The 121896-nt window shown below is 38.3% G+C and overlaps 5 protein-coding genes, 1 long non-coding RNA gene, 2 other non-coding genes and 1 pseudogene across 11 annotated transcripts; 4 read left to right on the top strand and 5 right to left on the bottom strand.

Moving 5' to 3' along the window:
- Window positions 1–536: 536 nt before the first annotated feature.
- Window positions 537–19902, bottom strand: LOC143877185 (26S proteasome non-ATPase regulatory subunit 2 homolog A-like). 2 transcript variants are annotated; one of them, XM_077379076.1, is made up of 25 exons: window positions 19612–19902; window positions 19423–19523; window positions 18630–18750; window positions 18484–18543; window positions 17746–17813; window positions 16009–16051; window positions 12140–12208; window positions 11898–11936; window positions 11743–11825; window positions 9737–9851; window positions 9555–9629; window positions 6657–6815; window positions 4538–4645; window positions 4347–4451; window positions 4123–4263; window positions 3906–4010; window positions 3550–3771; window positions 3108–3221; window positions 2820–3035; window positions 2340–2399; window positions 2130–2243; window positions 1522–1607; window positions 1299–1407; window positions 1037–1215; window positions 537–943 (listed from the first exon to the last, which is right to left on the bottom strand). In XM_077379076.1, exons 1-25 carry the CDS (start codon window positions 19720–19722, stop codon window positions 868–870), a joined length of 2679 nt encoding a protein of 892 aa, XP_077235191.1. In that variant the 5' UTR covers window positions 19723–19902; the 3' UTR covers window positions 537–867. The 2 variants fall into 2 exon arrangements, with proteins under 2 accessions (XP_077235191.1, XP_077235192.1); XM_077379077.1 differs by having other exon boundaries at window positions 12140–12205.
- A 996-nt stretch (window positions 19903–20898) lies between these two features.
- On the bottom strand, window positions 20899–20971 carry TRNAA-AGC (transfer RNA alanine (anticodon AGC)). Its single transcript has one exon. It is a non-coding gene; the product is annotated as a tRNA-Ala (tRNA).
- A 2232-nt stretch (window positions 20972–23203) lies between these two features.
- On the bottom strand, window positions 23204–30013 carry CHL-CPN10 (chloroplast chaperonin 10). Its single transcript, XM_077379075.1, has 7 exons — window positions 29722–30013; window positions 29576–29634; window positions 29431–29481; window positions 25890–25955; window positions 25760–25807; window positions 25529–25558; window positions 23204–23476 (listed from the first exon to the last, which is right to left on the bottom strand). The coding sequence occupies exons 1-7, from the start codon at window positions 29828–29830 to the stop codon at window positions 23408–23410; spliced, it is 432 nt and encodes a 143-aa protein (XP_077235190.1). The 5' UTR covers window positions 29831–30013; the 3' UTR covers window positions 23204–23407.
- Window positions 30014–37739: 7726 nt separating this feature from the next.
- LOC143877183 (MraZ) lies at window positions 37740–83671 on the top strand. Of its 2 annotated transcripts, none has more exons than XM_077379074.1 (23): window positions 37740–37927; window positions 41264–42511; window positions 44136–44251; window positions 47798–48006; window positions 50583–50702; window positions 55950–56078; window positions 56183–56308; window positions 59235–59290; window positions 59425–59524; window positions 63064–63181; window positions 63446–63658; window positions 68637–68961; window positions 69518–69611; window positions 73324–73432; window positions 73594–73862; window positions 73988–74115; window positions 74857–75091; window positions 75802–75990; window positions 76089–76375; window positions 76565–76772; window positions 76937–77176; window positions 79702–79787; window positions 83260–83671. In XM_077379074.1, exons 2-23 carry the CDS (start codon window positions 41661–41663, stop codon window positions 83408–83410), a joined length of 4359 nt encoding a protein of 1452 aa, XP_077235189.1. In that variant the 5' UTR covers window positions 37740–37927; window positions 41264–41660; the 3' UTR covers window positions 83411–83671. The 2 variants fall into 2 exon arrangements, with proteins under 2 accessions (XP_077235189.1, XP_077235188.1); XM_077379073.1 differs by having other exon boundaries at window positions 47798–48027.
- On the top strand, window positions 38609–40342 carry LOC143876503 (uncharacterized). Its single transcript, XR_013250404.1, has 3 exons — window positions 38609–38942; window positions 39235–39422; window positions 39522–40342. It is a non-coding gene; the product is annotated as an uncharacterized LOC143876503 (long non-coding RNA).
- LOC143878031 (U6 spliceosomal RNA) lies at window positions 39073–39177 on the top strand. Its single transcript, XR_013250861.1, has one exon. It is a non-coding gene; the product is annotated as a U6 spliceosomal RNA (small nuclear RNA).
- A 4213-nt stretch (window positions 83672–87884) lies between the features above and the next one.
- Window positions 87885–89626, bottom strand: LOC143876502 (E3 ubiquitin-protein ligase ATL4-like). Its single transcript, XM_077378206.1, has one exon. The coding sequence runs from the start codon at window positions 89360–89362 to the stop codon at window positions 88340–88342; it is 1023 nt and encodes a 340-aa protein (XP_077234321.1). The 5' UTR covers window positions 89363–89626; the 3' UTR covers window positions 87885–88339.
- A 2449-nt stretch (window positions 89627–92075) lies between these two features.
- On the bottom strand, window positions 92076–100361 carry LOC143877182 (ALG6, ALG8 glycosyltransferase family). Its single transcript, XM_077379072.1, has 4 exons — window positions 99462–100361; window positions 96034–96240; window positions 95722–95959; window positions 92076–92485 (listed from the first exon to the last, which is right to left on the bottom strand). Exons 1-4 carry the CDS (start codon window positions 100218–100220, stop codon window positions 92109–92111), a joined length of 1581 nt encoding a protein of 526 aa, XP_077235187.1. The 5' UTR covers window positions 100221–100361; the 3' UTR covers window positions 92076–92108.
- A 2846-nt stretch (window positions 100362–103207) lies between these two features.
- On the top strand, window positions 103208–109650 carry LOC143876943 (uncharacterized; annotated as a pseudogene). The gene is made up of 6 exons (XR_013250494.1): window positions 103208–103246; window positions 104623–104681; window positions 107360–107425; window positions 108131–108214; window positions 108307–108409; window positions 108504–109650. The product of XR_013250494.1 is annotated as an uncharacterized LOC143876943 (transcript).
- The last annotated feature ends 12246 nt before the right edge of the window (window positions 109651–121896 follow it).

The following is a 121896-nucleotide window of genomic DNA, read 5'->3' as shown; positions in this document are numbered from 1 at the left end:
CATGCGAGCCTAATCGTTTTGTGATGGATGAGAGCTACTGCACGATATCCCCAAACCAAGTGGCCAATACTAAACATCTGATTGAGATGTCCTACAACTTAAAAAAAAAAAAAGACAAATATTCATGAGTTTTCACTTAAAACAAGCAAAGCCCACCAATTAAACAATTGGGTTCGAGTGAATTGTGGGTTTCTTTCGAATTTTGAGAAATTAAACGTAGATTTAAGTACTCGGACTCACAATAGCAGAAATTGTGATCTTTCTCTTTAGGTAGAGAGATCTACTTATGCCCACAAATTTCTAACATTTATAAAATTTCGTAAAACTGTTACAAATTTTATAAATGTCAACAATTTGCTTCCCCAACTAGCCCTGGATTTTCTCATGAAATCACCCATCTATTATTCAATATTCGCAACGCTTACACTTCAACTTCCACCCTGGGAAACAGGCTATTTGGATCAGAGATTTAAATTAGAGGTGCCCATCCAGCTAATGCGACTTCACTATAGCCAACCGCATATTTTTTCACAATGAATAAAACTTCAGAGGGAAGGCGTTCATTGCAGTAGATAACGTTGAAATTATAATGAAGTAAGATATCATGTGGGGAGTAGCCCAAGCTGGCCATTTTGGGAAAACCATGGCTCAAGTTTAAAAAAAAATAAAGGAAAACATAATGGAGGTATCCAAAACGAGCCAAAGACCGTTTTGTGAAAGCTGCTTCTCATCAGCATTCCTGTCCCAGCATGCTCAACAGTACATGAATTCAATTTAACGGACTTAACTGGTGATGTACACAGAATAGCAGCTGTTTTCCTTCCACACTAAATCAGCCCCATTCCGATTGACCCCTTGCTGTCCCAGTTACCGCTCATCTTGGTAGTCTGGGTTCTCTTTCAAGATGACAAACCCTTCAAGGACAGGGGACAGCGGAATATATCTGCCACAGAAAATGCATTTTAGCACACCGAAATCTAAGATTTACTAATGTGCAGAAACAACTGCAGGTATGAGGCACACAAAGGTTATTTACTTCTCTGTAGCGAGCTCAGCCCGGTCTCCGGCAGCAAGCAGAACTGGAGTTGAATGTGTTTGGAATCCTGTAATAGTCTTGGGTCGACCAGCCTGGCCCACCACATCCACAGCTTGGCCAACTCGAACAGGAACGGTGAGAGGCTTTAGATTCTCATCCACAGTCAACAGCATTCTTGGCTGCATGGAGACAGAGAAACAAACTTCAGTAGCAATACTAAAAAAGAATAGCAGAGAAAAAGACTAGGATTTTAGGATCATACCTGCATAGCCAGAACAAGAAAGTAAAGGACATAATGATATTTGCCGAGGATGATGGATTTCATGTCCAGACAGGCATGCAGCATAGTTATGATACCGGCAAGTGCTGTCCTGTAAAAAAGAGTTAATTGAAGGGTGAGTCATAATGCCATCGAAGGACCATAAAGTTGAAGATAAGAAACAGACCCAATTACATTAATATAACCGATAAAACAGAATACTTACGGTGAAAGTAGAAATCGATCAGAGTGGTAAGGTGCAAGAGTCAGTAAACCCTTACCCAAGTGCACAAGACCTTGGGCAATCCGTACCTGCATACCATCAAATTGGATTCAAGTAAGAAAGCAAACTCCAATAGCTTCTTTTATTCTCCATTACCAAAAACAGCATGCTGTGGGCTGTAATTCTGCATGTGGTTTATGGGTAGGTAGGCCAGTCCATATAAGGGAAGGGTAAGAAGAGGTGGTATGTGGAGTATGCTCACAAATGAAAACTCAGGCTTTACACCCAACACTCTAAAACCTATTACATCAACCTAATTTACAGTCATTCACTCTCCCAAAGCAACTTACAGCAGCAACCACCCTCATTCCTGTTTTTTCTTGATAGCGAAGAGAATGTCATTTGTGAGCATACTCCGATAGCGAAGAGAATGTCATTTGTGAGCATACTCCGATAGCGAAGAGAATGTCATTTGTGAGCATACTCGTGGTTTTTGTAATAGGTTTTAGATTTGCCACCATCTTGTATTTCACTTTCTACAAAGAATAAATGTCACCTTTAAAAAAAAACATACTCCGATAGCGAAGAGAATAAGTACACAAGAAGCTTACACAGAAAAGGAGGCTAGCTTCTTTGTAGTAATAACTTGAAAGGTTCCGAAGCATGCCGGCTATTCGGGCATTATTAGTACCTGCTCCGATTAAACCCAAGGACATAATGGCTGACTGCAGAACCAAAATTAAGATTTTATTTCCGGTTAGTGGACTGAATATAGTCAGTAAAAGGGAAACATATTTTAAGCAATCTGTAACAAAATATACCATTGCTACTTCGGAATCTGTGTCATGACTGAGTCTGCTTAGTGTGTCCATCACATTGACCTGATAACAGCCAGAAAGTAACAAGTTAATAACTTAAAATTACTTCCCAAATAGAATTATCTAACACTAGATAACTGCATTGATATAGGCTTAAGTGAGCAGTGGCCTAATTTTGATTTAGCGAAAGGAGCAATCCAGCCAAAGTGACATTCTTTGTTTTTTCTTTATAAAACTTGCCACCTTGTCATGTCAATGAAGCAATGTTAAAAAAATTCACTATTAGACTCAGACCTAGTCTCAGTGAATCTGGCTTGGCCAGGATCTACTTATTTAGTCCAAACTTCAAATTAATAGAAAATTAGCTGAGCATATGACCTCTCAACCCTTTATTTACAAAGCCCAGCAAACCTCCACACCGAAAGAACTAGGGACAGTAGACATATATAGTTGCTCTTACATTTGGAAGAGGATAAATCTCACCTTTGGATTAGATATGCAGAGAAGACCAAGAGCAAGAGGCACTGCTCGTCGGATATTCTGCTCACCGTATTGTAAGAGATGCTCTAATGAGCGAATAGCCATATCAAGACCTAGTTCTTCGCCCATAGCCACAAGGGCAATTCCAATCACAGCAGGCCCTTGATGGGTCTCACCCTTCTCAAGATGTTGCGCACAGTATCCTAGAAGCTTTTGGACCTGTGCAAAGGCAATAATTAACTAAAACTAATTGTGGATTCCAATAGCTATCAGATAAAGATAGAAGCGAACCTTTAGAACATCCCCAGTTCCAGCATATGCCAGAGATAATAGAGTCAAATCACAGTATTTGCGGATTTTTTCGTGAAAAGTTTTCGAAACTTCAGCAGTAGCTTCCACACTTTCCTGTAGGCACCAAAATTAGCAAACTACAATTAGAACGATTGAAAACCCAAAAATGGACTACCACATGCAAAACCTTCTTTGTTGAAAACGTAATAAATAAGAAGACAAAATACATTTAATACCAATGAGCAAAATGACAGAATGAGATAACAAATGGGCAACACAGTTCTGAAATCATTATAGAGCACAACAGTAATGAATGTCCTTTGAGTAGTTATAGCATCACAGTTTTTTCCTTTTTTTCAACGAACTGTAGCATCACATTTCTGAAAGCATTATAAAGTACAACACAGATGAATGTCCTTTGTGTAGTTATAGATATCATTACCTGCTTACCAAGGTACAGAAGGCCAAGGCCCAGAGGCAGAAACCGAATGAGAGGCTCACCAAGTTCAGACTCACTGCGGTCCATCAAAGAGAAGATAATGGACTGGGCAACCTCTTCATGGCAAGAACCCACAAAGACTAACCCCAATGCAATTGCAGTAAATGCAATAACATCAAGTGGTGCTTTTGCATCACCCAGAATGGGCGCTAGATGCCTACGAATCTAGAAGTGTGGAAGATAGGTCAGCATAAAATGGAAGTAACATATTTCCAGAGAAGCCATTAGAAAAACATTCCAAAGAATGCTGACACAAACTAAATTATTCGGATGCTTCCAATGGTAGCCAAAATTTTCACCTGATCGTTCTGGGAACCCGCATATGCAAGGCCAAGGCCCATTATTGCTCCAATTCGGGTACTCGAATCATCTTTATTAATATAATCGCCAAGGAGTGCTAATGCCTTAATATAGAAGAAATTCAATAAGTGATGTAGAAACTATTTAGTAAGTCGGTCTGAGAGGCAACTATGTTTTACTTTTTTGGTGGATATAAGAATTTTGAAGGAAACTCACTGGGTCGCAGTCATTCTTGATCCCACAGGTCACGATCCCAACTGCTAAAAGAGCTCCGGCAATGACATGATTATCATTGCTATGAAAATATTTGTCGATTTGTGCAAGACCGGAATCAACATCCCATAACAAAATCAAGCCCTACCACCAATAACCAAATAATTAATCTCACTAATTTGCTGAGAGATTAACACCATGCTTACATAAACAAATGCAACCCATACCAAGCTTGCTGCAGCGCTGGCCTTCCCATGTTCCTTATTTTTGAAAAGCCAACTTCCTGCGGAACCGCCACTTGAAGACTCAGCAGGGACCGTCATCAACTTATCCTGCACGGAAGGCGAACGAAAGTTCAAAACACGTATGGGATATGACATAAGAAAGTAACAATTCCAAGGAGTTAACTTATCTCTACCTGACCAAAGCCTGCATTCACAAATGCATTAACAAAGGTAGCTGCTAAGTTCTGTCTGGCTGAATCAACACTTGCACCAGCACTTGCCCGGCCATCAATCAAGTGAACCTAATTACATGAAGCACAAAAATCAAGAATGTAGCAGCACGCTCATCTAAGCACATAGTAGATATCATATGAGAAAAGGAAACGAATTCAGCTAAACCAACAAATCAAGGAAATGGATTCAGATACATGATACAAGTGTAAGTACAACAATCAGGCTTCACAAAACCTAAATTCATGATACGAGGAAAAGGAATTTGAGTTGGTAATTAAATATGGATCTCTTTAATAGTGTTTAATACACGTGCATATTTTCAATAATGTTGCCCACCCTGAGAGAACCCGATAAGCTACAGAAAATGAAGAGCTATACGTGTGTTGCACAGCAGCAGTGGGAAGCATCCCAGCATAGGACACCCATCGTTGTGCCACAAGTATTTAGAAAAAATATTCCAGTTCTCGAGTCCATCAAAAATATCAGTGAAAATAGAGTAGCATAGAGTAGCTTGACTAGCTTCAATTACCTAATTTGAGTTTTTTAAAATATTAACCATTTTACCATATCTGCACGGATAATTGCTGCTAATAAAGTAATAAAAATTAAGAGGAATGGTTGCTGATAATAAAGTAAAGGAACAGAGGAATGGTATAAAATAAAAATGTGGATCAAAAGGCAAAAGCAGGAATAAAAGAAAACAAATGCAAAATTAACCCGAGTTCTTTATAACGGACCCGAGAAAAACATTTCATCTGAAAAATAGTTTGAACCTATGATTTGTGGACACGGACACGAGTGTCGTGTGTCGACACGGACAAGTGTCGGACACGGCAAATCCTCGGAATTTAGAAACAGGGACACGGCTTAAATAGAAATTATATATAATCATGGTTTGTCAATATGGATTCGTGTGTCGAGTTTCAACACGGATACGAGTTGTCTGACATGGCAATATCTAAAAATCTAGTAATGGTGCCCATAAAATGATTGATTATTACACAAAAAATGTCCACACAACCATATTAACTATAACACTCCTTGCCGTACATTTAAAAGTGTCCAAAGGAGTGTCGACACATGTGGACACGCGTGTCGTGTTGGACATGGCAGGACACGTCTGTCAGCAACAAATTATAGGCCTATTTAATGCAAGATTTTTTAATAAAACAAGCCACTGCATTCATTAATTGTTTTCAGGACATTTAGCATCAACTCGGATTAGTTACTCAGTTTGGCTTTTGTGATTCTGATACATGTCCTCAAATTACCTCAGGGAAGGGATAACACCAACAAACAAAGGACAAACTATTGAATCAAGTATGAAAAAACTAGAATAACTGTAGAACGGGTTTTGTTCCAGCACGTCTTCCCTGGCAACTTGTGGTTATAACCATTTAATTTTTATTCTTTCTCTTACTTTTCCTTTTCCCTCATTAAATTTACATGATATGTTTAGGGGGGGGAAACAAAAATATCGTGAGAAAATACTGAGAGAAACATTTTTAACCATGTTTTCCATGACCAATAACCAAAAAAGAGAGAGAGAGACACAAGAAACCTCGAGATCTAACAATTTCCATACCACGAATGTAGTTTAAGGATAAGATTTCTGGTAAATTGTCTTTTTTTAATAGTAAAATAGATATATTCAAAAAAGAGGAAGCCGTGCTTTAAAGAATCGCATTTTTAGCATGGTTTGGACATCTCAACATCCGATACATATTGTACCATACTGCATGAGATAAAGCTTTTTACAGAATAGTATGGTATGCTGGGTGTTTGTATCGTCCACTGAAAAGCTGAGATGTATGGGAAGACGTCTCAGCATCACCCAACAATTATCCATGGTACAAGCTGCAGGTAGAACAAAGATGAGACATTCTGCACAGTTGCACTCATAGTTGTAAATAAAACGAGAATAAATATATTTATGGCAGCAGCAGGAAAGTATCACTTTGTGCATAGTCCCGAGAAAATAGAGCATTAGGTAAAAAGTAAAAACTAAAAAAATACAACAGCACAAAATTACAACAGGATTTACAAGGCACAATTCCATTGTTACAGAGAAATCAATACCTTATAGATGTCTTCAGGGGATTTTGCTTCCATGACCTCAATATCACGAGCAAGAGTAAGGTAGCCCTCGCTTAATTTGACATTGTTGATAATGTCCTGCAATGCTTCCCTGTCGTCTTCATTTGCAACCATCTCTTCATCAAGTTCCAGCGTTAAACCCTGATTTATACAGAAATTAATCAGAACTATCAACAGGCACGTTGCAGTGGAATCTTTTTGTTCTTTTTTTTTAATCTGAGAAGTGGAATCTTTTCCATTAAAAAAAACTTCCATGCACTCTAGAAGAGATTCCCATTCAAAAGGAAAGAACGACAAAAAAATGAACAGATGCTTTATCAGCAGATGAAACATTACCAGAAAATGCTTTTATCTTTGGGTGGAAAATCCCAACATGAGTGATACAGTACAGAACATCTTGAAATTATTCTATGTGCACAATATGAAAAAAAAGTGATGTACCAATCAAATCAAAGTGCAACATGAATGATACAGTACAGAACATCTTGAAATTATTCTATGTGCACAATATGAAAAAAAAGTGATGTACCAATCAAATCAAAGTGCAACATGAATTCTCACTAAGGAAACTGAAACCAATACAAATTTCAGACGGTAGACTTTTTCTTCAGCAATTCCTGATGCTCATCCACAAGAGTAGCACATCTTTGTATCTTTCCAACCCATGAGTACCACATCTTAGTATCTTTCCAGTTGGAACTGCTTTGCTGCCAGCTAATTACTTTAAGACAATAAAGTGGTTGTTAAATTCCTCTGCCCATTTTTATATCTTCTATCCAGCATTCACTTTAGAACACTTCTGCAAAATTATTTATTAACTTCAAGACTTTCCTCAGATACTACAGTGGAAATTGATCCATACTGAGGATGAGCAAAACCTATGAGTAAACGTTGATATTGCACAATATCATCCTGCTTTACAATCTAGATCCATTTGTAGAGGTGGTGAGAACTTGGCAGTACATTTGAAGGAAAATATATCGAGTACCCAAAGTTTTTCAAAGTGGACGGTTCATTGAAATAGATAACACACATATGGCTCATAGTTGCTTGAATCTAGGTACACCATTCCCACTTCAGAATTTCACAATTGATGGAAAATCCAGGTCATTCAGTAACTCATATTCCACTCTCTGTCACCCTCCTGCATCGACTCCTGCTTCTTGCAAATTTGAACAACTAACAAATGGTTTCTTGTATAATCCTAAAGAATATTCATGAAGCGACTAGTCCAACAATTCAATGGTTAGGTTAAATTAAACACTTTCCTTGCATCTCAAAAGAACCTTCCAAGTATTACTCTGGGAGCACTAAAAATTTCCAGTCCATTAATGCCTCATCAACCGCATCAGATACATCTCACCTGATTTGGCTATCAAAATCCCATAGAAAGTGATTTTTGAGTCATACAGACTAAGGCCCTGTTCATTTAAGATTATGCCATCCGACTGTGAGTCCAAAACCAATTATTGGAGTCAAACTGAAACGTAAATTTGAGTCCAATAATTAGTTTTGGACTCACAATCGGTTAGAATAATCTTAAACGAACAGGGCTTAAGAGTCAATTTAGGCAAGCTCAAGTGATGGTTATTGGAATGGAAATGGATAAATCCCATTGGAATTGGGTGTTCTTGTAGGATCCAATTGTAAAAAGAGTGGAAAGAAAATTCACTGAATGATCTCATGGGCTACTAATCTTGTTGTTTGCTATCTGGGAAAACAGGTTTAAGCTGAAGGAGATTCGACAAACATCATCATGTTGTAGCTGACAAATATCACTTGGTTTCTTGGAGTTATAAGTAATAAATGCTAAGATGCTATGCTATGACAATGGTTGATTAATAAAACAAAAGTTTGAGTTCATTACAAATTATTGTTTTCTTAACACTCGTCCTACATCATATCCTATGATCATCTTTCATCCATGCATAATCTTTCTCTTGGTGATCACCATACACCTCTTTCTAAGGTATGGTGTGCCCTCCTCTCCACGAGTGTAGGCTTTTTGCTGGACAAAAGCAGTGGATATTGCAAAACAACAAAAAGGATTCGGAATAATTTTTAAAGTCATTTCAGTTAGTCGGTGTCTGTGTTGCATAGCAGATTTAATTTTGTGTCGGTTAGGTGGTACTTCTGTCATCAACATCATAATCCTTTGGAATATTATCGTCAATGCAATCATATGGGTTATTTGGAAGGAGAGAAACACAAGACTTCAAAGATGGGTGATTCCTACATGGAAGATCATGGAAGGATTTAAAATTTAACTTGAAGGGGCTTCAATTAGAAAGGTGTATACGGTTGTATAAAAAATAGAATGAGACTTCAAGTAAAATGGGAGAAACCGCAGAGGTAACTCAAGCGTAATTTTGACAGAAGTTAGCTTGGCTTCCACACTTTCCAAATCAGGTAGAGCATTAAGGAACCATATGAAAAATAGTTGAGATGGCCTATTCAAAACTACTAGAGATTAAAGATACCAATCTGGCGGAGGATGACCCCATCCAACCCCGTTCCTTCCATAGAACATCTTACTTCAGAAAAATAAGGAGAGAAATAATAATTGTAATGCACCATAAATGGCATCAACCAGATATTAAAAATTAAATAACAGTCAATGAACAATCCAAACAAAAGGGAAGTTCTCAATCAGTAGTCAGTACAACAAACTCAAACTGATCCGGCAATGCAATTTATAAAAAAATGCCCAGCCCAGGAAGAGCATAGGACACGTTTCTCATGCCAAGAATAATTGGTTCAATTATATGGCATTATGCTAACAAGACCCAAAATCAATAAAATGGATAAGGAAGCAAAATCCAAGAAGAAAATGAAGTTAAAAGTGCAAGCATTTCAAACGGATTCCAGTTCTGAACTTACATGTCGAGCAATGATATAACAAAATTGCTTCTTAAGAGTCAGATCATCACAGGATGTAAAGACCTGCTTTAGATTCTGTCATAATGAAGATTGCATAGTATAAGCACCACATGGGAGGATCACTTATTTAACAAAGACAAAAGTTGGATAAACAAATTGAGCACATTCACAATGGAGTGCACCTGAATGTTATCCTGGAGAAGTGCAATACGAAGTGCACTTGTGTACTCTTCAAACTTGTGATAAATAGTATATGCTATATCCAACACTAACATATCATCGGGTCCAGGAAGGTAGCTGCAAGATGTTCAGTTCAAAATTAACAACTTCATATGAAAAAGGAAAACGTAAAGCAAAGTGCCCGAGTAGCATCAAGAATAAGCTTCACGATAGAAGTCACAGGTTGAATAGCACCCCAACAAATTATGAGAAGAATTTACTCCCTAAGATAATATGTTATGATTAAAACTAATTTTTAGCACTTACGCCATCTCTAGACAACAACAAAAAAATGAGAAAGAACAAGCACATTTCAGAATTTCACACAACAGCCAAATAACCATTGAATCTTCCGTTATGATGGATCTTGCAAGAATGTTCCACATGGACCAGATGTCACACACACAATGTGGGTCATTGCCTAGTAAGATTTAGCATGCTTTCACCTCCCATTTTTCTTATGGATTACTAGATTTAGTTCTTCAGATGTTGGCCCGCAGAATAGAACCAAAAACCAAACGATAGCAAAACAAAAAGCAACTACAAGAGAAACAAAAAAAAAGATACGAAATCCTTCGGGAAGGACAAAGTCGAACAATGTTTCTGACCACCTCGGAGTTAGCAAGCCTATCCACTTCATTATTAGTGGATCGCCAAACAAGTCTAACCATAATATCATTACCCCCAAGGGCATCGTGAATCTCCTTGATCGTGCCTGTGAATCTCAATGAGAAGATAGCACTGCCCCCTAACATCTAACGACATTGAGAGGTCGCTCTCAATGATGAGGTGGTCAAGCAGAGGCTGGTGGACTAGGCAAATACCGCACACTCGCACAGAAGGGCCTGAACTTCCACCTCCTTGGAGTATTTCTCACAAATGGGCCCAGAGAAGGCCCTCTCTCTAAGCTCCTCAAAAGATCCCCTATACCCGTCAAACTTGGGTTTCCGAAGCTTGAACCGTCAAAATTCAACTTCAAAAATCCTAGAGGATCACACTTAAGGCTGGGCCACTTCTTCCTACAACAGCTCAACATGATCTCATCCCAGGATCTGTCGAAGGTGGTCATCGGGAAGTCTCTGAACATAGAGGCTTGAAGCCCAATAGATCACTACATAAAAGATTTCCCTTTGAATGCAGTGCCTACTGCTGAGACATCTTTAAAGACTTCTCCATTCTTTATCTTCCAGACAAACCAAATTACAGCAGCAAAGGGAAGGATCCACATCGTTCTACGTCTAGATGCCAAGAAGCTTAATCACAAGCCTCAAGGAGATCAGCCAAGTGACCAGGAGGTCTAGGACTAACTCAGCTAACAGCAAACAAACTTAAATAAAATTCCAAATCACGCACATGAAGCTACAATGAATCATAACGTGGTCAACAGACTCAGCATCAGCAATGCACAAAGCACAATGATTAACAATAATTCTTTGTCTATTATGATGATGATCAATAGTGAGGATCTTGCAAAGAGTATTCGTCGGGCGGAAAGCTTTAACTCTCATCGAGGCCTTAGAAATTCACACTTTCGTAGTAGGAGAATGTGGGTTTCTAAAGCTATTTAGATAGAATAAACTTCAATGTTTTCAAGAGAGGATTCTAATTCTCAGGCTATTTAGATACATTAAAGTAGGTTGTTTTCAAGAAACACCTGACACTAACAATCCATTGATGATATCATTGACCTACAGGATTTGAAAATGGAAAAAAAAACCCAAGTCTTTAGTGTCAGCCGTTACTTCCCCATTTGATCATATATGTATGCCAATATAGTCATATGAAAACATTTTGAAGGAGGGAAACCATTTTCTTCAATTGACAGCATGTATTACATTTTGAAAGTGTAAAACAATTTTCTTAAATTAAGAGTATGTATAGAAGTGCACCAAAAAAATAACAGATAGAGGAAGAGAATCAGGGATTTCAAAATTTCCATGGTTGTTATAAGTTTCAAGATGACATATACCTAGCAGAACTTGTGAGATACAAGCACGTCCTCTTGTAATTAGTGGAATCAACTTGATCTACTAGCATATCAAGGTCTTCAACCTGGAGCCAGAACAAAAATTTATAATCCATACTTCACACACATACAAAAAAAGGAAAGGATGTGGAGCTTACCTCCATTAGAAGGTCCACGGCTTCAGGCTCAGCATTGTGCTGTTACATGAATACGAAAAAAAGACAACAAAAACCAATGCAAGTTTCATACCGCATGACAACATGGCAAAACATTTTAAAAGAATTGTAAAGAATAAAATGCCAAATTGAAAAAAGAAAAAGAAAAATACTGAAGTTTCATATAGAACATATGAAGAATCGAACTAGTTCTAGTATGGACAAAAAACCAAACCGATCCATACTTTCATGTGGAATGCAACAATTTGCTGAACAAGTTCCATCAGATCATCAATTGGGGCTTCTTCAATCTGCTGTGGAAGCAGAAAAAGGTATGGTATACAGTAGTCAGATTCAAAAAATGCAAAAGACCCACCAGAATTTAATAAAAAAACAAAAAAAAAAGTATTGACAGATTAATGACGTGATAGTACATGCCAATTAAATCTGTTTTTTTCTTTAAAAAAAAATGTATGCCAATGAAATCACATAAGCAACAAACAACAAGAAAATATTAACAGTGAAGGAGAAACACGTTGTACATGGAAAGTTAGTCATAAATCAGACTCGTAGGTAGGTAAGTGAGAAACTATGTTCCAAGCCTATTGACAAAGAAATTCACTTCTCCGAGACAAAGATCAATGGGGTGCCTCCACGGTCTCAATAGCCTGTATGTCATAAATCTAACAAAAAATATCTGCAATTATACATGGAGGCTTTGCTCCGTGATCCAACCAACAAATGGCATAGCACAGGTTGTTTGCAGTAGTGCAGTAGCCACAGCTGACTCACGACAATTTTGATAAGGATAAATATACCTTGAGCAATATATGTTTCAAGGTCGGTCCAAAGAGCATTCATGGCACATCACCACCGTGAGTTCTAAAGATAGATCTTGGTAAGTAATGGTAAACTAGATTTTTTTTCTTTTGGTAAAATTAAAAAGATAAAAAAAGAATAGGTTTGTGGATACAGCAAAACTAGCAAATGGCCCAACGGACACTACATATCAGCACTAGTGCAGGGAAAATAATTCCTGACCAAATGTAAGTGGTGCAAAGACATTTTGAAATCATATCTTATCATCCACATAGATGCTTCCCAAAGGGACCTCAAAATTGTGGAAGAGTCATTAAGAGAGGAGTTCTAATTCATACTACTCAATAGCCAACATGTACAAGAAGATTGCGGAAGAACCATCAAAGTAGATATATATATATATATATATATATAGGGATTAGTGTTCCTACATGCTCGTGTAGATAAGTTATCTACACCGTCAGCTTAAAACACATTGGTCCCACATTGTTTGGGCAATCCAAACCATTCATTTGATAGGTTCTCACATAGATAGGGTTTGCCCAAAAAATCAGCTCCATAAGATCATCCCAACCCTTCAAACTGTGGAGGTAAAAAATGGACAGATTTGTGAAGGTTTATACCGTCCATTTTAACCTCCACAAATCGAAGGGTTGGAATGATCCTATGGAGCTGATTTTTTGGGCACGCCCTATCTATGTGAGGACCAATCAAATGAATGGTTTGCGTCACCCAAAAAATGTGGGCCCCCACTTTATTTTAAGCAGACGGAGTAGATAACTTCTCTACACGATCGTGTAGGAACACTTTTCTCATATATATGAGAAAAGTCATTTTTTTGGTGTGCTTAAGTTGTTATAATGCCTCCCATTGGTGCGCTTTAGCGGGACCCAGCGGGACCAAACATTTAAACAAATGGGAGGCGTTATAACAACTTAAGTGCATCAAAAAAATGGTGCGCTCAACAGTTCTCTCTCTCTCTCTCTCTCTCTCTCTCTCTCTCTCTCTCTCTCTCTCTCTCTCTATATATATATATATATATATATATATATATATATATATAGAGAGAGAGAGAGAGAGAGGAAACTGTTGGTGAGCTTAAGCTCACCAACCTTATGGTGAGCTAGCTTGCCCAATCACATGGGGGCCCACTTTGTTAGGATGATCCAAACCATTCATTTGAAAGTCCCTTACATAGATGGGGGGTGTACCAAAAATCAGCTCCATAGGATCATCCTAACCCCTCCATTTGTGGAGGACAAAAATGGACAGACACAAATATGCCCCATATATATATATATATATATATATATATATATATATATATATATATGAGGAAAAGGATTGTACGCTCGAGTGTACCTAACCTTAGGTACGCTCGAGTGCCAAATCACATGGGTCCCACATTTTTTGTGGTCATCTAAACCATTCATTTGCAAGTCCCCATCATAGATAGGGTGTGTACAAAAAATCAGCTCCATTGAATCATCCTAACCCCTCAAAAACTGGAGGGCAAAATGGGCAGATTTGTGGACAAACAGTGTTTGTCCATTTTGACCTCCACAAATGGATGGGTTAGGATGATCCTATGGAGCTGATTTTTGGTACGCACCCTATCTATGATAAGGCCTTGCAAATGAATGGTTTAGATGACCACAAAAAATGTGGGACCCATGTGATTTGGCACTCGAGCATACCTAAGGTTAGGTACACTCGAGCGTACAATCCTTTTCCTATATATACACACACACACACACACACACACACACACACACACACACACGCACACTAGTAAAAAACATCGCACGGGCCGACAAAGAACTGTACGGACCACATCATAGGTTGATCCAAACCGTCCATGTGATGGAACACAACATCAATAGGTTATGCCCGTAAAATCATTTCTATAGGCTGATCCTAGCCCTCCAATCTATACAGGTTTCCATAATTAAAAAAGCATAAAGGAGGGAGAAAGGATTGAAATTATGTGGCTTTCATGGGTGCCTTTGTTAAAAAGCATAAAGGTGGGGGTAGGATTGAAAATATGTGGATTGAATGGGTGCCTCTGTTAAAAAAGTCAAAAAAAGTGATGTGTAATTCTCATAGAATTTTGGGAGAAATTCAAATAATTCTCTCCTTTTCTCTTCTGCTATATATATATATATGTGTGAGAAAACAGTTTCTACACACAAGTGTAGATAAGTTATCTACACACTAGCTTAAAATACAGTGGGGGCCCACATTGTTTGGGTGATCCAAAGCATTCATTTGATGGGCCCTCACATAGATAGGGTGTACCCAAAAAATCAGCTTCATAGGATCATCCTAACCCTTAGAACCATGGAAGTAAAAAATTGACAGATTTGTGAAGGTTTATACACGTCCATTTTACCTCCACAAATCGTAGGGTTGGGATGATCCTATGGAGCTGATTTTTTGTGGACACTATCTATGTGAGGGCCAATCAAATGAATGGTTTGGATCACCCAAACAATATGCCCTCCACTGTATTTTAAGCTAGTGTGCAGATAACTTATCTACACTTGTGTGTAGAAACCTCTCTCTCTCTCTCTCTCTCTCTCTCTCTCTCTCTCTCTCTATATATATATATATATATATATATATATATATATATATGTGTGTGTGTGTGTGTGTGTGTGTGAGAAAAGTGTAGCTAAACGTACGGGTAGCTAACTTAGCTACTCCGTCGGCTTAAAATACAGTGGGCCCGCATTGTTTGGGTGATCCAAACCATTCATTTGATAGGCCATCACATTGATAGGGTGTGCCCAAAAAATCAACTCCATTGGATCATCCCAGCCCTTCAAACTATGGAGGCAAAAATGGACAGATTTATTAAGGTTTTTACACGTCCATTTTTGCCTCCACAAATCGTAGGGTTGGGATGATCCTATGGAGCTGATTTTTTGGGCACACCCTATCTATGTGAGGGCCCATCACATGAATGGTTTGCATCACCGAAACAAAGTGGGCCCCACTGTATTTTAAGCCGACAAAGTAGCTAAGTTAGCTACCCGTAAGTGTACCTACACTTCTCTCTCTCTCTCTCTCTCTCTCTCTCTCTCTCTCTCTCTCTCTCTCTCTCTCTCTCTCTCTCTCTCTCTCTCTGCACACGTGCGCACACACACACACACCTATTTTGGGAACATTAACACAGATTTACCCAGATTCCTTTATAACACGTGATCAACAACATAGATAGCATTAATAGCCAACAAGGTTAACGATATAAAGGAATTATCAATCATCATAGTAAATAATTCGCTTGACTAACCTGTCTCTTTGCAAACTCCTGTGATATTTCCCCAGCAAGGTTCCTGATGATACCAAACTAAGAATTAGAAAGAACTTTCTTGGTCGCATCGTATAACATGGAGGTGAAAAATTATAGAATCAAGAAACCAGTAGGACAGGAAAAATTAGCAGAAGAAGAAAATGGCAGTAGGGAATGGAGGACAGAAGCACATTGCATTCAGATGATAAAAAGAACATTTCGTGCAACATCATTAATAAAGAAGACAATAGGGAATATGGGCACATGTCATGTAAGGATGACTTAAAATAAGAATGGATAATGATATGAAAAAAAATCACTCACGAAAAAAGGAAACAAGTATCAATTAACCAAAAGTCTTATGCCTTGATGTCAGCATATATCATGATTTGATTTGAGTTGTAAGGGACTGCATTCTAACTCATTTCAACACAGAGTACTTCTACTTCAGTTTTTGTTCACTTGGTTTTTGAATCAAACCTTATATTCCACCATAGCATGTGCTAGTATCCTGAACATAGTCACAAATATCTTCAATTTTTTTGAAAACATCGTGATTTTTAACAATGTTTTATTAAACGACACAATCCCAAAATTTTCCCGGCATTGTAAAAAATCATCAAGATATCTTCATATTTTACTTTTGATAGCAAAAATACCATAAAATATCATGATAAATTCATGATATTATGAACGATGATTGTTTCCACCCCCTGTAGGATGATGCGCCCCCCTTTTAACGTGATTTGATGTCAAAAAGTGTGATGTCTGCCCACAACTCATGTTAAAATGAGGCGCATCATACTACAGGGAGGGGGGGGTTGAAAAAATCATGTCCCTGATATAATTTTGTTCTTAAATTTTATATATTTTATTTTTTCTAAGCTTTTCCCAATATAAACCTGAAAACAAGAAAAAAATTTCAAATATGCCAAGACAGACCCTCGCCGAGAAATTCCCGAGTCAAATATTTGCTATGATTTGTGGACACGGACACAAGTGTCACGTGTCGACGCTGACACGGAGTGTCGGACACGGCAAACCCCCAAAATTTAGAAACGGGGACACGGCTAAAATAGAAAGTATATATAATCATAATGTGTCGATATGGATTCATGTGTCGAGTTGTCTAACATTGCAGCATCTAAAAATTTAGAAATGGTGACACGTACATACACAAAATTATCGATTATTACACAAATATGGGTCCACACGCCCACGTTAACTCTAACACTCCTAGCAATACATTTAAAAGTGCCCAAAGGAGTGTGGACACGTGTGTCGTATCGGACACGGCATTACACGTGTGCCACCAATACATTCAAAGTGTCGGCTAAATCATAGAATATTTGGGACTATGATCATGAACAGCAATCCAGCTTTGGGAGGAAACAATATGCTAGGTATCTAAACCACTTAATGGAGGAGCTAGCACTTTATATGATGGCCACATACAAACTCCAAGGGAAATGACAGATTTTCTTAAATGAAAAAGTTATAATTTCCAATACCAAGTATATTAGTTGAAAATGAGCTGGCCGAAATGTGTAATATGCATATCAGTTATCACTATATCAGCCACCACCCCAGTGCTTCTTATGAGCCATAAAGCTCTTACGAAGCAGTCAAGTTCATTTCCATTAAACTTTGGAAGTAATAAGTGCAGATCAAACAGACACCAAATTACTTGAGAACCAGCAATTTTAATTCTGTAAACCAGGGTTAAGAGAAGCTCACCGAACGTATTCATGTCCCCATGACCCAATGTCTCCTTCTGAACCCAACAATCTATACTTTAAACTCTCCTGCAAAATCAACATAAGAGTCAATCAGATCAGTTATACTCCAAATAAAAGTGAGAGAATCATATCAGCTATACTCCAAATAAAAGTAGGAGATTGCTAAAAAACATAGTTGTAAATTTTGTTTCCGTGGCCATTTCATTTTGGCCACCTAAACGAAATTTCGGAAAATTTCGTTCGAAACTTTTCGGTAAATTCATCAAATTTCAGTCAATTTCAGTCAATTTCAGCCGAAATCCGGAACGAAACAAAATTTTGGTCGTTTCGTTCCGGTTTTCGGACGAAACGAAACGAAATTTACAACAGTGCTAAAAAATAGGTAGCAGACTAAACATTCTATGAACAAAAAACGAAGTCAAACTTTTATTCTTGGTCGAACAGGGATGGACTCATGCTAACAATATTAAAAAATGAATTTTACAACGACAGGGCTATAAGTGTGACCCTTGCACGAGGAAAATGTATTGCCAATGATGAAGATAAGATTGCTTGTAGATAGACATAAGGATCCAAAGCATAAAAATCATAGCAGAGGAACAAGCTAAACCAATAATAACCCCTGAGCACAAAAGTATCAACTACATGGAGTGAGTTAATTCCCAATGACCTAGCTTAAAACCATTATAGTTAAAAATCAAAACAAAAAACTGGATGTGATAAGTTATTCATATACCCTTTCTCCCTCTGCAGACATTGTCAGTGCCAAAACAGAAAGTATGTCGGCTAGGAGTTTCTGCAATTCATAGAAGTCAGATCAGCAACTTGTGGTTTCCAGTGAAAAGATATGACAATTGCAATGCCCAAACCAAAAGTGAGAACCTTCAAATCCGCATCGGCCATTGTCTCGTAAAATGCTTTTAGAGTTCCATAATGAGGTCGAAGGAATTTCAAAGGTTTCGGAACAGAGGTCATCGAGCTAGTTGAAGTACGGATCTCCTGCCTGTGTAATAAAAATGTTATGCACTGCCAATCTGATTAGCACCCATAGGAGCTAGTGTGAACAGTGGATGCATTATGCATAGTATTGCAGTTTCCAAAGTACAGACAAGCTTCTTGTTTTTTTGAAATGGATTATCAACAGTAAGTACAGACAAATTTTTATACTAAGGAAACAATATATTATATAATATATGCTAAAACAAATACAGATTCATCAAAAATTACCACATACGCAGTCAAGATAGTTACAAGTGCAACACTAGCAAGTAAAATAGCAGTTGTTATGCATCAATAAATGACATCACAGCCAATAAAAACGTTTAGGTCTTCCTCGCTTTAAATTGTGCAATCGATGAATGAATGATCCCAAAACCTTTTATTGAGTCCAATAATCGGTTTCGGGCTCACTCATTGGTTGTCACAATCTAAAACGAACAGGGCCTTAACAATAACACAAAGCACTACAACAGTGTATTGAGAGATATAGAGATATATGAACTTGAATAGCTTGATTAATAAAAGAAACTTATTAGGCATGACGCAAAACATTTTTCGCTGAAATTAACTAGTCAAAAGTCATGTGAATTGTTCAGCTGAAAAATGAAAGCATTATATGAATACAAAAAAAAAATTAAATACAAATCTGCAAAAGTATAGCCAAAATAAAAGTTACCTCATACTCTCTAGTGCAAGTTTTTGCACGCCAGGATCTGAATCTTGGACCCTCTCGACGTACAGCTCTAGCTGCTGTTTCAAGGCCAAATCTTCGTCCGACTGCAATTTTTCCAATCAAATCAAATCAAACGGATTTAATTCCAAGGATTGAAAAGCTCAACAACAAAAAAAGAGTGGATGAGTTTACCAAATCTTCATCTTTTTTCTCTTCCTTTTTCTTCTTAGGATCTTTGGAGGGGACTTTAACGGTAGCCTCTTCCAAGCCGCCGCTGTTATTAGGGTTCGGATCCGCAGCCATTTCGACGATCGAAGAAACCCTAGAGTAGATAAAACTTTGAAAACGAAGAACCCTAGAAAAAAAAAAGAGACAGAAGTGAGAAGGGTAAAAAAAGCCCTAGGAACTGAGAAGCGAGGTTAGGTTGAGGAAGAAGAAAAAGGAGATTCTCAAGCCTCAAAGAGAGCTAAAACGAAAAAAGAATGCTGAGCATTATATTAATTTATAGTGATTTTATATGGTGTGTGCTTGAGAATGAGAAGTCCTGTATTTTCCGAAAAGTACTGTGAGTCCCTACCTTGGGATGATCCAAACCGTTCATTTGTTGGACCACAACGTAAATAGGCCGTATACACTTATACAGTAAATCATTTCCATTATGGCCCAATAAATTAACAGTTTGGATCATCCTATGAACTGGGCCCCACAGTACATTTTGATACGCGCAAGTTAGAAGATTGCTTGGAAGAGAAGAAAGGTTTGAGTACTGGTGGACCAAGGCAAGCAAAGCTAGTGCATTGTGCGGTCGTCCCAATCTTTGGACGGTTCGATTGCTCTAGATGGTGGGCCATACTTTGCGATCTCCAATAGATCAGAAAAAAGCTGGCCAAATTGTTCTAAGTTATAAAAATACATCTAATTGAATAGTTAGTATTGTTTGATCAGAGTGATAGGATATCGAACATAGAGCCTATCAAGGCTTAAAAAAATGATTGTGAAAAAGCCTCTAGAGATGAAGGGCTGGGATCATCCAATAAAAAGATTCTGCTGCCTAGGGGGACCAATGAATGACTGGCTTAGATCATCCGAATAGTGGGCTCCACTGTACTTATCTCCGCGGAGGATGAATTTTCCTCCTAAAAATACTGTAATAATAGTTGAGTTTTAATTTAGGTGCACTTGAAGCGTAAAACTACAGTGGGGCCCAAATGATTGAATGATCTAAACCGTTCATCTGTTGGGCAAGAGTTGGCAACATGAAAGAAATCCTGTCGAACCTTCAACAGCCGTTCATCTTGACTGGGATTTGGTTCGGGTGCATTACCAAACAATGAAAGAAAAATATTCGGGTGATGATAATTCGCACCCCCTGTAGGATAATTCGCACCCTTATAACGTCCAAAAGCGTTAAAAGCCTGCCATCCTACAGTGGGTGTGACTTTATCATCGCCCAAAAAATCCGAATAACAAAATATAATATGGAGATGCGGGGTATCGATCCCCGTACCTCTCGCATGCTAAGCGAGCGCTCTACCATCTGAGCTACATCCCCTTGTTTGCTATGGTTAGAAACGTTATAATTAATTAAACATTGTACCAATGTAAATAACTGATCTGATCAAGTATGGCTGATCTGATAGGCTCTCCTGTAAATTGCCAGTGGTCCCACCATGATCAAACGGATGATGAGAGACCGGATTTATGATGGCCCACAAAACAAAAGCAGTGTTCACCATATATGTCCATCATGATTACTGATAGGGGTGCAACTCGTAGACTGAGCTTTTGCTAAAAATTGAATTGGGATCAACCAAAATTTTTAATGAGCCTTTGTTTCTTTCAACGTAAGATGGGCGTAAAACCAAATTTATGCCAAGTTATAAGTTAAAAAATGGGCTTAGAGTTAATTTGTTTCACAACCATCTTGTGTAGAAAGAAACGGAGCCTGAAGAAAATACGGCATGGAATTGTAAGGTGGAGGATAAGACTTGATCAACAAAACCTCATCATAAATTTCTATATTAACAATGAATGTGCATTCCGTATGATTTGCACACCAATGCTTAAAATCAACATAGTAGCCTTATTATGGGTGGGACCATCTGCCTTCCTTGCCGCCAAAATTGGTCCGCATTTGCAAATAACATTAGGCCATGTTTGGATACCCACAAGATTTAGATTTGTATTTCTCATATTTGCGAGATTTGGAACTGGATCAAATCCTTAGATTTCCAAATCAGCCACAACTGTGAAAAAAAAATCTGATTTTCAAATATGTTCTACAAGACATTATTTGGAAATCAATATTTGGAGCAATTACCTTCACCCTCGCTGCTCATCGACCTTGCTGCCGTAGCAGCCAGACCTCTCTCTCTCTCTCTCTCTCTCTCTCTCTCTCACACACACACACACACAACATGAGCATGAGGATGATTGATGCATTGGTATCCAGAACTCAAATCCAAATACAAAAACAGGAGGTATCCAAATGTGACCTTATGGAAATCACTTTCAAATTGGGCTCCATAAGAGTCCATTCTGGAAATAAAAAGATGCAGCAAATTATAAAATTACTCTTTTTAAAGGTTTAAAGTTTCTATCAAATACTAGAACCATATTCATTTGTGGTCGGATGCAACCATGGTTTTAAATTTCGACCGAAATCCGGATTTCCGTTGGTCATGAAAATTTTCTAAAGGATTAATTTGCCTACCCCAACTAGTTTGGGACAGAGGCTTAGCTGAGTAGAGTAGAGGTCAAGACTGAAATTGAAACATACCGAAACCAACCCCTGAAAAACAGAGAATAAAACCCAATTTGAAGTACGCGTTATTTTTCACTGTTTTTAAGGATTTCTAGTGCTCTCTCCCCTCGTGCATCCTCTAGTCTCCTCGTGCATCCTCTAGTCTATAGCTTACCATTGTTCTAAACCTCTCTTTCACAATTGGGCCCACCAATATTCCATGGAATCATTTTTCATCATTGCCAAACAAGCCCTAAAGCGTATCCTAAACCTTACCGGGGAACCATGAGTAAAAAATAATTGGAGTGGGTATCCGGTATAACCTTGATTTGCTGCTTAATCCTCTTAAAAAAGGTCCGAAATGCAACTCCAACTCGAAGTTGCACTCGTCCCCATTTTTGAGGTCAAGAACAAGGGTTACATGATGTCCCCATTACAACTGTGTATTTACAACCAAAGGGGCCGCTCCTCAGAGGGTATAAATCCATGGATAAGCTGTTCTTGAGACCATCCTTTTTGGATAACTTTATCTTGAAATTATCTTGTTCCCTACTTATGAATTTTGTTTTGACAACAAATTCTCATGCTGGAGTGGGCGCCTTGCCACTTCAGGTTGACAGAACAGACGCTCCTTTTTCTTCTCTACCTGGGATTTTCATCACTTTTAAGCCATGCTTGGCAAGCACGAATTATTTTTCCATGTAACTCTAGTTTATCAAGTGGTGAGAGATGACTAAGAAGATTGGGAGATGAAGGAACTTGACTGCATGAAGATGGTAAGAAATAGATAAAAAGAAGGGAAAAAATAGATTGTATTTTGATTAGAGTTTGTCTTTTCCTTGTTTTTCAATCTTTCCTCACCCTCTCCTCACTCATGCCCTCTTTAGTCTTACATATCCCACCCTCTCTAGCCGAATCTCACCACTTCATAAACAATAATTCCATGGAAAAAAAATTTTACGGCAGCCAAACATGGCCTTACAGTTCTATTTTTTTCTCCATTTTTGAAAGATAAAAAAAAGACCCATTGAATCTAATGAGTTGAAAAACATTGATAGTTAAAATCGCAACAGAAACAACATACAGTCATACACCAACAGCATCCATCAATTGGTTTATTGCTCGGACTCTTAACAAAGGATGCACAAGCCTTTTCTACTAGACAGAGTAGCTAAAAATACCCACATCATTGGCGGACCAGCAGCCACATCCTGACTTCCAAACAATTCGACTGAACAGATATATCTACTCAACCAAAGCTAGCAGATCACTCTCACGACAAAAGCAGTGTTTTGAGTCCGTCCCCAAATCCACCTGCACCCAGATACAGCAGTACATTACAAGAGATTAAAAAAAAAAGGTTCCTAGATACTGTTCAAAGATAACATTAAGTACTTGTATGATAATTTCGAAAGATCATCAACAGAAACAGTTTTTTCCCCTTTGAATGGCATCATCAGTGTTAAACAACCAGTTACTCCAAAAGATTACATGGTATCAGAGCCAAAGGTCCTCAGTTCAAACCTCGTGGATGCCAAAAATCCCTATGCAATGGCCAAACCCAAAAGAGGGGCCACATGTGCCGCGTGTAGGCCAAAACCCAAAAAGAGGGGCCACACACGAGGGGGGGTGTTAAAGTATAAAAGATTAAATAACGCCATCTCCAAGAGCTTAAGCTGTTGGAGTAACTGGTCGTTTGACAATCATAAACAGTTGATGACTAAATAAGATGAAAAAGAATGTAATCCAATAATAATAGAATCAACGTAAAAATAGTATTATAAATAATACCTAAAAAACAAGATAAAAGGATTGAGTTTGGTTCTGTTTTATTGCAGGAAAGCTCTAGGGTCTCTTTGGGTGCCATCAAAATTTGCCCTTATTTACAAATAAAATTATTTTACTGAATCTTACTTGCAAATTGGACTTTAGGGTCTCTTTAGGAGCCATTAACTATATCATTTCTAAAGGATACTGATAACCGCACTACCATGTTTTGATAATGGGGTGAACTCACCTTGTCTTTTCTTTTTGAACTGGTAGCTAAGAGCTTTTTGGGGATTGTGATAAGACTTTAACAGATGTTAAAAAAAGAAAAGACAAGGTGGCTTCGACCCATTATCAAAACATGGTTGTGCGAATATCAGTAGCCTTTCTAAAACTATTATAATCATCATTCAGTCATAATCATATTTAACTTCCAGACCATAGTCACCAGGGTGGGAAATGAATTAAGGAAACGAAACGTGAAACGGAAACGGGAAACGTATGAAAAAAAATACAGGGGAAACGAGAAACAATAGAAAATCGGTAGGAGAAACGTCTTAGGAAATTATGTGTTTTTTCCAAAATGATTTTCGTAAGTTCCACACATGTTTCCTACACATTTCATATGCACTTTCTACGAGTGTTGCATATGTTTATCACGCGTTTACACATTATTTACATAAGTTTTCCATATGTTTCCCATGTGTTTCAGAAACGTTTCCGAAACGTGTTTCCCTCATTTTAGGGGAAACGAGTTTCCCAACCGTGAGAAACATGTTTTATGGGAAACGGGTTTCCCACCCGCCCAAGGAGTTTCCGGCAACTATGTTCTAGACCATGTGCATGTAAGATTATAAGCAAATAATTTTTAAACGTATCCAAAGAGGACCTTAGACTTCAACAGGGTTGAATGCAAAGGTTTGATGGGGCAGAGAAAGAAACTGGTAGTGGGAATGAAGAAGAAAGAGCGGTGACAAGGAACAACAGAAGATGGGCGATTTTGAGAGAAGAATGAAGGCAGCTCACAAGGTAATGAATGGTCTCGGTTTCTAAGTGGTAGAGGGCAACTGCCTTTGTGAAGGAGCTTGTCACAGCTTCTAGTCCGGCAGTCATCAGGTTTTAATCTGCCTGAAGTGACTTGTGTATGGAATGAAGGTTGGTTAAAGCCGAATAAGGTACCACTTACTAGAGCTAATAGTCAGTGTATAAGATATTCTACAAAAAAAACATGTTTGGAGCAATGGATTTCTTTTCAGCTTTTAGCATTTCCAGACCTTGATTGGAACTCAACACTAACAGTTCTTGTCATTCCTGTATTCAATTTATGGTGACCAATGCGATCCATCATATACAGCTCTTTAGGACAGTTTTACAAGAAAGGTATGCAGATATCACAAAAAATGCCCTCTCCGCTTCAATCGATGAAGAGTACATAAAAGAAATAAGATTTTTTTTTTCAGTTTTTCATTTTTTTTTACTTACTGAAGGCATTTTCATACCAGTGTTAATGATTGGGAATATCTTTCTCATATGTAGTAATTTATCAGACCATATGACAAGACAAGAACACCAGTTTTAAAATGCAGTAACGACAGTTACCTCGTATGCACTGATATCTGAGAAAAGAACCTGCAATAAAAGGAGTGTTAGCCTCATCTGAATGACATAAACAACAGCGAATCACCAAGGCCTCCCATTTATTTATTAAATAAGTGAAAATGCCTAAAATGTCCAATAAACTCGCTCAAAATTGGTCTGGCTTTGGTAATTTGCCGTATAGGTAAATAACCCATCAAGAAATGCTTACTACTTTTAATGCAGTTTATTTACCTTCTTGCCGGCTTCCACTCCACCTACTTCAGCACCAACTGCCAAAACCTGTTAGCAAGAAATAAGCAAAATTCATTACATATCAGCTCCCATTCATCCATAAAGAAGAGATTCAGTTTCAATTGCGCACCTCGCCCATTAGATAACGCTCAAATTTGACAGCTGATTTTGGCAACAATACCCCGCCTGCTGATTTCTGTACCACAACATTTACTCAATGTCACAGTAAACCTTTTTTTGAAAAGTATAAAAAAAAAACATCATAGTAAACCTTGAACATAATAATAAACAAATGCTTCCCATCCGTACCAAACAAGGTTGAAGTAAACATGAATTACACTTCCGCTGCCTAATTCAAGTGTGTAAAAGTAAAACTTAGTAACAGTTGGAATTGTCAAGCACTACTTTAACGACATGCTTCATGAGTTGACCGCTGTAATCCATATACAATTAAATGTGAATAACCTTTCCAGAAGTTGAGCACTACTGTCATGGCATAATTGTGAGACCTTCTTCAAACTACTCTGTTTAGACTCCCATTTACTCCATGTGAAGTAACTCTTTCGTCGCACCATTTATGCTGCAGGAGGGAATGAGGATAGTACAAAACTATCAAAAGCTTGCTAAATGCCTACCTCCTTAGTTATCAATTAGGTTCCATTCCATAACAAAAAAAGGGAACAAAACTCGAAATGAAACATTCCAATGCGGAATGCTGCCCCGTTCTGGTCTGTTTTGGCCATTCCGTCCGGAACCGTGCCAAAAATCTGACCTATTTCTAGTTTAGCCGTTTTTTTGCTTTTTTGTGTCTCTCTTTGTGCCGGAACAGAATTGATAACTAAGATTGCTACACTTTGGTTGTATTCCATTTGAAGTGAGCTCCTATTAGTTGATGGTCAGTAAGACTGAGCCTGGCTAGGGTTCTAAGAAATCCTTCCTTTCATGAGTTAAGCACCGAAATCCATGAATAATCAAATGCAAATAACTCTTTAAACCAACTTAGTTACATGACATACTTGTGGGCATCTCCTTCAAAATAGTTTATTCCAACTCTCATTTACTCGAAGAGAAGTAACTCTTTAAATGCACCATCTACTTGGCCCCTTTACCCTGCAAGAGGGAGTGAGGATATAACAAAACTATCAGAAGCTTGATAAATGGCGACACTTTGGCTGTCATTCCATTTCTACTAAGCTCTTATTAGCGAATGCTAAATGAGATTGGGCCTAGCTTGGGATCTTTGGAACCCCCTCTCCCTCTCCCCCTTTTCCTTCCTCTAATGACACACAATAAGCCAGGTGCCCATGATGAGGTTTATGGTTTTAGATAATTTCTTCCCAAATTACATCTTTTGTTGAATTACTAAGAGGGCATGTACCATGACATAACCCGGTCTATATGACCCAAAGAGAAATGTGGAAGAATAAAAGGTAACAATTCTATAGGATCTAAATTACACCGTGATCCCCAAAGAAGGCATGCCTAACGATATTTTTAACAAGAGGGATTAAATGGCTCCTTCATTGGATATTCAATTTTGTTTTCGAGAAGCACAATGAAACCTAGATCTTCGCCTTGGTAATGCAGTGCATTGTATTCTCCAAGCACCGTGGGCTATATTGCATGTGGACAGGTATGGGTGACGAAATCCGACACAGATAGCAAATGTCAGATTAGATTCGACCAGTTCCTTGTCAGTTTCTCGTGCAGAGTTTTTTTTTTCACTGGTCATGCCATCTTTTCTAGAATGGTCGAAACACCGAAACGTTCCAATCCAGAAAAAATCAAAGGAACAAAATTGATAACTAAGATGGCTGCACTTTGGTTGTTATTCCATTTGAAGTAAGCTTCTATTAGTGGATGGTCAGTGAGACAGAGCCTAGCTAGGGTTATATGAAATCCTTCGTTTCATGAGTTAAGCATTGGAATCCATGCATAATCAAATGTGAAAAACTCTTTATACTAGTAAAATACTACTTAGTTTCATGACACACTTATGGGCACCTTCTTCAAAATAGTTTATTCCAAATCTCATTTACTCATAGGTAAGTAACTCTTTCATCGCACCATCTACTTGGCCCCTTTACACTTCAAAAGTGGGTGGGGATTGCACAAAACTACAAAAAGCTTGCTAAACAACCACACTTTGGTTGTCATTCCATTTCTAGTAAAGCGCTCCAATTAGTGGATGCTAGATGAGATTGAGCCTAGCTAGGGTTCTTTGGAATCACCTCCTCTCTTCTCTTCTCTCTCCCCTTTTTCCTTTTCCTAATCATACACAATAAGTTGAGTGCCCAGGATGAGGTTTATGGTTTTAGGTAATTTCTTCCCAGAGTACATCTTTTGTTGAATTACGAAGGGGCCATACATCATGACCTAATCCAGTTTATATGAACCAAATAGAAATACGAAAGAAAAAAGGTAACAATTCTATAGGATCTAAATTCCATTGTGATCCCCCTAAGAAAAATTAAAACACTCAAAATCCCAATCTGCCCTTCCAGGGCCCTAATGCCTACGATTTCCTCTGCAAACTTCAAATGTTAAGGTTGATAAATTCATAGTATCACATGTAGTAATATATCACTCTCTAACAAACAGGAATCTAAAAGATTAAAAAGGAAGAAGAAGAGGACTACCCATCCTGCCAACGAATATAGGATTGAAAGAAATCATTGTAGTCCTTGCTCCATTTGGAAAAATATATAGTTTCCTTCAAATCTAGACACATATTCCCAAAGTATCAGACAAATAATATTTTGAACAATTGTTCTCAGCATCTACAAACTGATACTTTACTTGCATGGTTTCCAAAACATTCTGCAATTTCCACTATCACGAGCTTTGAAAGAAAAGCATGCCAAATTTATTAGAATATAGGGACAAAGAATGGGGTGGGCGTTCATAGGCTCACAGCTCAAGCCATAGAGAGCATAAACCTTATCGTCCCGATATCCCAGTCAACAAGAGTAACTTTCCATTGGATTTATTTACCAAACAAAGAGTGATTGTCAGCACTAAGCAGATGGAATTAACTTCCAGAACAGTTCAAGAGTCTTCTCTTCAAATTTGCCCAATCAGTGCTTTGTTATGAGATGCAACTAAACCTAAGCTACATTGTACCCTAGACTGGGAAGTAAGAAACCAAGATCATGAACCATGAACTGCACCATAAGTAGTAGTTGTATGCAGTTACACACCGGCAACAGGGTAGAAAGATGGTCAGGTTGTGTTAAGTATCTAGCTGTCCCTTGTCTATTATAAATAGTTTATAACTAATATCAAAGGAGTAACGCCATTTTGTGTGATTTCTCTAGCATCAGTTTCTTTTTCTTTTTTTCATGATAGATCTTAACATATACAAGAATGTCTTCAAGGCAGATGGTAAAATGAACTCCAGGGTAACAGGTTGATGCTTCTTGGTAGAAAACAATACTTGCTCACAAATTTAAACATTTGATTTTGCAATCCCCGAGAGAAATATATATTTGTTGTTCTTCACAGGAAAAATCAAAACACCATGAAGCCCATTGAATCTACCCCACCAAAAATTATCAAAAAAAAAAAAAAAACTCAGGGACTTCTACCTTCTACTAAACTACCGAAACAAGATAAAATACAACTCAAACATAGAAAGAATAGAAAGCAAAATAAAAAGAAAAGGTACATGCCTGAGGCAACTCCTCGAGACGAATCAAGACTCTATCAGCTTGTGGGACAACCTGCAAATGAAAGAAGAAGAACATGCCATGACCTTCGATAAAAAGGGAAAAAGAGGAAAAGGCAGAACCCAGAAAAGAGAATTTCAAAGAAAACCTTTGAGGGTTCCCATTTAACCGCCACTGCGTTGATTCTCAGCGCATTTTTTCGCAAACCTGTCCAAGACCCAGACGAAGAAACTTATAAAAAGCCAACAAAAAATAGTAAATCGGAGATGAAGAAGCTTAGAGAGATTGACAAACCTGGGAATCTCTGGAAGGGAGGAGGAGAGATGCTGGTTCTTACAGACGGAGTAGAAATGGGTGACGAGATGAAGCAGGGCTTTGCAAATGTAACAAAGGACGAGGCCATGGATAGAGAAGAGAGGTTGTGCCTGATGAGAAGAGTTGAGAAAAAACCCTCTTTTCTTATCACCCAAGGGTTTCTACAACTAGGTCATAGAAATAACCGATTAGTTGAAATAAATCGGGAGGAGTGGATTTGGATCGGGAAAATATCGCCGGGTTTCTAAATTGTTCTCTATTCCGAGTTGGATAACACTTTGAAAACGGAGTCCCGTCTTGAAAATAAAGGCAACAGTTGAAGTGGCCGTGGTTTTGGTTATTTTCGTTGTATTAATTGCGTGGGAATTCGAGATCTATTAGTTGCATTTTTTGCCAACGTGGCAATAATAATTGATCACCGTATTTTTTAGCAAAGCAGTGCTCAAACGAGATTGTTGTTTCTTTTCACCTTGGGTAGGGGAATGATACTGCGAGTGCGAGACATTTCCATGTGAGATAGTAATGAGACGCACTTTGATTGCTACTGCGAGATTGACCCGATTGGGGTGCAACTCGGGTCGGGTTCAACCCGGAAAAAAAGGTCTGGCGGGTCGGGTTGAGTTCGGGTCGGTTCGGGTTGAGGGTTTGGCAACCCGAGATTTTTTATGATTTTTTATTTTTTTTACCTTAAAAACTCGGTTAGGGTTGAGGGTTTGGCAATTTTATGATTTTTTATTTTTTATTTTTAGCTTAAAAACTCAGGTTAAACTTGAGTCGAGTCGGGGTTCAACTTGGGTCGGATAGGGTTCGGGTTGGAAAAAAGGGTTTCCTCAGGTTGGGGCGGGTTGAACCTCGTCGAGTTGGAAATCGGGTAGGGTTGGGCTGGCCTCAACCCGACCCGAGTTGACCCCTACTCGTTCATGAAGAGGGCGACAATGCGGGGTGCCATCTAACCATCCAATTGAAGGGTCTGAATGTGGATCATTTCTCAATCTTGGTTATCCATTTGTCAATCTTAGGAAGGATTTAATCCAAACAGTGAAGTCAACATGATTTGCTAGGTTTTTTTTTTCCCAAAAAATCCCGCCAAAATTTAGGGGTGTCATTACCAAATATGTGAAAGGAGGAGAGAGAGGGAAGAGAGAGGACATCATTCCCTATGAAAGAAAAATATGGGACAAGGAGTCAATGTCACCACAGAAGCAATTATTACAAGAGTGGGATTAAAAAATTTATAGTGCTAGAAGGCAACCAAACATGGGATGGGACAAAAATTATACTAAAAACTTCCTAGGACAAAATTTTTACTGCCAACCAAACAGAGCATGGCTAAGTTCATGGTAACATCTTTGGTGGTACCAATTATACTACCAAGATGGTAGTGTAATGTAGGGCTCGCATTTGTGAGGTTGGGCCCACGGTGAGAAAATCTGGGACCCATATTGTGTGGGTCCCGGTCCCACATGTCTACCGTTAGATAAAAAGTGACTCCATGGTTTTTATATGGTGTCCGACCGTCAAGTACCGTCAAAACGGTACCACCCTTGATATTTGATCCAAGAGCAGGGCACTTTTTAAGATGCTGTTGTCGGATTAAATATCAAGGGTAGTACGTTTGACATGCCACCTTGACGGGACTTCACGGTTGGCCACTATATAATTTCTCTTTAATGATATCAATAAATTGTATACTACTAAAATCTCAGAAATTATAATGGTTTCAAATTTTGGTTTTAGAAAGCGTTTCGGTCCTCACCGAACCAAAATTTCGGGAGTAATACACGGAATCAAATAGAATAATATTTTTTTCGTAGAAAATTTCTGCCGAAATTACAGTCGGCAAAAATTTATGTAATTTCGGTTGAAATAAGTATTAAATGACGGAAAAGATAAATTTTTTTGGGTGAAATTCCTTAAATTTCCGCCTAAAATCTCTAGGAAAAAGAAATTCGATCGAAATTTAGGTTGAAATTTTATACCATTTCGGGTATACCCGATTTCGGTTTCAGTCTCGACCGAAACCCTAAATTTCAGTTGAAATTTAAAACCATGGCAGAATTATATGATGGATGGGCCTATAAACACATAAAGGTGGTACCACCCTTGATGTTCGATCCAATGGCAGCTTCTTAAAAAGTGAACTGCTGTTGGATCAAATATCGAGGATGAGACGATGAGTACGTGTTTATGGGGCCGCTCATCATATAATTTATCCTAAAATCCTGTACTTGACCTCTGATAGCTTTTTTTCTTTTCTTTTAGGAGATGATAAATTCGGTGCGAATTTATCGTCACCCTTTTTTTCTGCAAAAAAAAGAGTAAAAAGTACAACTCCGCACAAACTACGATTTATTTTTTCCTTTTTTTAAGCCACTTCTTACCCTTAGTTCGTTGCCAAACTTGGCCTAAGATTTTCTTTAAGGCTCCGTAAAACCGGACGTATGACATAAAACAAATTTTACCTCCAGCGGAAAGAAAGGAGCATAAAAGAAAAAGGATAGACTCAAAAGCTTCTGTACCAGATAATAACGAATATTACTAAAAATAGCAAAGTAAATTATAAAATTAGATAGCTCCATCTCCTGCTTGGGCTTTTTTTTTATAATGATGATCCGAGTTCTAGGTGGCGAAGCGAGATTAAATATTGATATAATTCCAATGCTGTATCATAAGTTCTTCTTTAGGAGAAATTATATGGCGCCCAACCGTCAAGTCACATGAAGGTGGTGCATCAAAAGTACCACCATTGATATTTGATCCAAACAGCAACATCTTAAAAAATGGGCTGCTGTTGGATCAAATATCAAGGGCGGTACCGTTTTGACGGTCGGCCTATATGCTTTCTTTTGGCTATCTTTAATTAATGAGTTTTATATGATGCCCGACAATAAAAAAATCAAGGCCCTTGCAGATTTGACGGTCGGCCACCATATAATTTCTCTTAATTAATTTACTCAAAAGTTCTTAACTAGCATTCTTCTTTCCGTCTCTTTCAGTTGAAAAAAAAAATAACGAGGCAATCAAAACCATATTCTACGGTCGGTTGTTGTGGATTAGTTGACACTTGACGGCAGATACACGTGGTTAGAGAGATGCACAACCATGCATCATACTCTGAATATATTAGCAAGTTGTCCGAGCATTCTTGCACCCCATGCATATGCTCTGCACGGGTGTAAAAGTAATGGCCCCACCCACCAAAACATGAAATGAAAATGGTGAGCCCCATGCTATGCATAGCTTAGGTGGGACCCACTCCATCGAAACATGAGGTAACATAATGGACCCCATCACATGCATGGTTTTGAGTAGAGATGCTGGCCCTACCATATCAAAACACGAGCAAAATGGTGGGCCCCACCCATGCAGAGTGCAATTTGATGAGCCTCGCTTGGTGGGGCCTTGTTTGTTTTAGATTATGGCTGCCGATTGTGGAGTTCCCAACCGATTACTGGACAGAACATTGAATTGAGTTTGAGTCCAATAATCGGTTGGGGACTCCACAAACGGTTGTCATAATCTAAAACAAAAAGGCCCTTATCAAAACATTAAAATGATGGTATCCATTAAATTGGTAAGCAATCTATGGCCGTGTCAGTTTAAGATTATGCCAGCCCATTGTGAGCCCAAAACGAATATATGGCCCCGTACGTTTAATTCTTGAGATCCAAAAAAATGGTTTTAGGCTCACGATGGGTTGGCATAATCTTAAACGGACAGGGCCATTGATAGGGGCGATGCCACTTGAAAGGGAAGGGGGACAATTGCCCCCCTTAATTTTTTGGGGAAAAAAAAATACTTTTATTTTTTCATACTTACCCCCTTTTTAAAAAAATATGCCCCCCTTTCCAATCATCCCTAAGATAGATAAAAAAATTACTATAAGTTTTGTCCCCCTTGTGCAATTTTTTTGGCATCGCCCTGCCATCGATTGCCTCCCCATTCAATGCATTTGATTATATTCACGAGACATGCATGACGTTTCGAGTCACTTTTATTTGTTTTCTTTCTTTTGTTTTTTTTTTTGTTTTTGGCCAAAAGTTTTTGTATTTAGACTATATGATAGTTACATTTCCATTTTCTTTTTATGTTGCTGAGTTTCCTTGATTGCCATGTGTAGAGCATTTGGACATATTTAAATCACACTATAGTATAGTAAATGAATTTTCGCCAGCTAACACTTCGACATTGAAACTCCTCACTCACTAAGCACCCTTCTGATCGTCTATTGATGGCGTATGTGGTATATATTAAATTATTTATACGAGGGCTGATAGCAAAACAGGGTTAGCTAGCGAAATCCCACTTGAAAATGTAAAATTGAGCTCAAATCATCATGAAATGTAAAATAGAAAAAACCATGGAAATCAGGAACTGTAAAAGAAAAAACACTATGGAAATGACCAAATCCCTGATCAATTCTATTTTTGTCTTTATCTTTCAAACGAAATCCCACTTGGGAAATGTTTTCCTATTTTTAGATTCCTCCAACTATCAAGAATTTAGTAACCACAAGAAAATTTGTTTTTATAAGATATTTGATAGTTAGAAGGAACCTTACAATTACAAGGTTTTAAATAACCTCTAGCTTGTCTATAATCACCCAGCCCCCATTTTTTAAATTTAGATGGATTATTATGCACTTCACAGTTTTGATAACGACACTCGTCGCTCTACGAAGTACTTTTGTTGCTGGGGGGAGATAATTGGGGAATTGACAAAGGGAATTGCTTGCGTCAGACCAGCCACCTCCGCGAAATGCCTTTTGCGATGTACGTTAGCAAATCTCATTGGAAAAAATATATAAATAAGAGAGAGAGGGTGAAAACAACCAATAAAGTCAGTTGATTTTTTGTTCTTTATCTTATCCATGGACTCATGTGCTTAAGAAGATCAACGATCTTGATTTGCTCACATAATCCTCTCGTAGGACACAAATGTATGCATTGTTGGGGAGGTGACATGGTCGCCCCATTTTTTCCCAGGCCGCCTCCCAAGATACTTATTGGGATCTGCTAACGACCGTTGCAAAAGCCATTTCTCGGATGGCCTGTTCAGCAGTTTTTGTCTTCATTCGTGAGGTGGCTGCTCTCACATGCAACAGCCCCATCCGCGAAATCCCTACTGCGATGACGCTAGCAAATCCTTTATGATCGCGCTCCTTACTCTGCAAACTGCAGAGGGTGGTCTGGGAAAGAAAGTGGGGTGAATATAATATTCCGTTAAAAGAAAGTGGCCTGGGACTGGGAGGCTTCCTGTATGAGAGCGGTGCTAGCGTGTAACATGCGCCGCTTGTGTACGTGTAGAATACAAAAACAGTCGTGTCAGAGAATATGCACAGATCTCACTTTCCAGGCTGGCAGCAGCGGAGCCACTTTTCTATCAAAGATAAAAAGACGGTGAAGCATCATCGAACAATGCCCCTGCTTTTATTCAGATTATCGAATATGCCGCTACTCGGCTACGCATCTGCGTAGGACATTTTGTCATCGAGGAGGAATGGGTGCGACCTCATTGTAATACCGTAAGGCGCGCCCACTCTTGCATAGTGGGTCCTACCTTTGATTAATCTGAAACTTCACCATTATGGGTCCTACCTTTGATTGATCTGAATGGTCCATCTGATAGGATTTGGGTTGATCATCTGTGGCCTAAAATTCATCTTAATTGCCAAATTATAACACCTTTTTTTTCGTAGGTAAGTTCGGATTGAACCTCCGAGATCCAGGTTGGAGAACAGAGCCTTGAACATCGAGCTATAGGCTCAATCGCAAATCCAAACTTCTGTCATTGTGTATTTTGTTTCGTTAAATATGAAAGGCAGTAAAACTGTATTTTGGTAATAGTTCACATTTATCCTAAAAATGCACATTGGACGATGAAGTTTCACGAATCATTGGAATTTTGGGCCATCCGAGATCCAAAGCGAGTCTCATCAAATGGGCAGTTTGGATCTATTAAATGTGCGGCCTACTAGGCCATGATGGGGACAGCTTATAGTAGCGTGGGACCCACTACTATCTACTGTTGAGATTTTACATGGCTTGAGCGCGTGAAGTCCAATATTATTAAAAAAGTACCATGGGCACACTTAATAGGATGATTCAAATCGTTCATCTGTTGATACCTACTTAAATAGGTTGTACCCCATTAATCATCTCCATAGGATGATCCTCGCCCTCTGATCTATAGTGGTTTCTACAGTGTGATGTCCCGAAACGATTGTCTGGGTGTCTAACTTTCATCATACTGCAACACAATAGCGGGGCTTTCATCAACATCAACTAGCACCCGGATCAATATATGATCTCGATCATCTATTCAGATAGAGTGGGTCCTAACTTTGGGGTTGAGCTACGCGCCATCCAAAACTATGAAAATGAGATCAAAACAATCAGATCTCATTGCAACAATTGATCTTTCCATATATATGATGGAACCCATCACCGCAGTAATTAAGCTCTGCATTAACTAAATATAAGAATTTGATGTCAATCATTGTCAAAATAGTGAGAGTTTTCTAGATCGGGTAGATATTAGAATTTGCAGAATTGAGCGTACGCGCTGTAGACGCTTATGCTTACCTAAAATAATATCTATTATATGAAAATACTCCCCGAATGATTGGTTGATTAATTATGACCATCATTTTCTAGATATAATAACATCTAGTCTGCTACCAACTGAATTATTTAAGTTTATAAGGTAGAGATGCTATATTTCTATTAAATAATTCCAAGATAATTACACAATGAACTCCTGAAAATCACGAAGACAACTCTGTGGTTATCTTGTAAGTGGTACAACGGTTTTGGGATCTTGGCAAGTAATTCCATGCTTTCCAGGGAAACCTGTAATAGAGAGGATTCAAACGAAAGAATTTCGACACATCAGATTGCATCGATACTTGGAGGGCTCTACGTAATGGTCTAGTGAGAAAAGTAAAGGTATACAGCAAGGCATAATTCAAAGTCAAGTAACATTGTAGATGAGGCCCATTGCTGGTGTTCACAACAGGCCCACCACTGTCCCTTGCAGTACTTCCAATCACATCGCGAATATTTCTTTTAGGGCAATGATAAATTCTTACCCTGATGGATAATTAGCACCCCTCTAACGTGAATTGACGTTTAAAAATCGTTAAAGTGCGATGATAAATTCTCACCCAGTGTCATTCCTACTCCTCTAACTTGAATTGACGTTAAAAAGCATTGAAGTCTGCCACGTACCCTCCTTTGAAGGGGTGCGAATTCATCATCGCCCATCTTTTATTTCTATAAAATCAAATACAAGTCATGCAATATCACCTCCTTTAAAAATTTCATTGGATTGCAGGATTTTTTATGAAAAAGGAAAAATATTTCTAAAATTTCCTAACATTTTTTACACACCAAAAAGAAAATTTAAACCATCCCGATACTTTTTATTTATTTAGAGACCCTCAATTTATTTTGTTACCCATCTCAATTAGCCATAATCATATCATTTCCCTTTGTATCTTGGAAGTAAATTATTTTCCCGATAAAAAATTTCCGCTCATAATGTTTTTATTGCAATCGAAAAAGGGCCTAAGCATATCTTAAATTTAAGGGGAGCTGATTTTTTCACCCCCCTCAGGATAACGCACTCCCCTTTTAACGTGATTCGGCGTTAAAAAGCGTTAAAGTCTGCCCGCAATTCAAGTTAAAAGGGAGGTGCATTATCCTACAGCATGGGTGAAAAAATAGTTCCCCTTAAATTTTATTTCAAAACCACATATAGTAAATAATTTATTTTCCAAGGGCCATTTGTAAATGACAGTTAAAAAAAGGGCCATTTATAAAGCAGCAATATTTTCCGGGCAGTCAAAAAGTTCAGTTTTGGTAATTTGCCGTTTACGGCACGAAGTAAAAGGTCATAATAAACTAATAAAACGGACGAGGGTATTTTTCGATATTTTCATCAATTAGAAGGGCACTTTCCAACCAATTTTACATTATAAACGGGAACTCAAGCGGTCTCCAGCGAAGCGAGCGCATTTGGACTTCTTCGAGACTCTGCAGCTACTAAAAAAGAAAAAGGTTAAAAGTAGAATTGGTCGGAAAAATAGCTCTTCAAATTGAAGAAAAAAAAGCGGAAAAGAAAGCAAGAGACCTAAATTCTGTCTAGGGTTTCTAGTATTTCGTGATCTCTTGAAAGGGACAAGGTATTTCGTTTTCCTTCCTTTCGCACTATCTCTCAATCGATCTGTTCTTGTTTCTCTCTATTTAATTATCATTAATTCACATCAATTTTGTTTCTTCTACTTCCGATCTTCGGTTATCAGCCTAGTTCTTGTGAAATCTCCTCAATTCGAATGGTTTTCCGTTCATCTTCTTTCTTTAATTTGATATTTGTACTAGAAATAGAGAGCTGGAAATGCATAGATCTTGTGTTTTCCCTCTTTTTTTTTTGTTCTCTATAGGTTTTAGATTTGATTGTCTTCTCAATGTGAATTTAATCTTGATATATATATATTTTTTTGAATTTTTTCATTTTATATACCAGCTTCAAATACATGGCAATTTTATCGCTTATTCATGAAAGATTGATTCGAGTTACTCTACTTTTAGTCCTTATGCAGCCCTTTCGTTTTGTTTGAATGTTAAATGTTTAATCTGGAGAACATGATCAGAGGACACTTTTCTTTGTCAAGCATGACTTGCGATCAGTGAAATCGAGCTTCATGTCTAATTGATTAGTTTTGTAGTTTCTTTGATACCATTCTCAATTATTTGATTATTATATATTATTTCTTTAGATTTTTTTCCTCAAACTTTGTTGAGTTATATTACTGAGTGTCAGTTTCAAGCTTGTAAGGAATCCCGCTGGGAGAAGATGACTCTACCATGATTTTAGCATCTTTGATCAGTGCAAGTGACAGCTGCTTTATTTGATTTTCATCAATTTGAAAGTTGAACAAACTCCACAAGCAACATAAATCAACAACATAGGATTACAAAACCTCTAAGCACGTAAAATAATCACATACTGCATAGGATTAAGTAACACAGGCTAGACAGATACATTATGTCTCTTATCTGGTTCCTTTGACACTACCTCTCTGAGATTCAACACGGTTATGGTCTACTGCTATTTATGAGAATGTGCTGGAGTTGCAAGAGGGAGCTGAAGCACAGTGGGGTCACGAGTTAGATTGATCACATGAACTGTCTTATGCGGTGAGGTTTTACTCTTAGTGGTGTCAAGTTTTAAGGAAGTCTACTTGTCATGCTATGTAAAAGTCCTTTGGTATATGCCAATGAGGACATAAAATTTACGATGGACAAAAAGATGTGTATTACATATATCATCTCTTTGGAGACATCTGATAAAATTGGAAAGGCGTAGAGAAAATTAGCATTGTCTATGCTCAAGGATGACACACAAACATACAAACAGGAGCAAAAAGAAAATTAAATAAAAAGGTTTTGAGCCTAACACTTGCACTTGGCCCACTGTGGAAAATGGCAGGAAAGAAACAGTTCGTAGATATTGAGCATCCGGGTATGCAGTGCGGAATCTTGCATCGGCAGCAATATCAGTATGTAACAGCTATCATGTATAAGAGTGACTTGTCACTTATGGAGTGGCATTCTGGCACCTGTTTTGCATGAGTTGATCGCCACAGTTATTTCTTTGCATGTTTTGATATCAATTAGGTAGGGATTGTACTATTTTCTTTCATCCTCTCCTCTCACAACTGAAGTGCATGCAACAGATGGAATGGTTAAAATTGTCTCTTACGATTCTGCTTTCAGGGTTACTGAGGAACACTTAACTGCTGCTCATGATTATCAGCTGCGGTGGCTGTTCCAAGAAACTGCATACTGATGCATTTCAGTGAGGCCCAAAGAACCCACCTGAGTTCGCATTCTATCCAACTCTGCCCAATGTTTACAGAAGAAAATTGGGAAAGAAAAAACAGTCCCACCAAAGGCGTACTGCCTTGTTTATTAATTCTGTTTGGGTGGGCGTTTCATTTTGCTCATTGGAATGGAACGTGCTGGTGTTTTGTCCGTTCCGGTGTTCCGCTTGGGAAAAGAGGCCATGACCAGTGGATTTTTTAAATAGTCAAAAAATTCAAAGAAAGGGGGTTATGCAAGTGTAAAAATGAGGGATTTTGATGTGTTTTTAACCCTTCCATTCGTATGGGGGGATGAAACGAAACTTCATTGATATCTGTGTGCCAATGATATCATTATGATGTACATCAGCTAAAGATCATGGGTGATCGACTGGACATCTACCATAAAATTGGAACACTCCCCCATTTGGAATTATAATGATATTTAATTGAATTTTACGGTGTTCTAAAGAGAGGTATAACGGGGGTGGTTTGATATTGTTCTTCAACTTTTTTCAGAATCTTGTGTTTCAATCTGACTTCACAAAGGATTTCTGGTGGCAGTGTTTCATACGTGTTTGCGGGTTAAAACGTGGCCAAAGCATTTAGTCGACTCGGCATGACAGGTTGAGTACTCGGTTGACACGGCTGAGTACTTGGTTGATGCTGTCATAACTCGGGTGATTGGCTTTGTATGGTAAAATGTGGACTCAGACGAGAACACGGATAAGGTAAAAGGGGTCGACTCTCCCGAGTCAACGATGGCACAAGGTTGTTTTGAAACTATTGGTTTAGGAGTTGGATTTGCTTCAGATTAGGTGTCATCCTTGTTTTAAGTAGGATTCAGTTCCAGTTTTAGAAGATTTGAGTTGTAGTTTGATGTTTACAACTGATTTCTAATAATCACATTGAGTTTTAGGTTATGATCTGTGGATACAGATTCGTATGCTGAGTGTCGACATGGATACATGGTGTTTGATAAGGCAACCCCATGAAATATAGAAACGGGGGCACATCCGTATGCGTACTTGCATATAGAATTACTAATTACTAATCATAATTTGCAACAATATAAATTTGGTATTCATTTAACAAATTAATAAATATTCAAATTAATCATCAACAAGTCTCAATGAAACATGAGATAATCAAATAACACTGCATTCATCAATCTAATCTAGTTATATTCAATCTCTAATATCCATTGAAAAAGAGAGGCCAACATGATACAATGAATATAATATTACAAGAGTGTTTGTTTAGTGTTTTAGGTCTAGGGGAGGAAGGATAACACCAAACATTAGTGAAAGAAAAGTTAATAATAAAACGAGGGCTGATGATAAAAGATGAGGTAAACACAATATTTGATAATAATTAGTATTTCACTTGACATGGTACAATAACGTCTCGACGCACCTACATCCAGTGTGACGGTTCTAGCAGTATGTTTACAAGTGTCAATATGTGTCGACACATGTGTCGATAAACACAATATTCGATAATAGATGGTATTACACTTGACACGGTGCATCATTGTTAGTTTGTTACCTTTTTTTTGTGGCTGGTGTTTTGGCAGCAGCTGTTCATTTCTCAATTCCTATGAATGGTTATGCCCATAGAAATTCTAATCTGACATTTTAATTGGTCAATTTGCAGGTTTTTATCAGTGCTCCATAGTTCCATCAGATTGTATTGCTCCTGTATCAGCTGGGTATGTTTTGTTCCTCACAAATATTTATTATTAGTTGGAGTTCTAAATGGCTAGACTACTGGCATTATCTTTGACCATTGAGCATGGTAGCCTTAAGAATTGTTCTTCTAGTTATGTTGTACCTGAGGGCCTAGTCACTTAACGAAGAGGATTTGTATGTCAAGGAAGTCCTATTTGTGTAAAATTATACCGGATAACATGGTTAATTCCCCATATTGTGAATAGCTAGACGAAGAAATGGAGTAAATGCACTAAGTCTTAATGGCTGCAAGGATTCATGTGCAGTTCTGTACACATACACTAGATGTAATCGGTTCTCTACTATTCCTGATGTTCTTCTGAATGGTGATGCATCCCGTGCTAAAACATCGTGACTATTTCTGGCGAACTTTACCCGGCCATCTTTTCATATCCATGCTTTTCCTTAGCTCAGTGTATCATATGAGCAGGGGCCATGAATCAGAAACCCTGTTCGAGAACTACATTGGATCATTTTTGAGCAGTGGCTATGGAAGAAACTCATTTCAATATATTGAGAGGCCAGTTTCTTCATCCTCTTGGAATTCCATCTCTTGTGAGGACTTGCGAGGTGTTGGCTCATTGAACTCGACATGTCTGCTAAATTCAAGTTTGCATTTGGAAGATGGTCTGAACATATCCGGGACGGGAAACCTAGAGATATTGCCACATGTTTCAATTTTATGTCCCATTAAAGGCTGTTTGCTAACTTTCAACTTATCAGGCAACGTTACAGTGGGTCAATATGCAACGCTAATTGCAGGGTCTATAGTGGTTACTGCCGGCAATCTAACTCTAGACCACCATTCATCCATAAACACCACATCCTTAGGTGGACCACCCCCTTCTCAGACTAGTGGTACACCAATTGGCAACGACGGAGCTGGTGGAGGGCATGGGGGCAGGGGTGCTTCCTGTCAGCGAGAAAACAAGACAAATCTTTGGGGTGGGGATGTTTATGCTTGGTCTACTCTGTCTGAACCATGGAGTTATGGAAGCAAAGGGGCCAGCACATCTGCTGACAAACAATTCGGAGGGAGTGGAGGAGGTCGGGTCATGCTTACAGTGAAGGATGTACTATATGTAGATGGATCCGTGTCTGCAGAAGGAGGTGATGGTGGATTCAAAGGGGGAGGTGGATCGGGTGGAAGTATCATTATCCATGCTCTAAAGCTGTGAGTATTACTAAAATTTTAGTTATTTGACTTTTTCTTGATATAAGCTATTTATTTCATCAATGCTATGGATCCAAACACGTAATTAATGCTTTTTAATAAACCACACAAATACACAGAGGGGACACAATTTGGGCCCCAAACCTGTAATTAGAGAGGAAGGTGACAGGCTGTAAAATTGTTTTGCTACGGTAGATTACTATTTCATATGATGTAAAATGAAATCCATTTCCTCATAAACTACTATGAGAAAGAATTTTACGGCGCGGCAGTTTCTGCAGTGACTAGATTTTACTGCAAAACATTTATATTTCATAATGGAGCCATCAATAAGTAATTAATGCTCAAAGACTGGATACTACAGTCTTCAAAGATCATTCGAGTGGAGCTCTTGATAGTAATTTTGAAATTTCTATTGGTTTTTGGTGTCATCACTTGGGCAGAAGTGTCCTTAAGTATTATGTCTATACCAACACTATTATGCTCCTCTTAAGTTGGATGTTGGACTTAGTTTAATCACACTACCTGTTATCATAAATATTATCTCCTGCTAAAAACAAGAAATATTAACTGATTTTCTCATGTCATGTACATGCCAAGCTTTCCCGAGCCAAGCTTTGGGAGGATATTTGCTTAGGCAATGTTCCAATTTGCCGAGCTCTCATGAGCCTTTGGTTTATTTGTCTCGTTAACTTGCTTTGTTTTTCTGGTGGCAGTGGAGAAGTCATATTTGATTTGTATCTGTTTAAGGACTAATCAAAATACAAGTTCATTTGGTACACTGTATCTTGAAGAATGAATTAGAATTTTGGCTTGTTACTAGTTTCATGACTAGTCGTAAAATGATGAAGAGCTATGATGTAGCCGACACTTTGAATTTATTCCTGGCACACATGTCCTGACTTGTCCGGCACAACATGCGTGTCCACACGTGTCGACACTCCTTTGGACACTTTTAAATGTATTGCTAGGAGTGTTAGAGTTAATGTGGGCATGCGGACACGTATTTGTGTAATAATCAATAATTTTATGTGTATGTATCACCATTTCTAGATTTTTAGATATTGCCGTGTCAGACCACTCATATCCATGTCGAAACTCGACACACAAATCCATATTGACAGATTATATATGCTTTCTATTTTAGCCGTGTCCCCGTTTTTAAAATTTGGGAGTTTGCCGTGTCCGACACTCCATGTCAGTGTCGACACGCGACACTTGTTTCCGTGTCCACAAACCATAGATCAAGAGTCTACTGAATCCAAGTCATAACTTACTCGTAAAGGCGATACATTTAAAGCTGTTTGGTTGTGTACACCTAATCTTTTTCTAAATTGCTTATTATATACATCTTCATCATTTTAATGTGCTATGTGTAGCTTGTGTTCTAATATTAGTTTATTACCATTTATTTCATACCAATTCTACTTTGTTCCTTTCCCTTATTTGTTAAAGATAAAAATAAATTTTATGAACTGAAGTAATTATTAGGATTCAATACAACTGTTGTTTGGTTGGCTTATTTCTGTTGCTTTGGATTGCTAATTACAAGAGTCGTTCATTCAGTTTTATGAATTCATTAATAAGTGGCCACTTTAATATTTGTATTGCAATCTATGATTAGGAAAGGAACTGGCACCATTAGCGCAGCAGGTGGTAGGGGATGGGGTGGAGGTGGTGGAGGAAGAATATCGTTGGAATGTTACAGCATGCAAGAAGATGTAAAAGTCACTGTGCATGGTTTGTACAGCCTGCATTTTTCTATTTGACCATTGTTGTAGAGGCAATAATTTTTACTCAAAATTAATGATGCCATTCTTCTGTAAGGATTTTCAATTCAGCCTCATTTGTGCTGAATAATTATATTCTTTAGGTGTTGCAAATGGAGCTAATATTATTGCATTGATCAACTTTTGACTACAAAATTGTCTGTCACGTATTCTTATTTGACAACAAATAGGGGGATATTAAATTTTCACCAATTCTCAAGTTTGTTTTTGGATTCTTATGTAGTCCGTGATCAAATAATTCCATTTGAAGCCTACAACCACCTCTACATTTGTTTCCATTTTTTTTTTCTATTCTTTTCGGAAAAAAATCATCTTTACTTGGTAAAGTAATTGATATGATGTATGTAGTGTGTTTATTTGATTGGTTGAGAAACATTTCTAATTCAGGAATGCTTGAAGAGTGTGGTTTATAAGATGATCTTTTGAGCTGGATGTTGTCAATTCTATATATAATTTGTAAGGAGTTCCTAAATTTTGTCCAGTATGGCCGGGATAGACAGTTAAGTAAAATTCTTATAGTTGTTGGTTTTTTGGTTAATGTGGTTATATATATTTTTTTGAATGATGGGGGAAATTATTAAAGATTAAAAAAAATAAAAAAATCCCACATTTGTGATATTTAAGGCAAAGCAACAACAACAGGCTACATAAAGTCAGACAGCCAAAAAATATCAATTAGCCATGATTCTCAATGGGTACATTGTCCTTAACCACCAAGGAAGCTCTAGACACACCATTGTGGGCCAGCATATTCGCATCCTCGGTAGCTGACCGGTAAGGGTGTTGGGAAGTCACAAAATGCCCCTCAATATGATCCATGACCTCCTCCACAACAATAAATCTTCAAGGGAAGTCCTTTTGCTCTCTACTCAATGAATAACATTCAAGGATTCATCCAAATAATCGTGATCCATGCGGAGGATACATGTTTTCAGTGCAAGTTATAGAGTCCTTCACTCCAATCGGTCTAGAAAAAGCCCACCTTACTCCGTTATTCAAGGTTTTAAATTCCGGTTTCGGTTTCAGTCGGCACGGAAACAAAAACATTTCGGTTTTGGTGGAAATCTTGTAAAATCACTGAAATGTATGCAAATGATGAAATCTTAAGATGAAACTTTGGAAAATGCTAGAATAAACACAAATATATACTTAAGGTGATTCAATTGTTCCAAAAGGAAAAAAAAAACTTCAAGTACTTCCAATAACTAAAACTGGTCAATCTCTATGGGCCAACTCTGTAAGTGGCATTAAACTAGCACTGAGTAGTCCAAATTGAGAGAGTAGACACCCTAAGATGAGGCATTTCCACAATGTGTTGATGCCACTCGTTTGGGTGCAAAACTCGCAATAAGCTTAGAGCCATCATAGCCCTAATAAATGATTGCGTACATTTGCCCATCTTTATAAACCAGTATTCAGGCTACCACTAGCTATTCAACATTCACCAAATGCAACAACACTCTAAGGCATCTCATTCGCACAAATGTGTTACACAACTTTGATGCACACCGATTATGAGGAGAATAAGCACAAGAAAACATGATATCATTTTATTCATTGAAGCATGAATGTCTATAAAATTGGGCCCATATACTATGATACCCAGATAAGGATATGTATACAGACATGGGCATGGGAATGAGGATGCAACTTGACATTTTCCTATTTGTGGGACATAGATATGGTGCAGGTATTCCTAATTGTGGGGCACAAGACATGTATAAATATAAGGCCATGGAACTTCATTAGATTAAACTTAGAAGATGAAATCAAACATAAAATTTTAAATAAAATCAATAAGGCTTTGGCTACCATTTTCAAAAAAATAAATAAAAATAAAAAATAAAATAAAAATAAGGCACACATATTCAAAATTATCATTGCAAATACAAAAGACTAACAAGCAAACATCATAATAGTTAATTCAAAGAGAGTGACATCTTTGAACATAATAGTTTTTTTTTTTTTTTTTCGATAACAATGAACATAATAGTTTTTTGACCAACAAAAGTACCATGATGTAGTTTCTCAGCCTTGAGGTCTCAGGTTCGATCCCAGCTTACCAATAAAAAAAAGTATCCATGTTGTATCCCATACAAGTAGCGGTATCATATGGTATCATATTGTGTCGGACACAATACATTGGTTGCAAACAATTGAAAGGAATAATAGGAAAAAGTAGCCTTTGTGGGCCACACTTTTTCCCATCTTTTGGCTGTCTCATCTCCACAAACCCTGTTAAACTTGTTCTCATTATTTTTTATTGTTTTCCTCCTTGCACTTGGATGGTAAACAGCCATTCCCGTCTCCTTCTCTACAAACCCTATTAAACTTATTCTCATTATTTTTATTGTTTTCCTCCATGCACTTGGATCCTTGTCAACAGCGATAATGGGTAGAGAAATAGATGCTGATGAGTTTAAGGACAATCAGTTTTTATTACGTATCTTAGCACTATACCAGCTGAAAGTGATTAAAAACCACAGAACTAATATCAAGGGACCATAAGCACATGTAGGGCATGCTAGTAAAGTGCTCGTGTATTTTCTCAATGGAAATAGATACCATACCCTTTTATTTGTTCCAAACCCTTTGTTCCTGGTGCAGGCAGTGGCAGAGCTCATTCTCAACTAGTTTCTCTGTCCTGCACAAACTTTTCTAACATTAGTGATACCCTCTATTAATCCACACCATCTTATCCTTATAATAAGTTACTCAACTTTGGGTCATATATCAGCAACTGCAACATAGAAGAGGATTACGTCAACTTTTAATATCTTTTTTTTTTGAATGGTGAAGAATTCATTAAATAAAGGGGACCGAGATGGTCATGTACAAAAGATAAAAAAGAAAACGCTGGATACAAATTCTATTTTTTTTAGTGTCAACTTTTTAAATCTTTGACACTCAAATTCTATTTCTTGTGCATGTTGGTATTGTTCTTGCCTGGAACTTAGATTGAACACTCATATTTAATTGTTCCACTCTAAACAAATAACCATTTGATTTTTGAACAACATACTTGTGTTACGCATCTTCAAATCCAGACCTTACTTCTGTGACATGAATCTAAGCTCTCTCTCTCTCTCTCTCTCTCTCTCTTGAATGGCTGAATCTAAGCTCTTTGAAGTATATTCTTTATGGCAAGGAAACTCATTGAAAGATGGAACTTTGTGTTGACTTTATGTGGAACTTCATGTGAAACAACCAATTACTCCAAAAGCTTAAGCCATTGGAGACGTTATTTAATCTTTTATACTTTTACACTCCCCCTCATGTGTGGCCCCTCTTTTTAGGGTTGGCCTACACGTGGCACATGTGGCCCCTCTTTTGGGCTGGCCATTTAATGTGGATTTTTAGTATCAAGGGGTTTTAAACCCAGGACCTTTGCTCTGATACTATGTGGAACAATTAATTAGTCCAAAAACTTAAGCCGTTGGGGATGGCGTTATTTAATCTTATAACTTTAACATTGATATATCTTGTGTTGCATCAGGTGGTGAGAGTATTGGCTGTCCTGGAAATGCCGGTGCAGCAGGTACTGTTTTCGATGCAACGCTGCTGAGTCTTAAAGTTAGCAATGACAATGTTACAACAAGGACAGAAACTCCTTTGCTGGATTTTCCTACAAGCACACTTTGGTCCAACGTTTTCGTGGAGAGCAATGCGAAAGTTTTGGTTCCTTTGCTTTGGACCAGAGTGCAGGTCATTGCATCATTTTATCTTGTAATTTTTTTCTTCATCTATTATGTGTGGATTGGCATTGGCTTGTTCCGTCAAACATGGTTTCAGGCTTTGGTTTCGGTATGCATTTCGTTTGTGTTATAAATGAAAACACATTGGCTTCGGATGTAGAACAAATGATGGACATTTAAGATAAAACCTTGGGAAGTGCTAGAATAAACACAAATACACACTAAAAAACTATCACAAGTAAAAACCATTCATAATGTTTTAGGAACATCTAACATCTAGTTACATGTGCTGTTGCGCATATCTGATAATTGAATGCACATCACATTTCACATGCAATTCATATAAATATTTATTCATAATGTATACACCACATTTCACCTGCAATTTAGAAAAAATATAATTGTGTAACAAATACTGGTACAATATACCACTGTACACTTCCAGTTTTGGTTTCGGTATGCATTTCGGTTTTAGTATGTGTTTCAGTAGAGATGGAAACTGAAACATTCCGATCGTTTCACGTCGGTTTAGGTGGAAATTTAAAACCATGGCATCAAAATACATTGTTAAGGTCTTGCATAATGTTAGAATACTTGTCTGATTGACTTGGAAGTCATTTGTGTTGACTCCATTTTGTACTAACTGGAACTGAATGCATATGTTCTCACAGGGTTATTAAGTATTGCCAACTTTTCATAGTATCTTTGAGTCAGTGAAAAGCTTTCCCGAATCAATTAAAAGCTCACATAGGCTCTATTCTCTTGACATTTTTTAAGTTTCTACTCATTTGACTCAACCAAGCCAATGGAAAACTTGACTGAGTCAACTTGCCTGGATCTTCTGGTGAGTTCTCGTTGAGTCAGAGGTTATGAGCCGTAGTCTAAATTATCTGTATTTTTTCTTAAATTATTTCTTTTTGTCCTTATTTTTTCATGCTAGATGCAACTGATATTTTTTTATAATGATGGCTCAATAATAATAATAATTATTTTGAGTGACAACGGCATGTAACTTGTAAAAAGGGAGTTGCTAGCCACTTTCGCAGAAAGCCATTTCGCGCCCGGCTTTTGCATGTGATGACAGCCGCACATGTTGACTTTTTGGCGGATTTTGTCTTACTCATTTAATTCATCTGACATAGCTCTCATCATATGCAAAAGCCGGTGCGAAATGGCTTTCGACGAAAGTTGCTAGCAAATCCCTTTTTATAATGATACTCAATAATAATTATTATTATTTTGAGTGACAACGGCTAGTAACTTGTAAACTGCATGACTATAGAAAATGTGGTTTGGTGGTAGAAAGAAAACCTAGCCAACTTAGGTAGTTAGCAAAACGTGGTAACATGCCTAATCTGTTTTGACTACTTTCAATGTATTAATTTATTTATATAGGTCTTCGCATCAAAATTCATTTTCTATTGCCTCATAATTTTTTTTTTTGTATTACTTCTCTACTCTATTTCAAATTTTATATCCTATAAATTTTGATGAATGGATTTGCTGTTTATAGAAGTGGAAATTTACTCGAGTTGCTGATTTAACTACATGATAGTATCCAACATTTTTAGATAAGCTTCAACTTTACTACATAAATCTTTAATCTTTTCTTCCTCTCACGCTTATCCATATAAGGTAAATGCATAGTTGTAACTTAGGACTGTCAATCGGGCCGAGCTTGGGCGGGCCTGAGGTGCTCAAGCTCAGCCCATGCCTATACAACGGGCTTTGGGCCGAGTTCGGGTCTGCTCATCACCTCTTATTTTCTGCACGAGAAAAGACTAAGCCAAGCACAGAAAAGCCAATTTCATAGAAAGCCATTAAACTTGTTGGCTTTGGCATGTGAGAAAGGCCACACCGATTGATTTATTGCCAGATTTTGTCTTATTCATTTAATAAATCTGAGGTCGAACTATAGCCTATAGGATATGATGATCCAAACCGTTCATATGGAGTCGGTTGAAGAGGGGCAAAATAAAGAAAGAAAGAAAACCTATTTAATGTCGAACTATAGCCTATAGGATATTAATGTTTAAGTAACCTATTTAATTAATATCTACTGATTTTTAAGAGCATAAAAAATCTTGAAAAATTATATAGTAAATATATTATCGGGGCCCGGCCTATAACGGGTTGGACGACCCTTGATCAAGCTCAGCCCAAATTAGAGTTCGGGCTTCAACTTTTGACCAAGCTTGGTTTGGCTTGTTCTCATTTTAATTATGGGCGGGCTTTTAGCGGGCCGAGCGGGCGGGCTTCGAGCTTGCCCATCCCGATTGACAGCAGCATCCTACCTATTTTGTAACTATCTTGTTTCATAAAAATAAACAATCATTGAAGATCCTGGGAGTCTTTAATACGTTAAGCCTGTTAGGAGCAGTTCTTTGTTGTTTGAATCCCTGTTAAATTAGGCCTGATTGAAAAATTTATGGCCTGGACACTTTCATATCGATGTTTATGTTTAAACTTTAAACTGGTACCAACTTATCATATGTAATTTCTATTGTACCTTGCTTGCTATTCCTTTTCCCTTGAAAAAAGATGATTTTCTGATACAATTGTGTATAAAATTCTTTGTTTGTAAAGGTGAGAGGCCAATTCAGCCTACTTGATGGCGGCAGCATCAGCTTTGGATTGTCTGACTATCCCGTGTCAGAATTTGAACTGGTCGCAGAAGAACTTCTAATGAGTGATTCTGTACTAAAGGCATGTAATTTTCATGAAATTATTTATTGTTTTGAAACCTGTAGCATTATCACTTTGGTAGTCTTTTCATATTATGATCTATTAAGTATATGGAACGTAAGAAATTACTGAACTTTCTAATAATTTTGCTTGCATTCTGTCTATTACCTTCTTTCCAATATACTTTCATCTAGATAGAGGTTCATCTTACTTGTATTTGTGATAAGTCCCTTTTTAGTGGTGCTCTTCTATCATTTTCTTCTCCCATTGTCATTATTGAAGTGACTTAATTGTCGATCTAGTTCTGGAAAACTACTGTCATTTAATCCTTACTAAATGGCCCGTCGATATGTCAAAAATATTAACCACTTGATAAGATTATAAACTCAAGCGTGAAAATTTATCATGGTATTCAAGACTTTGAAGTTTGTATTTCTTGGGTCACAAAGTTTTTGTACGATTAGGGTTCTTCTTAATGGTAATGTTTTTTTGACGTTGTTGGGATATAAGGCAGACAAAAACTTGACAACAGAGGGGGACTAGAGGCTGAGAACTCCCCCACGTGAAGGGGCACCTCTATTACTCGAACACTTAGGGCCCAAACGTTTGGATGCCGAGAAGATTTTGATTTGGATTTCTCACATTTTCAGCCCTTTTTGCATTGTAATTTGGATCGGATCAAATTCTTGGATTTCTAATTCAGCAGCTGACCGTGAAAAAAATTCAGATTTCTAAATTTGCTGTGGAAATAAGAAATTGGAAATCCACAAATGTGGCAGTTTCCTTCACCCTCTTTGCTGCTCAACCTCTCCCCTACACTAGGAAGTACACCCTTCCCTCTGTCTCCCTCTATATGAGCTACCGGATCTATTCATTTTGCATTCAAAACTCAATTCCAAATCAAAATACAAAATGGGAGTATCCAAACGGGCCCTTAAGTTACTGACAATTTATGACAATATTTTACTTAACTTGTTTTTAATTATCAAAGTTTGAGCTCTTATTTAATTGTGGATTTTTCAAAACTGTGAATCATGTGAGTACACCTATTCACTATGCTACTAGGGAACACAAACAAGTGAACCTCTGAATAGATTATATATCACATAACGAGAATATTGTCACATCCCAGATGCTCAAGTTTTTGATGATATGAAATGTATTTGAAGTCATGTATGCTATTTTCTCAGGTCCGTTCTAGCTATACTAGGTCCGTTCTAGCTGTACACGAATACACATATTTTGCAAGGTTTTACTTGAAGGTAATTGTCTGTCCAGATCGAACTATTTAAATCAGTCTGGGTTAATTGATGCAGCTTGTGCCCTATTATTTTAGGTATGCAATTCAGGGTGAGTTTATTATTGCGGGGAGGAAATGAGAAAAGTTTCCTCAGAACGCACACACAGCTACGGTTGTCTTGGTGGAGAAGATCAAACGCAGGTGCAAGAATGTGATAAAAATTTCCTGAAGATGTTATCAAAAGATTCCACAATTAGGGTACTAGGTAAAGCGCTACATGTAAAAAGCCTACGACACCCCTTCATTGGAAACTTGGGGTCTTTGGTTGGTTAACTTTTGATAAGATAGCATCATTATCTTAGAACTGGATTTATGAACTTATGAAAGAAGGAAATAAAATAATGGGAGTTGATGTCCTTTCAGAAAACCTAAAATGTTGGTGCGAACTGGAATTGTACCCATTATGGAAGAACAGCTTTTTCGGTTTCATTATCATCATGGATGGACTTGTTCAACAGATCTAAAAGGCTTCGTATGAATCCTTTCAACTCAAGCCATCACACAATATAGGTTTTCTCATAGAAAATGCTTTTGATTTGAGAAGTTTGGCGGTGAGATGGAGGATCACAACCATCATGACATTTCTCTGGGCTTGAATTGAAGCGTAGAGTTTTTTCTGACAATTTGCTTGATTTCAAAAATCATTCTTTAGTTTTACTATCAATATCTGTATAGAAATTTCTGAATAGTATTTCTAGTCAACATTAGTGAAAAACAATGATGCAAAAATTTTATAATGCCATGAAAGGTTGAATTGTAGGGTACTATGAGGTTGGGTATTATATAGGAACCTCACGAGTTTAATTAAGCTACTTTACATTCTTGAAGATTGTTTTGTATCTCAGGTATGCAAGGATCAAAGAGTTCAGGCCTTCAATCTAGAGAAAAATTCATGGTGAAATTCTTATTCAGTTCAATTCTACCTTAGGATGAGATTTATTTCTTTGGAAGGAAGTATGGTATGCTCCGGTTCCTACCAAGTTTCAGGCTTTTGCATGGATGGCAGTAATGCAGAATTAAATACTTTTAACAAGACCAATAGAAGAGTTCGGTTGGAAAACAGATGTGTTGCTTGAAAAGAGGGAGAATCTACATATCTTCATTTTCATTGCAGATCAGCAGCTGTTTGGAAACAGGTTTATGACTGAGTTGGAGTGTTATGGACTCTTCCAACGACAGTAAGAGAAGTCTTTGATAGTTGGCAATGGAAGCATTTTCTCATCTTATGGAAAGTGACCCCCTTGGCTGTTTGGTTGGGAACATTGAGGGGGAGGAATGAGCAAACCTTTCAGAACGGATCCAGTTCTATACAATTAGTTATGGTGAAGACTAAAAGTTAAATTTTCATTGATAATCTGGGCATTATGCAGGAAAGAATTTAGAGGGTATTCTCACGAGACTTGCTAATAAAATGAAGGAAATAATCCTGGGAAGAGGGCTGAACCAGAAGATCAAAGCTCTCTCTCTCTCTCTCTCTCTCTCTCTCTCTCTCTCTCTCTCTCTCTCTCTCTCTCTCTCTCTCTCTCTCTCTCCCACTCCACCCCACCCCACCCCACCCCCCCCCCCCCCCCCACACACACACACACACACATGCCCCCACGCCCCCATCGAGCCACCCCATGCACATACCCACATCCAACATCATTTCATGGATGAATGGAGTCAAGTTGGGACCATGGAGGCTTGGTCTGTATGTGGACGAGATTGTTGAAACGATGAAAGGTTTTGTGGAGGGGTGTAATCATATTGCTAGAAGTGCAATCGAGGCGGCTGATAAGTTAGCGAAATCAGGGGTTAATTGTGTAGCATTGTACTATGCGCAGTTGCTGCTCGCTGATGTAAAAATGTAATTTTATTTTGTTTAATTAATTTAGTTATACGTTAAAAGTTCTGGATTTATGGTTATTGGTTTCTAATTTGCTATATCTTGTGTATGGGTTCTGTATTGTGATTGCATTTCTTATCTAATGTGGCATCCATTTGTGTTAGTTTGGCTTCATTGGTAGATCGAGTGGATGAAATATTGCACTGTCTGCCTGCAGAATAGATAATTATCAACTTATGCCATCATTTGGGGAATTTTGCACATGTAACTCCGGCTATGTATAACTGGGTGTACCTCCATTTTGCTGAATTTGACCATATAGCTGACTGTTCTCTTGGACACGGGACTTCAATATGCTCTTCTGATTGCATATTTCCAAGTATAATACTGTTCGTGTCTCTTCACGGGCTAGCTTCAACTTATTGATGTTTTTGTATTTTAAATTTATTTTGTATTAACATCTCTTTTAGGTTGTAGCACTTGGAATGAAAAATTGATGGGTTGTATGTATCTTTTTGGAATCATTAGCTTTTATAAAATGCTTCAGTCAAGTATTTGGAATTTTAGTTTGCTAATGATATATAATATATGAGGAAAATGATTGTGCGCTCGAGCGCATATAAGCTTATATGCGCTCGAGGGCCCAAACACATGGGTCCCACATTTTTTGTGGTGATCCAAACCATTCATTTGCAAGGCCCTTACATAGATAGGGCGTGCACAAAAAATCAGCTCCATAGGATCATCCTAACCCATCCAAAAGTGGAGGGCAAAATGGCCCATTTCCTCAATGAATGTGTGTGTGTGTGAGAATAGTGTTCCTGCGCAGCTGCTCAGATAGCTTATATGAGTAGCTGCTTCAAAAACTCATGTGGCCCACATTTTTGGGGGGATCCAAAGCATTCATTTGGAAGGCCTTTCCATGGATAGGGTGTGTACCAAAAATCAGCCCTATAGGATCATCCTAACCCAATCAAAGTTCGAGGGGAAAATGGACAGACACTGTTTCTGACCATTTTTTCCCTCGACAAATGGTAGGGTTAGGATGATCCTAAAGGGCTGATTTTTGGTACACACCCTATCCATGGAAGGGCCTTCCAAATGAATGCTTTGGATCCCCCAAAAAATGTGACCCCCCCCCCCCCCCCCATGGTTTGTGCAGCCATGCACAGATAGCTTATCTGTGCAGTTGCACACAAACCATTTCCTCACACACACACACACACACAGAGAGAAAAGTGTTCCTGTGCAGCTTATCTGAGCAGCTGCTTCAAAAACTGTTTCTGCCCATTTTTCCCCTCCACAAATGGCAGGGTTAGGATGAACCTAAAGGGCTGATTTTTGGTACACCCTATCCATGGAAGGGCCTTCCAAATTAATGCTTTGGATCCCCCAAAAATGTGGCCCCACTATGGTTTGTGCAGCCATGCACAGATAGCTATATATATATATATATATATATATAGGGATTTGCTAGGGTCCATCTGCAGCAAACCATTTCCTCATATATATATATATATATATATATATATATATATATATATATATATATATATAGGGTTTTGCTAGGGTCCATCGCAAAAGGCATTTTGCAGATTGTCTGTCGCATGTCAGACCAACCTCTTCGTGAATGAAGACAAAAGCTGCTGAAAAGTGAGCCCGTATAGCTGGTCTGATATGCGACAGTCCATCTGAGAAATGTCTTTTGCCATGGATGCTAGCAAATTTCTCTCTCTCTCTCTCTCTCTATATATATATATATATATAGAGAGAGAGAGAGAGAGAGAGAGAGAGAGAGAGAGAGAGAGAGAGAGGGATTTGCTACCCAATTTCGCAGAAAGCCCTTTCGCAGCTAGCTTTTGCATGTGAGAACAGCCCCACACATGCAAAAGCTAGCCGCGAAAGGGCTTTCCGCGAATTCGCTAGCAAATCCCATAAACACACACACACATTTAGGCACTAAGTGTATTTTACTGATACAATGTTTGGGATTGTAGTTATTTTGTAAAGATGTTCTGCTTATTTTATGTATCAGATCTTATCCTTGAACTTGTAAATTGACTGCACAGTATATTTTTTTTCCTGTAGTAAATAAGTTGCTTCTTTTATTTTTTGTCTGAAATAGTGCCTTTTGCTATTGAAGGTGTACGGTGCATTCAGAGTGTCTGTCAAGATGTTACTCATGTGGAACTCAGTAATTCAGATTGATGGTGGGGACAATACTGAAGTTGGTACATCCGTGCTTGAAGTTAGGAATCTAGTTGTTCTCAGGGTATGATAATTTGAACCTTCTCTGCTTGATTCTAAGACCTATTTTCTGTTTCTGTTCTCAATTTCAAGGTTCATTCTACATTTGTTGTTCCCTCTTTGTGGCAGCACAATTCTGTCATTAGTTCAAATGCCAACTTGGGTGTCTATGGTCAAGGCCTTCTGAGATTGACTGGCATCGGTGATGCAATCAAAGGCCAGCGACTTTCCCTGTCACTATTTTATAACATAGCTGTAAGGTTTTTGTATACAATTTAGTCTTGCTGCAGATAAAGTTATGTGATCAGTACACCATGTGCCTTCTCATAATAGCTTTTTTTATGATTGGAGAAAGTCAAATTGTGGTTCATTAAACATTCCTGATACTTTGTTATAATTCTAAATCTGATTATAAACTAGCATCTTAGGTCATGTCTGGCAACCATGATTTTTTTTTTCATGATAAATTAGTTTCTCCAAGTGGTGAGAGAGGGGTACTGTGGGTGGGAGAAGGAGAGAATTGAAAGGGCAGGAATGAGTAGAGGGTGAGAAGTGGCTAAAAAACAACGGAAAAGTCGATCATATTCTGGGCAGAGTTGCTTGTTTCCTTCTTTTTCAGGATTTTCCTACCATCTCCTCACTCAGTCCCTCTCCCAGCCTCCGTCACCATTGGGTAAGCTAATATTCCAGGAAAAAAAGTTCATGGTAGCCAAACGTGCCCTTAAAGGAACATGCAGTGAGTTGAGAACACTGAACAAACACTGTCCAGATTAAATCATAAAAATGAGCATTTGTTGAAGAGTTCCAATTTTCACAAGTGACACAATTGCAACTGAAGTACTTAAGAAGCTAACCACGACATCAAGGAATGTTGATCTTCTTCAATGAGTTACATGTGAAGCCTAATGACAACCATATATGTGAATGTTTACATTGATGAGTTTATATTTGTTCAGCAACAAATGTAATGGGAAGATCCATTTTGTTCACTATACTTAGTTATGTCAGCTAAGTGACGATCCGGAGTCACCTGTAAAGAGTGTCCGAGATTCATTCAGTGAAGTTATTGTCTTACTGTTTTTACATTTTTTTGCTTGACTTTGATATTTAATGATGCATGTTATAAACTATTCATGCTCAGTCTAAAAGTTATTTAAGAAAGGTGAGGAGGAGGAGGAAAAAAGAGGGGGGGTGGGGTGGGGTGAAACACGAAAGAAGTTGGCCAAATGGGATATCCCTCAATCGTACAGTTGATGTCATTAGAAAATCGCCATGATGCCATACTAACATCAGCAGAATGGTCAAAGATTCTATTCATAGGATCAATTTTATTGTTTTTTAGTTTTGGTAAGTTTAAATATCATTTTTTGAAAAGTGGCTTTGGTTAGTTTCTGAAAATGGCATGTTGTTGATTACAGAGGGCTGGATGGGAAGAACTCACTATTTAGACTTCTGGTGAGTTTTAGGTCACAGGAAAAAGGTCCTTTAGTTACTAGGATTGCTTGGGGCTAGGGAAAAGTCATTGCATAAATTTAACAGGGGTTTCTGACTAGTGACTACCATTCATGAAAACAAAACAGGGGTTTCTGACTTAATTAGGTATTACAGTTTTACTTAATCAAAGCTAGCAGCTATCCTGGCATACACTTCTTTTGTTTTATGAACATTTCATCCTTCTCAAATGAATGAAGTGTCATTATCCTTTCTTGTGTATCACCAAGGCTTCGAGTCCTACAGATATAAATAAAATGTAGTGCGTGTAATAAAGGTAACTAGAACAGTCACACATTTACCAATTAACAGCCGTGCAAGTGAGTTAGTGACTCGTTACACACCGATGTTTCTTGGGTCTAAGTGGCATATAAACTCTTGATGGATCAAATGTTGAAAGCTTTCAATCACATAATCCAAGCACTACCTGAGAACCACTAATCATTGCAGCGCACTGGTGAAACTCTATTTTCCAACATGGAGATCTGTACTCATACTAGTGTCATCTAGTGAGAAAGAATAGAGAAAGGAATAAAAGAATCCTGAAATAGCTTCCTTAATTGTAAGGATGTCCATGCAAGGATAAACAGGGTCCATGATAGCAATGCGAAGACGAAAAAAGAAAAACAGAACAAAGCCTTTTGAGAGTACAAATACCTACTTTGTAATGTCCTTGATTATGGGAGAAGGGTTCATGAGTTTTACGTTTATAACTTTTTGATAACGCATGGGTAAGTAAATCAGTTTGGCTCATTGGATTAGGGGCTTTTATCGTGTTACTTGCAGATGCTTGGTTCTTTAACTTCCTATTTCATTATTCCAGTCGAACACTTGGGAGCTGTTTTGATACGCGGATTTTAGAATCCTGGATTTTCTCAAAATTCTGGATGGTAGATGAGAGAAGAAGGGAGACCGTCTGTCGTTTTCAGATTCCTCGCCCTTCTTTTCATCGAGCCAGAGAGTAGGAGATCGCCCCGTTGCCTGGTTTTAGAAATCTCAGGCTGGGGAGAGATTTCTAAAATCTGGATTTCTTACTTAAAATCTAAGAAACACTGTCTGGACAGCATACATCAGCTTGATCTTGAACCCTTTTTAGTTTTTACACTGTTTTCAAACTAAAACCTGGATTCTAAAATCCGCGTAGGCCATTTGGATACGCGGATTTTAGAATCTTGGATTTCCTCAAAATTGTTGATGGGAGACGAGAGAAGAAAGTGACCAGCCGTCGTTTTCTGATTTCTCACTCTTCTTTCCATCAGCAAGGGAGCAGGAGATCATCCCATTTTTCCAGGTTTTAGAAATCTCAGGATGGGGGAGAGATTTCTAAAACCTGGATTTCTTACTTAAAATCCAAGAAACCCTGTCAGAAGTGACAGCATGCGGCAGCTTGATCATGAACCTCTTTTACACTGTTTTCAATCTAAAACCAGGATTCTAAAATCCGTGTATCCAAATGGGCCTTTACTGTCCTATCTGTGTTATTGATTGTGGGATGCTCAATTTTGAACGTATTTCCTTAAATTTTCTATTGTTTCTCTTAAGCATTGAGAAATACTAACCAACAAGAGGAATATGATACCTGATTTACATTCTTGTGTCATTAATGATGTCTCTTCTATTTAGGTATTTTTTACTGGTTTCTTTTGCGTACTTGACTGTATTTTGTGCATCTCCTTTCCATATTGGACAGGTTGGGCCAGGTTCCTTGCTTCAGGCTCCACTGGATAATGAAAATGCAACTAACCTGTAAGCATTAAACTGTTGTCTATATTATTAAAGTACATTTTGTGTGTGTGTGTGTGTGTGTGTTGATGATTTGACATTACTACCTGCCACCTGGTAATATCTTACATTTTATTTTTACATTTTCTTTCCATCAGGGCAACTAAATCATATTGCGAGAGTCAAACATGCCCAGTGGAGTTGTTATATCCTCCAGAAGATTGCCATGTGAACAATTCGTTGTCATTTACACTTCAAGTAAGAAATCATTGCGATTATGCACCTCTACCTAGTTATTTTTATGCTAAAGTATCTCTGGAGTACCTTGTTTTTCATTTATTGTTCTCATTAGCTTGTAATATATATTTGTTGCTTATGTGGATGTCTGGACAATCTGGTGCGTTCGCTATGTCATTTCCATCTTTATACTTGTGAGAACTTGGATGTAATCACCATAATGATGTGCTGCTATTTTTTTATTTTAATCGATCAATTTAAGTCTGAATAGAGCATGCTCTTAATTTGCTTCCTTCCAAATGCTTTTCGGAGCAATTACAGTGGAGTTAATATTGATTTCTTGAAGGTTGTGTGAAGGTGATTAGAGATGATTTTCAACATATTGTCTTCTATGATGTGGTTTCCCATAAAAAAGAGTGTTCATTTTCCAAGTAAAGTTTGGCTTGCTGATGGTTATCAAAAGTGTTCAAGTCCACTTCTCTAGGCAATGCACTCTTGGCATAGAGCTTACCTTCACTAGTTTGGTATGTGGCTTGGAGTTATCAAAAGTGTAAGTCCATTTTCTCTAGGTAATGCAATCTTGGCATTGGGCTTACCTTCACTATTTTGGTATGTGGCTTGGAGTTGTGGTAAATACAAGCTATACTCTAGCTCAAGAGGATATGAACTTTTTTATAAGAGTTTGTTATCATAAAGAGGTGCAGGTCCCTACATAAATGCGTGAACCAAGTTGCTCAACTTAGGTAAAGACAGCTGGATGCAGCAACTTGTTTTTTTTTCCAATCTCTGTTCTCCTTTTTATTGCATTTGTATGTTTTAAGTGGATCCTATAATTCGAACTTACAAGAAAATGCCATTCTTTCCCTCGTTTTGCATTTGGGATGTTTAGATGCCACTGAGGCTTGGGATCTTATGTCTTCGATAATTTATGGTTATATCTAAATTCAAACTTATAAGCAATGCCATTCTTTCCCTCACTTTGCATGTAGGAGGGTTAGATGTCACTGTGGCTAGGGAACTTATGTCTTCGATAGTTTATGGTTCTGTATCTATTGAACTCTTTGTGGCCTTTTAGTTGGAGGGTATCCGTAGGCAAAGTGGACTTGTTGTACCCTCAGTTGTTATCTTTGGAGAGCTTGTTTGAAAATCTTCATTTGTTCTACTTGATCCTTTCTTCATTCTTTTTAAATATTTCACTATACTACAACAGTAGAATTTAAAAAAAAAGAAAAAAAGAAAAAAAGAAAAAAATTGTAACCCCTTGAACACCCTCAATCACTGTATAGATGGGCATCAAATGTGGGAGTGCTGCACCCACAGTTAGCTCCATCCTATCAACTCCTTCCCTAGCAAGTGTATATGCCATAATGTTAGTGCTTTGGATATGCTTAAGAGAGGCCTCTAACTCTCCACAAAGATCCTACTACCTTGGTTATGTATGTTCAAAAAATGCCATGGGCCCCGGCTTGCTCTTGATGCCCATGGTCACATTATGCTAATCACCTTCCACCCATTGAATGAATTTTTCTCATTACATTCAGTATAGCTCTACCTTCTCCATTGAATCCAGGTTGCCTTTAGTCTCTTGTCGCTATTTAGTGAGTGAGCATCTAATGGAGGTGGAATCATTATCAAACTAGCTAATGTCTATTCTAAATTGACTCTTATAAATATCCTAGTTTTAAAATATGTATTCCATTTAGATACCTCATTTTTTTTTGTGGGAGAACCTAGAAAATAATTCAAAGCTTGGTGCCCATCATCATATTCTATAAAAATGAGCCATTATCCTAAAAAAATCTCTTATTTCTCTCCGTTTGAATGCCTCACAACTCTGCGTATGGAGATATTGTAGTGGAAAATATTGATTAAAGCCCTTGAATAATGGAGGAAGAAGAAAGGAAGAAGATGGAAGAGAAGAAAAGGAAGACGAGAGAATTCGTGGGAAGGGAGACTCGACATGTCTGTTGACCACTCTATCTCCTCCTTATATTAGTGATGTGTAATATTTGCAAGAACGACAATAATGAGCAAGAAAGGGGGAAAAATACAATTTAACTCTTGTAGGCATAATAAAGTAATAAACCCTGTAACTACTTTTGTAAGGATACTTGGTAATTGTGCTTGGGTAGAGGAATATGCGGGACACAAATCAATTGTTGCTTGAGCTTCTACTGGAAGAAGTTATGATCAATTTCACTATGTTTCGTTCAATCATGTTGAACCAGATTGTGTGATATACTGCTTACCACTTTTTATTTTTTTATCACAATACATGTTCATAGGGCTAGATGTAGAGTGCCCTTACTCAGATTGTGTACACTCTGAAGCCACATTACTTCACAAACACCATGAGCCATGGATCTATATTCTGCTTCTCCACTAGATCTGCCAACCACTGACTATTTCTTAATCCGCCGGGTGACAAGTTTACCTCTCATAAATGAACAATAATCCGGTGTCGACTGTCTATCGGTGATAGATCACGCACTGTCGGTATCTGTACACGCCTCAACTATCATATGCCCATGCTTTCCAAACAAAATCCCCTTACCAAGGAAGAATTTTAGATATCTCATAATGCAATAAACAACATCAACGTGCTATTCATCAAGAAGTCAAAATGCTTCACAATTTGGATTTTGAACAAGGTTGTTATAGACGGGGATTCTCTTAACATAATCAGATGGTTAAGAGGTTCACATGTGGTTCCTTGGAGATTTGCCGCTTTATTTGATGAGATCCAAGATAGTCTGGGGTCGGCCTCGCTCTCTTTCATCCATGTTAGGTGGTCAGCCAATGGGGAGGCAGACAAATTGGCAAGGGAAGGTGTTTCTAGGGAGAGGCTAGAGCTGTTTGATTCTCCCTCCCTAATTTCTGATTTTCATTGTATTTTTCCTCTAATTCTGTTCTCCTCCTTTTCTTTGTATTTGTGGGACCCTCTCGGTCTCGTTTTCATTAATGAAATCCTTTCAACATTAAAAAAAGGGCAGTGATATTCCCCCCCCCGATGGATGTTTCTCCCCCCCCCCCCCCCCTCCCCCCCCCTTTAACAGTTTTCGTTAACTTTTATGAAGGGGTGGAGAAGCAACCGTTACTCCAAAAGCATAAAAGTTAACGATTTCTGTTTTTTTTTTTTTTTTTTTGCGGGGGGGGGGGGGGGGGGGGGGGACATCACTCCCCTTAAAAAATAAACAAACAACATCAATGTATAAGGTCCTCGGGGTGTTCGTGAACTAACAGCCGACACTTACAACATATGCAATGTCAGGTCTAGTAAGAGATAGGTAGATCATTCGACCAACTAATCATTGGAAATGAGTGCATCGATCAACCCTTCACCATCTTCATCACTCAACCTGTGATTTTGTACCATTTACGGTTTAAAATTAAATAGACTAAAGCATATAATTTTGTTTCGTTCCAAGCACCTTGGTGATGGATGATCAGATACTGCTTGGCTATATTTTCTTACTGTACTTTGTTTGAGATTGATTTGTTTGTTATGCATTCACATCTCTATTATTTGGAACTTTATAAAGGATATGGTTTTTGGGCAGATCTGTCGTGTTGAAGATCTTACTGTTAATGGCTTTGTCAAAGGAAGTATTATTCATATTCACAGAGCAAGGACCGTTACTATTGATGCTGATGGCGTGATAAGTGCATCTGAATTAGGTAATCCCGACTCTTCCGACTTGAGTTTATTGGAATGAGATATTGTACCCTGCTCCCTTTAGTGAACTCTTTCAAGTTCATGCTATTTTCTTTTCTCCTTTTTTCCTTCATCTGAATTAGGTAATCTCCCAACATGAGTTTATTGGAATGAAATATTGTTCCATGCTCCCTTTAGTGAACTCTTTCAAGTTCGTGCTATTTACTTTTCTCCCTTTATCCTTCCGTCCTTTTGTTTCTAACTTGTTGAAAACATTTTTTTTCCAGGTTGTAAGGAGGGTCTAGGTAAAGGAAAATATTTAAGCCATGGAGCTGGAGGTGGTGGTGGACATGGAGGAAGAGGAGGCTCAGGGTTATATAATGGGAGGTTAAGTGAAGGTGGTAAAGAATATGGTGATGCAGATCTTCCCTGTGAGTTAGGAAGTGGAAGTGGGGGGTCCAGCGAGTTAGATGGGCATGCTGCTGGAGGGGGGATGATAGGTAATGAATTTTCATGTGACATGATAGACACAAACCTGAAAAGAAAAGTTAGATATTCAGCCTGTTCTTTGCAAAAAATATATCGTTAGAATTTGGTCTTAGAAATTTCCTTAGGAATGGATTCTCTAATGTTGTTTAAGTTAATTTCAGAGAATATTTAATAGTCTTCCTTGTTATTAAGCAGTTCCCTTTCTTGTCTTCAATCTAGGTCCAGTTTATATTTTCAGTTTGACTTATTTGTCATCCTCCTATGACTTGATGAAGACTAATTGGTGCACTTGGATGCTCGTTTGGCTTTGTTTTTTGAGGAAAAGAGGTTTTCTTCACCTGAGAGATTACTAGTGTTGATACTTTTATTCTTTTACTTTTCAAGCGGCTATCAGTTCATTATGACTAAAACATGTGAAGTAATTGAATTGTATAGACTTCCTTGCCCTTAACATTTTATCTGAGGATAAAAAGCACTTTTATGGACTTGATTTTCCTTCTCTTATTTCACATTTGCTCCTACCCGATCCTTGGATTTGTTTATCTCATAGTGGACTTTGACTGAAAGCGTTGCATTATTCATAATAATAACAAGAAAAGCACATGTATGGACTTGATTTTCCATTTCTTGTCTTCAATCTTCTGGTTTTTTGCAGGTTGCAGGTTTAGGTTCAGAGATGGCAGATGAAGAGACTAGAACGCCGGGGGAAGTTGCATCGGTCCAAACCCTTTGAGTTGGTTGGGGCCCAGATCTGTTTCAGAAGAGTCTGTAAATGTGGATGAAGACGACTGAAATGGGTAACTCAATAGGGATAACAACAAAAGCAGAGAGAAAGATGTGGCCGAAGGGGAATGTAACCGTCAGCAATTACACAAAGCCCATTACCTTGGGAAGCTGTGGACAGAGACTTGAACGAGTGGCTTGTGAACCACATAATGGAAGCTAGTAGGGTTCATGGCTTAACCTATCGTACCCAGGGCTATAAGTGGAGTCTAGGTTTTAAATTTCAGTTCCGGTTTCGGTCAGCACGGAAACAGAAACATTTCAGTTTCGGTGGAAATTTTGGTAAAATCACGGAAACATATAGAAACATAAGCAAATGATGAAATTTTTTATTCTTTTAAAAAATCATATGCAAATCATGAAATTTTAAGATGAAACTTTTGGAATTGCTAGAATACGCACAAATACATATTTAGAAACGATTACATAAGCAACAAAACCCAAAAAAAAAATAGCTTAATCACATCGAACACCTAGTGACATGCGTTGTCGCACATGTCTGGAACAATAAAGTCAGTAAAGAAGAACAATGTAATGGAGTAAAAGAAAATACAATGACCATTCTACCCTCTAAGGACCCCAATTCTATGTCAATACTCAATACCACATAGAGTTACGAGCTATTATTGTTCCCATGCCGATATGACATCTTTTGCATAAGATACGGTTACTTTGTAGTGCAATGATGGTGCCTACTAAATATTGTTCTCTACATTAAATGAAATGAAAAGCAAATAATATCTTTCCAATTTTTTGTCGTTTCGACCATTTCGGTTGAATTTCGGTTAAATTTCGGTTGAATTTCAAGAACTTCGGTCAAAATTTCAGGGAAATAATGACGTGAAAGGCAATCATATAGATTTCGTTTCAGTGGGGATCAAAATGGAAACATTTTGGTCGTTCCAGGGAAATTTTTGGGAAATTTAAAACCATGAATGGAGCTGATACAAATGTTTCACCAGGTCGAGGCAAGGGATTATCATAGGCGAGATCAGAGGATTCCATATTGGTGGCATCAAGAAGGATGATCAGAGAGATGGTTCACCTGTAATCATTTGTTAACTATGATGGAGATGAAGGGGAAGAGACAAGTTTGGAGGAAATCACTGTTAAAGGGGCAACTCGTGTCAAATTGTGTTGCCATGAAGATCCTTGTTTGGAATGTGAGTGGGTTAGGAACTCTCGGGAAAAAAAATCCCAGGCTAAGTTGGTGACTAAGCACAATCCATACATTCTTTGCATTCATGAAACTAAAATGGACAACATGAATAGAGTGGTGATAAAAGAGAGTGAGATGTTGTGGCTGGGATTTTGTGACCATTGATGCAATGGGTTCTGCTTGGGGGATTCTTGTCACTTGTGACAATGTGATATTTGAGTTAGTGGAGTTCATTTGGAGATATTCTGTGTCGGTTGTGGTTAAGAAGGTAGCTGACAATTCCTTGTGGACTTCCACGGGAGTTTATGGGCCATCCCATGTGCCATCCTTGGTCGCATATCACAGGTTGCTTTGAGAAGAAATGGATGTTGTTTGGAATAAATGGTCGAACATGTGGTACATTGAGGGCGACTTCAATGTGACTAGATTGGTAGAGGAAAGGGTTGGTTGTAGCAGAACAAGTCAATGTATGATAGCATTCTCGGACTTCATTAGCAGAAATGAACTTATTGAACTCCCTTTAACCGGGGCCCAATTGACTTGGTCGAGGAATTCTAGTCGGAGTAGGATTCACCGTTTCCTCATCTCCTATCAATGGCTTTCCTTATTGGCCGATGTTTGTCAGTTAGCTCTGCCTCATACAATTTTAGATCATTGCCCCCTCCTAGATCCAAGACTTGAGTCGTGGGGTTACATTACGTTCCTCTTTCAGATAGTATGGCTTGAAGTTCTCAAGATGGGGGAAAGATTGGGAGGGATGGTAGAATGAAGCGTCAGCCTCGGGCCGAGGATGCAGTACTTTGTCAAAAGCCACGATATATTAAGAAGAAGCTAAAGGAATAGAACCTAGAAAACCGGCGAGCTGAACATGAAAAAAAGATGTAGCTTCTATATCGGATCCAGGTGATCTCTTGGCGGAAGACGGCGGAAACTCCAATCCTATGGAAGTGGAGGAGATGGGATCCCTAAAAGAGGAGTACAATTGCTTCGTGCCGCAGGAAGAAATCTTTTTAAGACAAAGATCCAGATTTCATTGGCTTAAGGGGGATAAGAATACTTCTTTACTACCATGGGATAGGGATTGTCCAAGACCTAAGACCTGATAGATTGTCTTTCAGTATGTTGGAAGCTGGTGACCGAGCATTCTTCCATTTGACGAAGAGGTCATATTAGGCCTTTTTGTGTTAGGTAGAGTCCAGGCCCCAAGGCCCCAAGCTCAGATGGCTTTCGTTAGGACTTCGTCAAATTGGATATACTTAATTTTTTCAAGGCATTTTACAAATGTTTATACTTAGATAAAGGCATAGGGGCCACCTTCTTTGCTCTCATTCCTAAAGTAAAGGGGCGACAAACATTGCGGATTTTCGGCCAATTATCTTTGTTGGGTGCTTTTATAAAGTTTTGGCTAAAGTCCTGGCAAAGCACGTGAAGAAGATTTTGCCAAAGATTTATCTTAAGCAACCAGTCAACCTTTATTCAGGAAAGACAAATCCTTGATAGTGCCCTGATTGCTAATTAGGTGGCGGATTACTACTTAAAACATGGGGACATAGGCATAATGTCTAATGTGTAAACTGGATATGGGAAGGGCATACGATTTGGTGGAATATGATTGCTTGGATTATCTAGGGAGAGGGACAGAGGGAGAGGGAGAGGGAGAGGGAGAGGGGTGGGTGGCTTTGGGGAAGGTAGCGGGCATGGATTAGGATGTGTATGGCTTGGTTCTCCGTCTTGTTTAACGGTTCGCCAAAAGCCGTCCCAAATATCTCTCTCATTTTCAAAATATTGCGATTATCCCGATATTTTGATAAAACGACAGAATCCCAGAATAACCCCAAGATTTAAAAAAAATATTTCGAAAATTTCATTTAATCATTTACCATGATACCATCACGATATTTTTCAATATTTTATTTTATATTTTTTCTCAAACTATATATATTTTGTATATTTTAATTTTTTAATTTTATCATTTGTTCGATGTAGACCCTAGAAAAATATAAAAAAAATTGAAATATTCTGAGATTTTCCCTTGCAGAGAAATTCCCAAGAATAATATTTCTTTTTTAGTGTAGGATTTTATACCGGAATGTACCTCCAAATGCTTAAACCAGCAATCCAATATTGAGATCTAACTCCCTAAAGTAAGTTGCATTTAAATGCACTTCACAAAATACTTTATAGAGGTTGCAAGTTGCAACATCTTATTTGTATATCAAGCTCATTCTTCAAGTCAGTCCAGCATAGTTTTCAAAATTTTCTTTATTCTCTCATAATGTTTAGTAACATATTTGGATACAAGTCGACAATATCATTTTTCTCATATCCAAAACACGGCAGACACTACTCCTAGTCTTAGTAGAGAACTGTGAAATTCCGATGGCAAATTTTGGCCTGTTTTAGGAACAAACTTGGTCTGATCGCAAAAATCAAGATCCTCCAGTAGCAGACTAGCAGTAAACAATAGAAGAAATGGTTTTTGTTTTTAATGGTTAAAAACTCAATTCAAGTCCATGAAAAGGAGCCAAACACAATAGGACAATAAAGGACGAAGTCTGTGTGGGAAAACCCCCAAAAGTTGAGGAGTCTTCCGTGGCAGGGAGGAAAACTATGGAATAGTTCCACCACTTACAGATCAAGGGGTAATTTTTCCAAGAACAAGCAGAACCTTCCATCTTTTCTCCCTCTTTCATTTCAATCCCCTACATCCTGCTACCGGAAGGGAAATAAAAACAGAAACAATTTAGCAATGCTGTTGTTCTTGTCCACACACTTGCAGATTTAAAAGGGAAACAGGTTAAACAGTTTGAGAATCACCAAGAGAGATTAAACATTATGTAGGTTTCATTGTAATTCAATACATTTTTATTTGGCAAATGATATTTTTCTCTCTTCCTAATCCTTATGTGCAAAATAATATTTGGGTGTTTATGGTGAGATTTTTTAGATGTTGGCTTTGTAACTTATTGGAACTGCCTATTTCCTGCTTGTTTTTAGTTAGACAACTTCTGATTTTTATTTCTTGATGTCTCCATTTTTTTCTGTAGTGATGGGTTCCATTCAATGGCCACTGTCAAGGTTGGATATTTATGGATCATTGAAGGCAGATGGTCAAAGCCGTAGAGAAGCAACAAGAAACAGTAATGGTACAGTAATGGGTGGGCTTGGTGGCGGTTCTGGTGGGACAATTCTTCTTTTCCTTCAAGCACTTACACTTGGCAAAAATGCTTCTTTATCCCTTGCTGGTGGCAATGGTGGGCCAGTTGGCGGTGGCGGTGGCGGTGGCGGGAGAGTTCATTTTGATTGGTCTGAGATATCCACTGGAGATGAATTTGTTGAGGTTGCTACTGTAAATGGTACAATTGGCACAAGGTATCCACTGATTTTCAATCTTTTTATTAAATTACATTAACTTTATTGAAAAAACAAAACAAAGGATCATGATATGATTTCTTAAATTCAGCGTTGTCATATATTAGATGGCCAAATCCTAAGAAACGATCAACTTTGCTTGATGTAAACCTCAATGCATGTAAACTTTGAGGACACATCAGGATTGTTGGTCATTTTGGAACTGATAAAGAAGTCGAACAGTTATATATGTCCTGTGTTGATTTGTGATATTTATTTTATTTGATATGTTTGCAGATCAACTTCTTAATTTTGTAATTTTCATATTTTATTTCAATTGATCTTGTAAAACCTTAATTTACCTGTGCTGTGTATTTATGACTTTATAAACTGTGCCCCAGTAATTTACCATCTGCAAGAATTTTGGAGTTTTTTAAATTCAAAACCATTCTTTAGAAGATAAAAATTTCATTGTTAGTAAATATTAAATGCAAGAGCCATTTACCAGAAAGCACCTGATATTGTGTAAAAGTTCTGAAAAAGTTCACATTTCTTCTTTTGATTTCGTCTTTAATAGGGGAGGTAATGGGAGTAGTGATGGTCATCATGGAGAAGAGGGCACAGCTACAGGAAAGAGGTGTCCCAAAGGGCTTTATGGAACATTTTGCAATGTATGACTCATTTAACTGTCCTATGTCTTATCTCGGCTTTGTTCATTTATGTTTAAATTCTTTCACCTTTGTAAATCCATGGCCCCTTCAAGCCGTTCCATATTTAGTTCTGCTTTGTATTTTAAGTTATCTGCGTGCATTCAAATCTTTAGGGAATCGCTGTAGTGTTGCACTTCCATGATCATCTGCTAGAAGTCTTGTCTCTTTCTGCTACCATTGATCATAAGATTCTGTCATACACTAATCATGTAGAAACCAGTGGTTAATGTATTACTAGAAAAACCTTTTATTCCATTTCCTATTTTACCATGCATAATTTATTCTATCTTGTTTTTCTTCATTAATTTTATATTTGGTGTATTGCGCATTACATTCCTACTAGAATACTTATGCGTAGGAGTCCACTGTGTTGTGCATAATTTAATACACGGTGTTATGACTGATTATTAATACATGCAGAGAGAGAGAGAGAGAGAGAGAGAGAGAGAGAGAGAGAGAGAGAGAGAGAGAGAGAGAGAGAGAGAGAGAGAGAGAGAGAGAGAGAGAGAGAGTCTGTTCTAATTGGGAACTTTCTGTCTATTTCTTAATTGTTATTACGAAATTTTAGTATTTATTAATACATGAAGCAATTAATACAGCATTTGACTTACTTTGGCCTTTATGCCATGTGCATAAGTTTTTCACTATTATGTCTCCTTAGTACACTTTTTTTTGCTATGAATGGAATTTACCTTTACTCATCGAAGGAAAAAAACCATTGCTAGAAATATGTATGTTGCAGAAAACAAACCCTAGTGAGTGTATATTCTCCAAGTTTGTATGAATCCCGAAGCAAGTATGATTGATGGTATACACACATATATGTTGGTGAAAATTTGATGGGCAAATGTGAATGTTATTTGTGTGAACTTGGACACTCAAGGCTTAAATACAAAGAAAATGAAATTGCCTTTTGTTCTTCTGTCCAGTTGTCTGTGTAGATCATATTCCCTATTTTGATTATTTTATTGCTTACAAACATTAAATCAATTTATTTTGAATGAGCAAACAATTTATTTTAAAAGTCTTTAACAGAACTGAATGAATTATCAATCAATTTTGAACTCTTGCGTCAGTGTCAGAACAGTAATTGAAACAAGTATGCATTCGAGACATTATCCTAAGAATGTTAGTTGTCCTCATTTAAATATAAGGTTTAGTACCCCTCTGTAAATATTATTTTCTATTTCCAGCTCTCTATATGAAGAAATTAGGCTTAGATTTCAATGAGTGGAACTAGTGACAATCCGCACCTAAGACCTCTACACCAAGAATTCTCCAACTTCCAATGTAAATCATTATTTGTATTCCATTAATATTATGTTTAGTTCTGGGTATTTGCTTTTGCTCATCCATGCTAATTAAATTTCCAGCTCAATTACATCTTGTCAGTAAATTTTGTCAGGTTATAATTTTGATTTGTTAGTATCATTATTTAGATGGATTTTATTTTTTGGATGATTAATTTCCATCATAAAAATAAATTTTGTGAACCTTTTGCTAGGGAAATTGAGTGATTCCCCTTTACTTGCATAGAGGTATCACAATTTTCATTCTATATGGATTGTCTAGAAATGGGGAACTGGTAGCAGTTGGTTTCTACCCTTAACATTATTTGGGTTTTGAAATTGCAAGGATACCATAACGTGTAGCCATATTTGATTAATTTAAATCATGTTAGTCTTGATATGAAGACATGTTGTCTATGTATAGATACCCTAGAAGCTGATATAGTGACATCTGTGTACAGTGTAATATATATATATATATATATATATATATATATATATATATATATATATATAAAGAGAGAGAGAGAGAGAGAGAGAGAGAGAGGAAAAGGATTGTACGCTCGAGTGTACCTAACCTTAGGTACGCTCGAGTGCCAAATCACATGGGTCCCACATTTTTTTTGGTCATCTAAACCATTCATTTGCAACGCCCCATTATAGATAGGGTGCATACCAAAAATCAGCTCCATAGGATCATCCTAACCCATCTATTATATATATATATATATATGTATATATATATATATATATATATATATATATATATATATATATATATATATATATATAGTCTGTACTGTATAATACACTATTAAAAAATGTGTAAAAGATTACGGTTACATAAAGATATAATATACACTAAACATATGTAAATGTGTGGTGTACAGTACTACATACATATTTTTATAGATAGTGTTGGAAATGACATTTAAAGCAAGATTATTAATTTAGTGTGGATGACAGTTCAGAAGCCTAGATCCAGATCAAGAGTTAGTCACTTGGTTGAGTTGACTTGGTGTCTCGGCGTGTCAACTAAGTGGGTCAATTACATTATTTAATTTACTTTTATCATAGAAGATATTTTTCAAATTAATAAAATAAAGTTCTTAAGATAAATCAAAGTCAACTACATGATTTAATTTACTTTTTATCATAGGATATAGTTTTCAAATTAATAAAATAAAGTTTTTAAGATAAATCAAAGTCAACTACATGATTTAATTTACTTTTATCATATGAGATATTTTTCAAATTAATAAAATAAAGTTTAAAGATAAATTATTGACTTTGACACTATTCTTCACAGTTATGATAAGAATAATAATAAAAAAGTTAAGGTTTAGAACTTAGAAAATAAAAATACCAAAACGCGTTTATCATTCATGTGTCAACAAGTGAGTTCAGCACGTGTCCTTGTTAATTGTTTCTAATGGATACAGAAATCGATAAACGGCGATAAAGTTACAAAGGAAATTTTCATTGGGATGGTATATGATTACTTGTTCATCACACCGTCAAAGAAATGTCTGAAAATTATAATGTCGAGGAACAAGACTAGGTTCCTCCTGGCTCCTGGGAACGTAACAAGTCATGAAAAGAACTGCAAATTTGAAACATGCCCACTGTCCAACTTCTTAATTACGTGGTAGGGTATGCGTATGAGCTAGGCATTGGACATAAAAAGCAAGGATAAACACTTCTCTCATGGGAGAACATTATGTTGACCAATCAATATATGTCATTCCTCATGTTGGACTTGATAAACTTCTTTCAATCAAGTAATGAAAGGTGGGACTGGGAGATTGAATAATGGGGGTAGCAATGTGGATGAGTTTGGATGTTTTAAAGCAGACGATCCTGCCAATGTTTTCAATCAGAAAAACAACGAACTGAAGGATTTCTTCTACTACAATGGCAATGTTATGAAGGGAAAATATAATGCGTGACTTGACATGCTCCATGTAGAATCAAGAGATGAGGCCTTCAAACGACCATGTGGAATCAAAGACAATGATTAGAAAATTCTTTCCAACAACCGGAAGGGAAAGGTTTTGATTATGATCAGTAATTTTATTTTATTTTCATTAATTGGCCTTTGAAAATTTTGCATTTTTCTCCAATGGCTTGTATTGAAGTTTCTACACGGTTGGATATACACAAACTAGTAATAAACTGAATGCTAATGCCCAGCTATTTGTTTCATTTATAGATATTATGGGGATTGCTACAAGTGCACCTGTTATCGTTTAGCTTGTATATCAATTAAGAATGCAACATCCGTTTTTGTTAGAGTTTGAATTATTTTTCCCATATGTTTGTTGGAATATTCTGGACTTGAATTGTTTGAAAGGATGTTTTTAAGGTGTGAATATAATTTTCAGGAGTGCCCTGTTGGCACATACAAAGATGTTGATGGTTCTGACCCATCACTTTGCACTCCTTGCCCACTTGAGCTTCTTCCCCATCGTGCAGATTTTGTATATGTACGAGGTAATTCTTTTCTAGATTTAACTGTCCTTGTTTGCCTTTTTATTTTCTTTTTTCGTTGGCCAATGAACAGGCAGCAAATTTTGTTTTTCTTTTCTTTTTGCTTATATATCCTTTCTTTTATCTTGGATGGAGACCAATTTTGTGTAATTTACTCACTGCAGGAGGAGCCACTCAATCATCTTGTCCGTATAAGTGTGTATCTGAGAAGTATAGGATGCCAAACTGCTATACACCCCTAGAGGACCTGATATATACATTTGGAGGACCATGGCCTTTTGCATTTGTCTTATCATTCACTTTAGTTATCCTAGCTGTTTTGTTAACTGCTTTAAGAATCAAGTTGGTTGGATCAGATTATTCTTATCAAGCTTCAAATACTATTGAAAGCCGGGGTTCTCATCCTTTCCCATATCTCCTGTCCTTAGCAGAGGTACCTCGTATGTTCAATTTTGGACCTTCTCCTTTTTCAAAACCAAGAATTTAGCAGCAGTAGGGTACACTTAATGACATTAAGTTGTGATTGAATTCTTGTCTCATGATCATTGCCATAAATAGGTGCGAGGCGGCAGCAGAGCAGAAGAAACTCAAAGCCATGTCTACAGAATGTACTTTATGGGCCCTAATACCTTCAGAGAACCCTGGCATCTTCCTTACACTCCACCTGATGCAATTATTGACATTGTGTAAGAAAGTTTTAAAATTTTTCAGTAAAATGAATATATATATGGGAAAAGTGATGCTACTCGGTCGAGTAGATAAGCTTATCTACTCGGTCAGGTTAAATACAGTGGGGGCCCACATTGTTTGGGTGATTCAAACCATTCATTTGAAAGCCCCTTACCTAGATAGGGTGTCCGCAAAAAATCAGATCCATAGGATCATCCTAACCCATCCAACAGTAGAGGGAAAAATGGGGAAAAAAATGGACAGACACAGTTTGTCCACAAATTTGCCCATTTTTCCCTCCACTGTTGGATGGGTTAGGATCATCCTATGGGTCTGCTTTTTGTGGACACCCTATCTAGGTAAGGGGCTTTCAAATGAATGGTTTGGATCACCCAAACATTGTAGGGCCCCACTGTATTTAACCTGACCGAGTAGCAACACTTTTCTGTATATATGGGATTTGCTAGAACCATCACATAAGGCATTTCACAGAACGGCTGTTGCATGAGAGTGCAGCCACATAGGCTCAGATTTTGTCTTATTCATTTAACTCATCTGAGGTGCTGCACTCTCAGGCAACAGCCGTTCCGTGAAATGCCTTTTGCGATGGTCACTAGCAAATCCCATATACATATGTATGTATGCTTGCATGCATGCGCCCGCGCGTGTGTGAATGTATGTATGTATGTATACACGCGCGCGCGCGCGCGCAAACACACACACTTCATTCTCCTTATGGATTCGAACTGTTCCTGCAGATATGAGGATGCTTTCAACAGATTTATTGATGAGATTAACTCTGTTGCTTCTTATGAGTGGTGGGAAGGATCAGTGCACAGCATTCTTTCAGTGGTTGCTTACCCTTGTGCCTGGTCGTGGAAGCAATGGCGTCGGAGGAATAAGATTCATCACCTTCAGGAATATGTCAAATCAGAGTACGATCATGCATGCCTCCGTTCATGCAGATCACGAGCACTCTACAAAGGGATGAAGGTTCACTTCTTTGCATATGTTTCTCTCGTCACTTATCTTTTACTTTCCAAGTCAACCTTTTCTTCACCAGATAAGAATTTCCTTTTTCTTCAGCTAGGTTTATGTGTCGTATGTTTTGGGTGCGTGGTCAATGTTTAACACCCAATTAACCCAACTGCCATTTATTGGGGTAGATGAATCTATGTAGGGCACTTACCCTTTTTGGTTCCTGCAGATTTATTCACATTTTGGTTCCTGCACTTACCCATTTTGTCTCACTAGCAACTTGAGTATATTTATTTTGTCTGAAAACTATTTGTAGAACAGTCTCTTCATCTGTATATTGGCTATGTACTTCCCATTTCCCCGTCCCCAGGCACTGGAGGATGTATAACTGAGTTAAGTGCATATAAGTGACACCTATGTGTGCTGGCACACTGCATCTGAAGACAACGGAAAAGATAATATAGTCACCCAGAGAAAAACAGAAAATTGTTGATTTTGCTGGTTTTTCCAGTCTATACTTGTATTATAATATTATACAAATATCTCCTGTCATTTCTTGCAAGCGCAATTGGTGTTTCATGAATTTCAGGATATTCCTGGTTTTTTGTGATGTAATCTGCCCAAATTTTGCCTCAATGTTCGAAAGCCTAATTCTCCTAGTTGTGGAAGTGCATGCTTTCTTTCTTGTTATCAACACTTTTTCATTCGAGTGGTGACAATTGCAGGTTGGTTCAACACCAGATTTGGTGGTTTCATACATCGATTTCTTCCTTGGCGGTGATGAAAAGAGGCTAGATTTGTCCTCCAGTATTCCGCAGAGATTCCCCATGTGCATCATTTTTGGTGGTGATGGAAGTTATATGTTACCATACCATCTCCAAAGTGACACACTGCTGACCAATCTACTTGCCAAGGTACTTGGCATCTACCATGCTCCAAATATGTATGGTCTATCATAAACCATAACTTACATGTGTGTAACATCCACTAAAAATGTTCTCGTTGTTCGCAGTATATTCCCACAACAATCTGGACTCGATTTGTTACTGGGTTAAATGCTCAATTGAGGACTGTGAGGCAAGGATGCATTCGGTCTGCTCTAGTTCCTGTTATTAATTGGATCAGTAGTCATGGAAATCCCCAACTAGAGTCTCATGGTGTTAGGGTTGAGCTAGGATGGTTCCAGGCCACAGCGTCTGGTTACTACCAGCTAGGCATACTGGTAGCCGCTGGTGATTTTGTTCTGCACCACATGTACCAGTCTGATGCATCGGATACAAGTAGCAACGACCGATCCGGGTACCTTCAAAAAGTTTTTCACTCAAAGACACATAGATGCATCATGGTTCTCCAGTTTTTTTTTTTTTTTTAAAGCAACATGGTTCTTTATGCAGTCATGCACAATTTTACTTCATTCCCTCGTGAATATGTTGCAATCTATTTTCTGGGTGACAAGAATTTATTTATCAATCCGACTTTGTATCCCAGGAAAAACACTGCGGTTGCACGTAAAAACCCTAAGCAGTTGCAACATGGTCAGGCATATGCCAGTCTATCAACATCTCGTAAAAGGATAAGTGGGAGAATGAATGGAGGGATAATAAATACAGCTACATTGCAATCACTGGAGTATAGAAGGGACTTTTTGTTCCCATTTTCTCTTCTATTGTGTAATACCAGGCCTATTGGTCTCCAGGTAATCAGATGATATTCTACGTAGCTCACTTTCTCTTCTATTGTGTAATAGCAGGCCTATTGGCCTCCAGGTAATCAGATGATATTCTACATAGCTTCTCCAGTAACCTATCTGATTGATCTTATTTTCGTTATCATTCAAGATTTCATATTGATTTGTTTCAGGACACCCTGCAATTGTTGATCTCTATCATGCTCTTGGGAGATTTTACTGTTACCCTTCTTACATTGGTTCAGTTCTACTGGATTTCTCTTGGAGCTTTCCTTGCTGTCTTGCTTATTCTTCCTCTATCCCTGCTTTCTCCATTCCCCGCTGGTTTGAATGCTCTTTTTAGTCGAGGGCCTAGGAGATCTTCACTTGCTAGAGTTTATGCACTGTGGAATACTACATCTCTATCAAACATTGTAAGTTCCCATGTAAATTAGTTTCCTTGTTTCACACTTGTTTTAATCATAACAAGAACATAAATGAGAAATTGTATGTAAGCGAACATGTTTCTGCGTGTTATAGTAGAATATACTGAATTTGTGCCTATATAGTCTACTATGTCAATGTAGTAAAAGTTCGCACTTCTACTCAAATAAAGGTGACAACTTATCGTAGTAACTTAGTAGAACCTTCTTTGCTGGGTTTGCCATGTAGTTGAGAAGGGGGTAGGAATTCTTGTTGAACATTATTAGTTTTGTATGATGGTTAGTTGACTCCATAATGTTATTCATGTAATTTCTTTCCATATTAGAAGCTGGGAGTAGGGTGTAACTCTCTTAACTACCGCTCTCTATGTTCTCTCTCACACCCCCCCCCCCCCCCCCCCCTCTATTTATTCATCTTCTCCATATTATGGCATCAAACCCTCAACATGCAAACCAACTTGTTATTAGAGCTAAGTCATCAAAAGAGCAACCAAAACGTCAAGAACCCCTAGGGAAACTGTATATATGATGGCGTCAGCATGTGCCATCAGTGAAGTTCGTCTCTAAGGTGGGGATCGCCTCATCAAGGGCTGCGCATCTACACAATCCCATGTGATTTTGGAGATCATTTGATAGGGTTTCAAACCCTTCTTACGGCTGAAAAATGGGTCTTTTTTGCTTCGATTGCACATCTATCGCAAACTGGAGTGTTTAAGATTACAAGGATCTAGAGGTATGATCGTTTTATGATGGGGAAAAACCTAGCATGAACTTTGTTTTGATTGACATCCTCGTTTGGTGCTATTATCTTTTTTTTTCGGATAAGGAAAAAAGGAAAACATCTAAAGGTTTTAGACTGAGTAGGACTAAGACAGAATATATGGAATGCAACTTTAGTAATGTAAGGAGGCGGGACAAGGATGTAGTAAATATGACTGGACATGAGGTACCTAAGAGGGATATCTTTCGCTATCTTGGTTCAATTCTACATGAGGAAGGAGAGATTGAAGAGGATGTTAACCACAGAATAAGAGCAAGTTGGTTGAAGTGGAAGCTTGCCTCAGGAGTTCTGTGCGACCGTAAAATCCCTACCAAGTTGAAGGGAAAGTTTTATAAGACAGCTGTGAGGCCAGCCATGCTGTACGGCTCAGAATGTTGGGCCACCAAGAAACATCATGTGCATAAGATGAGTGTAGCGGAGATGCGAATGCTTAGATGGATGTGCAGCCACACAAGGCTAGATAGAATTAAAAATGAAGACATTCGTAAAAAGGTGGGGGTGGCTCCAATTGAGGAGAAGATGAGAGAGCACCGCTTAAGATGGTTTGGACATATCCAACGTAGGCCTTTGGATGCTCCGGTGAGAAGAGGCGACTCGTGCCAAATTGATGGAGTAAAAAGAGGTAGGGGCAGACCAAAAGCAACTTGGGTAGAAACATTGAGGAAAGACTTGATAGCTAGGAACATAATAGAGAACTTGACCTTGGATAGGATAGAATGGAAGAAAATGATCCACGTAGAAGAACCCAACTAGAACCAGGATTAGAGCCGGGTAGATTCCTTTTACCTTCTTCATGAATTTTTTTTCTAAAGGATTCATTTAGCCGACCCCAATTAGTTTGGGACAAAGGCTTTGTTGAGTTGAGTTGAGTTGAGTTGAGTTGAAGGAAAAAAGGAAAACCTAGTATGAACTCAATAAATCTCATACACCACTCAATAAATCTCAACCATGAAAGCCTTGAACAAGCCCTATCAGACCTGATGAATCTCAACTTCTATTAGAAAGACAAGATCTAATCTGACATAAGCTCGTTCCTAATCTTAAAATTTTAGAATCCATTTTAAGTCCGCATGTATAATTATGACAATGAGTACTAAGTTTCAGCCCAAACTGACGTGGATGGGACCTACTTCCAATATTTTCTTCCATGCTCCTACATAGAGACTAGAGTCTTCATCAGTTCACAAAGGACATAGGTATGTTGTGAGGATAGAGGACAAAATGAATTAGTAACCATATACTTCTGCACTGAAATATTATTGGTGGTAAATGTGTTTGGGTCAGGTAGAGACCGCCCTATAACAGCTCGAATGGTGTGATGTGAAATTCAGCCCCATGCAGTGTTCGGGTATAAAACTTGAAGCAGTGTCCAGAGTCTTGTAATTTTATGGCTTGCCATCGGTTTGGGGAGGTGACAGTTGAGGCTGTCTTATTTCAGCTCTCAAATTTTTACCTTTGAATCCTTGATTTTTTATCCATAGTTTGTAATTTGATTGTGTATGGCTATCTCATACGAAGCTTTCCTACTCACACTTAGATCAGTAATGGTTTTAAATTGTATTTGCAGCAGTCAATGGCCGCTTTTTTTAATCTTTTTCACTAGAAATATGTATGCAATAACCATCACTTTTAAAATTTTGTCCAATAAAATTAGGTTTTATGTTATGGTTTCCATTTCTTACTGGTACATGTTTTGCCTCATTTCTTTGCATATGTTAATTGCGGGTTCTTGCAGTTCGTTGCTTTCGCTTGTGGGTTTCTGCATTATGGATTATGGCCATCTGGAGTACCTGAGAAGACCAATACTTGGAATTTCAGAAGGTGAGCTTTTTTACTGTCAGTCTGTACTAGCATAAAATAAAACCAAAAAATCTGATAGAAAGCAAGAGTGAGAAAAGAGGAGAGGACATAGCCTCACAAAGGAAAAGTGGAGAGAATCTGTGGGGAGAGCCCAGGGATTCCTTCTATAAATTACTGAATATATATGTGTGTTGTGTAGTTGTGTTTTACAAGTATTACACAATATTACAAGGATGCCATTTGTATTCCTTTTATGGTCCCCTGCAAGCTGACCATGGGTGTGACACATGGACAGCTTGTGTTCCAAAAGTTTGTCTTTTTTGGCCGAGGCTTTTGTAAAAATATCAGCAATTTGGTCATTAATTCGGATGAACCGTCCATCAATTTGTCTGTCCTCGATCCTCTTTCGATCAAAGGGTGATCATCTTGAATATGTTTCTTTTGCCTGTGAAGAACGGGATTAGAAGATAGAGTCAAGGAGATGTGATTGTTAGTATAGGATAGTCGGTAACGATAGTTGTCCCAGTGCTATTGTTATGTTTCTTATCCATGACTGGATCTTGCTACAATCTTTTGTTTTTTGACTGCTCCATGACACTAATTTTTTTCCAACAACTATGCAATATCCAATATTTGATCAGTGTGGTTGGGGAATGCAATTATGAGTAGGGGATTGATGACGTTTAGATTATTCTTCTTGTGCAGAAGTCCATTTTTAATAGTTCACATAATGTAGTGAAGAATACTTTTACCGACTTCCATATGTTTTGTACTTGGGTTGTGCATAAATTAGTTTACCTGATTCACAACATATTCAATATCTAGTCTTGTAAATGTAAAATATTGTAGAGCACCTGCAACACTTCGCTATTCTGATCCTTCTTTGAGGACATCAAAAAAATATTCACTATCTCCTAATCTTTTGCCGAGTGCTACTAGAGTGGTTTTCCATCTTTGAGGTGATCAATGGCATAATTATGTAGTCCAAGAAATTAATGATCCTTGCCCCTCTGTATTTATTTCCCAAGGAAATATCAAAATTTTCCTTGACTAACGTTTTTATCACTTGTACAACATTGTGAAAAGCTTCTATCAACTAGGTTTGTGAAACGCCACCAGCATACATTATGGTGAGAGTTGCTTCTTGGACATGTCTGTGTTTTTGTTCAGCCACACCCTTCTATTGAGTTCTATGGGCAAGGAATTTCATGTATAATCCCATTATCCAATAGAAAATTTTGAAACACTAGAGATGAATATCACATCCCCCAACTCCTAAACATGGTAACAGGAATACAGGATTGCAGAATAACTGTTCCTAGATTTAACACTATTGACAAGACAATTAAACAGGAATAGATAAAACGTAGCATCTCACCCATTGTAGGCTTGATTTAGTGGTCTGTTTGACTGAAGCCAAACAATTTGTGGACTTGTACTGCTTAAACAGTGCTCCACCTGTGTTCCTCTCAATGCGTCTTTCAAAACCCAGTGGGTAGTCCCTGTGGGATCCACATCATCGTGTGCTTCAACACAGCATCTCGAGCATTCTTGTCTTGAATTTCATCCCCATCAAATACCTTGTTGTAGAATGATGTTAGGACTAAGATTTGTTGAAGGTAATCAAGTCACAAGAGATAATCTGATCGCATGCTCTGATACTATGATAGAAAGCTAGAAAGAATGAAGAGAGAAGACTAAGAGGTCTCACGAAGGAGAATTTGAGGCAAATTGAGGAGAGCCCAAGAATGTGATTTGGGCTTCCTCCCTTCATTGATGTGTGCGGGCGGGCGGCGGCACGTAATATTGTGAGACACAAGATTACAAGTGATGCAGGACAATACCTAAACGAGGGAAAATCCTACACTCCTAATGGGATAAAGGTTCAGGAAATATTTAGGGCTAACATGGAATATTAGAGAACACTTAAAAGATTATCTTAGAGCTGAATTAACACGTGATTATTTTACGAGCAGTAGCAAAACGGGGTCAAATTAGCTCAATTTAGGCCAAAAGGTCTGGAACTTGAAGGAAACTGCTGTCCATATCATAGGTAAAGGTTTAAATAGGTAAAAGAAAAGTAATTCTAGGGTTTAGGCTCTGATTTGATGGTAGGTCTAAGCTATGGATCTTAAAAAAGGGTTTTCGGGCTTGAAAAGGGTGCAAATTTTCAATAAGGCTCAAAAGGGATTTAAAGCTGTGGTTCTTGGGTGTTTAGACTAAGGTTTAATCATAAAAACAATACTTCAAAGTCTCGAAACGAGAATTCGAATGAGAGAGATCTATGGATTTTGGGTTTTTGTATTTTAGGGTTCAAGAACAAAGAAAAAAGAAGATTTGATTTACTAACCTTCTTTATGCTGATTTGATTGAAGAAATAGAAGATAATAGAGAAGAGGAGATGAGAGAAGATGATTCTAAACCACCAAGAGGAGAAGAGAAGAAGAAGTCCAAGCCACAATAGCTCTCACAAAAGAAAATCTCAATTTTATTCCACATTCAAAGTCCCTTTACATTGCTTTCATAAGATGTATTTATAAGAAAAAGAAACCCTAGAAGATAACCTAAAATAAAAACTAATCTTAGCCACTTATCTAATCCAAAGCAAAGCTAAATAAAGATAAAAACTTACCAAAAATAGTAATCCCGTATTTGACCTATACAACTTCCTAAAAACAGTCATAACTTGCTCAAAACACATCTAAATCGTGTGATCTTGGGCTCGTTAGATAGGTAATCGAAAATCCTTTCTAAAGACACAAAAAACACTTCAAACGGATGAGATTTGATGCCTAAAAAGTAGCCTACAAATAAAATGACGAAAATAATAGTTAAAATATAAAAAACTTGCTCAACACCAACAACTAGAATAATCTTTATGATTTTCATCTGCAATTAACATGTCAACCATTTTTATTCCTTTATATTTCTTTCCACAATCATGAAAGAAAAAGCAAACAAATCATAACTTGTTAGTTGAAAAGGAAGACTATTGTTTTAGTCAAGTCTTCTGTCCAAGTCTTCCTAATGGTGTCATTTGTTTGTATTCCTCAATGGAAACTTACCTAGACAAATAACAAGTAGCTTGCCTGAGCAACAAAGAACAAATTATGCCAGGAGCTCAATTATAATCCTGTGTTGAAGAACTGAGTCTTTTGGCCATTTGGGTAGATAGGGTCTTCCTTTTTACCCATTATTTTGCAGACTAAGGTCTGCAGACAAGATATATCCGTAAACCTCAATCCAAGTAGTAAATAGTGATCAAATGTATTAATGTGCACGAACTAAGGTCAAATTGCCAAATAATACAATCAAAGACAATATATGTGAATTTAGTTTACAAATACTATAACTTAGCAAATTGGGAAGGATAAAAATGAAAACTAACAAACACCCATAGGATAAAAATCAAATGCATTGCGAACTGCATGTTGTGACAGTTGGAACCTCTTATGAATCATTTTGTTCATTTGATACTTGTTTGTGTGTTTAGGGATGATGACAAATGGTGGATTTTGCCCGCTACGCTTCTTCTTATTAAAATTATACAAGCTCGCTTCGTCGATTGGCACATTGCAAATCTTGAGATTCAAGACCCTTCTTTGTTCAGTCAAGATCCCGAGAGCTTCTGGAGTGGATCATGAGACTCTTTGAAATCTTACAAGGATAGGCAGCTCTACTTCCATGACAAGGGAAGAAGAAAGGTGTAGATTATTAGTGTTCCCTTTCTATGTAAATATGTCCTATTTTGTAAAGCATTTGTTTGTATGTTGTGAGGAAAGATAGGAGGATAGGAGTCATTTTTTTATTACTCTTGAGATGTTTGTGACTGGAGAAGGGTATTGTTTTTTTTTTTTTGGCCTCAAAGTTCCAATATATTTCACGGGTTTTAGCCTCTTAGAAGATTCATTGTCTCATTTTCCCTCAATAATACTGGTGATGTGAATTTTGTCTTCCCTTTTCCCTGCCTCTGTCTTGATTTCTCTTTTACTAGGTAAAGGATTTTTACTGAAGACTCAAAAACAATGGCTTTGCAGTTGAAGTAAAAGAGTAATTTGGGGAGTGTAGCTGATTCAGCTAGATGGATAGATCTCTATTACAGTTTTACGATCAATCTTGATGATCAACATTGGAGCTCACATAGCAACATGTGTGTATATTCTGTTGATCTCGGGAAGCATCATGAGGCCATCTACAGGGATCCGGCCCCAAAATTCCCACCCTTAAGATTAGGGCTGGCAATTACACCCGAAAAAACGGGGATCCGCCCCGATTTAATACCTTACATTACCCCATTATCAGTACATAATATGTATTTAAAAAAATATATATTGTATTTTTAAAATTCCAAATATGCCCTTTGGCCTTTGCCTTTTACTCTGAGGGGCGGGGATGGGGATTAAATTTTCCTAGAGGTGAGGACGGGGAATGCAACATCCGGCCCGGCTCGGCCCCTTGCCAGCCATACTTAAGATTAGGGCCTACAAAAATCAATGGTTTAGGTCCTTTAGGATCATTGGGTTAAGTGGGCCATCGACAATGAGCTGGAATTTAAGTTGCCCGTTGGATCAACGGACCTGATTAGTAATGCAGGGCCCGATAAAAATCATTAGGAGTTTAGTTTGATCCAAAATAAATTTAGGAAAATGATATCTGGAATCCCTCACCACGCCCTCGTTGTTTTTAGATTTTTAGTTACATTCATCCTGTAGCATGCTTCGTTGGGTGCTTCCTCTTTGTGATAGATTGTGGGGGCATAGTGGGTCTAGACCTGGCAAACGGGTGGGTCGGGCCGGGTCAACCCGCGGGTGATGCGGGTGTGGGTCACACGGGTCGGGTCAGGAGATGACCCGCATTTTTGCTGGTCAGAATTTAGGTGACCCGCGCGGCCCGCGGGTGGGCCGGGTCAACCCGTGGGTCACCCGCAAATTCAAACAGTTGTTTATTTTTGAAAATATTATCACTGGATTTTGATGAGGGGGGTTTGGCCGGCACCGTGGGATGATCCAAACCGTCCATTAGATGGCCCACCGCCTAAATAGGTTGTGCCCCAAAAATCATTTCAATAGGTTGATCCTAACCCTCTGATCTATAGAGGGTTAGGATCAAGTGATCAACCCTCTAACATTCAAATCGGAGGGTTGGGATCAACCTATGGTGCTAGCCACAACCTATTTATATTCTATATTTCTATGGTGCCAGTCATAACCTATTCAGGCATCAAACCCTTAAAAAATAGATTAGCATGACAAAATCACCATCCTTTACATTAGAAAAAAAAGCCATCTAACTAGATTAGCATAACAAAATCACCACCCTTAAAAAAGCCAAGTGACTTGCGGGTGCCTGCGGGTTGACCCGACCCGACCCGTGTTTTTTCGGGTTGGGTCACCCGCGGGTTAGTTTTGACGGGTCACTAAAACTCAGACCCGTGCCCGCAAATTTGCGGGTGGGTCGGGTCAACCCGCTGGCACGGGTCGCTTTTGCCAGGTCTAAGTGGGTCCCATCTTTAATTGTTCCGAATCGTCCGTGGATATGTCTTGCTTTTGCTCATCAGCTCCTTTAAATTTAAGACGGGTGATAGTGACATTGAGTAATGTGGGTGGGTCCCCACCTTTAATTGATCCGAACCATCCAGTCTAGTAATGTGGGTGGGTCCGGTTGTTACGAGTCAATTAGGAGGTAGTTACTATCTTTAATGTTCGTGATCGACTCACGTTTCCTTCTCAGATTATTCTAGGGCTCCTTTTGGCTGGGCTTTCTTGGCTAGCCCTGTCTTCCGGTTTTCGGCTCCGGCTTCTAGTCATAGGCTTCGGTCCAGCTTCCTGTCCAAGTGCATTTGAGTAGTAGAATTTTAGAAGTCAGCTACCCATCAGCTTTGCGGGAAGCTGGGATCTCACACCATATAAAATGTGTCTTCCAGACTTCCCAGAAATTCAGCTTGACAGCTTCCTGCCAAAGCCGATATGTCAAATTCTCTGGGCTCTGGGTCCTACAAGGTTTTGATTTTCAATGTTATACTTCTTAATTTTCACTTTCTCATAGCTCAAACGACTATTGAATGGTATGATGGTGGCGCCCCTGTAGCAAAGTCCTGGCTCCGTCCTTGTATGTAAGATGTAACAAAATAACACTTTTAACATAAATTAGTAAGTTTTAACGCTTACACCGTATTTATCCACAAAGCCTATGAGAAATTATATGGTGGCAAACTGATAAGTTCCGTGAAGGTGGTACGATGGAAGTCCATCCTTGATATTTGATCCAACAGCAGACTCTTAAAAAGTATTCTTTTGTTGGATCAAATATCAAGGGTGGTACCGCTTTGACGGTACTTGAGGCCGGGCATCATATAAAAAACCCACTTGAGAGAATCACAGTGAAGAAGAGGTGGCCATCTGGGCTTAAAAAAAAAATATCAACGTGGAAGTTGAGATTTCATTTCTGGGGTGTGGAAGCCTTCCTTATTTCTAAAATGTAAAAGACATCGTGCCATGTTATGGCAAAAGTTTAGCAGCAACTGGCAGGCAGGCTCACCCGATGGAGCTAAACTGGTCCACATCGTCTCTCCATATAGATGACTGCATTTTTTCTCACTTACCAGTCTCATTTTCTCTCCACTACCCCTTATAAAACTATATAGACAAGAGGAAGATTAATTTATACTAAGAGTAGTTTTGTGATAATTAAGATTAGGGCACCCAAGTGCAGCTGACCTTTTGGTTTGACTAACCACAAAAAAGAAAAAAAAGAATTCCATTCATGTAAAGGATCTAAGCACTTCTATCAGAATACCGTTGAACATAGATTTTAAATTGTGAGTGACTGCACCCTCATGCACGTGGCGTCGATCTGGTGGCCAAAACTAGGACATGCAGAATTAACTCCAAGAAATACAGTCATTGGTGGCAGACAAAATTCATTGTCAAAAGGCCACTATCCGTTGCTATATACATTTAGCGATGGAAAAAACTGTGTGCTATAATAGGGTTTTTATTATAGTGATTATTGGCTCTTATACTGGACACCATATAGATCCTAACAGATGTTCAAAGGTGATTTTTGCAGGGTTTTCACAGATTAATTATGTCATCGGTGTTAGAAAGCCATGATGTGAGAAGAATTGATGTCTCAACTAATAAAAAAGCACACATTACTATGCAGTATGTTGGTCTCACCCACCAAAGCAATGGCCTCCATCACATGAGCATGCCTAACATTCCTAACTCCTTTATAAAAGATTATTTCCTACAACCAACAGCCTCAATCATATGTTCAATCCCCCCCTATTATGTTAGATAATAGCTGGATCAATTCTCTTCATCTCTCTGCGGTATTCTTATTTAGATCTAATGTTTAAAAGTAAAAGTAAAACAGAGTTGACTCAAGCAAGTCAATAATTGATGTGGTCAATTTTTCATTAATTTGGTGAAAATATAAGGAGTTTTTTTATTGACTCGACTAAACTCGGCCAGGTTGAGTTAACTCGCGGAAATGATATGATTATGGTTAATTTAGAAGGATATTAGAACGTCTCCCTGAGTACAAATTGAATAGGGTTGGTTTTTTCTTCTGTAAAAAAAACAGCAGGAAGTTTCAGTAATATTTTTCCTTTCCAAACTATTTCAGAAAATTCCTGCAATCCAAGCAAGGAGGGGAATGATATGATTATGGTCGAGCCTCCACGACATTTCAACATCAACAATCTCTACCACAAAAGACACAACTCAGAAGCAGCATTGTGTTCAGTGCTAACACAAACCTTCATAAATGGAGCATTTCAGTAGTCCTTGCTACATTGCACTAACCCAAATTGTAATTTACCTGACACCCAAATACTACTACTCTTTTTGTTGCAACTTTACCCAAATTGCAATTTTGACATACATCCAAACATATCCACAGAAATATTGGAGGGAGAGAGAGAGAGAGAGAGAGAGAGAGTTTAAAGGTTCAGTTGCTGGTCATAAATGCAAGCAATTAATCCGTGTTGTGTTGTCACTCACACAAGACTTCAAAGTCTAAGCAATAAATAGAAATTCATGGGGAAGCAGCAAAATCAAAACCCAACAAAATTCAATTTCAATGTAATTTCATTTCATTTTCAACAGTAATAAAGGGTTTTGATTTTCACAGATCTTTATTTATTTCTCCTCCCTCCCTTGTATTAAAATCACAACGGTGGGTTGTTGGGGCCTTTTTTACCCTGAATTTTAAAAAGAGCAAAAGACATAACGAAAAGGGCATGTAATGAATCCAAAACAACTTTAGTCCCTCTGTTTTTTTACACTATTCCCAAATCAAGTAAAAAACAGACGCCTCTTCCGAAATGACCAAAACACCCTCAATTTGTCGGTCATTGACACTCATTGTCATTTAAGCCATTGCTAGGGGCATTTCTGTAATTTGCATTCTTCTTCTTCTTCTGTTCATTCCAGATTCGACCGGTGGAGCCTAGTATTTACATACAAGAAATTCGAACGGCGAAAGCCTAAATCGTCTCAAAACACGGAAGGGTATTTTCGTCATTCGGTCGAGTATATTTGCCCCTCTAATTTTGTAAAAATTACTGATCATGTCCCCCCGAGCCAGCTAAAGAATTGAGAGTAACTAGTCTCCTCTCCGACCGGATTACCTTCCAAATCAAAACTCCCGTCGCTTCTCCGGCTACTTCCGGCACCGGAGATCCTGCCGGATAATCGAAACGAGAGAGCTCTTGAAGAGAAAGACGAAGAAGCCAACCTTTCCACGTACTCCATCAACCAACTCCTCTCCCCGGCGGCATTCGCCACGTCAGCTCCGGGCGGTGCTGGATTATCATCTTTATTATTATTATGATACGCACCCCCGGCGCATTCCGAAATCCCACGCCTATGGTGCGCCGTGGGCCCCACAACCACAACCTCTGCCACGTCGTCATCCAAAACATAATCGAACGATCCCATAGAATAAGACCTCCGGTTACCAATACCGGCATCTTCCGGTGGTAACTCCTCCCTCCTCCGGCTAACGCTTCCGATCTCCAACCGGAAACTACTCGCAACGGACGACGACTTGGTGGACCCCACATCCGCGGCGTTGGCGGATTCAAAATCCTCCACGTGGACGCTGGATCGGCAGAGAGGGCAGGTGCGGTTGGATGAGAGCCACGTGTCGATGCAACGAGAGTGGAACGCGTGGCAGCAGTTGGGGAGGAGGCGGAGCTGATCGTGAGGTTCGAATCTCGAGATGCATACCGCACAATCGGCCCCACCGGATTTGTGGGGCCCAAGAGAAGAGAAAGAGAAGAGAGGGAGGGAGTCTATGAGGATTTGTTGGTTGGTTGGCACGTGGCTGTAGATGGGATTGTCCACGTGGGGTTCTTGGTTTTCTTCGAAGGGCTCCACGTCGGATGAGGAATGAGGGTGGAATCTGTCGAGGAAGCGGAGGAGGAGGTGGAGGGAGGCTGAAACTAGAAAAACAATGGCCAGGATTAGAGCGATTATGAGAATACTTGTGATAGGGTTTATGGCATTGTTTGAGGGTTTTGAGATATGAGGAAGTAAAGGAGGAGGAAGAGGGGGAGAAACAAAGTCTAAGAGGGAACGATAAGTCATTCTCTTCTCTCTCTCTCTCTCTCTCACCTTTTTTTTCTCTCTCTTTTCACTTTCTTGATGAATGTTGCTGTGGTTTTATGGAGAGAGAGAGAGAGAGAGAGAGAGAGAGAGAGGGTGTTGTGGGGTGTATTTATTAAAATCTTTTCAGCGATTAAATGCAGATGCAGATGTATGGACGCAGCTGATGTATGAATTATGGGTTCACGCAACTAGAGAGAGAGAGAGAGAGAGAGAGAGAGAGAGAGTCATGTAATGGACTTACGGTGTTCCTTTCTTTCTCCATTAGGTTCAGTTGAGAAGCTTAAATGCTCTTTTCGTAGGTTCAGTTGAACGATTTCATTTTCATATGAGTCACGTGCCTTGCACGTGAGGATACGGGTGGTGAATGGTGAGAAGAGGGTGGTGGGGTGGGTGGAATTTTTATTTCTCTTTTTCTGTTTGTTGTTTGTTCTACGGACACTCGCCGGGTTCAAAGGCGTTATTGTGGAATACTACTGGCTAGACGTTCAATCAAGACCGTCGATCATGTAGAAAGCATAAGCTGACCCACCTGGTTATCATCCCACACATAAGACAACTGACTTTAAAAAAAAAATCAACGGTTTAGATTTTCTTCTCCAACCTAAAACTAGGATTATCCAATCGAGATTATCCCAAAATCATTCCTCTTAAATTGTAGTTAGAGGTCAAATCAACGGTTCCAATCATCCTCGTGTGTCACGCGGAACCAAAAAACTGGATCTTAGGATAGAGCCTAACAACCACCGTCTGGACATTCATAAAACCGTTGGCCCAAGCCCAACTATCCTTCTCGTGGGCCCCACCACCTAATGCAATTGACAAGTGGGTGTGGTGATCAGAACCATTCACCGTTCGGACCCACAACAACAACATTATCCATGTCTACGGTCCTATGCTGGGGTGGGGGGGGGAATCTTTTGGATCCAAAATGCCCAACAAAATCCCTTTCTCATCTAAGAGGCCTACAGTCATATCTATATATCTATGTCACTATGTGTCAATTGGTGATCCATTCTACAGTCACGATTTCATCATTAGAGAGGTGGGTCCCATCGGATTTAGAACAGGTGGCAGTGGTTAGAATTTCTTTGTAATTTGCAAACGTCTTAATCCATCACTGTACACATGCCACATGTTTGGTGGAGATTGAAAAATGCTAAAAATGTGGAAACTAAGAGTAAATCTCAAAATTTTAAACTAGAATTCCATGATACTTTTAAGGAAGATGTATTAAAAGAAGAGGAATGATAGATACAAGGGAGCCCTTGCATAAAGAGCTTCAGAAGGGCTCTTGATTGGATCACATCATCAAATGTAACTGATTTTACTTTTTCAACCCATTTTAAAATATAACCGAAAATGATGTGGATCCAATCAAGAGCCCTTCTGCGGCTCTTTATGCAAGGGCTCCCTTGTATCTATCATTGCTCATTAAAAATATTATAAAATAAAAAACATACAAAAAAGTAAAAGACTTACACAGATGACTTACTGATTGGAAAATTAATTTTTCTGGAATTAAATGTCTCTTGCCGAGAAAAATGGGAGTACGAGTTCCTTGCTGAGGATCGGACTCAAGTGAGTTGCAGGGATTTGGGTATTTTGACCTTCACTAAATAAGTCTTTATCCTTAAATATATAACAATTTTAAGTCTTTGTTCTAGTTTTACCTCATAATGCACATACTGCCATGAATGTTTGAAACTTAGGCCCTGTTTCCTTCGATGTAAAATGGGTGTAAAAAGAAAATTTTATGCTAATTTTCTAGTTAAAAATGGGCATGAATTTGGTTTTACGGTCATTTTACGTCGAACCTATTTTAGGCTTTTAAGCTAAGATACTATTAATCTCTCTCTCTCTCTCTCTCTCTCTCTCTCTCTCAACTATAACCCAACACAAACGTAGAAAATATAAAAGGAATGCCTTTGCGTTGATTGCACCCTTAGCATGCTCACTCTTTGAAGCTTTCAGGAGAATCATGATTAGGCCTGGGTGTATGGAACTATGGAAATGGCTTTTCCTTAATTTTCTAATCTTGCTAGTGGGGCGGGTGATATATTCAGTAGCTATTGCTCATTTACCCAACAACATCAGAAGAAAATAATATTTAGAGACTCATGTTTGGATTGTGCCCTCTCCATGTGTTTCAACCTTTCTACTTTTCTATGCTTCTCTATCTAAACTTTATTCCCATTTTCTCCATCTACAAACCCATGGTTACTGGCCATCTGTAGCCTTTTGTATATTGGTTTCTCTTATCTAGGTTTCATTAAAACCCATTATAACTTAATCAAACCTCTGTTTTAGCAGTAGTACTTGTAAAGCATTCTTTAAAAAAAAATAAAAATTGCATCTTCATATTCACACCTTTGAATCTACGCTACCATGTTTTATTCAAATATCCCTGTTATTATTACTATCCTTTATTAGAGTTTTTATATGGTGCCTGATCGGGCATGCTCCTGCAGGAGGCACCACCCTTGATATTAATTTACTATTACTGCTACTAATACTACTATTATTATTAGGGATTTGCTAGGGCATTTCATAGTGGGGCCCGTAAGATGAACAGTCCAGAACATGCTAATTGCATAAAGGTGCACACCGCTCCATATCTAAGGGAGCTCACATCATAGGGAATCGATCTCATAGTTTCATATCCACAAATTAATAGCATATTTCTCAAAAGATGGGAGTGTGAATATCATTCTTAAGGAGGGTCTCATTAAGGGCATCTAAATAACGATTTGAGCTGAAAAACCCAAGAGTACATCATCCCCAATGCACAATAAATTGACACTATCATAAGAGGCAAAAATGGAAGCCTGTCACCAAAAATACAAGGGTGTAAGAACTGAGCCCATATTTCCACACCCAACATACCCAAAAGATAAATTATTCCACACCATCCAATCAGTCCTCTTTCATTTTCCTCAACAGAGCCCTTTGATTCTACTCTTTCACTTCCTTTGAGTGCTGGAGTCTTGCAAAATTGCATGGAGAAGCCTACCCACATGAGAATGGAGTGTATGAACAGCAGCAACACTTTTATGGGATATTCTTTCGTTTCAAACAGCAGAGGGAATATGGAATAACAAGACACTGAATCACAAAAAACCAATTATAAGTCTTCAAATTAGATTCTATGGTGAGTCAAAACCCTCACAAAAAAATGTAATTGTCAAAATGCAAGAAGAATTTTAAGAAAGTTTTAGCAGAGATTAATTAAGTCACAGCCAAAATCTTTATGAATGATGGTCTTTAGCAATCCTCTCTTCTTTGAATTGCTGTCAAACCTTCATGGTATGTTATATTTAAATTTTAGAATGAGTTAAAGATTTAGGGCCTCTTTGAATACCACCAAAATCGCCCCTTATTGCAGATAAGAATATGTGAAGTTAATCCAACTCGTAAAAGGAAGTTCACTTTGGAAGCCATTAACAGAGGCAGATATAAGACTTTATAACCATAATTTGGATAGAAGAATATACGCAAATAAGAGAATATGCATATAAGATTATTTATAAATGATTTTTAGTTGCATCCAAAGAGGCCCTTAGTTTCAAGTATTTGTCCATGTTCATTTTAGTTTCATTTAATTCCTTCTTGAATCTAAGCTGTTGGAGAAATTAATCTTGGGAAATAGAAAGAATACTTCTATCTGCTCCATTAAGAGTAATTAAGAGTAACTGCTCATTTTAGTTCATTTGAGTTGGGTCTCTCCTGACACCCTAGACCTTGTTGTTTGCCATAAGACATGTGACTCCCTCAAATACTATTATATAATCCTATAAAACCAATAACCGAAGCCAGCTGACTGGCGATGCAAAACCCGAATCGCCTCACTTCAAATCTGAGTGCCACAGAATCTGAAACCAAGTGACTGGCGATGCAGAGACTGCGGCTTCATCAACTTCCAAACAGAGACATTTTTGCTTGAAATGCAGACCGGAGCGAGAGGTAGAAAGACAAGGATGGGAGGTGGTGAGAAACCAAAAAGAGAAGAATAACCAACCAAGCAAGGGGAAATGGCTCCTTGGAAGGACGGTGACTAAAAATGTACCGATTGCAGCTACCACCACTTCCGTTTCAAACTGTAGACCCCGCGTGGCAGCAAACGAAAGGTCGAGGCTTGGAAACACAACCCGTATTCTATGGGAAGACCTGAGTAGTCCTACCGGAGTCACAAGGAACACAGGCACTGTAGAAAGATCGCTTGCTGGGTCAGAAACTAGTGGTACCTGTACCTGGGTGACAGTTCTGTTTCCGTGGGACTCCCATGTGGAGTCTAACTAGCTACCATGGAGTCTTGGAAGAGGGCTACCTTAATCAAGTCAAACGATATGGCTAGACATCTGGCGCATAAGAAACAGAAGCAACGCTTCAAAGATTTATGATGATGAAAGCTCCTTCCGGTTGGTGGTTCCTGTGGAGACAAAAGCTTACCTCAAAAACAAAATGGGCTACAACGTGAGAAATTGAAGGTTGCAAAAGCGGTGATAGAGAAATGGCGATAATCATCTCAACAGTTCAAGAAATGGAGAACGTAGTGGTTGCCATTGCTCCCTCTAGTCTTCTAAAGATTTCTAAATTGGATCCTGATGAGCTTAGAAGTTTTTCAGAAAAGGGTCAACATACACAAGACAAGAAATCACGTGTGCAATTGTTTAGAGGTAGAGTCCTTCGGAATCTTTTCCGAATTGCTTTGCTCTGGTTGGTCTAGAAGGAAAGGAATATAAAAGTGTTTAAAGGTATTTCTAGCAGCACACAGAACATTCAAAGGCAAGTACTTTCTGCGGTTGTCCAGTGGGCAATGAGCCTCCGTATTTTCAAGAGCCTTTCGGTGACTACTTTCTATAGGTCCTGGGAAGAGATTCAGATGATTTGTTGAAGGAAGGAGCACCCCAACCCCAGGTGGGGATTCTCCTCCTCTTGGGCTCCTAAAGTTGAACTTCGATAGTTTGAGCATTGGGATTCCGGGACCAGCTGGCATTGAGGTCTTCTGATGAGCTCCGAGAGAGATTACTTAGGCCTATCCAGGTCCTATTGACAAGAAGCATTTCAATGAGTCGTAGGTGCAGGCCCTTTGCTATGATATTTCTCTTGTCAATCAGACCATGTTGGACTTCCTTGTTATTGATGGTGATTCCCTTAATGTTGCTAGATGGGTGAAAGATGGTTGGTGCTGCCTGTAGAGGTTCATGGATGCTATCGAGGAAATACTGATTTGATCGAGGCCCAAGACATTGAGATTCAACACGCCAGGCGATTAGCAACTTGCGATGTTGGTCAGCTTGCTCGTTTCGAAGTTGACGGAGTGATGTAGGCTGGGAGCTCCATCACGGAGATGAGATTATGACTTCTGATTATCTTCCTTATTTTCAAGGGTCTTTCGGTGAATGCTTTCTACAGATCCTAGGAAGATATTCAGATGAACTGTTGTGGGAAGAAGCCCCCTAGCCCCAAGTTGGGATCCTGCTCCTCTTGGGTTCTTGAATTTGCACTTCGATGGTTCAAGTATCGGGAAACCGCGTGCAATTGGCAATGGGGCCTTCTGAGAAGCTCCGAGAGAGAGAGAGAGAGAGAGAGAGAGAGAGAGAGAGAGAGAGAGAGAGAGAGAGAGAGAGAGTACAGGGCCTACTCAGGTCCTATGGGCGAGAGAGAGATTACAGGGCCTATTCAGGTCCTATGGGTAAGAAGGATTCCAATGAGGCGGAGGTGCCTGGCTTTACTATGCTATTCGTCTTGTTGATCATACAGTGTTGGACTTCCTTATCATTGAAGGCGATTCTCTTACTGTTGTTAGATGACTTAAGATGGTCAGCACAATCCTTAGAGGTTCACGAATGCTATCGTGGGGATACTGATTTGATTGAGAGTCACAACAATGAGATTTGGCATGTTTGGCGATCAGCAAATTGCTATGTTGATCAACTTGCCAGTTTCAGAGTTAATAGAGATGAGATTATGATTTTTGATGGTCAGCACTATCCTTAGAGGTTCACGAATGCTATCATGGGGATACCGATTTGATTGAGTCATGACATTGAGATTTGGCATGTTTGGCGATCAGCAAATTGCGATGTTGATAAACTTGCCCGTTCCAGAGTTGACAGAGACGAGATTAAGACTTTTGATCACCCCTCCCCCTTCAGGATCTTGGGTGATCTTGTGTATTTTTTTTGTTTGTTTTTAGCTCGTTGTTGCTTTCTTTTGAATCAAGATCCCCTCTATCTCCTTGCTTCTGTTGCTCTATTAATACTATCATCATCGCAAACAAAAAAAAAGAAAAAAAAGAAAATGAAAGGAAAGTGCACAACTGTTTAGAAAAGACATACCTATTGATAGCAAAAAGTAGTGCCTTGCGTCCTCTACACTATGCATAGCAACGATACCAAGGGGGATCACAAAATGAAGTGATGCTTTCTCATGAACATGCCATCCAAAGATAAAACCACACGTGTAGGCATATGCTACCCATCTAGTGATATGCTTTGGCTGAGGCTCTCTCCATGCCTTAACAAGACAAGGAGATATTGCAAGTATGACTAACAAAAAGGTTACTACGGGAGTAATCTGCCATTACATGAAATCCAATATTAGTTGTCAGTAGTGATATTCACTTAATGAAAGCATCCGAAAGGATGTACCTGAGGAAGTATGGCAAAGGGTGAGGAATCCCCCACTAGCCCACCAGTAAATGAAGCTGTAGGTGCCTGAATATTGAATCCCAGCTTTGCAAGCAAGAAAGCAAGTCCTTTATCAAAAATTATGTAAAATACCCAGAAATTAGGAGCCCAATATGCATGGCACAATCCCCTGCCAAATGGAAACAAGCGGCGAAGAATTTGCACAATCTGCAAGAAAAGCCTCGCTCAATTATTAGAATGTGATGAAACAATAGAAGGCTTCTCTAAACTGCCTCAACTTCCTGTGATATGATGCCTACATAAAGATTGAATTGTTTATCTTGGAATATAGGATACCCTAACAGCATAAACGAGTAGGCTTAAGCCAACCATGAAAATAAAAAGATATGCTCATTAAAGTTAGCAACACTAAAAGAAAGGAGTGCAAAAAGAATAATAATTGAACCTCCCTGTCAGGCAAACAATTGAAACGAATAATAATTGAAACTCATTGTCAGGCAAACAATTGAAACACTAGCCCTGCAGACCTTGGAAAGGATGGCTCCCTCATAGTACAATATTTATGTTTAGTTGTTAGATGTTTTGCATGGATTTGGATTCGCGTGTCGGGATCTGACACAGGTTCAAGGTGTCAGATCGACAAACGCCAACCAAGAAGAAGGAGGAAGCATGATTTTAAATTCCACCTAAATCAAAACCGAAACCGAAATGCATAAACTAAAATTGTATGTGTAATAGCATACTATACTAATATGTATTGTATAATTATATTTAATTATTTATATGAATTTCATGCAAAATGTGGTGCATGCATTATGTATACATATTTATATAAATTTTATGTGAAATTTGGTATGTACCAAATTATAAGACATGCACGACAGTGCGTGTCACCGGGTGTTTGATGTTTTTAAACAATTATGGATGGTTGGCTTACTTACGTGATTCTTTCTAAGTGTGTATTTATGGTTTTATAACATTTCTTGAAGTTTCATCTTCAAATTCCATCATTTGCAAATGCTTCTCTATGTTTCTTTGATTTTACAGGATTTCCACCGAAATTTAAAACATTGGGGAAGGGGGGTCGATGTTCGGAGGTGGAGGGTGGAGGCATTATGGCTATTATTAAAGAGAGGACGGACAATGCTTTTATATATATATATAAATTGTTAAGAAGAAAACATGTTTAAAGGGAAATTATGCATGATTCATATTTTAAAAGAGACAATGATGTACCAGATTTGCTCGAAAAGATAGAATTCGTGTGGCACATGGCTATGACAAGAATCCGGCTGTCCTACGTGAATCCATGTCCGATTCGCGTGTCGACACGGATTCGGCATAGGTAGGGCAGAGAGTCCATGCAATAAAGGTTGTTAGCCTTTGGATCTAATTCCCAAGCCAAGCCACTAATCATTTGAAGCATAGATTTATCAAATAAGAAAAGCAAAAGTTACAAATAAAAGAACAGCAGACAATTTGAAGATAGTTCCAAAACACAATCAGGAGAAAAGTCCCAAATATAAAGGTTCTCTAGGGACTCTAGAACTCACTGCCACTTGAAGCAAAGAAGATGAATAGGCACCTAAGCCACAGTAGCCAATAGAAAAGGTGGTTTCTCATAGAGCAATGCCACAGTACACAATTTATGCATGTTATCCTAGAAACCTTAAAATTCCCAAGAGTGGTTTTTTTTCTTTTCTGAAGCACTTCCCAAAAGTGAATATACACAAGTGTAACACTAAATAATAAATATAATAATGATTCAAAAATTCATCAATGGAACAGAGCTCCTATTCACTGATCAAGATCGCAAACGATACCTTTGCCAACAATAAATTATACAATATTCATCCAAGGAAACCAAATAATATACAATACAATAAATTTAAAAAGGGAAATCATAACCCCCCCCCCCCCCCTACATGGATATGGATACGTGTCAGAGTCCGACACCAGGACCAATTGTCGAATTCGACAAACCTAAACAAAAAAGGATTTGTGGATCGGCAGTATATTGTAATCAATTTTAAAATATAATATGTTAACATAATAATATGGTTTAACGGGTTACATATTGGGAAGAATTGAGAATTGAATGGGTTTTCCTGTATTTCCATTGGAGATTCTGACAGAAACATTATTGTCGAGCTTTAATACGGATAGTAAATGTGACACATTATTTCCTTATAAAAAGCTTACTCTTAGGCAGGAAAAAACTTAAAACCTATGTAAATGTGAATTTATGCTAATAAAATTCATAAAAGATAAAAGAGATCTACAAGTGTCACACCAGAATTCGTGGAGTGTCAAAATCTGATACATGTATGACACGATACTTCTCTCATTCAAAAGAATCCATTTAACATAGATACACAGATACCCTCCGCAACAATCCCAACAACATGCGCTGATGCACACAACAAATATCCAAAATACAGTGCATCATGTATGTCAACCACAATCCATGGGTCTAATATCCACCTAGTATAGTTTCAAGCAATGTAGATTGAAGCAACTAAGCACCTTCCTTGGCAGGAACTATTGAAAACATCGTCATTATAGCCAGTCAGTGAATGTAGAGGAGTTCTTAACCAAATTGCCCCTAATTTTGGTAATCCTAGGGTATAATCTTTCCCTTCATCCAATAATTAAAGTATCAAGGGGCATGAGAAACTTCAGTTCAAGAATAATGTCTTCAACTAGCATACAAATGCACTTAGTTATGGTGCTCCTGCAAACCTACAACATTCCACGGCCATAATCCCATTTTGAAGAGCTTCGCTCGTATAGGAAGTATGTGTCATACTTCTCCCCTAAACAAGTCCAATACCTCCCATCTTATATTAACTATGACAATGCGTTTTATGCACCGATTCCATGCATACAAAAGCCCAATGTACATTGTGAAGTCTAACGATCGTCAAATTGGCAGTTTTACCATTTCAAAATAAACAGTAATACTATTGGAAGATCTTAGAAACCATACCAAACATAGCAAAACCAACAAAAAAAAATGAGCAACCAGCACTAAGCTAAAGCCAAGCTCTCCAAAACAATTGGACTCAGGTGTTCAACAAAAACCCATTAATCAAAGTCAGTGTAAAAAAAACACTAGAATCCAGATACAATTCAAAGGTGCTGAAAACATCTAAAATCCTGCAAGCCATCTATGTATTAAGAATTTAAGATTAAAAAACCTCAGAAAGAGTGACAAATTACAACAATAAAACAAGGAGCAAAAAAAAAAACTAAACCAAACTTCAGCCAAAGGGTTGTATGTTAGCATCGAAACTAGACAAACCATACCCACATTATCAAGAAAAAAGGGGGGGAACCCATCAATCACAAAAATCATACCTTTTTTAATTGAATGGAGGCAATCAATATTAATAAAAAGGAATACAAAAAATCATACCTTAGCTTACCTGCCCATAATACAAAAAGGGTCCAAAAGCGACAGAAAACACAGCAGCCACCACCCCTCCCATCAACAAAAATCTCCCAATTCCCTTCAAAACCCCACCCCTACAATAATGCCTCAACAAATAAACAAAATACACAGGCGCCGCGACCGCAAAAAGATGCTTGAAGCACAACAGCACTGAGAAAAACAAACCCCCCATCAAATCCTTCCCTTCTTCCATAAACGACAAAGAAACCAACAAAATCCCAATAAGAAACCCATTATACTGAAAATGAATATGATCAACTATTATAAGCACAGGAGACCAAATAAGCAAAACAAAAACCATCCTCCTTTTCTCCTCGTTGAGATTTCTAGTAAGTCTATATACTCCATAGAACAAAACCAGATCAGAGATTATAACGGTGAGCCTCTGGAAGATTATTACGGAGTCTGCAGCGTAATTGAGACCATTGTGGAGATGGACGATTTTAGGGTCTACGAGATTGGCGAAGATGGAGAGGAATTTTTCAAAGTAGGAGAATAGAGGGGGATAATCAAGGGTCCAAGGGCTTGTTTCGTCTAGATACCAGATGGATAAGGGGAGGGAATGAGTGAGGGCGAGCCAATGTCTGTGGACTTCGAAATCGGTGCTGTGATAGGCTGGAATTAGGAGGAGTTTGATGCATGTGGCGAGGCCAACGAACCAGGCGAGTTCTTTCATAGCCGTGGAAGAAGCTTCTTTTTCTTTCTTTTTCTTCATATTTCTGGTAATTGGCATGGAGGAGGGAGAGAGCTCTGTTTCCAGAGAAGAGGAGAAGGCTTTGATAGAAGAACTGGATGGCGTAAAGGACCTTGAGAAGAGCCCAGTTTCAGCTGGGATGTAATTGGACCGAACTCTAATGGCGATTGGGAGTGGACCCACTGGGCCTTTGGATCCAATACGGGCTAGGTCGAGTTAGACCCATGGTTTTAAATTTCGACCGAAATCCGAGATTTCGGGTTTCGGTGGAGACCGAAACCGAAATGGCACTTACCCGAAATAGGTAATTATTTTGGTCGAAATTTCGTGCGAAATTTTAGGGATTTCGACCATATTTTTAGATTTTTTAATTATTTTGTAATTATTCTGAAATTTCTTCGTTAACAAATAAAATATAGTTTTTATTAAGTCGCCGGATTTCGAGCGAAATTTTTGTTCGAAATTTCAATTTTTGTGGGGCCCGAAACGAGTAACGAAACCAAAATTTAAAACCTTAGTTAGGCCCTTATCTGGAGTTCCGTTTTGAAGTATTTTGCTTATGCTCTGTTTGGTTGCCAATTTTGCCCTGTTTGGTTGCCAATTTTGGGTGGATTGTAGGAGTTTCAAATGCTTGAGATCTTCCAAAGATCTCCCAAAAGCATATTTGGTTGCCATTTAGAACTTTGACCACTAGACAACTTCTAGACATCATTATTACATTTTATCCTACGTGGCGGAGATGTCCACCCCCCTCTTCTCCCCAAATTTCACCATTTCACCATTTTGGTGAAATTTGCGGAGATCTCAAGAAGTTTTTGTCTTATTATGTTTTCTCTCTTTCTCTCTCTCCCGCCCTCCATTTTGGTAATGACACCCCTACATCTTCCGCTAATCTTCTCGTTGATTGCCACGCAACCAGACACACCCGGTCAATCTTCCACTATTCTTCTTCCAATCTAATCTTTTTGTCTTCTCCCCTCTGACTTCTTCTTCTCCTAATCCCCCCACCCAACTTCTAGCAACTAAACATTGCTTAGTGTTTTTTTTCCTAGTTCTTTATACTGGACCATCTTGAGAAAAGTACGGAATGCGTGTGATAGTTTCGAGAAATTACGGATTTTGCTTACTTTTGAAAACAAGCATCAACACAGGTGATTTTTTAAAATCGGATTGGAAAAAATATCCTGATACCCTTATGACATGATCAATCCTTGTATATTGCCTTTCCTAAAAAAGAGATGTCCACCCCCCTCTTCTCCCCAAATTTCACCATTTCACCATTTTGGTGAAATTTGAGGAGATCTCAAGAAGTTTTTGTCTTATTATGTTTTCTCTTTTTCTCTCTCTCCCGCCCTCCATTTTGGTAATGACACCCCTACATCTTCCGCTAATCTTCTCGTTGATTGCCACGCAACCAGACACACCTGGTCAATCTTCCACTATTCTTCTTCCAATCTAATCTTCTTGTCTTTTCCCCTTTGACTTCTTCTTCTCCTAATCCCCCCACCCAACTTCTAGCAACTAAACATTGCTTAGTGTTTTTTTTCCTAGTTCTTTATACTGGACCATCTTGAGAAAAGTACGGAATGCGTGTGATAGTTTTGAGAAATTACGGATTTTGCTTACTTTTGAAAACAAGCATCAACACGGGTGATTTTTTAAAATCGGATTGGAAAAAATATCCTGATACCCTTATGACATGATCAATCCTTGTATATTGCCTTTCCTAAAAAAGAGATGTCCACCCCCCTCTTCTCCCCAAATTTCACCATTTCACCATTTTGGTGAAATTTGTGGAGATCTCAAGAAGTTTTTGTCTTATTATGTTTTCTCTCTTTCTCTCTCTCCCGCCCTCCATTTTGGTAATGACACCCCTACATCTTCCGCTAATCTTCTCGTTGATTGCCACGCAACTAGACACACCCGGTCAATCTTCCACTATTCTTCTTCCAATCTAATCTTCTTGTCTTCTCCCCTTTGACTTCTTCTTCTCCTAATCCCCCCCACCCAACTTCTAGCAACTAAACATTGCTTAGTGTTTTTTTTCCTAGTTCTTTATACTGGACCATCTTGAGAAAAGTACGGAATGCGTGTGATAGTTTCGAGAAATTACGGATTTTGCTTACTTTTGAAAACAAGCATCAACACGGGTATTTTTTAAAATCGGATTGGAAAAAATATCCTGATACCCTTATGACATGATCAATCCTTGTATATTGCCTTTCCTGAAGGATGAGAACGTCAATCATTATCTTTAAAAATTTTAAAGGATGAGAACGTCAATGCAGAGGAAGTAAAAATATCATAAAAAAGAGTTAAAGTTGCCCATTTGCACGTAGTCTCTTTTGGCTTAGAACCGTGAAGTTATTAAACATTTTATTATTTCCCACGTCTTTTTTGGCTTAGAAAGCCATTGGATTCTTGAGTACGCTGCCCACATTCAATAAACACCCATTGTTTAAAGATATCAAGTATGCCGCCAGATTTTAGAGTACGCCGTCGAAATATCGAGTACGCTACCAGATTTTATGGGTTCAAACATATGTTCCAAATGTATCAAGTACGTCGCCGGAATATCGAGCACGCTGCCGGATTCTAGAGTACGATGCCTGAATATTAAGGGGTACGCCGGCGGAAATAGGGTGTAAGCGGAAATAGAGTGTACGCAAGCGAAAATAATGGGTACGTGGGCGGAATCTCATACAGAGAGGCGGTACTATTAGAAGACGCCACCGTTCTATATTGATGTCCACGTGTTGTGGATCCGATCGTCTATGCATATTGGTGACGGCCAAGATTTAAACGAACCCAAGGAACTCTGGGTTTAAAGAAATATTTCAAATCCAAACCAAACCGGTTGTGTGTATAGAGACGCCAACGTTTCAAAAAGCTTTTCAACACATGTCAAGCATCCATCCGTCTCTAGTTATTTCCAATAGAAACGAACCCAAGGTTCTGTCGGTTCAAATACACATTCAGACAAAGCAAAAAATGCCTTGTGAAGCGTGCTAATTTAATGGGTAGTAATGAAAAATGAGATTTATGTTGATGTCCGAAGGGTAAAGGTATCAGGGTCTTTGGACCCGAATTTGAAGAATCGGCCGTCGTTTGATGCTTGTTTTCAAAAAGTACCTGAAAACCGTAATTTCTCGAAACTATAAGACGCAACTTTTCTCTATCCGTTTGGGATGGTACAAAAACCGTGAGTTACCTCATTATCTTCTACACGATCAACGGTGTTGATACCATACCATATATACTGTCGGGACCTTTTTACCACTGTTTGCTTAGCCGACCTCCTATTAAAACCGCTCCCTCCCTCTAAAGTGAGAGTGTCAAGACAAAAAAAAAAAAAAAAAATATATATATATATATATATATATATATATATATATATATATATATGAGAGAACATTTCCTACACACTTGTGTAGGTAAGTTACCTACACACTACCTTAAAATACAGTGGGGGCCCACATTGTTTGGGTGATCCAAACAATTCATTTGAATGGTCCTCACATAGATAGGGTGTCCACAAAAAATCAGATCCATAGGATCATCCCAACCCTACGATTTGTGGAGGTAAAATTGACGTGTATAAACCTTCACAAATTAGTCCATTTTTTGCCTCCATAGTTTGAATGGTTAGGATGATCCTATGGATCTGATTTTTTGTGGACACCCTATCTATGTGAGGACCATTCAAATGAATGGTTTGGATCACCCAAACAATGTGGGCCCCCACTGTATTTTAAGGTAGTGTGTAGGTAACTTACCTACACAAGTGTGTAGGAAATGTTCTCTCATATATATATATATATATATATATATATATATATATATATATATATATATATGAGAATAGAGTTCCTAAGGTGTCACCTCATATAGCTTATATGAGGTGGCGCTCACAAAACATAAGGGGTCCACATTTTTGGGGTGATCCAAACCACTCATTTGAAAGGCCCTTAGATGGATATGGTGCCTACAAAAAATCAGGTCCATAGGATCATCCTAACCCTTCCATTTATGGAGGTTAAAAATGGGCATATTTATGGAGGTTTATACCCATCCGTTTCAACCTCCACAAATGGAAGGGTTAGGATGATCCTATGAAGTTGATTTTTTGGGCATACCTTATCTATACGAGGGCCTATAAAATGAATGCTTTGGATCATCCAAATAAAGTGGGCCCCTTATGTTTTTAAGCGCCACCTCATATAAGCTATATGAGGTGACACCTTATGAACTCTATTCTTTATATATATATATATATATATATATATATATATATATATATGAGAGAGGCGTGTGTGTTTTTTTGGAGGAAAGAGAGCTGTAACGGTGGGATTTGGAAGGAAAGAAAAAAGGGCAAAAACAAAGGGAGAACCAATGGCGGCACTCCCCCTCGGCGTTCGAATCGCATTGACACAACAAGCAGAATCTCCGCGGCCTCAACAAGCCCAAGTGCTCCACCTGCGGCAACGTTGCCCTTTCCAGGTTCTATTCTCCAACTCCTCTTTTTTTTTTTTTTTTTCCTTTTAAGAAAAAACTGATGGTTCTAATTCTGCAACGGATCCTAGCATTCTTTGGGAGGAAGTAGATGCTAATAGGGCTGGGTGGCAGCACCCTTGGTGTCACCAGATTCCTTCAAGACCGTGCTGAGTTGACCATGTTTTCCTCAAGCATGCTAGCCTTTTTTAACTTCATCGTGAGGAACAATTCGGTTGGTATAATGCTAAGAGGGGCGAGATTCACTTGGTCGAGGTATCGGAGTAGAAGTAGAATGGATGACTTCTTTGTTTCTTAGGTTTGGTTACATCGCTTTCCCAACACTTGCCGGATTACTTTGCCTAACCCAATTTCTAACCACTGCCCTATTCTCTTGGACCCTAGGATGAACTCTTGGGGGCCAATACCTTTCCGGTTCTAGCTTACTTGGCTATAGGAACCCAAAATGCTTGAGAAGTTAGCCAATTGGGTTGAGATTCATCAAAGATAAACTTATAAGATGGTCTCGAGAAGAGAAGGGCGTGGTCAACTTAAAAAAAGCGGTCACAGTAAGGCTGATCAAGGATCTTTAGGAGAAGGAAGATTTGGGCTCTTTATTCATTAAGGAGGAAGAGATTCAGAGGGATATAAGAAACAATGTTTGGTGGATCCTTCAAGGAAACAATGTTCAAGAGTGAAGTGACTTAAGGAGAGAGATAAGAATGCAGCTTACTTCTATGGCATAGCTGGTGCAAGAAAGGAGAAATAGGATCCACTCATTTGTATTAAACGAGGTAAGAAGCGAAGATCAGGCATCCGTCACTGATGATATATTGAACTTCAATCGTTCTCACTACTCCTAAGATGAATTGCTTTTCCTCCAGTAAGAGAGACTTGATTTCAGCCACCTGGATCCAGATAGTATTCGTCGGTTTGAGTAAGGTTTCGGTGAGGACAAAGTGTGAAGGACCTTGTTTTTTTTATGAAAGGTGATTGTGCCTCGAGCCCGACTGTTTTTTTGTCATGCTTTCTTCTGGGAATGCTGGGACACAATTAAACTTGATGTGATGTCTCTGTTCGAGAAATTCCATAAGTATTTGTCTTTGGATAAACGCACAAGAGCGACATTCATTGCCATTATCCCAAAGAAGGATGGAGCAGAAAGACAAATACTGTAAACCTATCAGCTTGGTAGGTAGCATGTACAAAATCTTGGCAAAGGTCCTTGCATACAGAGTCAAGAAAGTAAGAAGACAAATCTTGGATGGATTTCTCATTGCCAATGAACTACTAGACCACTACATCCGCAGTCAGAATAAATGAGTGATTTGCAAATTGGATATGGAAAAGACCTACGGTAGACTTGAGTGAGATTGTTTGGACTATATTATGAGTCGAATGGGGTTCAATTCAAGATGGCAGTTTTGGGTTTATAATTGCATCTATACCTCCTTTGATCAGCACCATAGGATGTTCCTGCGAATTATGAGGTAGCATTTCTCGTATCAGCTCTTTTGATGTATCTAGGCTCTATCTAATGACTTCTATATGTCCGATTCTCTTTAGTAAGAAAGCATGTTCAATGGGTCACAAGTTCCACGGCTTTAAGGGTTCTCACGGGCTTTCGACAATCAATCCTTTCTCCTCTTGTTCTCTATCACGATCAAAGCTCTGAGTAGGATGTTGGATAAGGCCAAGAACTTCAGAATGATAGAGGATCTCGAAATTCGCCCCTCAGGAGTCGAGGTCTCCGATCTTCAGTACATAGACAATTCCTTTTCATTTAGTAGTGCTGAGGAGGGTAAGATCAAGAATCTAAAGGCAGTCAGTCATTGCTATGAAACAACCACAGGGCAACGCTCGAATTTTAACAAGTTGATGTTGATTGGCATCTGTTTGACTGTGAGGGAGGAAGAGATGGTCGTTTCACCTGAATTCTTGGTTGTTGATTGGGATCTATCCCTGGTATATACTTGGGTCTTTCGATTTGTTGCTAGCCCTCGTCAGGCTTTATGGGATCTGATCATCAAGATGATTCAGAATCACCTCTCCATGTGGAAAAGAAATCCTTCCCTCCCTCTCCTCTCTCTCTCTCTCTCTCTCTCTCTCTCTCTCTCTCTCTCTCTCTCTCTCTCTCTCTCTCTCTCTGGGCGGCATAAATTCTTAATAAACACCATTCTTTCAAATCTTCCTCTGTTTTTTATGCCCTTGTTCAAATATTGGGTGAATGTTATCCATTGCATCGAACAACTGCAATGGAACTTATTATGAGATGACTCGGAAACCAAGAGAAGGTTCCATTTCGGGAAATGGAAAGAGGTTTGCAAGCCAAAAGTCTTTGGGTCTCATGTAAGTTATCTGCTAAATTGAGCTGTAAGTGAGGTGCATGTCTGCGAGAGGTAGAAAGATTGGGAGAAATGACTTCTTTTGTTTTGACATGAAGCATCTGAATAATTAGATAAATAGATGAATAAATAAAGAGGCTTTGCCACGCTTGTCTTTTATGCATGTCTCCACATTTCAAGTGCTCATCTTTTACAACCAGACATGAAGTGGTTCAGACTTCAGACAGTAAGCAATGATTGTGTAACACATCCCATTAGAACTGGTTTGGGAATGATAATGTACTAATATAAATGATGCCTACCCACTGAGGCCTTCTAATGTACTCATAATTTGGTATGCAGATGTCCATACCAGTCGTGCAAGAGTTGCTGCGCAAAAGCTCAAAATCCATGTCATATTCATGGTATGTGTACTATTATTAGTTAAATATGTTACAAAGACACTATTTCTGGAATGTCATGTGTTGGCCACGCGTGTTGGACTCATCGCTATTTTTTCTTATGTATTTTGTTTAGGGCAATGATAAATTCGCACCCCCTGGAGGACCCCTTTAACGTGAATTGCCGTTAAAAAGCATTAAAGTTTGCCACATACCCTCCTTTAAAGGGGTGCGAGTTATCCTACGGGGGGTGCGGATTTATCATCGCCCTTTGTTTATACTAGTTTAATTTTATATGAATTTCTATTTATCTATATACATCCATCCTTCTATCTTGTATGATTTTATGCGCTAAAATCATATCACTATACTTCAATATTATCATGTTACTCATTGATTTCTCACTGTATTAGTTTTCCCTGTTTCTGACACCTTATGTTCATGTAAATAAGTTACAAAGTTAATGAAGAAAATAAGATTTCATCACCTCTTGTTTTCTCAAAAGAACAAAAAAAAAGATTTCCTCACCTCTTGGTTATTTGGAACAGAATCATTAATCGTAATGTTTGAAGAGATCTGTATGTCATTTGAACCATTCAAAAAAAATAATCTGTATATCATTTCATTCTTATACTGCATGGGAAGCTGTTCAGCTTACCCAAACTAAACTTTAATGATGAGGTTATATTTCTTATCTTCCTCATCTTCTTGATTGACCTTCACAGTTCTGAAGCCAAACGCCACTCTTCCGGACAAGCAACCCTTCATCAAGCTCTCCTTTGTTTGACCAGCAATCAACCGATGTGCCTCCTACAGGGTAAGTCATATAGGATCACCACCTTGTATCTACTTTCAGACCATTGTCCTGCTCGAAACTCCTCCATGATTCATTTGCTGTACTTGTGCCAGGGCTTCCGTGAGGTTTTCTTCACTTCGGCAACTTTCTAATGATTTTGCTCAATTCAATAGAGCTCGCATTCCACTAAGATCAAGGAAGCCATTGTCCCGAAAGGTTCATAGTGACCTCATTTTTCTCTTGTTCGTGATACATATATCTTCTATCTGGCTTCAGTAGACATTGCTTCGGATATGGGACATTGTTGCAGGATGCCGCGGCTATAAATGCATGGAGGTTCTCCAAGTTGAAGGAGCACAATGACAGTAACATCGAAGCCGAAAATGAAGCATTTGACAGATATATGCAGAATGTTAATTTACTGGAGGAAGCATTTTCCGTCAAGTTGTCACTGGAAGGGCCCACAACAGATGGCCCACCTACACTGGATTCTGCATCTTCCAGTGAAGACGAGTCCCAGAAAGTGAGCTCAGGGATGAAACTTAAGCTAAAATCAAATTCTGAGAGAGCAAACAGCATCAGACAGAGAATAAGAGATCTTGTTGATCAAGGGCTAAGGAGGTTGCAAAAACGGGAGTTCGATGGTGATGATGAGGGCTCAGGCAATGCAGATGACCTTAATGCGCAGAAGGGGATTAAAAGGCCAAAGAATTTAGGAAAATGGCTCGCTGAAAGGACTGTGGCAGTAAATGATCTTATTGACAAATTGAACAAAGCTCGAAATGAGGATGAGTTGAAACCTGCTTAGAGATGAAATTACAGTTGTTTACTGATAATGATCCAGATGATCTGTTGAATTCTGAAAAAGCTGGTTCTCCTGAAAGCAAGGATGTTCAGACACCCGATGAGCAGAACGCTGAAAATGTTTCAATACCCAACCAAGAATCAGATTCAATACCTTCATCTTCTTATTTGCAACGGAGATTGTGCAGCACCATTGAAATAAACCAAGAAATTCTATCTGATATTGACGTGCATTTCTCTTTGCTAGCAGAACTTTGACATCAGTTCTAAAAGAGGTGCTTCACACTGTGTCTTGTCCTTGATTGATTATCTAGGCACTGCTTGAACTTCAGAACATACAGTAGCAACATTGGAAATGCCTTTGTAAAACCAGTTGAGAGGATCAAATGCTTTGAGAAGTTGTGCTCATTTCATGGTAACAAGCGGTGGCTGAGCAGCAAGGGAGGGCTCCTGGCTCATTTGAGTTTAACGATAATGCCCTGAATGTATCATTCAAGCTTCCCGAAAACAAATTTTTTCTGTGGCTGGTAATTGTTTTGTTGATAGTGTTTTTAGGGCCTTAAATACCGTTGTTTGTTTACATCGATCAATTCAAGTTAGAGAGGGTTCAGTCTATTCCTTATACTTATCTACAGGATATGTTGCTTATGTTTCCTCCTGATCTTTGAAGTTTAAACTGGCTCAACTGCATGCACTAGATTGAATGCTGAAAAATATCTTATTATTTTCAGATCTCAGTAACATTCAGCCGAAGCTAAGGAAGCTCAACATTGAATATAAGAATATTGGATGATGCGGCGTTTTGATTTTCAACAATATGGGTGTAATTTACCCTGATTATTTTGCCCTTAATGCGGCCCATTTGGTTTAAGCAGGACCTGTGTATACTCTTATACCCGCGTGGCATCTTGAGTGCAGGCAAATCTCATGCATTCTTTCGAAAAATCACTAGGCTAGAATCAGTCAATTTTGCTGAAGGCATATTCGTTTTGGAGGGTTAGGATCAACCCTCTAATGTGCCGTCCCTCTATAGATCGGAGGGTTAGGATCAAACTATGGAATTGATTTTTGGGGCACAGCCTATTTAGGTTGTGTCCCATCTTATGGACGGTTTGGATCATCCTATGGCGTGGGCTGTACGGTACTTTTTTCATCATATTAAAAACTCTTTATTTTGAATGCAATACTGTTTATGGACTCAAAATTGTGTTTAATTTTGAGTCCAATAATCAGTTTTGGACTCCATCAATTCTCAAAATCCAAAACGAGCAGGGCCTAATGGAACGTTGGCAGCCTTGAAATATTAGTGGGAGTATGAAAAGCACTTGAAAAAGAGGAAAATAAGAACCTAATTTGAATTAGCGTATTTTTTTTCACTGTTTTTCTTTGGGGGGGTATTTCTTATGCTCTCACCCTGCCCCCTCCACTTGTGCCCTCTCAAGTCTTTCCCCTTCCCTCGGCTCATTTTTCGCAATTGGGCCACGATGAAGTATTCATGGTTGCCAAACATGCCGTGAATGTGAGGTCTGATTAAGCTCACACCATCTTTTCGGTGAAAGAAATATCCTAAATTAATCAACCGATCAGGTAGCAATAATTAAATGGCATAGATTGAACCAGTGTGAACACTCATCGTGGTAAAGTCAATTGCCCTTGAATTTTCCAAGTTTGACTCCCAAATAAGGGGTAGTAGGGCTGCAACTCGGGTCGCGCGGGTCGGGTTTTTTTTTGGAAAACCCACGATTCCCAAACCCGGCCCTACCCATGATAAATCTCGGGTCGGGTCGGGTTTTTTCACGTTGACGCATTTTTTTAAGAAAAATTCTTGTTTGGCAAGGCAACTCAACTCATAGAAGTAGAAATTACACTCACATTACACTTGAATCAAACAATGATGTAATTACACTCACATTACACTTGAATCAAACAATGCTGTAATCAAACAATGTTGTAATTACAATCAAACACTTGAATCAACTCAACTCATAGAAGCAGAAATTACACTCACATACAATAACAGTGAGTGCGTGGGTTTTCACCTTTAACTTTTAACTAACAATAGAAAAAAATGTACATACTATAACTTATGTAACTCGGGTCGGGTCGGGCCTCTTCAAACCCGGCTCGACCCGAGATTCATGCGGGCTTTTGAATGCTCAACCCGGCTCGACCCGAAACCCATGAAACCTGAACCCAACCCAGGCTATTTTCGGGTCGGATCGATGCGGGTCAGGTGAAACCCGGCTCGAGTTGCAGCCCTAGTCAAAAGTGTTGAATTTGGCAGACTCTTTGGAACAGAAAAGGGTCAACAACCCCAAAAGCAATTTCCAAATAACCTATCTACTTTCTAATTCTCTTAATCTCTTCCATGTGCTCCAAACATTCAAGAAGGCACTATGAAAAGATTCTCAAGTGATTTCATTTCTTCAAAATCTGTCTGCCTTCTTTTCATCTATACTGTTGTGTTGCCATTAGTGATTTCTTGCTTGGTAAAGATATCTCCAATCAATATGATGCTAATTTAAAAAAAGGGTTGGTGGTGCAGTCATAAAAGAATCCCAATGGGGTTTTAAAGTAACTTGCCACCATGAAAAGAAAATGGCATCTTTATGATATTTTTCCAAAGTTCCTTTTAGGCTTTCAACCATTTGGATTGGTGGGTGTCTTCATGTGGTGTGGTTCCTTGCTTTATTCTCCTCCTACCACTAAAATGCCCATAAATTTTTTTTAGACTTCTTCATTTGTCCTTCAAGATTATCCCCTTCTCCAAGAAGGATCTCAGTACTAGAATTCAATTATCTTGTATCCCACTCAATAACAGTACCATTTCATTTTCGCTTTGCTCTCATCTCTATGCATCCTCTTTATACCTCTTGATCTTGACATGATTATTTTTAATTTCTTAGATGGGTGAGAAAACCTAGACCATAATCATACTGCATATTTTCAGATCATTCTCCTTCAACGCCTTATTCATCCCCTATTGAACTAGGATGTCCTCTATGCTTCTAGCCAAATAGTTAAGCTATCCATTCCACCAAATGGATTACTCATCGTCCTGGATATACTAACTACTAAGCTTAGGAGTTGGGAGAGATCTTTAAATTATTAAAAGTATATCAGCAGGGAACATGTCTGTTTCAATTCTAACGTGGACCCAGGTCAGAAGACTTGAAACAAAGCAGTGGTATTAACTTCACATGGATTACACGTCAAGCAATATTTATGAAGGATTTTAGATGAATAATTCAAACAGAAAATTCAAATTGAGGTCAAACCCATGATCCCAAAGTTATGATCTTTACATTCTAATGCCTGATCGACTCGCCCCCATGGCCGGCCACTAGTTATTTAAATCCACACTTGTATGTTTAAGTGAGTAATTATAGTCATAGAAAGAGATTTTCATATTAGGGTGAGTTTGAATCTAGGGGAAATGTTATGGAAAAAGATTTTTTTCATGGAAAAAAAATCCAGGGCCTTGTAGGGTTGCAATTTTCTTAGAAAATAGGGAATTTTTCCACACTCAACTCAACTCAACTCAACTAAAGCCTTTGTCCCAAACTAGTTGGGGTAGGCTAATGAATCCTTCAGAAAATTTTCATGAAGAAGGGGAAACGATCTATCCGGTTCAAATTGAGTAAGTCTAATCCTGACACTTTGACACTAGTTGGGGTCGTCTACATGGATCATTTTCTTCCATTCTCTCCTATTCAAGGTCATGTTCATTGTTATGTTCCTAGCCCTCAAGTCTTTCTTCACTGTTTCTACCCAAGTTGTTTTCAGTCTACCCCTACCTCTTTTTACTCCATCAATATGGAAAATTTTCCATATTAAAAAAAAATACACTAAATACAAGTTAGTTGAAAAGCTAATTTTCCTTGAAATAATATTTTCAAGATAAATTTTCCCCGAGTCCCCATAGTTTCTCTATGATTATTCTTTTTCCTTTGTGGGTACCTTCGACCTTTGTTTAAATTAATCGAAGGAGGTAAATTAGGTGGATTGTGGTATGAGTTCTTTCTTGTTTTTCCAACCAAACCCATGAGTGATTTTGTCATGAGATATACTTTAATGAGATAAGATTGCAGCAATATGTGGTTTTTGGCCTCAGCCCAATGGGCAAAATACAAAAGTCTTTCGTGAGATTGCATATAGAAATATGCGAATCCTTGGAGGAACATGCAATTAGTGAGTGTTGTCGGCATTTTCTAAAGGCAATAATACCAAGTAGAAGACTTGTTATTCTCCACCTAATAATCAAGAGAAGCACAAATGAAGAAAGCAACGTGAGAAGAGGCGTGGAGAATAATGGGGATGGCTGAGAATGGGAAAGGCAACTAGAAACATGTACGTTAAAGCTAAGGAAGATATAAAAAAAGAAGAAGGATTGGGAGGAGAGAAAAGCATAGACAGTGGTGAGAAAAGAGACAGATATGGTCACATGAGAGCCAACCTGACCTAACCCAACTAGAGGTCGATTATTGGGCTTCATTATCTCTACTCCCAAACCCCCATTGAAACAAGGGAAAAAGGGTGAGCAGTGACCTCCCTCACTAGCTTTTCAACCAGTACTCCTTTTGTTTTATTTGCTTGGTGACATGACTAATGGACTAATCCACCATCATTAAAAAATAATTATAGCTTAGAGAGAGGGAGAGAGCAATACATACGAATAAGTAGGTCACTTGTATACTTAGTATGTATTGTTGGGGTTTCACACGAAAGCAAAGACCCTACACCGGAAAAGTGAAACGGATGCTGATGGGCTTATAAGGACTTGGCTACCCTCCTCTTAACGGCTACCTTTCAAGGGTGAGTTCTACCCGGATCCCAATAGGTGGTATTAGAGCCAGGACATAATAACCAAGTGTACCCTCGAGGACAAGACAAAATCCCCAGGGGAAGATCTTGTAGTTCCATAGTAGCTTATGTGTGGAGGTGGAGATGGTTTGGGTTCCACAAGAAAGCATACATCTCACATCGGAAAAGAGAAACAGATGTTTCGGGGCTTATAAAGACTTGGGCACCCTCCCCTTAACTGCTAGCTTTTAAGGTGAGTTCTACCCGCCCCAATATGTATCTCATGTAATTTTATACTATACCTGGAGACGCCACATTACCCAAACCAATATCTTCTATAATATTGTCCAAAAATTCCATCTAAGTGTATTTTCCCAATAAAAAAATACCAGCGAGAAAAATGGTTAGGTGATCTGAACCAACCATTCATAAGTTGGGCCCTACAATGAATGGAACATGCACCAAAATTGCCCGCATAGAAAAATCCTAACCCTCAAATTTGTTAAGGCTATATTTGTTTTGGATTTTGAGAGCCGATTGTGACTCAAAAATTAATTATTGGACTCAAAACTTACGTTTAATTCTGAGTCCAATAATCAGTTTTGGACTCACATTCGGTTCTCAAGGTCCAAAACAAATAGGACCTAAGATTTTTGTATCGTCATTTTTGTACTTTCTGAGCCATCTATTTTACAAGATTTGATTTTATATGGTGTGTGGCCGTGTAGTCCAGTATTTTTCAAAAAGTATTATTCAGATGACTTCATAGGATGATCCAAACCGTTCGTTCTGAGTCAGGATCAAACTCTTCTTTTGAGTATGATTGGGCCCTACAGTGGTAGAACCAACCGAGCGTACTACTGAGCATTGATTCTCTCCAGCCGACTTCATAGGATGATCCAAACTGTTCATTTGTTGGACCACAACGTAAATAGGTTGTGCCCCAAAAATCATTTCCGCAGGATGATCCTAACCCTCTGATCTATGAAAATGTTTTTTTCAGACAAAAGCTATTTGCAATGTGGCCAAACAAATGAACGGTTTAGATCTGCCTATTAAGTGGGCCGTACAGTACATTTTGAAAAATAATGGACTATGCAGCCACATTATATAAAATCTCCTATTTACTCTACCACAATAAGGGATTTGCTGGGCAATTTCGCAGAAAGCCATTTCAGGGCTGGCTTTCGCATGTGAGAACCGCCACATCAGATGGATTAAATACATTAGACAAAATCTCCCAAAAAGTCAACCTGTGTGGCTGTTCTCAGATGCAAAAGCCAACATCAAATCCCCTATAATCATGATTAGGATTGTACAGTGGAGAAGATTTAGTGGGGACAAGTGGATGAGTGATCTGATCACTAAAAAATTGGTCCCCACATAAATCGTTTACACTATTTTGTACAGTAGTTATTGCATATGCTTTTATTATGGAAACAAGGGTGGTTTGGGGGCCATATGGTGAAGTATCATGGAAACTTGAAAGATGTGAAGACAAGAAGAAGAGGACCAAAGGGAAACTTTACCCAAGGCACCATGGGCTGTTCAAAATTCTAAAGAGAAAAGAAAGAAGCATGTGATGAGAGGTAGGAATACTTTACAAAACATTAGAAATTAAGTTGCAACTGAGAATCCAATTTAATATGTTACCCAAAGGGGTGAAAAGTGATCTCTCATCCAAAGCTCTCTACTAGGGTAGGTGGAGAGGGAAATTTTCATTGGGGATATGTGTAAGATGTGTAGGTGAGGAGAGCATGATAGAGAGGAGGCCAACAGGCAAGGCAACGTGGAGGCAAAGGAAAGGAATTCTGACACGAGTGCTTGGCCTGTACTAAGAGACTATTGATATCTTCTTAATAATGTTGGTTGAGAGGTGGGGATATGAGGTTGAATTGACCCATGAAACCATTCTAAGAAGGCAAAAAGAAAATCACCACCATCCTCTATATGGGATTGTATTCTACACTCCACCTCCCACCACACATGTTATTCTCTTTGGGGTTTTTTTTTTTCTCTTTGGTTTTTCTTCTTTCTGAAGTTTTTGGAATCTTTCTTAGATATTGATGAGAAGTAGAAATTGGGTTTGTCTATTTCATCATAATCCATTACTGTGAAAGGTTTGTTTACCATGTAAGATGTTAACTGAGGCCATGATTCCTTGGGACCCCTTCCCCTCTTTTAAATAACCTTTGAGGCTTGGAGAGTGGACCTATTATTGGTGGATAAAAACTGAGATAGGATTTTTTTTCTTTTTCCATGACAATCAAAGGGTATGTACAGTATAAATTTTAACTAGGACCCATTTTACACAATACTTGAATCCTTCAAGTTTGGTGAAAAAAATCAGCAATTGGGATCCAACATCCCTTGTATAATAATAATAAAAAAATGGTAATATTGATGAACAGGAATTGAAATTGGCCTTTTCCCACCTTTTCAATTCACATGATAATGATACCACAATATGGGTTGATTACCATTCAAGTGTTGGATGAGACTATGATGTCCATTAACCCTTTTTTAAAGATCTTTTTCTAAGGTGGGTACATCTTTAGGAGTGCATCAACTCTACTTATCTTAAACATTGGTTTTTCTTATAAAATACTATCCTTTTTCATCCCTTCACATTTCAAATTCTTTATGAGGAAAATGACCCAAACCAAAAGTGTCACGCTTACCCTTGAATATGACCGATAAAAATATATAAACTTGGAAAGATCAGAGGGCTCTTTTTTGACCTAGGAATAGATTTCTTCACGTATATCATTTCAAAAATTGCTTTCATTTTTAAGAGTCTTCACACAGCAAAAAGCAAAAACAGATGGTGAGATTTTTTTTTCACCTGTTGTTGTGTAAGAGAGAGTGTGTTGAGAGAAACTAGAGGTGTAGAGGGGCATATCACGCGAGTGAGATTAATGCGTCTCGTTTCTCCCAAAACCAAACAAAGAAAAAAAAAAAAAAAAGTTTTTCGTTTCAGTTCACAGTTCATCGTATACAGGCTCACACTTTCTGGAATCTTAACAGAAATAATTTAGTAGGTGGTGACTGGTGTCACCTCGTGCGTACAGCCCAACAGGAAAGGCAAATCGTATGGTGTTGCGTGGGGCCCACTTACTTGATGATCCAGACCGTACATGCTTTTGATTAAATAGATTGCCAAATATATGAAACTATGATCCATCAAACAATTCTAGCCCTTGGATTTGCAGAGATGTTCTTGTGGAATATCCTTTCCTAATCATGGTGGGTGGGTTTTATGGGCATGTTTAAAGGACCCACTTATTTACAAGGATCGTGTGGTTTAGATTCATTTTTATTGTTAAAAGTGAGATGGGTACGATCGACACCCATAAGCATCTAACATTTGGTTGTATGCCGAAAAACTCTTCACCGTCGATGTGGTGGGCCTTATAGTGGATAGAGCATAGCACAAAAGCCACACCGATCTGTGTATATTTGCATGTTGAATTTGAATTTGGTTAACTGTTCATCACGCGTTTACACATTATTTACATAAGTTTTTCATATGTTTCCCATGTATTTCAGAAACATTTCTCCAATTTTATATCATATTGACCCAAACATGAAGCTCTCTGTAATGTTGATGGACATCATTTCTTTTGCTAGAATGCTCTAGAAAAATACACATTTTCTTCGTATATTTGGGTGCCACGTTAGCTGGTTTGTTTCTTTCCTATTTAAAGCTTAGAGATATATCATTTTCTTTGATTTGTTGAATTTTCCTCTTCTCTCATGACGAGTACTTTGGCTGGTTGTGGAGGCACTTTTGGGGGGCCCATACAAACATCTCTTTCTCGCTACAAGATAAAAGTCGAAACGAGAAAAAGAAAGGGAACACTCTTTATAATGTTTATATTATATTATATGAGATTTGAGCTTTATCTTCGTTTTCCTCGGTCAAAATCTGCCCTCTTAGAAGCGGCCAAGGGAGGGAAAAAGCAAGCATAATAACAGGATTTGTGGGCTGGCCATGGATTCTCTTGAGAGGATTTTTTGTTTGGGTTCAACATATGGTGATAAAGAATTCAATTAAGTTGGGTTGGGTTGGGAGAATTGCTGACATTATGTAGCAATGGGCTCAGTGTAAACACGTTCCTTGTCAGAAGTCTTGCCTCGTGCCCTAGTGGTTAGAGCGTAAGGATCGCAATGAGGTCATGGGTTATTGAGCTTTAACTTATATTCATAGCGGAAGATACGACCCCCTTAGCTTTACCTTTGTATTCTTGTATGTTGGCGATTCCAACCCCTAAAAATACGGAAATTATATATTCGCCCCTTTTTAAAATATACTATAGGGGCTGTGCCAGGTAAGAAAAGGGGGCTAATATATCACTTCCCTAAAAATAAAAATAATAAGGGGGTTTAAACGAGGAGCACTCTATTTATTGTTCAATGGCCAGTGGGGCCAAATTTCAATGGGAACTTGATGAGTCGATCCGCCTACACGTCTTGCCTTTACTGCTATATCGGGAGTTACTCCACGTAGAATTCTATATTGCGTTTCATTGAATCCATTCCTAAAGTTAAACGGTAATCAGGAACTTTATATTGGGGTTTTTGAAAAAAAGAAGTCTCCTACTTTGCATCATTTGCAAAAGCAGTCTAGTAGTTTGACAATTTACAAATAGAGTCATCACCTTTTAGGGCCTGTTTTGATACCTCATGCATTTGTATTTTGATTTGGATTTGAGTTTTGGATACAGAACACATCAATCATCTTCATGATCGTGTTTGAGAGAGAGAGAGTGAAGGAAGTTGCTACAAATATTGATTTCCAAATAATGTCTCGCAGAACAGATTTGATAATCGAAATTTTTTGCACTGTTGTAGCTAATTTGGAAATCTAAGGATTTGGCCCAGCTCAAAATATCAACTAAATCCAAATTTAAATCTTGTTGGTATCCAAACGTGGCCTTAGTGAATTTTGCAAATCAAGTCTTGCCATTAATTTGTGACCAAATTACCACGTGGAAATCACGTCCGTTCATTCCTTCAAATGTGAAGTACATCAGCCCCTTTGCAGTCATAGATACACTGTGGCTGGGTGTCCCAAGTGATGAAAAGGGACACATATATCATTTCCCCACTTAAAAAGCTTGATTTAATTTGGGAAATGATAGAAGTATCTCCTTTACGTGTCGCAAAAATGATGGGCCCTATCCGTATTATGCATGGTGTAATATAATCTACTATAGAAAAAATTCCAGTAAAAATTTTAGTTTTGTAATTAAAATTTTCCATGGAAAGACAAATATTATATATAACATTGATTTTGATCATTTTACGAATATATATATTTTTACCATGGGTAAATCGGTCACAAATAGACGGGCAATGGAAAATTGATCCCCTTATGACAATATATAAGCTAGTTACCAGTTAACTAACCAAACTTCTCCAATAGCTTAAGCTGTTAGAGAAAGGTGTTATTTATTTTTTATACTTTAACACTTCCCCACACGTGTGGCCCACTTGGCAAACATGTGGCACATGCGGTCCTTTGACTCTAATACCATGTTAACTAACCAAACTTCTCCAATAGCTTAAGCTGTTAGAGAAAGGCATTATTTATTTTTTATACTTTAACATATAAACGTTGTGAATATGGGCAGGAGCCTATATTTATGGGCTCCAGATGGCTCGAACCCGTGACCTTCGTGAATTAAAATTTCAAATTATTTTGATTATTTGAACCCAAGATACAGAGACAATTTCCATACGACTATACTAGGGACTAGGGTGTGGGGTTTCTGTTTCTGTCAGTTCCTCTCACCATTTTCATGAAGTTTTTCTGCAATTTCCCGTGATAGATATTATTCATGGATGCAGGGCACATATCCCATCCACTGACAAATATAAATATGGATCCCCACTTTGGGCAACGTATATTCCAAAAAAACAAAGGGGGAAAAAAACTTGAAAATTTAAAATTTCCAATGGAAAAATATCTATAGAAAAGTAAAATAAAATGTCTAGTGGGCCTGTTTGGATGTAGGGAAATTTTTTTTCCAAAAAAATGTTTCCATTGAATTATTTTTCCAAAATCAACAATTTTCCTTCTTTTTTAAGAAAAACTACGAACCTGCCTCGGGGGATGTTTAAATCTAGGGATAAGAAGATAAGAAAATTTCGGAAAATAATCTTTTCGAAGGAAAAAAGATTGCAAAAGTTTGGAAAATAACATTATTGCCCAGAAAATTAAATTTCAGGATCTAACATCTTTGCAGCCGTCCGCCTGTCCTTAAAAAAACAAAGAAAAATTTTGATTTTGGGAAAAAGTTTACCAAACAGTGGAAATTGTTTTCCATGGAAAATTTTAAATTTTTCAAAAAGAATTTGCAGTTTTTTCTAGGGATCATCGCAGAAGGCACAGAGATGTGAGTCTAAAAAAAATAATTGATCTCGGTAAAACGAAAAAAAAAACAATGGAATGTGAGTTTACCAAACAGTGGAAAATTCTTTTTCATGGAAAAAAAATCAGAAAACTGTTGGGTTATTTCAATGATAATAGCAGGAAAAATGGTTGTACGTTTTCTTTTTAAGGGAAAGCACTTTGTGTGGAAGACTTTGTTTTTTTGGCTGTTCTCCTACTCATGAGATACAGGTGGTTTCATGATGGGCCCATTAGATGAACGGTTCTGATATCATTTAAGCATGTGTCGTGGTGAATATCGGGTTAGTCTATGATGAAAAATATGGTTTCATGATGGGCCCATTGGAATCTCTAGGCCATGTTTGGCAACCACACAAAATTATCCCATGGAATAATCATGTGCCCAAGTTTTTGAGGCTAAGGAAGGAGAAACATAATACCTACTTAAAATTGGTATTTTGTTTTCCTGTTTTTAGGAGCTTCTCTTGCTCCCCTCACTCTCACCGTCTCAACTTTGTCCCTATCCCTTATCTCCCAAAATTGGCACCACAAATATTTCATGGAATTTTTTTTCAAAGTTGCCAGACATGGCCTTAGCGCGGAAATTTAAAAACAATTTCTTAAAAAATAAAAGAAAAAACAGAAGAAAGGAAAAAAGTAAAGAGCACTTATGTTGCCAAAAATAATATTGAGAGGTGCCAAGAGGAGGACTAAGGGTGTTTATGCACGGCCTTTTAGCCGATTTAATGTCGAGGGAATGTTTGGATATAGCGTAGTCCCGGAGGAAAAAATTTCCTCAATGTTAACTTACCAACTTCTCCAAAAGCTTAAGCTGTTGGAGAAAGGCATTATTTATCTTTTATACTTTAATACTCCACCGCATGTGTGGCCCACTTGGCAAACACGTGGCACATGTGGTCCCACTTTGGGCCGACCATCGCATGTGGATTTTTGCTATCTGGGAGGTTTGAACTTGAGACCTTTGGCTCTGATACCAGGTTATTTCAATGCTTGGCTAACTCATTTTGGTATGGAATTTTTTATTTCATTTTTTCTAAGTTTTTAAGAAATTTTCAATACAGCTAGACTTTAATTTTTATTTTTTTTCTTAGACACATTTATCCGATATACAAACGGCCCCTTACAGAATGCCATGATCATTCAAATGCTTTTAACAAACATTACATGAACTAATATGTAGCTTATTGGTAAGTTAGTCATATTCTACATGTATCTTTTCTAAACTAATAATTTAAACTTCTTCCCATACATTTACATTCATAGATAGTAGGTCTAAATGGAAAAATGCATGCTTTTAAGTTGGAGTATTCGGTAGGTCATGCGTAGTTGCGTACATACATTTAGCATGAATTATCACTATTTTAATACCTTTTCCAGGTGTACTCAGTGCTAAAAATAATCTTTTATGTTATAAACCATGTCATATTTTCTTTCTGATCCATCTTGGCTGTTTGGATATAAGGAAAAATTATGAAAAACAAATCCATAAAATAATATTACATGATGAAAGATGTTTAAAGGTCGGTTTAGATTGAAATTTTTATAGCAAATGTGGAAATTTTCTGTTTAAAAAAATAAAATAAAATTCATGGACAATAGTTTGCCAAATGTTAAAAAGCTACTTTTTTAGGGAAATATTTTTTCCAGGAAAAGATTTCCCTGTACCCTAACAAGTGTC

This window comes from Tasmannia lanceolata, unplaced genomic scaffold (assembly GCF_043159265.1).
Source record: "Tasmannia lanceolata isolate RefF3 unplaced genomic scaffold, GAP_Taslan_0.1 ptg000005l, whole genome shotgun sequence".
Classification (NCBI taxonomy): Eukaryota; Viridiplantae; Streptophyta; class Magnoliopsida; order Canellales; family Winteraceae; genus Tasmannia; species Tasmannia lanceolata.
This window is presented reverse-complemented; position numbering and strand designations above follow the sequence as displayed.

What these genes read in the sequence shown, in the direction of transcription:
- LOC143877185 (XM_077379076.1), bottom strand. Translation starts at nt 19,722, where the DNA reads ATGGCTGCGGATCCGAACCCTAATAACAGCGGCGGCTTGGAAGAGGCT. An exon ending in TGTCTGCAGAGGGAGAAAGG is followed by an intron (nt 17,814 to 18,483) that starts GTATATGAATAA and finishes TTGATTTTGCAG; the next exon opens with GAGAGTTTAAAGTATAGATT. An exon ending in TTCTCCAGGATAACATTCAG is followed by an intron (nt 9,630 to 9,736) that starts GTGCACTCCATT and finishes TCATTATGACAG; the next exon opens with AATCTAAAGCAGGTCTTTAC.
- CHL-CPN10 (XM_077379075.1), bottom strand. Translation starts at nt 29,830, where the DNA reads ATGGCCTCGTCCTTTGTTACATTTGCAAAGCCCTGCTTCATCTCGTCA. An exon ending in TTAAATGGGAACCCTCAAAG is followed by an intron (nt 29,482 to 29,575) that starts GTTTTCTTTGAA and finishes TTTCATTTGCAG; the next exon opens with GTTGTCCCACAAGCTGATAG. An exon ending in GAGTGGAAGCCGGCAAGAAG is followed by an intron (nt 25,559 to 25,759) that starts GTAAATAAACTG and finishes CTTTTATTGCAG; the next exon opens with GTTCTTTTCTCAGATATCAG.
- LOC143877183 (XM_077379073.1), top strand. Translation starts at nt 41,661, where the DNA reads ATGGTGATGCATCCCGTGCTAAAACATCGTGACTATTTCTGGCGAACT. An exon ending in AGATTTTGTATATGTACGAG is followed by an intron (nt 73,433 to 73,593) that starts GTAATTCTTTTC and finishes TACTCACTGCAG; the next exon opens with GAGGAGCCACTCAATCATCT. An exon ending in CACTCTACAAAGGGATGAAG is followed by an intron (nt 75,092 to 75,801) that starts GTTCACTTCTTT and finishes TGACAATTGCAG; the next exon opens with GTTGGTTCAACACCAGATTT.
- LOC143876502 (XM_077378206.1), bottom strand. Translation starts at nt 89,362, where the DNA reads ATGACTTATCGTTCCCTCTTAGACTTTGTTTCTCCCCCTCTTCCTCCT.
- LOC143877182 (XM_077379072.1), bottom strand. Translation starts at nt 100,220, where the DNA reads ATGCCAATTACCAGAAATATGAAGAAAAAGAAAGAAAAAGAAGCTTCT. An exon ending in CCTTTTTGTATTATGGGCAG is followed by an intron (nt 96,241 to 99,461) that starts GTAAGCTAAGGT and finishes CTTTTCTTGCAG; the next exon opens with ATTGTGCAAATTCTTCGCCG. An exon ending in CTACTTTTTGCTATCAATAG is followed by an intron (nt 92,486 to 95,721) that starts GTATGTCTTTTC and finishes TTTGTGATTCAG; the next exon opens with TGTCTTGTTATTCCATATTC.